At 52.0% G+C, this 112,376-nt stretch overlaps 7 protein-coding genes, 2 non-coding genes and 1 pseudogene across 17 annotated transcripts; 8 read left to right on the top strand and 2 right to left on the bottom strand.

The window, feature by feature from the left end:
• Nucleotides 1-4,694: 4,694 nt before the first annotated feature.
• PSMD2 (proteasome 26S subunit ubiquitin receptor, non-ATPase 2) lies at nucleotides 4,695-13,650 on the top strand. Its single transcript, XM_072640431.1, has 21 exons — nucleotides 4,695-4,930; nucleotides 5,828-5,884; nucleotides 6,338-6,502; nucleotides 7,478-7,599; nucleotides 7,686-7,910; nucleotides 8,003-8,161; nucleotides 8,261-8,405; nucleotides 8,542-8,602; nucleotides 8,796-8,942; nucleotides 9,033-9,139; nucleotides 9,311-9,438; nucleotides 9,525-9,612; nucleotides 10,039-10,201; nucleotides 10,314-10,415; nucleotides 10,699-10,844; nucleotides 10,941-11,024; nucleotides 11,908-12,076; nucleotides 12,203-12,297; nucleotides 12,434-12,560; nucleotides 13,065-13,183; nucleotides 13,297-13,650. Exons 1-21 carry the CDS (start codon nucleotides 4,778-4,780, stop codon nucleotides 13,477-13,479), a joined length of 2,745 nt encoding a protein of 914 aa, XP_072496532.1. The 5' UTR covers nucleotides 4,695-4,777; the 3' UTR covers nucleotides 13,480-13,650.
• Nucleotides 13,651-15,590: 1,940 nt separating this feature from the next.
• EIF4G1 (eukaryotic translation initiation factor 4 gamma 1) lies at nucleotides 15,591-35,775 on the top strand. 3 transcript variants are annotated; one of them, XM_072640426.1, is made up of 33 exons: nucleotides 15,591-15,717; nucleotides 17,340-17,397; nucleotides 17,557-17,650; nucleotides 17,915-18,001; nucleotides 19,030-19,206; nucleotides 19,355-19,454; nucleotides 20,271-20,383; nucleotides 21,132-21,224; nucleotides 21,376-21,442; nucleotides 21,574-22,446; nucleotides 22,821-22,912; nucleotides 22,998-23,184; nucleotides 23,278-23,411; nucleotides 23,517-23,687; nucleotides 23,789-23,977; nucleotides 24,103-24,300; nucleotides 24,391-24,537; nucleotides 25,267-25,503; nucleotides 25,634-25,738; nucleotides 25,848-26,007; nucleotides 26,264-26,364; nucleotides 26,522-26,624; nucleotides 26,738-26,840; nucleotides 26,935-27,167; nucleotides 27,247-27,365; nucleotides 27,460-27,632; nucleotides 27,772-27,897; nucleotides 28,008-28,089; nucleotides 34,095-34,193; nucleotides 34,329-34,463; nucleotides 34,545-34,626; nucleotides 34,707-34,847; nucleotides 35,177-35,775. In XM_072640426.1, exons 3-33 carry the CDS (start codon nucleotides 17,591-17,593, stop codon nucleotides 35,356-35,358), a joined length of 4,869 nt encoding a protein of 1,622 aa, XP_072496527.1. In that variant the 5' UTR covers nucleotides 15,591-15,717; nucleotides 17,340-17,397; nucleotides 17,557-17,590; the 3' UTR covers nucleotides 35,359-35,775. The 3 variants fall into 3 exon arrangements, with proteins under 3 accessions (XP_072496527.1, XP_072496528.1, XP_072496529.1); XM_072640427.1 differs by lacking the exon at nucleotides 17,340-17,397 and having other exon boundaries at nucleotides 15,616-15,717; XM_072640428.1 differs by lacking the exons at nucleotides 15,591-15,717; nucleotides 17,340-17,397; nucleotides 17,557-17,650; nucleotides 17,915-18,001 and adding an exon at nucleotides 18,321-18,491.
• On the top strand, nucleotides 22,644-22,720 carry LOC140530662 (small nucleolar RNA SNORD66). The gene has a single exon (XR_011976090.1). It is a non-coding gene; the product is annotated as a small nucleolar RNA SNORD66 (small nucleolar RNA).
• On the top strand, nucleotides 26,134-26,191 carry LOC140530663 (small nucleolar RNA SNORD66). The gene has a single exon (XR_011976091.1). It is a non-coding gene; the product is annotated as a small nucleolar RNA SNORD66 (small nucleolar RNA).
• Nucleotides 35,776-36,332: 557 nt separating the features above from the next.
• On the top strand, nucleotides 36,333-43,905 carry FAM131A (family with sequence similarity 131 member A). 2 transcript variants are annotated; one of them, XM_072640439.1, is made up of 6 exons: nucleotides 36,333-36,448; nucleotides 38,860-39,002; nucleotides 39,975-40,068; nucleotides 41,171-41,353; nucleotides 41,509-41,637; nucleotides 43,327-43,905. In XM_072640439.1, the coding sequence occupies exons 1-6, from the start codon at nucleotides 36,418-36,420 to the stop codon at nucleotides 43,794-43,796; spliced, it is 1,050 nt and encodes a 349-aa protein (XP_072496540.1). In that variant the 5' UTR covers nucleotides 36,333-36,417; the 3' UTR covers nucleotides 43,797-43,905. The 2 variants fall into 2 exon arrangements, with proteins under 2 accessions (XP_072496540.1, XP_072496541.1); XM_072640440.1 differs by lacking the exon at nucleotides 36,333-36,448 and adding an exon at nucleotides 38,205-38,300.
• Nucleotides 43,906-45,398: 1,493 nt separating this feature from the next.
• CLCN2 (chloride voltage-gated channel 2) lies at nucleotides 45,399-68,391 on the bottom strand. 5 transcript variants are annotated; one of them, XM_072640432.1, is made up of 24 exons: nucleotides 68,162-68,391; nucleotides 64,959-65,115; nucleotides 64,651-64,782; nucleotides 64,009-64,137; nucleotides 63,764-63,897; nucleotides 63,551-63,628; nucleotides 63,309-63,387; nucleotides 62,890-63,015; nucleotides 62,080-62,164; nucleotides 61,831-61,932; nucleotides 60,261-60,345; nucleotides 59,679-59,834; nucleotides 57,941-58,010; nucleotides 57,326-57,436; nucleotides 56,504-56,717; nucleotides 55,227-55,360; nucleotides 53,480-53,652; nucleotides 52,501-52,618; nucleotides 52,173-52,246; nucleotides 51,905-51,964; nucleotides 51,732-51,770; nucleotides 51,550-51,654; nucleotides 46,193-46,279; nucleotides 45,399-46,012 (listed from the first exon to the last, which is right to left on the bottom strand). In XM_072640432.1, exons 1-24 carry the CDS (start codon nucleotides 68,219-68,221, stop codon nucleotides 45,818-45,820), a joined length of 2,703 nt encoding a protein of 900 aa, XP_072496533.1. In that variant the 5' UTR covers nucleotides 68,222-68,391; the 3' UTR covers nucleotides 45,399-45,817. The 5 variants fall into 5 exon arrangements, with proteins under 5 accessions (XP_072496533.1, XP_072496534.1, XP_072496535.1 ...); XM_072640433.1 differs by lacking the exon at nucleotides 51,905-51,964; XM_072640434.1 differs by lacking the exon at nucleotides 64,651-64,782 and having other exon boundaries at nucleotides 68,162-68,359.
• Nucleotides 68,392-71,005: 2,614 nt separating this feature from the next.
• On the top strand, nucleotides 71,006-78,383 carry POLR2H (RNA polymerase II, I and III subunit H). The gene is made up of 5 exons (XM_072640441.1): nucleotides 71,006-72,067; nucleotides 75,372-75,455; nucleotides 77,136-77,229; nucleotides 77,538-77,621; nucleotides 77,978-78,383. The coding sequence occupies exons 1-5, from the start codon at nucleotides 71,995-71,997 to the stop codon at nucleotides 78,093-78,095; spliced, it is 453 nt and encodes a 150-aa protein (XP_072496542.1). The 5' UTR covers nucleotides 71,006-71,994; the 3' UTR covers nucleotides 78,096-78,383.
• A 3,015-nt stretch (nucleotides 78,384-81,398) lies between these two features.
• Nucleotides 81,399-87,251, bottom strand: THPO (thrombopoietin). 2 transcript variants are annotated; one of them, XM_072640438.1, is made up of 6 exons: nucleotides 86,375-87,251; nucleotides 84,981-85,139; nucleotides 84,429-84,559; nucleotides 84,214-84,300; nucleotides 82,535-82,702; nucleotides 81,399-82,373 (listed from the first exon to the last, which is right to left on the bottom strand). In XM_072640438.1, the coding sequence occupies exons 2-6, from the start codon at nucleotides 84,991-84,993 to the stop codon at nucleotides 81,663-81,665; spliced, it is 1,110 nt and encodes a 369-aa protein (XP_072496539.1). In that variant the 5' UTR covers nucleotides 84,994-85,139; nucleotides 86,375-87,251; the 3' UTR covers nucleotides 81,399-81,662. The 2 variants fall into 2 exon arrangements, with proteins under 2 accessions (XP_072496539.1, XP_072496538.1); XM_072640437.1 differs by lacking the exon at nucleotides 86,375-87,251 and having other exon boundaries at nucleotides 84,981-85,245.
• Nucleotides 87,252-89,160: 1,909 nt separating this feature from the next.
• On the top strand, nucleotides 89,161-101,910 carry CHRD (chordin). The gene is made up of 23 exons (XM_072640429.1): nucleotides 89,161-89,595; nucleotides 89,817-89,920; nucleotides 90,349-90,478; nucleotides 90,770-90,898; nucleotides 91,124-91,223; nucleotides 91,416-91,503; nucleotides 91,929-92,070; nucleotides 92,581-92,721; nucleotides 92,906-92,988; nucleotides 93,071-93,218; nucleotides 93,506-93,612; nucleotides 93,768-93,887; nucleotides 94,513-94,669; nucleotides 94,851-95,071; nucleotides 95,613-95,726; nucleotides 95,812-96,141; nucleotides 96,258-96,351; nucleotides 96,467-96,523; nucleotides 99,909-100,012; nucleotides 100,573-100,675; nucleotides 100,831-100,985; nucleotides 101,166-101,262; nucleotides 101,395-101,910. The coding sequence occupies exons 1-23, from the start codon at nucleotides 89,280-89,282 to the stop codon at nucleotides 101,445-101,447; spliced, it is 3,093 nt and encodes a 1,030-aa protein (XP_072496530.1). The 5' UTR covers nucleotides 89,161-89,279; the 3' UTR covers nucleotides 101,448-101,910.
• A 5,703-nt stretch (nucleotides 101,911-107,613) lies between these two features.
• LOC140523481 (transmembrane epididymal protein 1A-like) lies at nucleotides 107,614-108,791 on the top strand (annotated as a pseudogene).
• Nucleotides 108,792-112,376: the final 3,585 nt, after the last annotated feature.

Below are 112,376 nucleotides of genomic sequence, written 5' to 3'. Positions count from 1 at the left end.
CCAATAATCTTGCCTCACATTTCACTGAAAAAATGGAGGTCATCCCAAGAGAGTTCCTTCTTTTCCCCTCTGTCTTATCTCATGTTCCCTCAGGTGCCTTCGGCCTCCATTTCTTCCTTTGGCCCTGTCTCACACATAGAGAGGGTCCTTTCCTCTCCAAGAAAAGCTCTCTCCCTACACAAGTGAGTTCATTTCATTCTTTCTTTCCCAGCAGATCCCCACTCTCTCCTTACCTTCAGTATCTCCCTGTCTACTTCCCTACTGTCTACAAACACACTCCCACCTTCTCCCTCCTTCCAAAGTCCGACCTTGATGTATTTCTCCTTGGGCTACTGTCCCACATATCTCTTCTCTTTTGTGACCAAAGTCCTTGAGAAGGCCATCTATGATAGGTGCCCTCCCCTCATTCCCTTCTGACCTTAACTGAAACTGGCCTTTCAAAGTTATAAGTGGTCTCTTAACTGCTAAATCCAATGACCTTTTCTCAATCCTCTTCCTTCTTGACCTCTCAGCAGTCTTTGATACTGTTGATCAACCTCTTCTCTATGATAATCCCTTTTTCTAGGTCTTCAGGACATCAATCTCTCAATTTCTCCTACTCCCACTCTGACCGTTCCTCCTCAGTCACTTTTGCTAAATCTTCATCCAGGCCTGATAATCTTGGGTGTTGTGTAGAACTCTGCCTTGGGTCCTTTTCTTATCTAGTTCTATACCATTTCACTTAGTGATCTCCTCAGCCTGTGGATCATCTCTATGCAAATCCAGCCCTAACATCTATCCTGCATCTCTGGCTGCCTGTTAAACATTTCAAGCAATGGATGTCTTGTAGATGTTTCAGATTCAGCATGTCCAATACTCAACTCATCCTCCCACCCACCCCTAAAACCTTCCCCTCTCCCAAACCTTCTGATTACTCTTGAGGTTCTCCTGCTCCAACTAGTTATCACTCACCCTCCCAGCTGTGAGTCCCAACCTAGGGGTCCTTGAACTCCTCACTTTCTATCGCTCCCCCTTTTCCAATCTGTCACCAAGTCCTCTTGGTTTTATCCCTTCTCTCCTCTGATCCTGTCATCATCCTGGGGCAAGCCCTTATCACTTCACATGAGGACTATTGAAATAATTGCCTGCCTCAGGTCTCTCCTTGCTCCTGTCCACCTTCCACTCAGTGGTCAGTGATCTTTCTTAAATTCAGGTCTATGTCACCACCCTGCCTCCCTCCATAAACTACAATGGCTCCCCATCACCTGCCAGCTCAAACATAACATCTCAGCACTCAAGCCCTACATAATCCGGCCCCTTCCTACTTTTCCAGGCTTCTTACATCTTTCTTTCTCTCCCCCAGTACTCTGCTATCCATTACACTGGTCTTCTCCTTGCTGTTCCCCACACAAGACACTCTGCCTCTTGACTCCTGACATTTTCACCACATGCCTGGAATTCTCTCACTCCTCCTCTCCACCTCCTTCTTTCTTCAAGTCCCATCTAAAATCCCAACTTCTACAAGAAGCCCTTCTTTAACACCCTCCCCCAATGCTATTGATTAACCCCAATTTATCCTCCCTATCACTTGGTTACATATAGTTGTTCTTATGTTGTCTTACTTTATTAGACTGAACTCTTTGAGATCAAGGACTATCTTTGGCCTTTCTCTGTATTTCCAGTGCTTAGCATAGTGCCTCTCATACAGCAGGTGATTAATAAATATTTACTGACTGACCAATAGTCTAGCTCCTACATCTGGGCCTTTGCCTGGGCTGTCCTCTCTGCCTGGAATGCCCTCCCTCTTCACCTCCACTTCTTGGGATGGATGCCCTCCATTTGTGAAAGTTCTGCAACTCAAATGATATCTCCTATGGGAGGTCTTTCCTTCTCTTCCCAGTTACTTGGGACTCTCCTACTCCTGCCATTACCTTACATTGATTTATCTGTGTAAAGGTTCTAAATACCAGTAAGTTGTTGAAGGAAAGAAGGGTTCTGTTTTCCTCTGTGATCCATGGGTCAGTGGTAGGGGTGGAGATCTAGAAAAGGGTCTCTGGCTTTGACTTCATTCAGAGCCCAGATTTGTCCTGGGACTAGTCTGATGGCTGGGAAGGATCTCAGGCTTTTCTCTGCCTTTCTGTTTCCCCACACTGAAGGACTAGAAAAAAAATCTCTTAGACTGATCATATCTAGGGACTTCTCTAAAAGGGATTAATAGTGTGCTTTTTTGAAAAGGCATTTAATGAATAAAGTAGATATCAGGTTTGGAACAGTTATTTATTTTCTCTCCCACAAAAGAAATAGGTAAAATTCTGAAGACCACCAAGTTCCCCCTCATACACCTGTTTGCTTTTCATATTTATATTAACATTAACATACGTATTAATATTTAGTACATAAAACACTAACCCATCACAGCTCTGATATAGTATCCCCAGAAGCTCTTGGCCTGGTAGCATCTGAAAATATGGCTCTAACAGATGTCAATGAAATGAACAGAACAGGGAGCAATAACTTACATAACATGTAGGAAACCAGCCTGATTTCCTGACCCTGATCAATATGTCCTTTTCTTTTTTCTCTATATACCAGATCTTTTGAACCTGCGGTCCACGGACCTCCAAAGGAACCTGAACAAGAAAAAAAAGATCTTTGCTTTCACTAATTTCTCATTGCATGCCCTTCCATTGTTTAAAAACATTATTCTTCAAAGGGGTCCACAGGCTTCAGTAGCCTGCTCAATGGGTCCATGAACCACTCTTCAAAGCTTAAGAACCCCTGCCGCTGCTCCCTCCCTTTGTGATCTCATTAGCTCCCATGGGTTCAATGATCACCTCTTCCACATTTATGTATGTAGCCCTAACCTCTTTTCAGGATCTCGCCTACATCATCATTACTGCCTATTAGAAATGTTGAATAGGACTGCCATAGGCATTTCAAATACATTCCCTTTCTCCCACTCCCATCCCCACCACACCTCTCTTCTGAACTTTCACATGGTGATCCAGTGGACCCCTACCAGACTGGGCCAGGGTCCCATGGTCATAACCACCATGATAACCTCAGCTCCTCACTCTTACTCTTATCATGTATCCAGTCAGGTGCCAGTCTTCATTTGATCTTCACATCAGGTCTCTTCTAGGTACCTTTCTCTCCTCGAACACTATAGCTCAGGCTGTCCTTGCCTCTCTCTTGGACTGCTGTGACTGCTTCTGAGTTGGTTTCCAATTCAAGCCTCTCCTGCTTCATCAAATGAACAGGTAAGGCACTTGGCCCAGTGCTTGGCATGCAGCAGCCACTGCATAAGTGTTCAGTACCTTCCCTTCCCCTTGCCCCCTTCATACAGCCACCACAGTGCTTTTCCTCAAGCACCAGGCTCATTACATCCCCCTCTTACCCAATAAACTTGATTGACTTCTATTGCTTTTAGATTTACTAGGTCAAGCTTCTCACAACTTGACCTATTTTTTTTTCTTTCCAGACTTCCCACATCTTACCTCCTTCCATGAGCTCTATAGTTCAGTCCCATTGACTTACTCAATGTTCTTTACATCTTCCCATCTCCCATCTCCATGACTTTTCCACTGGCTGTCCCAGATGCCTGGACTTCTCTCTTTCCTCCTCTCTGCCTCTCAGAATCACTGGTTTCCTTCAAGTCACAACCGAAATTCCACTTTCTGCAGACTTTTGCTCTCTCTCCTCAGATTCTAGTGCCCACTCCCTCACCCCCCACCTAAGGTTAACATACCCATACATGAATATGTTGTCTTTCTCACTAGAATGTAAATTTCTTTGGGAGATGAATGTTCAATGAAAAGGGGACATAAGACATGCTTCATAAATCCTCACTGATTGGCTGATTAAATGATTCTGAATAAAATACCGTAAGACTTGCTTAGGCTGAAAATGTTCCCAGGTCCCAAGTAAAAACTCATTGTTCAACATTTGATAATACTGAAATTCCAAGTCAAATGATTCAGTTCGTTCAGCTGAATTGAAGAATAATTGCCTACATTTATATGATTTGCAAACCACTTCACAGATATCATCTCACTGGATCCTTTGGCTACACTGAGTCAACAGTTTCTAGAAGGACTCTTTCTCCTATTTTAGAGATGAGGCAATTGAGGTTCAGAGTGCAAGTGACTGGCCCAGCCCAGAATCACACAGGTAGGATGCCACAGGTAGAATAAGGAACCCAGGGCTTCCAGATGAAAAGTCCAGCCCAGCTGCCTCTTCAGCTAAATACATCATATGTAGAAGGTTCGGTGCTAGGTGCTAGATACTAGATACTAGAGAGAACATCTCCATGCCTAGCAATAAAAGCTGGAATTTATTAAGCACCTACTCCATGCCTGCACAGTGCTGTCTAAATGCTAGGGATTATTCACCTGTCTTTCAGATTCACTTTTCTACCCGTTCCTGTCGCATTCTCTCTGTAGAATGGAAGTTCCCTCCGTTAAATTTTTTAGTATTTCCCATGTTAGCCACCTAACAACTGCTGATTTTATGAATGAATGAATGAATGAATGAATGAATGAATGAATGAACGTCTTCCAAGCCGGTCCAAACATATTTCGCAAGCGCAGCGAGGTGACTAGGGCAAGAATTCCAGACTACCCATTCGTAATGCGACTCGTGGTCCTAGCGTGGTCGACGCGCTGCCTTGTGGGACTTGTAGTCCGAGTGTGCGTGCCGTGCGGCGTGCGTGCCTTGCGTGCGTGCTGACGAGCGCGTGAGTGCGCGCGCATGCGCGATCGGCGGGGGGGGGGGCGGCCGGAGCTGAGCGGAGCGCGCCATGGAGCCGGGCGGCCGCAACAAGGGAGTGTTGCCGCCGCCGCCGCCGCCGCCTCAGTCGCAGCCCCCTCCGGGCGGCGCCGGAACCGCGGATGACAAGGCCGGCGGCAAGGAGCGTCGGGAGCTCAGCGACAAGGAGAAGGAGCAGGAGCTGGTGAGCGGTGGACTGGGCTTCGGGCCGGGCCTCGGGCTGAGTCATGGCAGGCGCCGGGGCAGGCCTCGGGCCCGGCGGGCACCCAACGGCCTTCCAGGCCCCGCGGCCCGGCCCAGCTGCCTCTCCGCGGATCCCGCAGCCCAGCTGGCTCTCCCATTCCCAGCCTCCGCGCCTTTGCCCCGCAGTGCCCGCCCCGGCCCCCGGGGAAGAGCACCGTGTTTTGGGGCCTGTTTGCCCTGGAGGGGGGCCTCGAGGGGCTCCTTCCTCCGTTTACAGAGGAGGAAACTGAGGCCTAGAGGAAATCGGTTCCCTAGGGAGTCAGTGTCAGAAGCAGGACTGGAACCCAGGGCCTTTGTTGTGTCTCCCAGGAAAGGGTGCAGGGGAAAGGCTCCCGACCCGGGGTCTGAGTCCCCGGATCCTTCCTCTGCTGGTCACTCCTCAGGTCGTTGACGAGGCCGGGGCTGCGCAGCCCCTGTGAGATCGCTGCTAGCGTTGTCCCCACTTTACAGTTGAAGAAACTGAGGCAGGCTTGGGCAGGACCCCAGTCACTCAGCTGGTCATTGTTGGAGTTGGGATTGAGCTCAGGTCTTCCTGATTCCAGGTCCCGGGCACACTCTCCTCCCCTTTTTCTCCCTTCCCCCCCCCAAACCTTTCACTTTCTCTTGCTCCCTTCCTCTGTCTCTTTCTCCTCCCCCCAAACTTTTTCTCTTCCATCCCTCCCTCTGTCTCTCCCCCTTTCCCCCCTCAGTGATTGGAGTGGTAAGATGCTGGTATGGGGGGGGGGGGTCCCCTGCACACCCATTTGCAAGTGCTGATGCCTCACTCCTGGGGACAAAGGGCTTGAGAGAAGAAAGGCTGAGGGACTGGACTTGGCTGACCCCATGTCTCTCACTGCAGTCTGAGGAAGATAAACAGCTTCAGGATGAACTGGAGATGCTGGTGGAGCGACTTGGGGTGAGTCAGGAGCCCCATCCCATCCCTCCCTGCCTTTGCCTTGGGTGCCTGCTGGAGCTCTTTGCCTTTTATTGTTTGGGTCTCCCTTGATGACTTGGTTGCTTTGCCTGTGGGAAAAAAATCTCTACACACGTGAGCTGTAACTAAAAAAAGCCCATATTTTTTCTGGGTTTTCTTCAAATTTTCTGTCTATAAATTTTAGCCTGTTTTTGTGGCTGTGATTTTTCTTAATGTATTTGTAGTTGCTCTATGTGGCATGACTACCATCTTTGCTTTGTCACATATACATATTTTCATATATTTGGTATTCAATATGTCACTTTTGGTTTCTCCTGAGGAGAGGTGTGACTACATGAAAGTCTCTTTATCCTAAGCTTTCCTGTTAAATCTTAGAGGAAGCATAGCTCCCTTTCACCTGAAACTTTCCTTGCATATCTTTTCCCTCACAACAAGGAGAAGGACACATCCCTCTACAGACCAGCCCTGGAGGAATTGCGGCGGCAGATACGTTCTTCAACAACCTCCATGACTTCGGTGCCAAAGCCTCTTAAATTTCTGCGCCCACACTATGGCAAGCTGAAGGAGATCTATGAGAACATGAAGCCTGGGGAGAATAAGGTGAGATCCCCTGCCCAGGGGATTGGCAGGGAGGGCACCTAGTCATCGTGATGCCATGTGAAGGCTCACAAAGTGATTTGAGTACCATCATGTGGTGCAGTCAGTACCATTGTGCAAGCAACCACATTTTGTAGATGGGCAGAACTGAGTCTTACCCTTATGTGTCCTCCGTGTGCTTGGAGTAGCAAGTAAATGTCAGGACTTGGTCTTGATTTTGATTTTCAGTGTTTAGAGCTGGTGATAGGACATGGCCGTGGATGAGGCCACGTGGATCCAGACTCTGGGCCAATGTGGCAGTGCCCACAGAAGGCATTAGTCTCTTATTGTAGTTGTCAACAGCTTATTAACATTAAAAATAATTTTTATTACAAACTCAATCTTGTTATGTAATGATCAGAAAAAATAAGGAATGAAATAGTAAGTTCTCAGGTCTGTCCATGTAAAACTGGTGTTCTTGCTCTGTTTATGTCCTTGGCCACCTTGGACAGTATCTGGAGAAGCCAGGGGACAGATAGGTCCTTTTCAGAATCACATTTTTAAACAACTGAAGAAAATGCTGAATTTCCTTTAGAAGTTAGTGAAAATAAAAATGGTTCACAGATGCCCTGAAACCTTTCCCCCTTGAGTTGAGGGGGATCTTAGGTTAAGGACCCCATATCTAAAAGGAGGATCATATAAACACAGACCTGTATGACCGTGGCATTTGTTCCACATTCCCCTCTGGCTTCTGTCTGCTTACTTTCCATTTTGCTATTTTTACCCAATTCAGAGTTGGGATCTCTACTCTGAGTCTGTGTTGACATCACCTAAGTATTTACTTGTTTGGGTACCATGCCTGTAACTCGATGTGCCACCAGGCGGCGCTACTGCCTGGCATGGCATCACCATCTGCTCTATCCCCCAAACCTCTTGTGCTGACCTTGTTTCTGGGTCACCCTGCCTTCCCCTGCTCAGCACGGCTTGGTCTTTTTGCAGCGTTTTGCAGCTGACATTATCTCTGTCCTGGCCATGACCATGAGTGGTGAGCGTGAATGTCTAAAGTACCGACTAGTGGGTTCTCAGGAGGAGCTGGCCTCTTGGGGCCATGAATATGTTCGGTAAGAGCAAGTCTGGGGTTGGTGAGAGCTATAGGGAGTCTGAGGGAAGGCCTGGCCTCTCCCACTAACTCCCGGGCCTCCTCCAGACATCTGGCTGGCGAAGTGGCCAAGGAGTGGCAGGAGCTGGATGAAGCTGAGAAGTCTCAGCGGGAGCCCCTGCTCACCCTGGTGAAGGAAATTGTCCCTTACAACATGGCACACAACGCAGAGCATGAGGCGTGTGACCTGCTCATGGAAATCGAGCAGATGGACATGCTGGAGAAGGACATCGACGATAATGCCTACTCCAAAGTCTGTCTCTACCTCACCAGGTAAGTGACAGGAAGGGCCATGAGAGGGGGAGTGGGGCACCCCAACCAGGAACTCTGGGCTGAAGGAGATCTACAGGCTTTCTCTTTTCCAGCTGTGTGAGTTATGTGCCAGAGCCAGAGAACTCGGCCCTGCTACGCTGTGCCCTGGGGGTCTTCCGAAAGTTCAGCCGCTTCCCCGAGGCCCTGCGCCTTGCCCTGATGCTCAATGACATGGAATTGGTGGAAGACATCTTCACCTCCTGCAAGGATGTGTATGTAACTGGGGGCGACCAAGAATGGGGATGAGGGTGGAAGGTCCAAGGACCGTTCTTGGGAAATGGGTAAACTATGGCGACTTTCTCCCCCCCTAGGGTGGTTCAGAAGCAGATGGCCTTCATGCTGGGCCGACATGGGGTTTTCCTGGAACTGAGTGAAGACGTTGAAGAGTATGAGGATCTGACCGAGATCATGTCCAATGTACAGCTCAATAGCAACTTCTTGGCCTTGGCTAGGGAGGTGAGGCCCCTGCTCGTCCTCTGGGTGGGGACTGGCTGGTTATTTTGGCGCCAGTTACCCTTTGGGGGAATCTAAAGGGAAGCTATCCTTGTTTGGGATGTGATTTTATCTTAATTCTGCAATGTTTGCCTTCTAGCTTGACATCATGGAGCCCAAGGTGCCTGATGACATTTATAAAACCCATCTTGAAAACAACAGTGAGTAGCCATAGCAGTATTTGGGGGCATTGAATCACTGTGTCCACAGAGGTGATTTTAGAAGAGACCCTCTTAGTTACAGAACCACCACCACCACCATCATCCTCACAGTTATGTAGCGGAGAGCACAGACGGGCTCAGACAAAGGCCCGGCAGCTAGAGTCAGTCCTCATTTCTCCCTTCTCTGGTGCAGGGTTTGGGGGCAGTGGCTCCCAAGTGGACTCAGCTCGCATGAACCTGGCGGCCTCCTTTGTGAATGGCTTTGTCAATGCAGCCTTTGGCCAGGATAAACTGCTCACCGATGATGGTAACAAGTGGCTGTACAAGAACAAGGACCATGGTATGATCGCACCCTGCCCTGCCATCTCTTCATTGCTTCAGGTTCTTTGACACTGGTCCAGTGTGGGATGACACTTTGTTCCTGCCATAGGAATGTTGAGTGCAGCTGCCTCCCTGGGAATGATCCTTCTTTGGGATGTGGATGGGGGCCTCACCCAGATTGATAAATACCTCTACTCCTCTGAGGACTACATCAAGGTGAGAGGTTGCTTCCCCTTTTCTGCTCACTGATGAGGCCTGCATAGCTTGACACAGTCTATGAACTGTTACACCCCCCCACCCCATCTGAATTTGGTGGGGATCATGTTTTTTCCTTAAAAGTAGTTGGGAATGACAGGCCAGAGAGTGGAGTCTGGGTTTTCTTCACAGTCAGGAGCACTTCTTGCCTGTGGCATTGTGAACTCAGGAGTCCGAAATGAGTGTGACCCAGCCTTAGCCCTGCTCTCAGACTACGTCCTACATAACAGCAATACAATGCGGCTTGGTGCCATCTTTGGGTAAGCTCCTTGGCACCTGCTCACTATCCCTCTGGCTCCTCTTTCTGCCCAATCCTCGGCTCACGCGCTTTTTCTGGCTTTCTTAGACTTGGCCTGGCCTATGCTGGCTCAAATCGTGAGGATGTCCTAACCCTGCTGTTGCCGGTGATGGGAGATTCCAAGTCCAGTATGGAGGTTTGTCTAGAGGGTTGCTCCCTTGGGGAGTAGGCTTTGAGCCCTGGGACTCTCCCTGGGAATGGTGGTGGGGCAGGGATGTGGGGACAAAATACAGGCAAATAGCCATTGGTACAAAGCCCATTTAGCTCCCAGGCCTTGTTCAGGTCTGCATGGTCCTAGTGTCTCGCCCTTGGATCAGTTGTGACAGGCCTACAGCCTCTGTTTCTTGGAAGACTTCACAATTCATCCTGGATACTGAGGCTCCAGGAGGAGAAGGAAACTGCCTTTTTGGCTGCTGCATAAAGGTTGGAAGCTGCCTGCTTTAGACAGGAAGGACTTCCACCAAGGTGGAAGGAAGAAATCAGGCTCCTTGAGTCAGATCACCCAATAGTGAGGGAGGATTTTATTGGGAAGCCTTCCCTGAGCATCCCTCTTCTGTGCCAGGTGGCAGGTGTTACAGCTCTGGCCTGTGGCATGATTGCTGTGGGTTCCTGCAATGGAGATGTTACATCCACCATCCTGCAGACCATCATGGAAAAGTCCGAGACTGAACTCAAGGATACTTATGCCCGTTGGCTTCCCCTTGGACTGGGTCTCAACCACCTTGGTGAGCTGGGCTGCCCAGTGGTTTGCCTAGCAGTCCTGAGGGCCACGTGGAAGGGGTGGAGGCTGAGGTGACCGGGCAGGCTAGGAGTCCTGAGCCCCTCTGTTTCTCTCAGGTAAGGGTGAGGCCATTGAAGCCATCCTGGCAGCTCTGGAGGTTGTGTCTGAACCATTTCGAAGTTTTGCCAACACCTTGGTGGATGTGTGTGCTTATGCAGGTCAGTGTTAGCTGGGCCTGGGCTCAGTGGCTTCTCAGGAAGTGGAGTGGGTTTTCTTTGAGACTCCTTCCTTTCTCACAATCTCTTCCATAGAGGCCTCTCTCTATGGTAGAGGGGAGGGGGCTCAGTACTTGGAGTCAGAGACACACAAGCTGTGAGCCTGGCAAATCACTCAGCCTGTAAAATGAGGCTGGTGGGAGAATCCTATGAGCTTCACAACCTTAAAGCCTGCTGGGACCATGTCTCCCTCTGTCTTTGTCACTTTTTTCTCCTCCATCCCCAGGCTCGGGGAACGTGCTGAAAGTCCAGCAGCTGCTTCACATCTGCAGTGAGCACTTTGACTCCAAGGACAAGGAGGAGGACAAGGACAAGAAAGAGAAGAAGGACAAAGACAAGAAGGAGGCCCCTGCGGACATGGGGGCGCACCAGGTGGTGCCTGCGGAGGATTGGGGCGAGGGGGCACTGGGTTCTGGGGGCCTCTCGGGGCTCCATGGCTTACCTGCTGTGCCTTCCTCTCTCCGGCAGGGAGTGGCTGTGTTGGGCATCGCCCTCATCGCCATGGGGGAGGAGATTGGGGCTGAGATGGCGCTCCGGACCTTTGGTCACTTGGTGAGTTGAGGGGCCAGGAGAAGCCCTCTGGCACTCATGTAGACCAGCACTTTGAGACCCAATGGCGCAATGACCAAAAATTAATTCAAAATCAAAGGCCTAATGAATCCCCAGGTGTTTCTGGCTGCCCTTGTCCATGTTGCATCGTCTCAGTCTCACTGAGGCCTTCATTGTGAACGCAAGTGTGTACACTCTGCCCTGTGCGCGCCCTTGGGCCACACAGCAATGGTGAAAAGGGATGGGAACTGGGAAAAGCCTAAGGAGCCTGGATCAGACCCGTGCTTTTAGATTTATAACAAAATCTTGTTAGTTTAGTGAGGTGCAAATACCTATTCACGTGCACATTCTGGAACAGAGCGAAAGGCTATAGCGAAGCCCCAGACCTCTTTGGTTGGCTTGGGGATCGGAGCCCACAGGGTTGTTTCCCAGTGCAGACTGCCTTGTTCCTCATTTCCCCTTGACCTCTTCCTCTCCCAGTTGCTTTTCAGGTTTTGCTCTTATTTACATACTGTGCTCAGCAGGGCTTTTGTCAAGGGTTTGGGTTTGCAGGGGCTCTCAGATCCTCTTTAAATTATTTGTCTCTTCCCCCTTTTCCTTGAGTTCTTCATCTCACTCACATCCATTCCATTCATGTATCACAGTCTATCAGTCATTGCAGTTCCCTTATTTTACAGAAGATGGAACTTACTGTCTTGGGTGAATGATTACCCCCCAGGCTCAGAGACAAGAAATGGCAAAGCCAGGGCTCAAGCCCCTCTCTTCTGACTTTACCCTGTTGGCCCCCAGGGGCCCTCACACATTTGGATCAGAGCCTGTGGGTGCTGGGATGGGAGCTCTCTCTTCGAGCTCCCTCTGACTTTTTTTTATATCCTCTACCATACAGCTTAGGTATGGGGAGCCCACGCTGCGCCGGGCAGTACCTCTGGCATTGGCCTTGATCTCAGTCTCCAACCCAAGGCTCAACATCTTGGACACCTTAAGCAAATTCTCCCATGATGCTGACCCGGAGGTATCCTATAACTCCATATTTGCCATGGGCATGGTGGGCAGTGGTGAGTATCAGCAGAGAAAGGCAGGTATTGGGCACAAGGGGGCATCTGGGCCAGGTTTGGGGAATGACTAACTCTGTGTAGCATCCCTGCCCCCAGGAGTCCCTCTCTGCTGCTTCATCTTCTCAGGTACCAACAATGCTCGTCTGGCTGCCATGCTGCGCCAGCTAGCCCAGTACCATGCCAAGGACCCAAACAACCTCTTCATGGTCCGCTTGGCCCAGGTGAGGGGGGTGCTCTTCTCTAAGAGACCTGGAGGTGTGGGGGCAGGGTGGGTTGTATACATGTTGGGCCTAGACCATCAGGCTTTCTGGCTGGCTGGTCTTGCTGGAGTCCTGACCCTCCCTGTATCCTAAACAGGGCTTGACACATTTGGGGAAGGGCACCCTCACTCTCTGCCCCTACCACAGTGATCGGCAGCTTATGAGTCAGGTTGCTGTGGCTGGGCTGCTCACCGTGCTCGTCTCCTTCCTCGATGTCCGCAACAGTGAGTGCCCCTTGGAAAAGTCCTAGAAGGGCTGACTCAGCGTCAGGGCAACTCTCCCAAGATGTTAGGGCTCCTTTGGAGATACCTGGATGTTCAGGTTCTGACCATTGGGTGGGTCTTGGGGCGTAGCTGTGCTTTTCTTGGGCTACTCTTGTACTGTTTTATGCCCAGGCCTGACTCCCTTTAGCTGGGCTACAGTGGGACTGGCTGGCTTCTGGGGTGAGGGACTGGCCATTAATTCCATTGTATTTGGTGTTTTAGGTAACTTTTCCCCACCTTTCAAGAGTCAGGCAGAGTGACCTCAGGGTTAGGGGAGCAAGCAGAGTGTGGGCAGAATGAAAGAATGACAGCCCTGGGGAGCATAAGGCAGTTTGGGGAGTGAGGAGCGTCGAGACGGAGGAGGTGGGTTGGGGAAAGCTGGGGGTGCTGAGCTAGAGCCACTGAGGCAGCTTAGGAGTGGATGGAGGAAAGCTGGTCACCTGCCCCTCTCTATTTCATTCTTAGTCATTCTGGGCAAGTCCCACTATGTGCTCTATGGGTTGGTGGCTGCCATGCAGCCCCGAATGCTGGTCACCTTTGATGAGGAGCTCCGGCCGTTGCCAGTATCTGTCCGTGTGGGCCAGGTGAGAGATCTTCAGGGGCTGGAACACGGCAGCCATTCCTCTGGACCTCTGCAGGGCAGGAGGGCTACTGGATTCACTGCTCTAAGACTCTTTCTCCATTTTTTATCCTTTAGGCAGTCGATGTGGTGGGCCAGGCTGGGAAGCCCAAGACCATCACCGGATTCCAGACACACACAACTCCAGTGTTGCTGGCTCATGGGGAACGGGCTGAGCTAGCCACTGAGGAGTTTTTGCCTGTCACTCCCATCCTGGAGGGCTTCGTAATCTTGAGGAAGAACCCCAACTATGATGTCTGAGTGGCCCTGGGGGCCCTAAATTTTAACTTGAGTCTGGGGACTAGGCAATACTCCTTATTCCAGAGGTGGCTCTCCAACAGCCCTTGGGGGGAAGCTGTTTCCCTCCTGTTTTTTTTTGTTACAGAATGAGATGACTATGTTGAATTAAAGACCCTTGTGCCCTCTGTTTCATTAATGTCTTTTTTCCTGGGGTGTGCTAGCTGGGGATGAGGGTACCTGGGCACAGGCTGGAAGGAATGTTCTGGATCACCAAGTTTTTCAACAATTGAAAGTTTATTTCTTTAGCTCATCAGTCACTAAGCATTCATTAAATTCATTACTGTGTGGCAGGCACTGGTCATACAAAGGAAAATGAAATCGTTCCTACCTACCTTCCAAAGAGCTTACTTTCGTTCGTGTGTGTGTTTTCTACAGCTTCTGTACGCAAGCTCTCAGGGGAGCAGGAAATCTATTTTCACCACTTGGGATGGAAATGGAGGCTACATCCCAGTGAGGTTCCGCCACTCAGGATGTCAATCTGTGGGTAGCTCTGTTGGAGCTGTTCTCCCTAATTGATTTGCAGTGGAATTAAAAACTAGATAACCACATTTCTTAGTGTGGTGGAGAATAAGAAAGCCCACTGGGTATTTAGGAGTTAGGCCTGTGTGTGTGCTTTCACAAGGGTATCAGCACAGATGGGCTGCGGAGACTTTCTTACTGTAATTTCACGTTTTCATAAAGCTAAGAAAAGTTTTCTGGATGCTCTTTTGCTCTTGCTCCCCGTGGTGCAAGGCAGCCTTGCCCTGTAGCAGATTAAGTGCGAGCTCAGCAAAATCAGCCAACACATGGATTTGTGCTGGACACGATAGGCTACCTCCTATATCCATGGTCCCCCACCTCCGGGCCCTTTCTGCTGACTCTGTGGTTCCCTGCTGTGTTTTTGTGTAGGTCAAGTGATGAGAACATTAAAGAGAATGAGACCGGGCCAGCAGCAAACTGGGCTTCTTGGTCCTGTCTCCATTTCTACTGGTCACTGTTGGACAGCCTAGCCTTGACTTTCCCTACAGTCCAACTCTACTGACCTCTGCCACCTCCGGGAGAGTAAGCCTCTGGGGTTGGGAATCTGAGGCAAACAGGGCGAGGTCACACAGCTAGTACCTGTCTGTCCTCCTAACGCCAGCCCACCTGGCTGCCCCTGCCCTTCCCTGACCCCTTCTCTTATGCTCCGCTATTATCTGCTCTCCTCGGACCTTAAAAGTTCCCCGCAACTTTCAATCCAAAAGACCTTCAGCAGCCTCCTACGGGCAGCTGGTGGGTACTCGTGGGAGAGGCCCAAATGGCATCACCGTGATACAGCCAAGTTCGGCGCCCCACCGAGGCCCACCAGAACCAATCGTGCGTCCCGCGTTTCCTCGGGGCTGTCTCAGTGCTAGCACGTCGTTGGGCTCGCTGTCCTTCGGAAGGAAAGGGGGTGCGGTCCCCAGGACTCACTGGGCCTCGCGCCTGTTCTTTCGTGTCACTTCCGCTGATAAAATCCCATCAGCTTTGGGTGCTTGGCCACCTGCCGGTGCCAGGGATTTTCGTGGTCAGAAGCCCATTTACCTTCTGCCACGGAGGGGACGGGACAAGGCCCGCTGGGGGGCATCACGCTGGGTGGGCACGGGCTGGGGCAGTTCCTCCAGCTCCTCCGGTCCGCGCTCAGCCCACACGTGGAGATGGGACGCGGACGCGGACACTCCATCCATGCGGCGCTCCCGGACCTCGTGACCTGGGGGCCCTGGGGGAGCCTGCGCCAACCTCCTCCGGCGGAGGGGGCACGACAGCCCGGAGTGGCTCCTGAGGGCAGGGTCTGGTCCGCGGCGGCCCCCAGGGGCTCCGAAGGCCCCCCCCGACAGAGGAATGCGGTTGAGCCAGAGTGGAACTTCTGGCCTCCCGGCGGGCTCCACGTGATCGACGAGGGCCCCCGCGGCTGGGGGCGGGGAAGACTCTGCGTAGCGGCAGCGGGGGGACGCCGGCGTGACGGCGATGACGACACACGCCGCAGGCGGGCCACCTCCCAGCCCCGGCCGGTGCCACCCAGCCCCCTGCGCCGCGGCAGTCACGTGGCAGGCCGGGCCGCGCCTGCGCCTGCGCCTGCGCCTGCGCCTCGGGGAAGAGGCGGCGGCGGAGCCGGAGCGGTGTGCGGGAGCCGGAAATGGTCGTGGACGGCGCCTGTGCGGCTGCGTGGGGCTCGGCCGCGCGGACTGAAGGAGACTGAAGGTAACGGCGCCATGTCCGGGCCCGAGCCGGGCCCCCTCCCCCCGGCATCCGCCGCCATCCGGCCCGGGGCCGCCCGCTCGGCCCCGCTGCCGCCGGGCCCAGCGCGGCCCGGCCCCGCCCCGCCGCCCGCCCTCCCTCCGGGCCGGCCGGTCCCGGCCTCGCGCTCAGCCCAACTCGGCCCGCCGCCCGCCCGGCCCCCTGCCAGCCCACGTGTGCCGGCCGCCGGCCGGGTCGAGCGCGGGGCCGGGCCGGGGGCCGGGGCCGAGCCTGCGGAGCGCGGGGTCGGGGTCGGGGCCAGGGCCGGGGCCGAGCGGGCGGCGGGGCGGGAAGTGACACGTTGTTCTCTGGCGCCGCCGCCTCGGGAGGGAGGAGCCCGGGCCGGCCCCAGGCCCAGGCCCAGGCCCAGGCCTAGGCCTTGCTCGACCCCGGCCCGGCTGGTCGACCCGCTCCCTTCTCCGCTCCCCTCCTCTGCCTCTCCCGGGTGCGGGCCCGGCCGCCCCCTCCTCCAGCCTGTGCTCGACCAGAGGAAGCCCAGCACCTACTGTGTGCGGGCCGCGCGCCCCCCCGGCAAGCGTTGCCTGTTCTGCACCTACTGTGTGCGGGCATTGGGGTCCCCCCTCCGTGTTCTTGGCTCTGTGAGATCAAGCACTGCCTGCTCAGCCTCCCTGTGTGCCAGGCACTAAGGCCCCTTCTTTCCTCTTGTTCTGTAAAGAAATCTTTGCTGTTCAGCACCTACTGCGTGCCAGGCGTTGGGCCCTAGCCTCTCTTCTTTACTCTGTAAGATCAAGCACCGCGTGCCAGGCATTTGGGGACCCTCTTCCCCTCCCTCCTGTCTGCTCTGTAAGAAGCCTTCTTATCTGTCACTGCTGTGTGCCAGGCCATGCAGCCCCATTTCTCTGCTGGCCTCTGCTCCGTAAGAGCAAGTCTTTTCCTGTTTAGCACCTACTGTGTGCCAGGCACTGGGGTCCTCCCCTGTGTTCTCTGCTATGTAAGATCAAGCACTGCTTTTTTGGTCCCTAAAGTATGCTGGGCGTTCACCCCCTCCCTTTGTAAGAGCAGGAATTTCCTATTTAGCCCCTACTGTGTGCCAGCCACTGCCACTGTGCCTGACCTCTCTCTCCTTTTCCCTATCCCCCCAGTCTCTTTGCTCTTCCCCTTTTCCTAGGACTAGTATGTCCTCAGGGCTTCTCTCAGGAACCCCAGGCAGGCCTCCTGACCTTCCCTTCAAACTCTCTCCCTCTCTTCTCCATTGTAGGAACCAGTGTCAGTTCTGGTTCTGGACCTCTTCCTGATAAACCCCCCCCCACCACCACCACCACCTCTTTTGAACTCCTGTGTCCAGGACACCCACCCACCCACTGAATTCAGACCCTCACTTTGGCCCAGCTGGGCCCCAGCTGGCTTCCCCGAGGCTTCCTCTGGCACTTTGTCCTTCACGTGCTTTCTTAGGCAAAAATCATTTATCTTCTGGTGTGTCTCTTACCATCCCCTGGAGGGGGGGGGGGGGGGGTTCCTTCCTTTTTTGTTCTTGGAGCATGGTGCCAGGGAGACCTTGAATTTCTGGTCCGGTTGGTCTTAGGCTTCTGGAGCCAGGTTGATTCCCCCTCCCCTTCTAATCCTAGGCCCCTCGGATGCCCAGAGCCTGTAGGCCACAGCGTGGATTTGTTGTTTCCCGAGGGGGTGAGTGAGGGGCAGTTGGGGCTGGGCTCAGATTCCTGTCTGTGGTCTGGAAACCTGCAAAGGTGGGAGACCCTAGCTTTAATTATTAGGGACTGAGCTTCAAGGCCTTAGATCCCCTCCCTGGTGCCTCTTTGAACACACGCCCCCCTCTCTTCACAGGTGCTGGGGGGACCCTGATGTGGCACCAAATGAAATGAACAAAGCTCCACAGCCCACAGGCCCCCCACCTGCCCCATCCCCTGGACTCCCCCAGGTAATGGGGGACTGTAGAGAAAGGCTGGGCCCAGAACTGAGCTGGGGGGGAGAACAAGTTCCAGTTGGATTCCCCAGCCCCTAGATGGGAGGCAAAGTGGGAGTCTTGGTGGGGGGGCCCATGGCCTCCTGGTTCTGGGGGAACTGAACTTGCCAGCCCCAGCTCTGTTAGCTGTCTTGTCTTGAGCCACTTTGTTCTCCCCCCAGTGGTTTCCATTCCCCCTTAGTTTCTCTTCTTGCTGAATTCTGGTCTCCCCCTCTATAGCCGGCATTTCCCCCGGGGCAGACGGCACCGGTGGTGTTTAACCCGCCACCAGCGACCCAAATGAACACGCCTTCTCAGCCCCGCCAGGTGAGGGTCTGTGGGGAGGCAGCTGGGACTTGGGGGGCTGGGGAAGGACCAGGAGAGTTGAGTGGTCAGGGCCTGGCTCCTCGCACCTGCCTCTGATCTCTTCCAATCCTTGTTCTCCTGTGTCCCCTTATTCTTTTTCAGTGCATTATTTGATAATGAGTGCCCACAGGAGACACGCCTAGGTTATGGGGGTACCCCTAACGGGGAGCCCCACAGAGCTGGGAGCAGTGCACCTGGGGTGGCCCTAATGGAGCTTACATCTTTTCTGTCTCCTCTCTTCTCCTGGTGGTCGCAGTAGCTCTGGTCATTGTCCCTTGTGGCCACTCTAGCCCATGGGGGAGAGGAGCCCCATTTTTTCTCCCCTGCTTCCTTCCTCCTAAGAAGGGATGCTTCTTTCCCTATTCTCCTCACTCCATCCCTGGCCACCTGGGGGATAATTCTCTTCTTTCCTGTCCCCATGTGCTCTCAGGGAGGATTCAGGTCTCTGCAGGTAATGCCTCTTGCCTGATCCTGGACCATAGCCTGGTCTCCCAGTCACGGGCGGGGCAGCAGGGACAGGGTCCTGGGGGATGATGGGGAGATAGCCTCCTGTCCACCCAAGATGGAGCCCTAGGGTGGCAGGGGGGCTGCTGTAGTGCATGTTGAGAGGGCTTAGCTTTACCGAGCCTCTGGTCGTGGGAAGGGAAAGAGCCCTGCATGTGAAAAGCCACCTCCCTAGTGTCTGGGGGGTGGGGCAGGGAGGCAGAGCAGTGCATGCTGGTCTATTTGTTGCCTGGAAGGGTCAGGGAAGGCAGGGCTGCTTTTGTATGAGAGGGGTCCTTTTTATGCTACCATATGGAGTGCATGGTTCTCTGGGAGTAAGAGTGTGCTGGAGAGAGCCTGGAGGTGAGGGGAAAGGCCAGATGAGCGAGTCGTTGGCCCTGGGGGCTGGTTAGTGGAGCCCACCTATCCGCAGCAGCCCATCTTGTTTTGAGATTGGAGGCCTGGCTGTAACATTGTGTGTTCCTTTTCCTTCCTCACCCTCCCAGCATTTCTATCCAAGCCGGGCTCAGCCCCCAAGTAGTGCAGCCTCCCGAGTGCAGAGTGCAGCCCCCGCCAGGCCTGGCCCAGCTGCCCACGTCTACCCTGCAGGTTCCCAAGTGATGATGATCCCCTCCCAGATCTCCTACCCAGCCTCCCAAGGCGCCTACTACATCCCTGGACAGGTGAGGCAGGGATGTCCTATGCCTGGAAGTGGGACCTGAGACACTTGGCTAATCTTGAGCTCCCCGGTTTTCTCCCTGGTCCCTCTTTTTCAGATTTCTAGGCTAAGGCCAGTTGCTCATTGCCAATTCCTCCCCCCTCCCTCCCCAGGGCCGTTCTACATATGTTGTCCCGACCCAGCAGTATCCAGTGCAACCAGGAGCCCCTGGCTTCTATCCTGGAGCAAGCCCCACTGAATTTGGGACCTACGGTAAGCAAGCAGGGGGAAAGGGGCAGGATTTGCCTGTGAGCCTCAGAGGATATTTCCTAGATTGTGAAAACAAGCTCTGGCCTCTGGTGTTGGTATCAAAGAGATATGGGATTCATAATCGGTGTTTAATGTTTAACAAATAGTGGGGGGTGGGATGGAGTAGACTTTATCCTACTGCCAAGAGATTTGGAGGATTCTCCAGGGCAAGGAGCTGCCAGCCAGTGTCCTAGGGCCTACCAGAAGTTGGGAGGTCCACGTGCAGAGGAGTTTGGGAGCTCAGGTGGTAGATGGACGGTCCTCTGTCCCTGCCAGTGTAGTGTGGCTAAGCTGCCACTTTCTGTTCTCTGTCTACAGTGTCCAAACCTCTGCCACAGAGCCTTAAAACCAGGTGAAATAGGGGGTCGTGAGAGTTAGGTGGGATCTCTCTGGTCTTCTAGCACACATCCTTATTCCCTGAGTAGGAAAAAGTAAAGGGCATCACACATAGGAGTCCTTTGTTGATATTCTTAGACTGACCTAAGGTTAGGGCCTGCATCATGGGGGTGTGTGTGGGGGGGTGCCTTCCAACGAGAGGTGTGTGTCAGGAATTCTTGTAAACGCAGCTCAGACTGGTTCCCCGGCTTCTGTAGACGCCGAGTTCCCTGGGGGTGGGGGGCGGAGCAAGGGCAGAGGCCCCAGCTCCCCTCCCCTCCCCTTGTGTGGAGAAAACTAGGTTCTAGGGGCCCAAGGGGTGCACAAGCCAGTGTCCGTACATGGTTGGGTCCTGACGTTGTTATCCTCATCCTCCCCACCCCTATCTGGCCCCCCTCTGCAAAGCTGGTGCCTACTACCCAGCCCAGGGTGTGCAGCAGTTTCCACCTGGAGTGGCCCCCGCCCCAGTCATGATGAACCAGCCACCCCAGATTGCTCCCAAAAGGGAACGGAAGACGGTGAGCCACAGCACGGAGGGAGAATTGGGGATCTGGGAAGAAAGAGGCCAGGTCAGGTGGGCGCTAGGGCCCTGTGGGTCAGAGCAGGGGGATTCTGGGAGAAGGGTTCCAGCCAGGTGGGAGGGGGCAAGGGAGAGGGGCCTTTGGATTTCGGAAGCTTGGTAATGAATGTTCAGCTTTGAGGAGGAGGAGCCTGAGGGGCATGGGGGAGACTGGAGGAGTCTGAGTTCTTGGGGGTTCAGTGTTGGGTTTTTTTTCTTGGGAATGATTTGTCCTGTGATGTGTGCCCCCACCCCCACCCCCCATGTCCTGGAAGCTCTCGCTAGCCTCCGCCTCTGCTCAGTCCTCCAGCCCTGGGCGTGGTGCCCAGAATGGGGTGCCAGGGCTGGGGAAGCCGCTGAGTCACTGTGGCTCCACCCCTTGGAGCCTGGGCCCTGCCCAGAGATCAGGCAATCCTTGGCCAGAATTGGGCTGTTTGAGGGCTGGATCTGAGTCCCCGAGGTGGGAGGAGGGAGTGTGCTATTGGCTTGGAGCATTGGGGGGGCAGTAGTGAGGGAAGGCATTGTGATGTACTGGGTACTCTGTGAGGTCGAGGGGCTCCTGGGGGCAGGGTGCTTGGATCAGCAGGGGAATTCAGGGGGGTCCTGCTATCCCCCTACCTGTTTCCTAGTGGGGGAGGGGTGGAGTGGGGGCAGGGAGGAGAAGTGGGCTCCCCCTGCTCCCCACTCAGCTTACACCCTTTTCCCAGATTCGGATCCGAGATCCCAACCAGGGAGGGAAGGATATCACAGAGGAGATCATGTCTGGGGCCCGGACCTCCTCCACCCCCACTCCTCCCCAGGTACTGAGGGGTGGCGTGACCCCACTCCCCATGGTGATGTCCTCCCAGCTCCCAGCCTGAGGGAAAAGGTTCTAACTTTTCTCCAGGGTCAGTGACCCTGTGGAGGGGGAAGGCCCTCAGGACCAGCAGGCTGACCTTTCGCTTCCCACAGACAGGAGGAGGTCTGGAGCCTCAGGCTAACGGGGAGACCCCCCAGGTTGCTGTCATCATCCGCCCAGGTAAGTGGCTTTGTCCAGCTGTGATAGGGTAGAAGGTGGTGATTTATTGTGAAGGGGAGAACAGTTTGGGAACCAGCCGCCATGGGATAGTGGGGACAGATGCGAGCAGTCATTCTCTGCTCTCTTTACAGATGACCGGCCTCAGGGAGTGACCGTTGGGGGCAGGCCAGGGGCTGCCCCAGAGCACAGCCCCTCCGAATCTCCATCGCAGCCATCTTCTCCTTCCCCGGCCCCGTCGCCACCACCTCCAGTTTTACAGCCAGGGCCTGAGCCAGGCCTCTCAGGCCTCCCCATTACCGAGGACACGATGACAACCACAGTGGTCATGCAGATGACTGTGGAGGAGCCCCCCACCACCACCCATGAAGCCCCAGAGCTGTCCTGCCCTGCCCTCGCTCTCCAGCAGCCCTGTGCCTCCCCTGGACCCTCCCCAGAGGCAGAAGTGACTAGTCCTCCACCAGTCCCCGAGCCTGCCACTGCCCAGGCTCCCAGCCTCCAACAGCCTCCGGACACCAAGCTTTCTCCTGAGCCCAACGGTGTGGCCCCCGCGGAGGAGCCCGAGGCCCAGCCAGAGGTGGGCCAGGCTGAAGCGGTTCCTGTGCCGCCACCCCCCCCAGCCTGTCCCCAGGAATTCACAGTTGAGGCCCCTACGGCCCAGCCTGAGGAGCTGCCCAACGGGGCCCCCTCTCCCCCTGCCATGGACCTGAGCCCTATTGCTGAGCCTGAGGAGCCGGCTGAGGAGGTGGTGGTGGCGGTGGCGGTGGCGGCGGCGGCAGCGGTGGTGGCGCCAGTATCAGCGCCGGCACTCCCCACCCTCCCTGCCGACCTTCCCGGGCCACCTGCTGCACCTCCTGCCCAGGAGGAAGAGCTAGAGAATGAGGAGGAGGAGGAGGACGAGGAAGGGGAGACTGAAGGGGAGAAGGGAGGAGAGGAATCGTTGCCCCCTGAGACCACCCCCACCCCAGCCCCCCTTCCCCAGAGCCTTGACGAGACAGCCACCCAAGGTGAGGGGTAGAGGGGTGGGATAGCTGGTCGCTGAAGCCCCCGGGGCTCTCCTTAGCTTGTTCTATATGGAAGGCACCCTGGGTGGTGCATCCGGGGAGGGGAGGGGGCCCCACAGATGCCCCGAGGTGAGGAAGAGGGAGAGCCTGTGGCTCAGAGGGGAGAGGTGGGCCTCGCCTAACAGGTGGGCATCTTGTTTCTTCACTGATGAGGTCCTGTTTGTGCCATTGTGTCTGGGCCACTGAAGCCTTGTGATGGAGCTGAGGATCTGAGGAGAAACTAGGACTGAGGCATTTTAACTGGCCCAGGGAGACTGGGCTGTTGATGGAGGAGGGGGGAGCATATTAAAGTATTCTGGCCTTTGGTCCCCCTTTAGTGGTGGCAATATCTGTGCCAAAGAAGAGAAGGAGAATCAAGGAACTGAACAAGAAGGAGACCGTGGGTGATCTGTTGGATGCCTTCAAGGAGGTGAGCGGTGAGGGGGCAGCCACCAGGGGGTTGATGTGGAGACAGGGTGCAGTCAGCCCTACAGTCCAGGGTCCTGTGCCCACAGGGGAATGAATGTGTGCCAGAGTCAGAAAGTCAGTCCCCTACGCGGGGTGCACCGACCCCTGAGCCTGAGGGTGACCCACGGAGCCCCAGGCCCGAGGAGGCTGATGAAACTTGGGAGGAAAAGGAAGACAAGATTGATGATGCTGAGAACATCCAGCCTGGGGACCAGAAGTACCAGTACAAGTCAGGTGAGCTTAGGGGCAGGAGCAGTGGGGTTCAGGCTGCCAGGGCAGGGGGAGACATGGGGCCGTTTAGAACTCCTTGCTCCTCTGTGTTCTCAGATCAGTGGAAGCCTTTAAATCCTGAAGAGAAGAAGCGCTATGACCGGGAGTTCCTGCTTGGATTCCAGTTTATTTTTGCCAGTATGCAAAAGCCAGAGGGCCTGCCTCACATCAGTGATGTGGTGCTGGACAAGGTGGGTGTGGCCAGGAGGGTGGGCACTGGCTAACTTGGAGGAGTTCTGCCCCAGGTGCCCAAGGGGCCCCTGTCCTGCCAGTGAAAGCTCCCTCTCTGTGCACAGGCAAACAAGACACCTCTGCGGCCACTCGACCCCACCCGGCTGACCATCATGAACTCTGGCCCTGACTTCACCCCATCTTTTGCCAACCTGGGTCGGCCCAATCTCAGCAATCGAGGCCCCCCAAGAGGGGGGCCTGGTGGGGGACCAGGCAGTGAGCTACCCCGGGGACCGGTGAGTGAGAATGCTGGTCCCACGTAGCAGTGGGTGGATTGGGGAAATCAAGGCTTCTGCCATGGTCTCGCTTGGCCTTTCTCACCTGGCTCCCCTCTTAGCCGACTGGCCTTGGCCCCCGGCGCTCCCAGCAGGGCCTTCGGAAGGAGCCGCGGAAGATCATTGCCACAGTGTTGCTCAGTGAGGATGTGAAGCTTAATAAAGCCGAGAAGGCCTGGAAGCCCAGTAGCAAGCGGGGACCTACGGAAAAGGACCGTGGAGAAGAGGATGCCGATGGCAGCAAAACCCAGGTGCCTGCAGTAGGGTTGGGGTGGGATGTAGCTGAGGGAGGGGGTACAGCCCTCCTCAGCCCTGACCTCCAGGACTTGTCTTTGTCTGGGGAGTCTCACTCTGTGCTCTGTCCCCCGCTTTGCAGGACCTATTCCGAAGGGTGCGATCCATTCTGAACAAACTGACGCCCCAGATGTTCCAGCAGCTGATGAAGCAGGTGCAGCAGCTGGCCATTGACACGGAGGAGCGCCTCAAAGGGGTCATTGACCTCATCTTTGAGAAGGCCATCTCGGAGCCCAACTTCTCGGTGGCCTATGCCAACATGTGCCGCTGCCTCATGGGGGTCAGTGCTGTTCCTTAAGGTCCCCTGCCCACCATCCTGCCCCAGGAGCCATCCTGCCCCTTCCTAACACCTCTTTCCTCTCCCCCATAGCTGAAGGTGCCCACTACTGACAAGCCCACGGTCACAGTCAATTTCCGGAAACTGCTGCTAAATAGGTGCCAGAAGGAATTTGAGAAAGACAAGGACGACGATGAAGTATTTGAGAAAAAGCAGAAGGAGATGGATGAGGCTGCAACGGTGAGGGCAGACTGGGCTCTCCTGTCTATCGCTCCTCAGGCCGGGGGGATGGGGCAAGAAGGGAAGGCACCCTGGACCCTGTCCACCAGGCCCTGTGCTTCTCCTTTGGGAGCACCCTCAGGACCACCCCTGATGCCCACCTGCTGGTAGCACAGCACTTGATTCCTCCATCCTCTTTGTTACTCCAGAGTGTTGGGTGGTTCCCATTGCCTCCCAAAGAAAGTCCAGACTTGGCTCAGCATCTGGGACTTTCCACAACTGGGCTCTGAGCTATTTTCCACCATTATCTCACATTCTTTCCCTTCATCTATTCAGGGCTTCAGCCCAAGGGTATATTTAATGTGCCCCACACACTCTGGCCTTGTTCATCACTTCATTCCCTCTGGAAGCTGTCCATTGTGCTAGGTGGTCCTTCTCTGTATTTTTCTCTCCTTTGGCTACTCATTTCACTCTTCCCTTTTAGAGAACTGGGTTTGTCTCATTGATTTGTTTATTTCAGACAGACCTGCATGACTTGGCAGTAGGTAGGGGCCCAAATTAAAATAGACTAACCTTCTTCAGCCCTCAGACAGGTTAGACTAGAGAGAGCCAGGTGATGGTTGGTTGCCACAGGTCACGTGACAGCTGCATGAAATCCTTTGGCGAGGGCCAAATGTTGTTTGAGCCTGATTTGTGGGAAGGGGTGAGGCTTTTCGTCCCCCCAGCTGACTCTACCTCTGCCCCTCCCAGGCAGAGGAACGGGGCCGCCTAAAAGAGGAGCTAGAGGAGGCGCGAGATGTGGCCCGCCGTCGCTCCCTGGGCAACATCAAGTTCATCGGGGAGCTATTTAAACTGAAGATGCTGACAGAGGCCATCATGCACGATTGTGTGGTCAAGTTATTGAAGAACCATGACGAGGAGTCCCTGGAGTGTCTCTGCCGGCTGCTCACCACCATTGGCAAAGACTTGGACTTTGAGAAGGCCAAGGTAGCGCCCCCTTCCCGGTGGATGATGGGGGTAGGGGCCAGGCCAGGGCACAGGCCATCTCCTCTGATGGTGAGGTTCCAGGGAGAGGCCCGTGCCTGCCCCCTCAGGGTTCTGCCTTCCATTCTTCTAGCCCCGCATGGATCAGTATTTCAACCAAATGGAGAAGATCATCAAGGAAAAGAAGACTTCGTCGAGAATCCGGTTTATGTTGCAAGATGTGTTAGATCTCCGAAGAGTAAGAGTTCCCCAGGCTGCACCTCTTGCCCTGTGCCCATTTCCCCTCATGACCATGTACCTGTTCTGCTCCTCCTTGCCCTGAGTTGTCCTTTGCTTCATCCTTGCAGAGCAACTGGGTGCCCCGCCGGGGAGACCAGGGCCCCAAGACCATCGACCAGATTCACAAGGAGGCTGAGATGGAGGAACATCGAGAGCATATCAAAGTCCAGCAGCTCATGGCCAAGGGCGGGGACAAGCGTCGGGGCCCTCCAGGACCTCCGCCAGGCAGTGAGTCCATGAGAGGGAGACGCCAGGCTCGTTTGGTCTGTGGGCTTGGAGGGAAGAGATGCAGAAAGGGAGCACTGTCCCTGACCCTCTGTCAGAGGGACTGCTTAGGACTGGCAGGGGAGGACTCTTCAGTGATGATCTCTGGGCCACGGAGACCCTGTGATGGAGCTGAGGTTCTGAGGAGAGTTAGGGCTGCGGGGGGTGCTCACGAACCTGGGTGGGGTCTGAGGGTGAGTGCTGATCCCCCTCTTTCTAGGCCGAGGGGGTTTGATTGTGGATGATGGCGGCTGGAATACCGTTCCTATTAGCAAAGGCAGCAGACCCATTGATACCTCCCGACTCACCAAGATCACTAAGGTAGGAAGCCAGAGAAGAAAGAGAAGGGGGAAGGGAAGCTGGTCTTTTTACCTCATGACTTTAGACCCATTTACTTGGAAATGTTTGAATGGGTCTGGGTCTCAGAACAGGGACTAGAGCACCTTGTGATTCTGTTCTCCTGTTTGGAACCTCTTAGCCTGGATCTATTGACTCCAACAACCAACTCTTTGCTCCTGGGGGCCGCCTGAGCTGGGGCAAGGGCAGCAGTGGGGGCATGGGAGCCAAACCTTCAGACTCAGGTAGGAGCAGAGGGCTGGGACAAGGGTGGGGTGGCAGCCAAGTGCCCTTAGAAATGGCGAGTCCTGGGACTAGAAAGGAGGGGCTTTGCATTTCTGGGTTCTTGTCTCCACAGCCTCTGAGACAGCTCGGCCATCAACCAGCACCTTAAACCGTTTCTCAGCCCTCCAACAGGCAGCCCCCACAGAGAGCACTGACACGCGGCGTGTGGTACAAAGGTGAGTCTTTGGATGCCACCTGGCTTGCCCTGTTCCTCCCTGGCCACAGGTGGGGCCAGGTTTTGTTCGGAGGCTCAGCTGGCTCTTCTCACAGGAGCAGTCTGAGCCGGGAACGCGGTGAGAAAGCTGGGGATCGCGGAGATCGCCTGGAGCGTAGTGAGCGGGGAGGGGAGCGTGGTGACCGCCTGGACCGAGCTCGGGCGCAGATCCCTAAGCGGAGCTTCAGCAAGGAAGTGGAGGAGCGCAGCCGTGAGCGATCTCTCCAACCAGAGGGTCTACGCAAGGCGGCCAGCCTGACCGAGGAGCGGGACCGCAGTCGGGACGCCGGTAAGGCAGGGGCCAAGAAGGGGGATGCCCAGGTCGAAGTGGGGGCTCCTCCAAACTCCCTCTTGTTCCCTCTCTGCAGTGAAACGGGAGGGAGCTGCTGCCCCCACGGCCCCCACCAAGGCCGCACTGTCTGAGGAAGAACTAGAAAAGAAGTCAAAAGCCATCATTGAGGAGTTCCTGCATCTCAATGACATGAAGGTGAGGTGTGACTGTGCAGGGGTGCCCCCAGGAGGAAGGCAGTGGCACTGCCAGGGACCCCAGGCCCAGCTGACTCCCCCTTTCCTGCCTTTAGGAAGCGGTACAGTGTGTGCAGGAACTTGCCTCTCCGTCACTGCTTTTCATTTTTGTTCGGAACGGCATTGAGTCGACCCTGGAGCGCAGCACCATTGCCCGGGAGCACATGGGCCAGTTGTTGCACGAGCTTCTCTGTGCTGGTCACCTCACTACCATCCAATATTACCAAGGGTAAGCCAGCCCTTGGGTCTTCCCTCTGCCATCTCCACATAGCCTCGGGCAAAAGAAAGGCCCTCAGAACAAGGTCTGCTGGGGGCAGGGTTGTTCCCTTGTGTGGAGCCCCTAGGGTCTTCACCTCAGGTCTTTGCAGGCTTCATGAGATTCTGGAAGTGGCTGAAGACATGGAGATCGACATCCCCCATGTGTGGCTATACTTGGCAGAACTGGTGACGCCCATCCTTCGGGAAGGTGGGGTACCCATGGGGGAGTTTTTCAGGTAATTATCTTTTGTGTTCTTCAGCTCCCCAGGGTAGTGAGCCAGACTTAGGTCTGTCTTTTGGTGAGGTGGTGAAGTGTCCCAAGGTCTGGCTTTCTCTGTCCCCACAGGGAAGTATCGAAGCCACTGAAACCCCTAGGCAAAGCTTCTCCCCTGCTGCTGGAGATCCTGGGGCTCTTGTGCAAAAGTGTGGTGAGTAGAGAGCGCTGAGGCCAGGGCCACAGACAGACCTTTGGGGCCCTGCTGGAAAGGCTTCCAGTGACAGCACTGGGGCAGGAGCTCCATGTCCAAGTGTGGGTCTCTGGCTTTGGACTAACTCCCCTCACTTCATGTGGGGGCACATTGCCATCTCTCTCCTGCCATACTCTGGAGCACACTGTAGGCCAGAAGTTGGAGAGGCTTTCAGTCCAGGAGGACAGGGGTGGTCTGATGGGCTCCTGGATCTTCCTCTTCTTACCCATCCATATTCATCCCCTCGGGCAAGGCACTTTATCTCTGGGTGTCACTGTTCCCATCTTTATAGTAAGATGAGGCATTAAGAAAGGTGCCCAAATCCATGGTCAGCACTTAGGGGCAACAGTCAGTAGGATGACTTGACAGACTCACCAGAGGGAAGACATCCTGAGAGGAGGAGGGACAGGAAGTTCTCTTGGTGGGTCTCTTCCCGGTTGACTGTTCAGTCTCCACCATCCCCCTCCCTGGAGGCATAACCCCACTTGTCCTGGGTCCTGGCCCCTAAGGGCTCAGTTATCATCTCTCTGCAGATGACTTAACCAGTCTGTAACCATCTCTGTGGCTCTTCTGAGCTCCATCTGCCTAGTGGATGCTTAAAATGGTGTGTTCTGTTGGCATTTCTGATTCAGTATGTCCAAAAACAAGAGCTCAGTACATTTCCCCCCACAGCCTCTTTTCTTTCTGAATATGCCTCTGTCTGTCAAGGACACTCCCATTTTCTGCAGCTTCAGAACCATTCTCCCTCTCTTGAGCTCACCCCGTCGCCCATCCATCCTTTAGAAAACTTGCAGTGAATTTTCCCAAATTGAGAGTCTAACTATGTCATTTCCCTACTCAGCAAACTCCAGGAACTCCCTCGGGTAAAATGGAAAGTCCCATGACTTTTTAAAGCCCTTCACAGCTTGGCCCCACCTTGGCACCTTTCTAGTCTGGCCACGTTGATCTTGGTGTTGTGCTGACACAACATTCCATCTCCTATCTCACCACATTTATAAAGACTTCAGTTCCAAATTCTATCCTTCTCTCCCTGATGTGCTAGGCATCTATTATAGATTATATATGTGCAATCGTGTAAACCATTTCCATATTAGTCATTTTGTATGCTTTAATCTGAGTTCAAACAATATCAGTTCTTTGGAGGTGAATAACATCCTTTGGGATTGTCTTAGATCCTTGTATTGCTGAGGATAGCTAAATCATTCGCAGTTGTTCATTGTACAGTATTGCTGTTACTGTGTACAACCTTCTTCTGATTTTGCTCACTTCACTTTGCATTAATTCGTGTAAGTCTTTCCAGGTTTTTCTGAAATCATCCTGCTGGTCATTTCTTACAGCACAACAATATTCTGTCATGTTCATATCCCATAACTTGTTCAGCCAATCCCCAGTTTATGGGCATCTCCTCAATATCCAATTCTTTGCTACCACAAAAAGAACATCTATAAGTATTTTTGTACTTATGGGTCCTTTTCCTTTTTCAAAGAGAGACAGCCCAAGCAGTGATATTATTGTGTGAGAGTATACACAGTTTTCAGCCCTTTGGGCATAGTTCCAAGTTATTTTCCAGAATGGTTGGATCAATTCTTAACTCCACCAGCATTAGTGTCCCAGTTTTCTCACATCTCCAACATTTATTACTTTCCTTTTTTGTCATATTAGCCTATCTCATAGGTGTGATGTGGTACCTCAGAGTTGTTTTATTTTGCATTTCTCTAATCAGTAGTGATCTAGAGCAATTTTTTTATATGACTGTAGGTAGCTTTGAGTTCTTCCTCTGAAACTGACCATTTATCAATTGGGGAATAATTTATATTCTTATAAATTTGACTCAGTTCTGTATATATTTAAGGAAAGAGGTCTTTGTGAGAGGTACTTGCTACAAAATTTTTTCCCCCCAGTTTTCTCCTTTCCTTCTAATTTTGCTTTCATTGGTTTTGTTTGTGCAAAACCTTTTTAATTTTTGGTAATCAAACTTATTTTACATTTTGTAATGCTCTATCTTTTTTTGGTCCCAAATTCTTCCCTTCTCTATAGATCTGACAGGTAAACTATTGCATTCTCCCCTAATCTGATGAAGCATTTTCTTGATTCTCCTGAAGTGGCTTTTAGAGCTGCACATCCTGAACTGTCTCATGTTTTGTCTGGATTCTCTGCTTAGCAACCTATGTCTGTGCTCTCTTCCCCAGTTGTGACTGGGGGCGTGATATCTCTAGTATTTGTTACATAGTGAGTGCTTACTACATGCTTCTTAATTGATCGGTTGAGGAGGCCATCGCAGCTGTGGGCAAAGAAAAAGAGTGATGAGTCGATGAGCTGGCTATCTGACCAGTGGGAAGCTGGGATTTGGTGGGGCTTTCAACAAGTCTGCCACCAGAAGAGTGATGGGCACTGGTAGGTAGCATATGTCCCCATGAATCTTCCCTTTGTTCCAGTAAAGCACACTCAGTCCTCTCTGTTAGCACCAGTAGCGTCCAGTGTCCTTGAGACCTGTGCACTAAGAATTTATTAAGGATGAGTTCCAGGGGTACAAAGAACATGGAAACCAGCCCCTGCCCTAAAGCATCTTATGTGCTGATGAGTCTGCTGATAACGTAAGACAGCCCTGCTGTGGGAATTTAGCAGGGACAGTGAGTGACAGTAGTAGCATGCATTTTAACCCCCTCTGAGGTTTGGGATCACTGGGAGACATCTCACAGATGAGGAAATGGGCTGAGAGAGATGGTGACTTGGCCAGGACCACATTGCTAAGTCACGTCTGAGGTAGGACCCAAGGCCAGCTCACTGTCAGCCAGCTAGCTGGTGAAGGAGATCGATGGGAGCCTGATGCCATAATGAGAGTCTGGGGACGAATACAATCCAGCTTGTTCCATACTGATGTGATGTTGGTAGCTGTGAGGGTGGATGGATTGGGGGGGGGGCGGTGCTGATAGCGGGGAGGCCAATCAGGAGACTGGTCATAGTCCAGGCAAGTGGCAAGGAGGCTGATGGCCACGTGACTGCAGAATGTGTTGGAGAGAGTCAGGATGTTGGGAGCCAAAGGCTGTGGATGGGGGTTAGGGGGTGGGCAGGCCAGAGACTCTGAGAGGGCAGTGTTAGTACTTAGGAATCAGCTTCTTCTGTGCTGTCCTCTTCCCAGCAGCATCTGGGCCCAGGCCTGTACTCTCCCTGGCTTCTGTCCGTGGTAGTCCATGACTGACTGAGAACTAGCAGCAGGAAGAGGTTCTTGTTGAACCATACACACAGGCATATATGCACACAAACATACGTGTATCCAAACACAGGCCCATGTGCAGACACAGACAGATTTCACAACTGCTCTCATGGAGCTAGCTAAAAAAGCAGCAGCCCTATGTGGTCCAGCACAGTTTCTCATATTGGCCACACCTGAAAACAGGATTGAGTGAGTAAAAGAGACCTTTGTAAGCACTTAGAGGATGTGCTTAGTGACTTACTCCTGCATTTGAAGCCCACGACACTTCTCTCATCAGGAGAGGGGGAGAGCTGTGCTCATCATCGTTCTTTTGGACACATGGTGCTGACCTGACTTCTAAAGACTACGTTTCTCTTTGTGTACATTGTTCTCCTGGCTCTGCTTACTTTGCTCTGTTCCAGTTCAATAAGGTCTTCCTACTTTCCTCCCAAACGGTCCCGTTTCCTCATTTCTTAAGGCACAGTTACATTGAAGGCCTACATTCCGTTCACAGGCCACACTTGGTTGGATCACTCCTCAGCAGGAGGACATCCCCACAGTTTCCTGTTTTGGGGCTGTCACAAAGCTCTTTGTACATCAGTATCCTTTATTCCTCTTTTGATATTTTGATGGGATAGCTGGGACATTGGGTCTGAACGTTTTAGTAACTTTGTGGGCTTGATTCCTTTTTTGGTGAGGTAGTACATTTTCTCATTTTTTTTCCTCAATTACACAAAAACATTTTTCCAGTATTTGTTTTTTAAAATGTTGGAGTTCCAAATTCCCTCCTTGAGATGAGCAGTTTGCTGTAATTTATGTGCAAGCATGTGAAACATTTCCATATTAGCCATGTTGCAAAATAGACCCCAAAACCCAAGAAAAATGAAGTGAAAACAGTATGCTTCGATCTGTATTTATACTCCATCGATTCTTTCTCTGGAGGTGGACAGCATTTTTCACCATAAGTCTTTTGGGATTGTCTTGGATCATTACATTGCTGAGAATAGCTAAGTCATTTACAGTTGAACACTGTACAGTACTGCTCTTACTGTGTACAGTATGGTTCTCATTTCATTATGCATCAGTTCACGTAAATCTTCCCATGTTTTTCTGAAACCATCCCTCCTTTCATTTTTTAGTATTCCATCATACCACAGCGTGTTTAGCCATTTCCTAATTGATGAGCATCCCTTCAATTTCTAATTCTTTGCCACCACAGAAAGGGCTGCTATAAGTATTTTTGTACAAATAGGTCCTTTTCCTTGTTGTTTGATGTCTTTGGGGTTCAGAACTAGTGGTATTGCTGGGTCAGAGGGCGTGAGGTTTAATTGCTTGCTGTTTGGGCATAGCTCTAAGTTACTTTCCAGAATGGTTGGATCAGTTCACCATTCCACCAACAGGGCATTAGTGTCCTTGTTTTCCCACATCCTTTCCAACATTTATGACTTTCCTTTTCTGCCATAGTAACCAATCTGAAAGGTGTGAGGTGTGGTACCTCAGAGTTGTTTTAATTTGTATTTCTGTAATCAGGGATTTAGAGCGTTTTTGTATGACTATATGTAGATAGCTTTGGTTATCTGAAAACTGCTTCATATCCTTTGACCATTTATCAGTTGGATAATGGACTTGTATTCTTACAAATCTGACTCAGTATTTGAGAACTGAGACCTTTATCAGAGATACTGGCTATAAAATTTTTTCTGTGGTTTTGTCCTCTCCTAATCTTCACTTCATTGGTTTTGTTTGTGCAATAACTTTAATTTCATGAGAATAATCCATTTTATATTTTGTAATACTCTTGTGTCTTATTTCGTCCTAAATTCTTCACTTTTCCATACATCTGATAGGTAACCAAATAGTGCTATGGTCCCCTACTTTGCTCATGATATCGCCCTGTATGTGTAAATCATATCCCCATTTTGACCACATATATCTGATGTGTACATACATATGGTGCAAGATGTTGCCTAGTACCTAGTTTCTACCAAATTGCTCTCCTATTTTCCCAGCAATTTTTGTACAAGAAACTTACCCTAAAAGCTGGGATCTTTGCATTAATCAAACACTAATTACCCTGGTCATTTCCTACGGTGTTGAGGGCCTAATTCCAGATTGCTTCCTAGAATGACAGTACCAGCTTCCCCAGCAGTAGAGGGCACCCCTGTTCTCATAGCTCCTCATTTTAAAAATTTCCCTCTTTTCTTGTCTTTGCCAGTCTGAATATCATAGGTGCTTTTTCACTTGCATTTGAGAAGTTATTGGTGATGTAGAGAATTATTTTTGTGTGACTGTTAATAGCTTGGATTTCTTTCTTTGAAAACATACTATTCTTGACCTTAAGGCCATTTATCATTTGGGAAAGGCCTCTGAGCCTTAGTCATTTGTTTCCATTGTGGATGAAACCTTTTATCAGAGAAATTTGTTGCAGACTTTCCTAGTTATCTATTTTCCTTCTAATTGTTTAATCCATTAGGCTCATTTCTTTAAGTTCTCATTAGGTAAAATTGTTCATTTAACTTATGTAATCTTTATGAATTCTTCTCCTAGCCACAGATCTGAAAGCTGAGTTTTTTCTCTGATTTATTATACCTTCTATTGGGTTCATGTATCTATTTGCAACTTCTCTTAGTATGTAGTGTGATGGGGTAGTCTGAAGCCAATAGCTCCCAGACTGGTCTAGTTTTTAGGGAGGGGAGGGGTTGGGCTAGTAGGCTCCCTGAGCCCTCAGGAGAGAAGCACAAGGAGTACTGAAGGGATCTTGTCCTTTTTACAGGGTCACAAAAAGGTCGGGGTGCTGTGGCGTGAGGCTGGGCTCAGTTGGAAGGAATTCCTACCTGAGGACCAGGACATCAGCACCTTTGTCAGTGAACAGGTAGGGGGCAGGACTTCCTTGGATTGCTGTCCTGTTGGTCTTGTATAAAGCTGGCTATGTCTTCACCCTTATCTTGTTTGGTTCCTGCCTGTTCCTCTTCCCCCACCAACCTAACTCTTGAACTCTTGGTCTCAGAAAGTGGAATACACACTGGGAGAGGACTCTGAGCCCCCCAGCCAGCGAGAACTGTCCCCTGAGGAGCTGAGCCAGCAGCTGAAGAAACTGCTTAAGGAGAGCACCAGCAACCAGCGAATTTATGACTGGATAGAGGTGGGAAGAGGGCTGGGGCCAGAGGGGGCAGAGCCCTGAGGCGAAGCGGGCAGCGGGTCATGGCATCCTCCTTCTCTGCAGGCCAACCTGAGCGAGCAGCAGGTGACTTCAGATACATTGGTCCGTGCACTCATGACTGCCGTCTGCTACTCAGCCATCATTTGTAAGGCTTGGGGGACTCTTGAGAGGGGAGGGGCTCAGGGCTGCAGCTGGGCCCAGCTGAGTCACTGTCTTCCTTCCCAGTCGAGATTCCCCTACGGGTGGATGTAGCCGTGCTGAAGGCCCGAGCGAAGCTTCTACAGAAATACGTGAACGATGAACAGAAGGAGCTGCAGGCGCTCTATGCTCTCCAGGCGCTTGTGGTCACTTTGGAGCAGCCAGCCAGTAAGGGGCAGGGGCTGGGCTAGGGCTGGGGTCTAGCAATGAAATCTCTGGTTTGGGACTCATTCCATGAGCATTCTCCAGCTCTGTCCCTCTCCCTCTACTCTTTCTTGTTTCAGTCCTCCTCTCTTCTTCCCTCTGTCTCCCCTTCTGTCAGCTTCCCTCCCTCCTTCCCTTCTCTCGCTGTCCTGGTCTCTTCCCCTTTCTCAGTCTCAGTCTCTAGTGAATCTCGGGTTTCCAACCTCTGTCCCTCCCTGTCTGTAAAGGGAGCATGAGTAATGATGTCTGTCCCTGCCCTCCTCAGAGGCCTTGCCTCCTTTGCCTCCCTGCAGACCTACTACGCATGTTTTTCGATGCGCTCTACGATGAAGACGTGGTCAAAGAGGAGGCCTTCTACAGCTGGGAGAGCAGCAAGGACCCCGCCGAGCAGCTGGGCAAGGGCGTGGCCCTCAAGTCTGTCACTGCCTTCTTCACGTGGCTGCGAGAGGCCGAGGACGAGTCTGACCACAACTGAGGGTGGGGGCCGGCCAGGGGCCACCCAAATGGACGCGCAGACGTACAGACTGCAGGGGGGGCTGCGGCGTTCGCCTGTAGCGCGGTGTGTGTCTGAGCTAATAAAGTGGTGGCTGACGAGGCAGGATGGCTTGGGGCTGCCTGGGCCCCGCCCCCCCCAGGACGATGCCAGGCGCCCCTCCCCCTGGGGGCATAGAGATATATTATATATAAAGTCATAAAAATTGGTGTGGGGGTGGGGTGCCACCGCCTACCCCTGGGGTCCTTTTTTTTATTTTAAGAAAATCACTTTTGGGACGGCCGTCCTCGCTGCTGGGGGCGATCCGCCCCAGCCCCCCGCACCTCCTCTGCTGCTGCCTGGGCAGGGGAAAGGGGGGGGGGCACGGTGCCTGTAATTATTAAACATGAATTCAATTAAGTTCCATGCCTCTCTGCTTTCTGCCCTGCTCTCCCTAGAGGGGGTCCTGGGCACTGCCCTCTCTGGGTGCCTTCCTGGGCAGTGGTCAGCCAAGGGGATGGAGAGCCAGTTCGGGTCTCCTGCTGTGGCCATGGGAGTGGGCCCACATGAGCCTTGCCTGATTTGATGGGTTCCTAGGTGACAAGACATGCGAGTGCCCCCTGGTTTGAGTTCCCTCCCAGTGCAGAATAGAGTGGGGAAGCCAGGAGGGGACTGAACCAACATGGTCAGGTGCCGTCTCCTGTGTGGGCTGCACAGGGATGGCCAAGCAACCCCACATCCCTCCTTGTATTCCAAGCATCTTGCGGCCGGCCACCTGCCCGCGACCTCCGTCACTGGCCAGCTTCTTGGGGGCCCCCCCTCCCCCAGCTGTGACGTCAGCCCCGCTCCGCCCTCCGGGGCCCAGTGGCGTCACGGAGCCCGCCCCCAGCATTGACGTTGCCCCCCTCTCCCTCTCGGCCGCCGGTGGACCAGCGCTGCGGCCCCTCCCTTCCCCGCCTGCTCCCCTCCCTCTTCCCTCCCTCCTTCCTTCCCTCCCTCCCGGGCCTCGGGAAGGTGATGGCCCGCGGCCCCAGCTGAGCCTCCGCGGGGCCCTCCCTGGCCATGGGCTGCATCGGCTCCTGGAGCCCCGCGGGTAAGAGGGGTGGCGGGCGGGGAGCGGGCCGTCGGCAGCGCCGCGCTGCGCGCCGAGGTCCAGCCCAGGGCGGCGCAGCGCGTCGGGATGCTGGGAAGGAGCTGGGGAGGGGGCCGGAGCCTGGCCCCCGTGGAGAGGAGGGGTTGGGGGGAGGCACGAGAGCGGCCCGGAGCTCTTACCTGCCTCTCTTCCTGGCCTGGAGGTGGGAGCACGGGACGCTGTGGCCCTAGAGCTCTGAAGGCCCACCTGGGCACTCGGCTCTTCCACCTGGGATGGTGATGGGCCGGCCTCCTGCCTACCTTGACGCGGCCCGCTCACCCCACCCAACACACATATCCCTGCATTCCATCCATCCCCTTGTGCCTTCCCACATATCCATATGGACGGCCAGCCCCTTCCTCAGAGCGTCCTTCCCCATGTTCTCCTGCCCAGTTTGCCTCTGAGCAGCCAGCCACGTCCCACCAAAAGACCTCTCGGAGTCACTGCCCCATGGAGTGTGTGGGATGGGGCTTTGACAGCTGTCTAGTACCCCACCCCCACCGCTAAGCCACACCAGAGAGTACAGAACCAGAGAGGAAGGCAGGTTCAGCTTCCCTCCCTACCCCATCCCTTATACCCTAAGAGCAAGTGTGGGTCCCACTGCATTCTAGGGCCAGAGTTGCATGCTGGGACCTGTAGTACATTTTAGGTCTGTTAACCTATTTGGTGTCAGTGGGCTCCCTCTGAGAGAGCTCAAGGTAGGCATGGACTCCTGGGCCTTGTGTGTCCCTGGGCCTCATGGTACTTACAACTAGGCTGGTTCCTGGGGTTGGTGGCACTGAGTCTTGGGGAACACATCATAACAGAGTAGGGAGCTATGAATTTCTGGTCCAGATCTGTCAACAGCTGGGGATTGTTAAGTTCCTCCCCTCTCTGGGCCTCAGTTTCCTCACTTGCAAAAGTGATGGGTTTGGATTGGATAGTCTCTTCCATCTCTGACATCCCATTCTAATCCATGGGCTCTCTTCCTGCTGTTAAGGACTCAAAGTTCTGGTGGGCCCTGGCTCGCACATCCTTTGCCATTCACACAGGGGGGCTCCAGCATGGAAGGATGGAAGCTGGAGTCTCTTGAGTTAGGTGGTCTCTATTTAACTGGAGAGACACAAGTTCCCTGAGGACACAGACTGTCTTACCTCCTTTTATACCCTGGCATGTTAGCAGAGTCCTAGCACATAGTAGGCGCTGACTAAATGCTTAGGCCAGACTGTTGCCTGACCTTGGAGTGCTCTAGTCCATTGACCCTGCTGAGGTGGCCCCCATGTTTTTGGACACGGCTGAGAGCCCAGGGAGCCATCCCTCCATCACACCCATGGGCAAACCCCACTCAGAGTCAGATGAGAGAGTTTGGCCAGCCCTAGGGTCACCCTAGTGAGCCTGGATGAGGTGAAGTGACAAGTAGAGTAGGGGATAGTAACTTTGTATCTTCCTTCTGGTTGTTAGCGTTTCTGGGGACCGCCAGCCGGCTGAGGTTTGGGGACAGAGACCACTGCTCCGGCTAAAGGTCAGTCCTGATCTGCCCTGCCTGTTGGCGCTGTCCACCCCCTGAGCCCCTAGCTCCCCCAGCCCCAGAGAGCTCAGTCTTTTGCCTCCTGCCTCCCTGCAGAAGGACCAGAGTCCTCCTCTTTGTATGAATCAGAGTGGGAATTCTGAGTGGGGAGGAAATTGGTCCAGATCCAGAGCCCAAACAGGAAGAGAGCTAGGAAGCAAGTCCCGAAATCTGGGCTCTGGGCTCGCTGAAACAACATGGCTGGAATATCGGTGTGGGGACCGAGTGTTTCTGCAGCAGTGCTCGGGAAGAGAAGGAGGAGGCATGGTGGGCTTCTCGGAAGGGAATGGGCAAACCCAAGACCACAGAACTGGGGATGTGAGCCGGGCATTACATAGGATAGGCTTGGCTGTCAGGAACCGACTGAAGATGGGGAGGGGGGGAGGAAGAAGCCGTGGGAAGCCAGGCATAAAGAACCCAGAAAGGAGCCAGCAGTGGCAGTGTGCTCAGTGAGGTCTAGAGGCAGGCAGGCAGGAGGTACCTGGATGTTTGGGGGCTTTTTTTCTGGGACAGGTGAGCAGACAAGTTGAAAGAGGGATGGATTTGGGAGTCAGAAGGTTTTGCTTCAGTGGGGGTAGAGGGAGTGATGGTGATGTGAGATGTTCCACCGGGGAGAGGAAGCCAAAGGGAGGCTGGAAAAAGGATCTTTTAGTGCTCAGGAGATGTCCACAGGGGCCTCTTTTGGGACAAGAGGAGACAAGGTCTATTGGCTGTCTTCCCAAAGGTGAGGTGGAAAGATTGATATGGAGGCATTTAGGAAAGCTGGAAAAGAAGACCAGGAGGAGAGAACTGTCCTGGCTGATCAGCCCTTATCCCCTCTCCATAGTGGCTGCTGACCCCAAGTGGGGTGTGGAGTGGATAGAGCTGCCAAGAGTCCTAGGGCTGCCCTCTCGTCGACCAGCAAGGACCCTGCTTGGGTGGAGCCGACCTTCCTACCCGCCATCTGTGGACAGCCAGGACTCATCCGAGGTGCCATGTTCCTTCTGTTTAGGGGTGTGGGGGGATAGGAGCTGAAATTGGGGGTAGAGGAACCATTTCTTCCTGGTGAGTAAGGGTCCTGTCCCTATAAATCCAAACCTCCTGCTTTCTTTTCCTTTCCTTCCTCCCCTCTTCCCCCTCCCAATCTTTAATTCTTCCCCTCCCCACAAATACAGGGGTACCTTTCTTGGCAAATGTCTTATCCCAGACCCCACGCCCCCGCTCCTGGCATGCCAGCCCCACCAGGGCTGACGTCAGTGCATCCCTGATGGTATCCGGGGAGACTGTTCCATGGTGATCTGTTGCCATGGAGATGTACACCTTGTCTCAGGCAGGCGGCAACTTGGAGCCCTGGGAGGGAACATGAATGGGGTTAGTGGCAGGCCTAGAGGACCGGAAGGATCAGATAATTCCTTCTGCTCTCTCTGCCCACCCTACTTCCCCCCAAGGCTTTCCACTGGGCCTTAGGGCTCTGGGTCTCCATGGAGGCCACTGGTGCTGTACAGGTGCTGAACCATGTCAGGGGCCAACTAGTCTGGGGAGGGAGCAAGGCACAAAGAGCCTAGGAGGGGCTGGGGGTGGGGTGCCCCCAGTGTGAAGCGGATGGTTGGCTGGGTGTGAGAACTCTGGGACATTACCTGTTGAACTCTGCTTCTGCCCTGTTCCCTCTGAGGGGATGTACCTAGAACTCTTGGCAAACCTTCCTAAGCTATAAAAATGTACATCATTATTGTTGTTTCTCAGAGAAGCCCTTGTCTCCCACCATCACCCATCCTTCTTATTCTGCCAATGACCAATGCCTTGCAGAACCAGTCATAGTTGGGCCAAGCCTCAATTTCAGTCTTGGTCCTTTGATTCTTCCCAGAAATCATGGGAAGGTGGGTGCTGCCAGGAGGTGCCCTGGGGCAGCTAGGGGAGGGGGAACAAGCTGACCCTTCAATGTGCTGGCTCCCCCCACCTCAGGTGAATGTTGAAGACACTGTCGAAATGCTTCCCAAGTCCCGGAGAGCACTCACCATTCAAGAGATTGCCGCATTGGCCCGCTCTTCCCTGCACGGTATGGTCCCTTCCTCATCACCTACCTCCACCCTTCATTCCAGCTCACATAGAGCTCAGAGGCAACATCATGGGGCATCAGAGCTGGAAAGGGCCCAGAGGCTGTGTAGGCCAAGAATACCCACCCCCCCACATTGATCCTAGAATCTCAGAGCTAGAAGGCAACCCAGAAGGTATTTATTCAAGCCTGTGCCTCATCAAGAACCTGCTCTCCAAGGTACCCTCCAAGTGGTCCTAGTGACTCCAGAGTGGCTATGCCCACACCCTGTTGTGTGTCCTGCTGTCTTTCCCCCATGGAGGGCAGCTCTGACTCCCGAGCTTTGGGACCATTCTCAGCCTCGGTCATTCCTCCTATGCTCTAGGGTCAGGGTTGTGGGTGCTGCCCATCACAATGCTGTTTCAAGGAGCATGCTTCATACATGGTGAAATGCCGCAGAGATCCCTCCTTTCACTGTTTTTTTTTCCCAAATGCTTCTGAGACCTCCCTTCCTCCCCTTTTTTGGATGAAGCAGAGGCTTCTCCATGTAAACAGGCAGACATATGTGCGTGGATGTGCGCACACCCACAGCCTCATGGTGCATTGGGAAAAATGCTGGATTTGGAGTCAGGGGACCTGGGTTGGATTCTCAGCTCTTCTGTTTCCTCCACATGTGACCTTGAACAAGTTACTGAATGATACAGGGTTGTATATCAGGGGCTGGAAGACACCTAAGAGGGCATGTAATCCAACCTCTTCATTTTACAAAGGAAGAAACTGAGGCCCATGGAGGTGAGGGGACTTGGCCAAGGTCATGTGTATAATAAACCTGAGAGGTGGGATTGGAACTCAGGTCTGTTTCATTGTGCCATGCTGCCTATACTATCACCCTTTTATTTCTCTGCTTTAGTTTCCCCATCTGTAAGAGGAAGGGGTCTCTAGCTGTAAGTCTATGATGCTCTGACCTCTCTGAGCCTCAGTTTCCCTATTTGTAAGACAAGGGGGTCAGACTTGTTGACATCTAATGTCCTTCCCAGCTCCAGTAACAATCCTGTGTTGGACGAATGCCTCAGAGTGTTTTCCTGGCATGCTCCCCTCATCCAGGTTCCCTCTCCTCATCCCTTAGGAATTTCCCAGGTGGTGAAGGACCACGTGACCAAGCCTACCGCCATGGCTCAGGGCCGAGTTGCCCACCTCATTGAATGGAAGGGTTGGAGCAAGCCTAGAGACTCACCTTCTGCCCTGGAATCTGCCTTCTCCTCCTACTCAGACCTCAGTGAAGGGGAGCAGGAAGCTCGGTTTGCTGCCGGTGAGTCTGGGCAGGGAGGGAGCGTGGCCTGGGTGAGGGTGGGGTGTGGCCTGCCCCTTCCTCTTCGACCCTCCCTCACCCTTCCAGCCCCCTCTGCTCAGTTTGATATTCTGATGACTCATAGCATGGTGCTTCTCCCCCTCCCCTGACCTCAGGGGTGGCAGAACAGTTCGCGATTGCTGAAGCCAAGCTTCGAGCGTGGTCCTCCATGGATGGGGAGGACTCCACAGATGAATCGTATGATGAGGATTTTGTTGCAGGAGCTGACAGCCCTCAGTCTACAGGTAGGCAAAAAATAATAATTCTCCCTTCCTCTGGGAATTGCCTTTGGAGTCAGAAGTCCTCCTTTACTGCCTGTATGACCTTCCTGGGCCTCAGTTTACCCAGTTTTAAAATGAAGGCATTAGACCAGATGACCTCTGTGGTGCCTTTCAGCTCTAGAAGTCATTTCCTGAATCACTTATAGCTTCTCCAGGCCTCAGTTTCCCTCTCTGTAAACCGAGGGGATTGGACTAGCTGGCCTCTGAGGTCCCTCTGATCTTTGCTCCCATCACTTCACTGGGGAGCTAAAATCAGCTGGCATTTCATCCTTCTGCTCTTGGGCTGCTGTTCTGTGTGATGGAGGGCTGCACTCTGAGGGAGGACTCTGTCAGTCCCTGAAAGGATCATGGGATTCCATTAAGGGAACTTGTGTGGGGGCGGAGGGGAATTAGAAAAGAAGCAGGTTTAGTTTGAATGTCTAGAAAACCTCTCAGAGAATTAGAACTGGGGTCCCAATTCTTTGTCACTGGAGGTGAAGTGGTGAAGCCAGTTGGAGGGCCTCCTTCTGGGGAGGAGATTCCCTCCATGGCCACAGGTTGGACTGAGCTGGGGGGGGGGGGGGGGCGGTACTTTCCACCTTGAGCGCTCAGATTCTGTGCAGTGAGAATCAGACATTAAAGGCATTGTGAAGGGACAGAGCCTACCTCAGAGGCAGGAAGACCCAAGTTCAAGTCCTTCCTCTGACACTCAGCTGTGTGTTCCTAGGCAAGCTGCTGAACCCCATAGTGCCTCAGTCAGTTCTCTGACACTAGAAATTGTAGGGCAGCAGCTGATTTGACTGGGCATTTTCCCAACTAGGTCCAAACCCCTCCCTCCCACCCAAATGGAGCTGAGAGGGTTGGGCTTTCTTCCCTCCAGGAAGCAAATCACTGCATTTCCCATGCCTCAGTTTCCTCATCTGTAAAATGAGGAGGTTGGATTTAATGGCCTCTACTGCCCATTCCAGCTCCAAGTCTGACTCTAAATGATCTTGCCAGGTTCCCCCAAAGCCCAGAAATTTCTCTGACTGTTCCCTTCACTCAGAGGCCTCTCTTCCCTCTGTGAAGGGTCTGGCTACATTCCTCCCCTCCCCTCCCTTCCCCTGGCCTCTAGGGCAGGCTGCCTGCCAGGTGACTCCAGCTGAAAACTGGGATATGCAGCTCAGGGTTGAGTTGGGGGTGGAGGGGGCCCAAGAAAACAGGAAGAGAGCCCCACTGAGCTTGGCCGCCGAAGCTCCTCAGCCTGCATTCCTTCCCCTTGCCAGTCTCAGCTTGCAGGCAGCCAGGCCTTGTCAAGGTGGGCCCCAGTTCAGCTGGGGCCGGAGACCATGTACCCCTGGATCTGTTTGGAGGCTTTGCTGCCCTTTGCTCCTTCACTCACCCACCCCCTGGTCGCCCCTCCTATAGAAGGGACCCATATGGGGGGTTAGCAAAGCCCTGGAGAGAGGTGGGGCAGAGTGGTATCCAGCGACCTGGAGTGGGGCGTCGCTGTGTCCTGGGGGAGTGGGGGTGAAATAGCAATGTCCTGGAGTGGGGGCCAGAGCAGCATCCTGGAGCAGGCTGTGTCCTGGAGCGTCCCTCCCTTCGGTTTCGTTGTCACCTTTGCCTTCTGCCACCTGGAGCCCTGGAGCCAGCCCGTGGCAGGGCTGACTTCCTTCTCCTCCTGTCCCGCAGATGTAGCTGGGCAGCTGGGGCCACATCTCCAGGACCTCCTCAGCGGGCGCCGCTATTCACGACCCTTGCGTCAAGGTTCCTGCGATCCAGAGAGCGATTCGTCGCAGACAGCGTCTCCAGAGACGCTGTGCTCCAGCCTCTGCAGCCTGGAGGACGGGCTGCTGGGCTCCCCGGCCCGCCTGGCCACCAAGTTGCTAACTGAAGAGCTCCTCCTCTCCAAACTGCCCCCGAGCAGGGAAAGTGCCTTCCAGAGCCTGGGCCCCCTGGAGCGCCGGGACTCGCTCTATTCTGTGTCCTACACGGAGTCCTGCCTGTCCCCAGCGGAGGATGAGCCCATAGCCTGCAAGGACTGCCAGCCACTGTGCCCCCCACCCGGGGGCAATTGGGAGTTGCGGCGGAAAGTGTCTGACGTGGCCTCCTCGGGGGTGGTGTCCCTGGAGGAGAACGAGGCCGAGCCTGAGGAGCAGTGAACGCCGTGGGGCTGATGGCATGCTTGCCTTGGCCTTGGCCTTGGCTGGGGGGCAGGGCCCTCCATGCCCTGGCCCAGCTCGGGCCCACCTACAGTGGGGGAGGCATGAGGCTTCCGGGGGGAGCCCCCGCGCCCACGTGGCTCCCGGGGGGCTCCCGCTCCTCCATTGTGTGTTGCATGAAAGTGTCTGGAGAGGAGGCGCGCGGGGCCAGGGACGCATGCTCTGCCCCAACTCCTGGGGTTTGCCGGGGTCTGCCCGGGACCCCCGAGGCATTGCTCCAGCTGTGGCCCACAGTAATGTCCATGTTCTTAAACAAGACGAAACAACAAGTTGTTACACATACCTCCTCTTCACCTGCACCCTTCCCCCGAGAGCGGTGACCCCCCCAAGGGGGGTGCTTCTCGCCACTGGGACTATTCTGTAGGAGAAAGAGAAGGCTCTCTTCTCTCTACTCTCCTTCCCCATGCCCCATTCTCCTCTTTATCACCTGTCACTCCCGCCCCACTCCAAATGCTGTGCTTGAGTGAGTGATCCCTGCCTTCCCCCCACAGCTGGGCTGGCTCCCTCCTTCCCTCCTGGCCTCTGGCAGCTGGAGGGCCCCCAGCCCAGCTGGGTCCGTGTTGTGCCATGCTCTGTCTGTGCTTGGAGGCTGTGCTTCTCATCTTTGCTAAATCTTTCCCCCAAAGAAATGGGGTTTCTGGTCTATTCTTTCAAGTCTTGGTCCTACGTTGGAGGGGAGGCATGGGAGCTACAGAAAACAAGCCACCGGTTTTTCTTACCAGCTCTCATCTCCTTTCCTCCTTTCAGTCAGAGAGACAGCATGGTACCCAGGGAAGCATCCCGAATCTGGCTTTGATGCTTACTTCCTGTATTGACCCTGGCCAAGTCATTTCACCTCTGGGCCTCAGTTTCCTCCCATGTAAAATGAAAGGGTTAGACTAGATGGATTTTCTGGATCCTCCCAGTTCTAAATCTGGATTTCATAATTTCTTTTCCGCCTGTATTTCCTTTTCTTTGACTCTGCCCCCTCCCTGCACTACCTTCCCTCCCTCCATCCAGGTTCATGCTCTTGTTAGACCTGGCTCACGTTCTCCTTCCCTCGTTCTTCTCATTTTCTCTTTCCCCTGTATTGGGTGCACCCTGGGGATGGGGACTGGGGGAGCAGATGCCTTGTACCTCCTCTCCCCCCTCCCTGCCATCTTCCATCATTGAGCAGTTCCAGCATATGGAACTGGGGGAAAGGTGTGTGTGGTATGTACAAGACAAAATCCTGGGCCAGGAAACTTCATCGAGGGTCTGAGGAGGTTGGAAGGAGTGAAATCATGCCTCCAAGGGCTACAGCTCGGTTACAAGTGGCTGAAAGCTCAGCCACTTGGGAGGGTGTCTCTTTGGGGAAGGGTGATCATCTTTCAGAGGTACCAAGAAAGGTGGACCTGAGCTTGAGCCCCCAGATGGAGCCTGTGGCTGGGCCAGGGCATCACTGGTAGGTGTCTGAGGACAGATCCCTGAGGAAATCTATGTGAGATGTTGGCAGACCAGGCCCGGGAGGCAAGGCACTGAGAGTGTGGCCAGGGTAAGGACATGGGGACAGACATTCCAGGCTTGAGTGGCTCATTAGGGGTTTATTTTGTTCTATTTAAGACTCTGTTTTATTAAATTAATATAAAAATCTTTGTAAATCTCTATGTACATCTGGTCCCTGGAGATTCCAGGGCGTCCCCCATTCCAGTCCCGTTCTACAGGAGAGGAGCAGCAGCTGGGCAGCCCTGGTCCCTCCTTTGCCCTGGAAAGTCCAGAAGCTGCCCTCTCACAACCCAGGTCCCAGTGGGAGATACCCTGAGTGCAGCTGGCAGCTCCAGGTTGGAGGAGAGGGGCAGGCACCCAGCTGGGAGATCTCTGGGGCTGGTGCCTCCTGGGTCCCACAGTTCTCCTAGAAGAGATTCTGGTTCCAGACCTCAGGAACAAGAGTAGGCCCTCTGGGCAGACTGGTGCCCGAGGCAATGCCAATGTCCCCACCAAGCTCACTGACACTTGTCATCGCTGTCTGAGGGGCTGCCTTCATGGGGTGGGTTATGGCGGGGGCGCCGGCCCCATAGAGAGTGCACTTCCGTGGTTTCCGTGTCGCTGCTGCTGGTTGCACTGTCTCGGAAGCTGGCCAGTGGAGGCCTCACTTTCACTCCTTGGGCTGTGACAGATCCCTCGATGGCTTTCCGAAGCTAGAAAGGGTTCAGAGGGCTGGTGTGGGAGGGGAAGAGGGGGAGCAGCTACTGCCTCTCAATGCCCTCCCCTTGATGCTTCATCAGGTGAGACTGTCTGGGTGCCAGGGGGGTTTTGGGGGGTGGTAAGAGGAACAGGAAAGCAGCTTTTGGCCTCCCTCTAGAAAGGCTGCCCCTTACCTCCTTAAGCGTGACAATGCCAACGAGCCTGCCGATGCTGGTAACGTAAGCATGATCCACTCCCAGCAGTGAGAAGATGGTGTGAGTCTACAGGGGGTGAACAGGAGAATCAGCCTTGTTAGGGAAATGACCCAAAGGTTCTGCCAAGGGAGCCACCCAGAGTGTAAGAAGGCCCACGGTGCTGGGGGAAGGACTTAGTTGTCCATCCTGGCTTCACAGAGCACCCCAGCTCCCCCAGTTTCCCTATCTGGAAGATCTTTATGGAGAGGTCAGAGCCAGGGCATAAACCTGGAGGAGGAAGGACTCTGGGCCACAGCCTCTCAGACTCTTAGTAAAACCAATTCCACTGTGCTATAGTCAGAAAATGCATCCTTCTGTCTAGCTTTTGTCTCACATGCTACCATTTAGCGTTGTTTCCATTGCTTTCCTCAGCAAGCTCTCTTCATTATGAAATTTTCTTCATTGGTGTAACCTATAGCCATATTTTCTTGTTCTTTAGCCTTTTTTCCCCCTCATGACTCCTTTCTCATCATTCATTCACTCATTCATTCAATAAGCATTTTATTGAACTCTTAACAATCTACCAGGCCCTGGGGAGGAGGGGGGCAGCAGAGATATCTCATTCATTGCTCTTGGTTCTGCACTCTGTTGCCAAGCAGAAGAAAGATAACCTTTTTTCCCCTACAGGACAGTTCTTCAAACACTTGGTATCTCTTAATCTTTCTTTGTGCTAAATAAACATTGCCATTTCCTTCAGCTGATCCATCTATAGCTTGAACTTGGGACTTCTTAATATTATGTTTGCTCCTCTGGATACCCTCTAAGAGATGCTCTTTAGGATGCCAGTGGTGCCCTGAACCAAACACAACAGTCCAAACAGTGTTTGACTAGGGAAGAGGATTGGTGTTCATATCCTCTCCCTAGTTCTTGACACTACATATCTCTTAATGTTGTCTGAGATTGTATTAGACTTTTTCTCCTGAGCCTCCATATCATATTGTTGATGTGTATTGATTGAACATGGTTTGCTAAAACCCAGAGATCATTTTTTTTTTACCCCAGAGCTTTCCATGCTATCGTCATGCCTCTCACATCTTTTATTTGTGAAGTGGGTTTTTTCCCCCAACAAGACTTTTCACTTAAACATATTCAATTTCAAGTTAACAAAGTGGACCTGGAATTCTATCCTGACAAGATCTTTTCTGGATCCTGACACAGTTGCCCAACATGATAACATCTTTTCTAGCTTTGGGCCATCTACAAATTTGATCAGCATGATTTCAATGTTTTTATCCAAGACGCTGAGCAAACTTAAGTGACAAAGGGCCAAAGCACAGATGTCTGGGACACCCCCCTAGTGCTTTCTTCCAAAGTGACAGAGAGTCATTAATAACTCCCTTTGGCTCTGGTTACTCAATGAGTTCTGAGTCTGCCTAATTGTACTATCAGCTCACTTGTACCTTTTCATCTTTTCCTCAAGAATTAGCATAAGATACTTTGCCAAATACTCTGCTATAAATTGGAAAAACTTTATTTGCAGCATATCTCTGGTCTACCAATCTAATAACCTTGTCAGAAAAGGAAATGAGTTCATTCTTGATCATGACTCAATCTTAATGAAGCCAGGTTGACTTTGCAATCACTGCTTCCTTTTCTAGACCATCCTTTTAATATTACATACAAGATTTTGTTCTTCTAGGAATCAAGTCAAACTTAGGGGCTGGTAGTGTACAGATCCTTTTCTCTTCCCTTTTTCAAAAATTCATCTTGAGTCAGAAAACATGGGTTTAAGCCCCCTCTCTGCTGCTAACCTCCTAGCTAAGTGACTTCAGGAAAGTCGCTTAGGCCCTTTGAGCCTCATTTTCCCCATCTATTCAATGTTGAAAATAGTACCCACACTGCCTGTTTCATTAGATTGTGGTGAGAAAAGCATTTTGTAAACCTCAAAGCACCCTAGTAATCTGAGCTGTTGGCATCACCAATGCTGCCCTGAGCTTATGGTCCACTACAACCTGCAGATCGTTTTTCATCTTTCTTGGGCCTCAGCAGTCATCACTATCTTTGATTTATATTTGTTTCTCTTCGCACAATATCCTGGAAAGAAGACTGGACCGAGAGTGGGGAATCCTGGTTCTGCCACTTATTAGCAGAGTTAGCCAAGTCTCTTTTATCTTCCTGGGAATCAGTTCCCTCAATTATAAAACAAAGGGGTTGGACTACTCTAGAGTACCCTCCAGCTCCAACCTTCTAACACTTCCTTTATTTTTCAGCTAGAAATGATCTTGTTCCCCTGAAACTTCTCCCTGCAGTTTACCTGGGCCTCCTCTGCCCCTTTGCAGATTAACCTTCGTCCTGTATTATCCTGTCTAGTGTCACTTCTGTATCCTAATTTCCCCCATAGTGCCCTGCAGGCAGACAATTAAGAAATGTTTCTTGAATTAAATGGAAATGGAGGTTAATTTGGAAGGCATTTCCCTGCTTCTGGCAGCTACTAGACTTCCTGGGCTTGGGAACAGTTTGTAGACATTGGAGGTGGCCATGATACCAGGCTCCCAAAAGCACCGTGGGACAGGAGGCAGAAAATAGGGGCTCTGGTTCTGACTTTGGCACTGATAAGGAATAATCAACATTTATTAAATGCCTGCTGAGTGCGAGGCAGTGTGCTAACCACCAATAGTAATATGAAGGACTGATATCTAAGGCTTGAAAGTTTGCACATGTCCCTGGAAGAGGTAGCATAGGAGAACCTGGGTTTAAATTCTGCTTCTGCTGAGAATTCCCTGGGTGACCTTGGGCATGTCATTTAACTAGTCTGAAAACAATGGCACTGGATTAGATGGCCTTGGAGGCCCTTTCTGCCTATGGATCTATGATCTCTTGAGGCTTTGCCTCTTATCCTCTCTGAGTCTCAGTTTCCTCTTGCGTAAAGTGAACAGAGTGCACTAGGTGACCTCTGGGGTGGATTCTGCCTTAGAATTATGATGCTAAGTCACTTCACACATCCTGTCTCAGCATCAGTTTTCTCATCTCTAAAATGGGGATAATAATACCAACCTCCCAGGGATATCGTGAGGATCAAGTGAGATAATATTTGTAAAGGGCTTAGCATGGGTGCCTGGCACACAGTAGGCATTTAATAAATGCTTGTTTCCTTCCTTTACCTTTCTGGTCCTTGAATTCCTCATCTACAAATTGAGAACGTTTGGCTAGATGTCCTCTAAGGTCCCTTCCAGCTCTGGACTCATGACCCCATGAACCTAAAACTTTCCCATGTGGTAGCTACTATGGGTATTATCATCCCCCATTTTACAGAGAGAAAAACTGAGACTCAGAGAGGAAAAGTGATTTGACACTGATAGTAAATGTCCTTGGCAGGATTTGAAACTGGCTGTCTCTTGACTCCAAGTCTAGCACTCTGTCCAGGATGACATGTGGCCTCCCTTTTGCAGGTTTCCATTCTGGCCAATAAAATAGCATTGATAAGGCTACCCCTAAAAGTTTTTCGAGGCATTGTGGTACAGAGGAAATAGTATTGGCTCTGGATCTGGGCTCAGATCCTGACATTATTTGAGTGATCTTGGATGAGTCACTTAACTTTCTTGGGGCTGCCTCAATTTACTCCCCTGTAAAATGAAACAGTTGGACTATATTGCTTGTGAGGTTGCTCCACATGTAGAATCCTACAGAGTGAGGCTGGTGATGAAGGTGAAGGAGCTTGGCCCCCAGAAGTCCCTATCTCGCCCTTCTCTGAGGCTTCCTATGCTTGTCTCCTTCCTCTCTGCCTTCACCCTGCTAAAGCCTTTCCCCAGATGTTTGTGGATGTCATGTTCATCCCCTCCACCCACGGTGGGGGCAGCCTGTGGCAAGGCAGAGACTCTGAGCACAGTGACCAAAGAACTGGCCCCAAGCCGGCTCCAACCTCCACTTGCTAGGGGACTTTGAGCAAGACACATTCCAGGCTGAGCCATGATTTTCTCACCTGTAAAACAGGGATGATGATAATAATTACATGGCCTGTCTCCTAGGGGCAGGGTGAAGATTTTGTTGCTGAGTCGGTTCAGTCACGTATGACTGCCCTCATTTGGGGTTTTCTTGGCAGAGATACTGGAGTGGTTTGCCCTTTCCTTCTCCAGCTTATTTGACAGATAAGGAAACTGAGGCAAACAGGGTGAAGTGTCTTGCCCAGGGTCACACAGCTTGTATTTGAGACTAGATTTGAACTCAGGTCTTCCTGACTCCAGGCTGAGGCCCCATCTAGCTGCCCATGAAGAGCATTTTCTGTAAACTAAAAGGTGGTCCCAGAAATGTGGTTGGTGACTGTAACTCTTTCCTTGCTGCCTGGGCTAGCAGACCGTTAGTGGGGTTGAAGCTTGTCCCAGAGTGTTCCAATGCCCCTTCTCATAAGACTGTCTGTTTTCTGATTTAGTATCCATGGGCTCAGAGACTGAACCCGGGAAGAAGTCTTAGGTCTTATCCAAACTGCCCATTTTGAGGCTGGAGAGAGGACTTCATTTGTCTGTGTTCACCCAGTAACTAGTGATGGTGGGATTCAAACAGAGGACCTCCGCCTGCCCCACTCCATTCTTTTCTGGCTCTTGCTTCTTCCTGGGTTTATGGGCCCCAAGGAGTCTGCCTAGTAATTGATGGCGCTTTCTTGGTTGCCTTAGTCCTTTCTGTCAAGACTGAATGTAGCTGGCACCGGGGCCAGTCCCCTTGGCAGCAACTTCCAGCTCTCCTCCTCCTCCTTTAGTTTGTGCCCCTTCAGCCCCCACATGTTGCCAGTGGCATGTCCTTGTGGACCCTGCTTGATGCCTGGCTTCTCCCCCAGGACTGTGCTGGAGTAGGGGGCACCCTTGGACCACATGCTCAGCCTCTCTGCAGCCCCCAGGCCCTCTCCTTTTCTAACTTTTCTGGGTGGTCCCCCATGCCCTCAGCCCAGGACCCCCCTTCCCCGGGGCTATTCAGTGCTGTCCATTCTCCTAGACTTCCTCTCCCTGTGCTTGGGGCAGCCTCCTGGTTTTCTGGCAGCATTTCCTCTCCCTCCCTCCCTCCCTCCTGCCTCTGACTCCGGACCTAAGTTCCTGGCCTTCCCCTAGCGACTTTCCCTGGTTTTGTGGTTACCTCAGTGCCAGGCCCTGTGGCTTAACGCATTCGGCACACAAGCCTAGTTCAGGAGGGTCTCCCCCACCCCTGGACAGCCTGCAGTGCCTCTTCCAACTCTAAGCCTCGATGGGGCCATACAATAGGAGACAAAGCTCTGGAGTTGGGGTCAAGGACCTGGGTTCCGATCCTGACCTTGGACAAATCAGCGCTCCTGCTCTCTAAGAGGGTGGAGCTCCTTTCCAGCGTGAGCCTACCTTGTGCAAAGACGTCCTCTCTACCAGCTGGAAAGGGGCGGGGTCGATCTTGCAGTCACTAAAATTCACAGGCTCGTCCAGCTGTTGCTCCTCCCACTCCAGAATCTGGGGGAAGGGGAGAGCGAGAGGTGAGGGGGCCTAGCCTGCTTTTCAGCCAATGCCGCCCATGGGAAGGACCTCACCTCTGCAGCTGTCATCTCTACGTCCAGGTCGGAGTCACTCTGGAAGAGGAGAAAAGATGGGGGGTGATTGGCAGCTGTGCGGGGAAGGAAAGGCAATCCTAGCTGCAGATCCTGCCCTCCCCGAGCCAGGGCCCTGGGTTTGGGGTGGGGGAGAGGAGGAGGCAGGCACTTACCGCCACCGAGATGCGGACCCTCTTCAGTTTGCGTTTTTCGTATGCTTCCGACTTTTCCAACTTGGTTAGAGCCAAACCAGAGAGAAGAGTGTTATGGGATGGGGGGAGGAGAGGGGAACGCTGAGCCCTGGCAGCAGGGGTGGGGAGCAGAGCTCAGGGAAGGAAGCACAGAGGTTAGCCAGAGATGGAAGGGCTGGGAGGGGAGGCCAGGCCACACCAAGCTGGGCAGGAACACCAGGCAGAAGCGGCGGGCAGGGGTCTGGGGTACCTCCGAGCTGCCCTCTGCTGGGGGGCTGGCGCAGAAGAGGCTCCTGAGGGCGATGCCAGCTGACTCATGGACCCCTGTAGGTCAAACATGCTCCAGTGAATCAGTGAGTGGTGGGGCTTGGGGGGTACTGAAGGCAGCTGTACTCCCCAGGACCAGCCTTCCCCTCTTACAGGGTCTCCTTCTCCTCTAGGAACTTGCGACCAGCTCAGTGGGGCCACCAGTACGCAGGACTGCCCAGAATTTGGACGAAAGCCACTGCAAAGGTGCTTTTGGTGTCAGAGGATGGGGTTTGATGCTGGTGGGGGAGGGCGGGGGGGCCAAGACTCACCTGAAGGGCTCTCCACTCCAGGGCTGGAGGCATTGCTGGGTCCTCTTTTGAGGGCAGGCTTCAGGGGCTTTCGTGGCTGCCCCCGGGGAGGAGGGAGACCAGATTCCTCTGAGCTCACCTACAGAGGATCAGAAAAGTCTAGACCTAGGGCAGGAAGGGATGGCAGAGGCCATCGAACCCAACCCCCATATTTTACAGATGGGGAAACTGAGGTTCAGATATGCTAATTGATATAGGAGCAAAGAGCTGGAAAGGACGCCAGAGGCCATCAAACTCAACCCCTACATTTTACAAATAAAGGACATCTCTAAATTGGAAGGGTCCTTCCTCTGAGGCTACCTAGTCCATTCTGGCCCTGGTCACGCAACTTATCTGCCTCCAGTGACACAGGACTTTCTATCAAGGCAGCCCTTTCCTTTCCATTTTGGGATAGTTCTCTTTATAGGGTCATTTACAAATCTGGAACTGGAAGACCTCAGAAGCCATCTTATCCCACGCTCTCAATTTAGAGTTGACCTGAGGCTGTTTTTTTGTTGTTCAGTCGATTTTTTGTGACCCCACTTGGGGTTTTCTTGACATTTCCTTCTCCAGCTCATTTTACAGATGAGGAAACTGAGGCAAACTGTGTTGAGTGACTTGCCCAGGGTCACTCAGCTAGTAAGTGTCTGAGGCCAGATGTAAACTCAGGAAGATGAGCCTTCTTGATTCTAAGGCCAGCACTCCATCCATTTTGCTACCTACCTGTCCCCAAGTAAGACTTAGTGAGGTTCTAAGTGTCTTGCCCCAAGTGGAAATGATAAAGGTAGGAATCAGGCCCCTGAACCCGTAATTCATCCTCTTCTCACTGTATTGTCCAATCTTCATGTCTACAACTTCCACCTCCTGGTCTCCCTCCTTACCCCCATGTCACTCGGTCTAAGTGTTCCATCAAGAAGCTGCAGGCATCTGCCTTTGGCCCTCCCTGCTGGGCCCCATTTACCTGAAAGCGGACACCTGTCTCTGCAGTGTGTGAGTCCTCCTGTTCTGGAGGTGTAGAGACCTGGGCAGCTCTCTGGTCTCTCTGGTACTGCCTGCGCCGAGCAGGACTGAGCTGGGCACTGAGGAGTGTCACCACTTGGGAGCGCTCCATGGAGCCCAACAGGATCATGGACTCTGGGAAGAGGAGAGTCTGTGAGAATGGCAGGGCCTCACCCAACAAGAAAGGGACTGGGAGCTGATGTCAACATCCAATAGCTTATGTCCCTTACAGGTCATTTCTTCTAACTCCTACAACATACAGGATAAGAACGGGGGCACCCAGGGGGTAAATGTTAGCCCAAGAGGATAGATCATAGCTAGAAGGGGGCTTAGAGGTCATCTCATTTAACCCTCTCATTTTATAGAAGAGGAAACTGAGGCACACAGAAGCTCTGAAGTGGTCTAGAGGGACCCCCAGAGGCCACTTAATCCAACCCCTTGATTGTAAAATGGAAGAAACTTGGGCCCAAGGAGAAGGTGATATAGGTGTCACTTGGCAAACCAGCATTCAAGCTGAAGGCAGACAGGTTATGACTTGGCCAAGGTTACAGAATCCAAACCCCCTAACTGGATCCAGCACAAGGAACATTAGAAGTTTACATGGCTCTCCGGAGGCTAGCCCAAACCAGATCAAAATAAAACTGGGAGATAGGTAACAAAATAAATGAAAATATAATCCCATAGATAACATGAATTTTTGGTTTTGTGGACAGGCAGGAATCTGTTTCTGTTTGAGCTACTGACTTGGCCCACCAAGCTAAGCTTTTTGGCGTCATGGACCCCGTGGGCAGGCAGACTGCTCAAGTCTATCAACCCTTTCTCAAAATGGTGCTTTTAAATGCTTAAAATAAAATCCACAGGATTAAAAAGGAAACCAGGCATGTTGAAATACAATTGTCAAGATACTTAAAAAAACCCAAACAAACCTAAATTCAAGTTTGTGGACCCCAGGGCAAGAGCTCCTGACTTAGCCTAATAGAGCCTCATTTTTTATAGATTAGGACACTGAGACCTAAAGCTATGATATGACTTGGAAATGCTGAGATTTGAGCCTGGGTCGTTTGACTCCCAATTCTGTGCTCTTTTCATAATAGCCTATGAAACCAACTGGGCTCATGGTAGAGACTGAAATGTGTGCTCACTATAACTGGAGGCAGGAGGGGAGTCATTGTAATTTTATACTTGCTTTATCCCCACCAGCAGATCATGTCTCAAAGGTGGGGCCCTCTGAAAACAGGGTAGTGATTGGGCCAAGGTCTCATAGGTATCAAGTGGCAGAATTAGGATTTGAACTTGGGTTGCTTAGACCTGGGGGAAGCCTTAGAGACCCAACATGAGGTGCAGAGAAATGGAGTGACTTGCCCCAGATTATGCAGCTACTAAGTGTCAGGGGAAGGATTCTAAGCCAAGTTTTCCTGATCTTCATAGCCCTTCAGTCTATGATACCACTGTCTCCTAAGAGAAGACCACATGGGTTAGAGGTAGGATTGAACCCAATCCTCTGATTTAATATTTAGGACTCTAATTGGTGGCCTGTCGTGGCCAGTGAAATAACACAACTAAAAATGCAGTGAGCTATACACAATGCTCTAGAAGTACCTAGTGTCCTTTATTTTTCTTCTTATCTACCATGACCAGGGCCATCTTGCTCCAACTGGGACTCCTGCCCTTGGACCAACCCCAGGTGCCCCACCCAGTCTTCTTTGTACCTGTGGACTCCACGAGCGCTAGGGTCCGGCCCTTGGTACGGTGTAATGCTGTCCGAAGGTCCCGGAAGGTGCTGCTCAGGGCGATGTGGGGTACATCCCGCACCATGATGTCCTCTACTCGCACCCGGTACTGCCTGGAAGACAAAGGGGACTGAGGAAGAGGCACAGGCAGGGAAGCCACAAGACTGCTCCATGCCATGTGGAGTGGGGATCACAGCTCTATAGCTGGAGGTGGGAGAGAGGACACCTTGCAGATGATTCTTCCACCATCACCCCATTTCACAGATGAGGAAACTGAGGCCCAGGGAGGAGAAGAGGCTTATCCAAGGTCATAGAGGTAGAGGTGGGATTGGAACCCTGGGTCTCTCACTCCTGAGCTGGGGTTCCTTTCAGAGCATGCTCCCTCAACAAGGTCAATGCAGGCATTAGGAACCTGCAGGAAACACCTGGGATCTCAATAGCCTGGGGTAGGCTTTGCCTAGGAAAATGTAAGTTCTGTGAGGATAAGCACAGTCGGGTTTGTCTTTGCCTCTCCAGAGTCTAGAACATTGCTTGGGCCATGGTTCACCACACTGGTGATTTCCTGGGTGAGGGGAACTCCCATCGAGGGAGTTTTACCCAAGGGAGCTCAGAGAGCTGAAGTCCAAGGTTCACAGCTCCAGAGCTGGAGGGGACCTCTGCATCTTACAGAAAAGGAAACTGAAGCCCAGGGATGTGCCCAAGGTCACACAGCCAATTCGGGTGAAAGCTGGAGTTTTCATGATGATTCACTATGCCACATTGTTTTGTATTATTGGTGGTAAATGCTTGTTGAACTGGGTTGAGTGGGGTCACCCAGTCTCACAAACATAGCTAATAGAAAGTATCTAAATCGTTTGGGAGTGACAAGAGCCCAGAGATGCAAAGAGGGTTTGCTGGGAGATCAGCAGGCTCCCTGAGGTCCTCTGAGAGCCAGTGCCATTTGGAGAATGATCCCTGGAGTTAGGAGCTCATTTTCCAGCCTGGATCTCATAGGACAGGCCTGGGGCCTCAGTGGCCCTGGGGCAGGACACAAGAACAGACTTGTTCATGAGGCAGGTTCAAAGTCATCAAGAGGTAGGAGGGTGGGAAAGCAGTCACTGGGATTGACCTCCAGGATTATGGGGTCTGAAACCAGAGGTGGACACTGAGATATTGAGATCAGACCGTGTGCGCTCCACCTTCCCCATCCCCATCCCCATCATCTCCCGGCCCCTTTATCAGCCCACTCCCATCCCACCCAACGCCCTGCTCCATACTGGTGCCGGCCCCAGCCCAGCTCAGGCAGATAGGGCAGTTTCTTGATGCGGATGATGCTGTCGTAGAGGGAGGGCTGCAGGCTCTGGGCTACGGCGTTGGCCAGGATCACAGCAATCATAACAGGCAGGATGTGTGCAATCTGGCCCGTCAATTCAAACACAATCACTGCTGTGGAGACTGTGTGGGTCACTGCCCCTGACAATGCTGCTGCACCTGGGGAAGAGCACCTGCGTTTCTCTGGGCAGAGCCCTGTGTTGTCAGATTCCCACCCCAACACCCAAGAGGCAGATATCCTGGGGATGGGCAGCAGAAGTGACCACTGCAGAATGTGACCTTTCACAATACAAAGGAAGGTCCTTGAAGACAAGAATTCCTTCCTTCCTCTCTTTCTTCCTTCCTTCCTTCTTTCCTTCCTTCCTTCCTTCCTTCCTTCCTTCCTTCCTTCCTTCCTTCCTTCCTTCCTTCCTTCCTTCCTTCCTTCCTTCCTTCCTCCCTCCTTCCCTCCCTCTTTCCTTCCTTCCTTCTCCCTCCCTCCCTCCCTCCCTTCCTTCCTCTTTGTACCTACAATGTCTCTCACAGTGTAGATGCTCAATAAAGACTTGTTGATTAAAAGTATAAAAACTGAGTCCTCTAGATGAAAGAGGGCCTGGCACATTTGGGGCATTCCCATTCAACCCCAGGCATCTGGAGAGGCCTTTTTCTGCCAACAGGTGGCAGCAGAGGCCAAGAACCCTGTGGCTACTGTGGGGTTGGTTGGGGTGGGAATTTCCCCAGGAGAGAAGCATTCCCAAGGAGCTTGCATTCTGGTGGCTGGCTCTCACCGACCACAGCGTAGCCCCCGGGCACTATTCGATAGGTGCTGCTGTCGGTGTGAATCCCATCAGGGAACCAAGCGGCCATGCTTTCCCCAACCAGGCGCCCAAATGCTGCCCCTGGAAGAGAGGATTTAGCACAAAACTTCAGGGATGGGAAATGGGAAAAGAGAAGGTGACCCCTAAGGTAGCCCTGTGACAATCCTGCCCAGAGCCCAGTCAACCCTCAGCTCATGGCACCAGCTCTTAGGACTTCATGGCCACAGGGCTGAGAGCTGAAAAGGACCAGCCCATCTTCTTACAGAAGAAAAAGCTAAGGCACAAAGAGGGATCACTGTTGGAAAGACCCCCAGAGGTCATCTAGTCCCACCCCTACATTTTACAGAGGAGGAATCAGGGGCCCAGAGAGAGAAAGTCACACCAGGAGTAAGTGACAAAGTCAGATATGGAATCGAATCTTCTTTTTCCAAAGCTGACCCTCCTGTCCTGCATCACAGTTGCCCCTCTCCAACAAGGAAGGAGACAGAGCAGACAGCCTGAAAGGAAGACCTAGGCTGAGGAAGAGGAACCCTAGGAGGGTGAGCTGAGGGGCTGGAGGGATCAGCAGCGGCTGATGGCACTCACCAATCACAAAGACGGGCATGAAGGCTCCACAGGGCACAGGGATGGTGGTAGCCAGAGCTGACATCCAGAACTGCAGAGGAGGAGGACAAGGGGGCATTCCTGTGTCACCTCCCCCGTCTGAGGTCTCTAACAAGCGCCACCCAGCTTGTCCCCGTCTTCAGTGTCTCCTGACTCTGAATGACTTCATCACCACCATCATCATCCTCGCTAACCCTTACATAATGCTTTAAGATTTACAAAGTGCTTTATTTATGTTAAACTCGTTTGGTCCTCACAACAGCCCTAGAAGTGATATTATTATCTCATCTCCATATTACAGATGAAGAAACTGATGAACAGAGAAATTAAGTGACTGGCCCAGGGTCACACAGTTGTTAAATGTCTAGGGCAGAATTTGAACTCCTGACTCTAAGTTCTTTGCCTTATCAGCTGCACTGCCTAGGGTACTCCTATTCATGCCAGGATCAAACATAAAGTTCTCTAGTTTGCATTTAAAGTCCTTGTCCAACTTCCTACCTTTCTTGGTTAGCTGCTCCTAGCCCATCCATGACATGTCATTCCCCATCTCCAAGCCTTTGCCCTGGCTGTCCCCTATGCCTGGAATGCTCCTTCCCCACTTCTGTGGCGACCACTTTTTTCTGTTTTCCTCGATGCTAGCATGTCTTCTTTCAGAATGTTGTCCATTTACTCTGTATATATCTTGATTATAGCTAGCATTGACTTGATAAGGTTTGCCAAGGAAACATTTTGTGTGCATGATTTGTGGAGTTGCCCCCTCTATTAAGACATAAGCTTCTTGGGGTGCAGGTTGGTGTTTTGGCCTTCTTTGTACCCCCAGCACTTTGTACAGTGTCTGGCACAGAGCAGACCCTTAGTAAATGCTGGCTGGCTGTGTCACCTCCTAGGTGCCCTGGTACTGGCAGGTGGGTGGGAGCAGAAAGCAGCCTTTGCCCTAGGCGGTCACCTGGGCAGACACCTGCCGGCTGGGTGACCTTGAGCAGATCAATGAACCTTTCTCAGTCTCAGTTTCATAGTCTTAGTGCCAACATCATAGGGTGCATTGAGAAACAAATGAGAGAACATGTGAAATGCTTTTTAACCTTTAAAGTGATAGATAGATGTTAGCTTCTTATTATTGTTTTTAACTATTCCTGTCAAGAGGAGTTTCCTTAGCTCACTGCAGTGCCTAAGTCAGAGGCTTAGTTTTACCCATGTTCTGTCTTGCTACCCCAAAAGGGCTGGGGGAGTCAGGGAGAAGGAAGGTCTAGAGTTCAGGGGTCTAGATTGTGGCTAGCTCCCATTTCTGGAATATTGCAAGGCAGACAAAACTTTCCCCTCATGATCGACTCTTGGTGAATGGGGTACGAGGGGAATCCTCATTGGACACATGAAAAAACTGAGGTTTGGGTGGTTACATGACTTGCCCAACATCCCAGAATCTCAGTGACTTTAGCTTCCTTCTAATCCAAATCACTGGGATAGGTAACAGTAATACTCCCTGAGCCAGAGTCCTCACTTCAGGGGTCCTCCACACTATACTTAAAGACCACCACTCTGGGGAGAGATGTGACTGTCTCAGGTTCCCTTGGTTCGGGAATTTGTCTCTGTAACTTCTATCCCTGGCTCCCGGTTCTGCTTTCTGAAGTCAAGCACCAAAGTCCCAAGAACTGAGAGTCAAGATTCAGGGAGCTTGCTACCCACTTAGCCACACTGTCCCAGGAGGGGAAAGGCCTCACACCTTCATGAGGATGAAGATGACAAGGGTGAGGAAGACGTTGGCACGTGGAGGGCTCCAGGCCTGGGAAGTGCTGGGCATCTCCAGGTCCTCTGTGATACCCTGGCGTACCCAGGTCCGGTTGTCGAACAGAGTGACCAGAGTCTCCTTCTGGGAGAGCTGAGGGTGGAGAGGGTTATTTGGGCTGGAGACACAAGCAGAGAGGAGGCCCCAGGGCCCAAGGGATACTGGAGGAAGACAGAGCTGAGTCTGGTAGGACTTTCTGGAGCCTCTCAAAAGAGGGGGTGGACACGGTTTGGGTGTCCCAGGAGGGCTGAATTTCTATTTTATCATGAGGTGGGAACAGAAGTGGGAGACTCTGGGTGTGGCACTTCGGGTTACCCTGTTACACTGTACGCTGTGACCTGTGGTTGATGTGCAGGTTTGATTATTTGCACCACTTTTTTCTTCTCTTTTTCCCTTGTTACATGGGATGGTTCCTTGGGGGGGGGGGGGGGGGGGGGGAGGGTGATGCTAGAAAATGAAGGGAATGTGAAAATAAAGGGATCAAGACAGAACAGGGCAGGCCAGAGACTGAAAAGTTACCTGTCCAGCCATGAACTGGCCAAAGCCGGGTGGGAAGGTCAGGGTGGAGATGAGCAGGGTCACTAGGGCTGGGAAAAGCAAGCGTCTAAAGACAAGAGAAGTCAAGGCTGGGGGGATGGGAAGGCCAGGCTATCTTGCATGCTGAAGCTGCTTTGGGCCGCTGATAGGAGAGACCCTGAGACAGCAACCAGCCAGTCGAGACACCGAAGGATTCTAGATTCGGAGCTGGGAGAGCCCACTGAAGGCATTTTATAGATGAGTAACCCAAGGTCCAGGGAGGCCATGGGCTGCTAGAGTCAAGGCTGAGATGGACCTTAGAGGCTACCTATCCTGAACATCTCATTTTATAGAGGGGATAACTGGGCCCAGATCAGGGAGCCACAGGAGGTGGCAGAGCTTGGCCTTTCTGTGCCTGGTTTTAAGGAATGTATACAGCCCTTCCCCCAACCCTCTGGACTGACAGCCTGGGCCTCCTCCCACACCTTCCTGAAGGGCCCATTGTGGGAGACCGCTGACAAGGAGGTACTCCCATCTCTTTGTCATTCTTAGTGGAAGGTCAGGACCAGAGGGAAACTGTGCTTGTTTATTCAGATGCTATGCGCCATTGAGGGCTGCCCTCCCCACCTCCCAGCGCAGCCTGGTGCCTGCCTAGGATGCTCAGGGAAGCCATTTCTCTGGCCATTGTCCCCGCCTCTCTCCTCTGTCCTCTCCCCCTCCTCTTCAGTCCCCACCCCCAGAGCCAGAGCTAGAAGGGGCCCAAAAGCTCATTGGATCATCAGTATTAGGATCTGGGAGGTATCCTAGAGGCCAGCTGAACTTCTGCCTCTTGGAGTCTTAGGATAATGGCAGGATGGTCATGAGCCGCAAAGAAAAGTGTATGCAAAGCACTTCAACAGTCTTAAAGTTGAGGTTAGAATCGACTCTTCCTCTGCCGTCTGACAGAGGAAAACAAGGCCCAGCAGAGAAAAGGAACTTGCTCAGGGTTCCCCAGGTAGATGGTAAAACTGGGATTTGAACCCAGGACCCTTCGACATCACCAACCTCACCATCCCCATCACCTTGCAGGGTGAAGAGACTGGGGGCTAGAGAGGTTGGATGATGAGGATCTGGGGGCCAGGCTGCTTCCCTTCACCCCTTATGTAATCGGGGCTCTCTTAGCTATGGCCTGGCCTCTGCCTTCCTGCTGCTTCCTTTGGCCCCTGGAGGAGAGGGGATTGGTGTGACACAATGGAAAGAATCAGAGGATCCCAGTGTTCACATCCCCATATTTGATATTCCCTCTGGGACCTTAGGCAAATCATTTCACTGCCCTGGGCCCCAGTTTCCTCATCTGCAAAATCAGAGGATTGGAGTTTGCTTCTAGCCCTAGTTCTAGGAGTCTATGGTCTTTCATTGCCCAGGTTCTCAGTTTCCCCATCTGCAAAATGAGGACTAGCTGGCCTCTGGGGTTCTGTTTAGCTCTGGCTCTCTGATCCTCCTCTCTCTGCCTTGCTGGTCCTAGCCACACCTCTCAGCCCCACAACTCCAACCCCAGCCCAACCTCTGCAAGGTGGGGCTGGATGCTACTTACTTCTTCATGAGGAAGCGGTTGATGGTTTTTTGCTTCCGCATCACCTGGACTATCTTGCGGTTCAGGTAGACAAACAAGGCCCCCCCAAAGCCACTTGCAATTCTAGGAGTAGAGGAGGCATGAGTGTAAGGCAGAGGAAGGACCGTCTTCCAGGCCTTGGGCTGCCCAGGCTCCCTATCATCCACCACCTTTCTCCTCATCTACCTGCACCTTCACCCCAGCCCTTCTCACCAAATCTTTGGGTCTCACCCAATAACAGCAAAGGCTGGGAGCTCCTGTAGGTCAAAAGGGAAGTCAAGGCGGAATCGAGTTTTGAAGAGGGCAGTGATGGTCTCTGGGAGAAGGAGAGAAAGCAGAGCAAGACAATCTTGGTCTGAAAGGCTCCTGCCAACTGCTTCCTCTGAACTCCCCTCATTCAATTCACAGGAACCTAGAGATCCAGTGTCATCTGGCACAGTCTCCTCATTCTACAAAGGAGGAAACTGAGGCCCAGAAAGTCAGGGTCACTCACAATCAATCACAAAGGTAGTAAGTATCAAAAGAAAGATTTGAACATCCCCATTTCTAGTTCCACCGGCCCTCTTTTTCCTGTGCCAGGATAAGGCAATTCAGTTAAACTCAGTCAGCATTGGTGGAGCACCTACTATGTGCCAAGCATTTTTCTGGGTGATATGAATACAAAGATTGAAACTAAATAGTCTCTGCCTTCAAGGATCTTCCATTAGATACAAGATAGAGAGAGAGACCAGGTGGCGAGGTGCTTTTCTTGGATTCCAGAAGACCTGAGTCTGAATCCTGCTTCAAACACTTACTATCTGTGAAACTCTGGGCAAGTCACTTAAACTCTCTCAGACTCAGTTTTCTCATCTATAAAATGGGAAAACTAATAATAGTGTGTCCCTCCTGGGGTTGTTATGAAGATCAAATGAGATATTTGTAAAGCTCTTTGCAAAGCTGAATGCTAGCTATTATCACTAAGCAAATCCCAAGTGGATATGATGGAGTCACCCTATTTCTCAGCTCCGATACCTCTGGTCTCCTAACTCATCCCTCACCCACCTTCATCCCTATTCCAGACCGCCAGAACGCGGAAGATGAATGCACTGAAAGTGGCAGCAAAGAAGCCCCTCCAATAGTTCCGGACAGCAAAGAAGGTGGAGGTGACTTCAATACTGAACAGGACTCCTGAAGGAAGGAAGAGAAGGGATGGGCTTGAGGTGACTCCATACCTGGAACGGACCTTCCAGGCCATTAGCCTTTATAGAGGAGTGGTTAATTGATTTGTCTGGAGGCACAAAGCCAGTAAATGTTTGGGGCAGGATTTGAACCTGGGCCTTCCTAACTGCCAAGTCAAGTCTTCTATGTATGGCACACGAATCTCAGGGTTGTCAGGGCAAGGGAGCAGGCAGGCAGGAGGGGTGAACAAGGACAGTTCCATGCCCCAGAGGAGATGGGGTCCCAGATCTGAGGGCTCCTACCTCCTATGGGAGCAGCAAAACAGCAGCCAACACCCACAGCACAGGCTGCTGCCAGCATCTCTGTGTTCCGAGACTCATTCTGAGGGGACCAAGGAAGATGGCATATGGCAACTGGATGAGAGTGAGAACCTCCAACTGCCTGATCCCTGGCCATCTCTTCATTCCCTCCTGGTCTTCCTAAGATACCTTCTTCCCTGGCCAGGGGTGTCCAATGCCCTCCCTGACCCCAGCATTGCCTTTACCTCATAGATGCCCCCAAAGAGTGAGAGGAACTTGCTGAGGAGTGCTGCACACATGCTGGCAATGTGCACAAATGGGCCCTGGGGAGAGAGGGGCATGAGTACGAATCATGATGGCCTGGCCAAGAAGACTGGGCTCCTCTCCAGCTACTCCTTGTGGCCAGTGCTCTTCCTCCCAGATCCCCCTCCACTGCCGTATGTCCATTGTGAGGTCACCTCCTTGCCAAGGGGCATCCCGCTTCCCAAGGCACAAGTCAGTCCGATGACCTTGGCCACAAAGGTCTTGAGCGTGAGATATTCCTTCAGTACGACACCCCGCAGAATTGTCTTCATCTCTGGGATCCCAGAGCCTGGGGGAGGAAAAGGAGTCAGCCAGGATCTGGATATGAAGGAATTCTGCATCCCCCCCACCCATGGCTCCCATAGCTCCCTTTTCCCACCCCCTTTTCTCTTTACCCTACCAACAGCTTGAGGGGCCAGGATCTGGGTAAATCCAGCTGAGAAGGTAATGAGAACCACAGGGTAGGTGACCCAGGCCAGATACTGCAGCAGGAGGCTGGTGTTCAAGCCTCGGGACATCCACTGCTGGGCTGTAAGGACACCAGATGCTGACTCCCAGCTAGTGGCCTCCCTCCCTTCCTGCCTCCCCCCACGCACCCTTGACTCTCAGCTTGTATCAGGGATACAAGGATATGACCAAGTCTTTCTGGGAGATGGCAGGCAGAAGTGAGGGAGTGTGAGAGGTAGTGAGACTGGGAGGAATGTGGCCTTCTGAGGGTCATTAGTGGTGACAGTGGCCTCTGGAGGTGGGGGGATGCTGTGCAGCAGAATGGCAGTAGCTGAAGCAGTCAGCATGGTTTGAAAAGGAACAGGTATTTGGGTAGTCTAGGGACTTGGCATCTGTTAGGCATCTGTTAGGAAGCCATGACCGAAGTTGGGGAGGTCAGTGAGTGGTGGTGGTGGAGTGTTGAGTCGGGGAGAGATAGCAGGACAGTTGCTCAGGGGACCCTGGGCAGGGCAGGCCATAGCACATCACTCTGCCCCCCCCTCCATGGTGTGTTGTTGATCCAAGGGGGGTGTTTAGGAATCGCCCACCCCCTCACCCTGCAGACAGGCAGCGATAGCGTAGTCCATGGCCCAGCTGACCAGCGCCATGAGCAGCCCCAACAACACCAGGAAGATCCAGTCTTCACCAACCCTTGAGATCAGGAACTTATGACAGCGGACAGAGCAGACTAGGGCAAGGAAGGGAGGGGGAGGGGAGTGGTGCGAGACCCAAAGCAACCTTCTTCCCCTCCCACCCCTCACTCCCAGCAAGAGACTCTGAATGCCTCAGGCTCTCTCTGGACAACAGCCCCACTCCTCCTCCTTCCACCCTGATCCCCCACTGTCCCCTTGTCCCTGGGCTCACTGCGGCATCGGGCACAGCGGCTCTGTCCATATTCCAGGAGCTCTGGGGGTGCTCGGGGAGAGGGAGGCCCTTTCCAGTGCTCAGCACCCCCCAGTCGGATCCGGGAAGCCTCCTCTTTGGCAAAGCTGCTGAGGTCCTGGGTGTATCGGCCATACATCTGGGTGGGGGGGAAGAGGGGCATCAGGCAGGGTGGAGGGAGAACAAGAACCCAAGGAGAGCCCTGCACATTATCTCCAGCCTTCACCCTCCTCCTCCACCCAGGGCATTTCCAGTGAAGCAGGGCTAGAGACAACAATAGAGAGACATTACAGTCTGTGGGGGCTGCTGGGGCACCAGTGAGAGGACAAGCCACGGTGCGTGGGCACATCTCCAGTGGGGACAACCTTCTTGTGCCTTTGTCCTATGATTGAGGGTCATGGATAAGGAACATAGCTCTTGGACAACTGGACAACTTGAGGTAGAAAGTCAGGAAGTAGGAGGAGAGAAGGTCAGGGAGCCCTGGTGCCCTGGGGCACTGGATGGGGGAGGCTGAAGAACTGAAGGCCAGACCCGCCCAGGGCTCTGTGGCTTAGAGAAAGGGGATACCGCAATCCCTATCACGATGTTTTCTCTGGGCCTCCCAGGCCTGGGACTGCCTCAGCTGCCTTCCTAATCCTCTTTCTGTGCACCCCCCCTCCAGTCTTCTCACCCTTCCCCAATCCTGCCAGCTTAGCCAGAAGCAGGGAGCCAGAGACATACTCCCTAAACTCATAGGGAAGGAGGATACTCTAGTTTGGTCCCTCCAACCCTACTCTGGGGTCCTATATGGGTAACTTGACGGTGATGGGAAACCTTTTCATGGAGGTGATGGGGGAGGAGCTGACTTGAGGGACTAAGGTTCTGGGTTTAGATGATGGTGAGATGGGGGGTGGGGTGGAGAATGGGGAAAAAAATCACTGAGCTATTGGTTTAGACCAGCCAAGCTGAGTGTGTGTGTGGGGTGGGGGGAGTGGGTAGGAGGGGGGGAGAGAGTAAATTCCGGCCACCACCCGCAGAGCTACATGACACAAAGGGCTCCTGTTGGGACTGGAAAGCTGGGGGAGGCAAGTGGAGAGAGGAGTGAGACAGAGAGAGAGGGAAGGGAGAGAAGGGGATGAAGAGGGAAGAAAAGAGAAGGGAGAAAGAGGGGGAAGGGAAAGAGAGGATAGAGGGTGGAAGTAAAGAGAAAAGGAAGAGAGGGAGGAAGGGGAGAGAATAGGGAGGGAGGGAGGGAAAGGGAGGAGAGAGGGGAAAGGGAAAGAGAAGGGAAAAAGCCAGAAGGAGAATGAGAGGAGAGGGAGGAAGATGAGAAGGAAGAAAAGGGAGAGGAAAATGAAAGAGAATTAAAGGAAGACAAAGGCTGAAAAGGAGAAGAAAAAAAGAAAAAGGAACAGAGAGGGAGGAGAGAGGAAGGGAAAGAAAAGAGAAAGTGAAGAGAGGAAAGAGTGTTAAAGAGAGGTGAGAGGGAGGAAGGGAAAAAGAAGTGAGAAAAGGAGAGAGAAGGGAATGAGAAGATAGAAAGAGGAAGGGAAAGGGAGAAGGCAGGAGAAGAGAGAAAATAAATAAAAGAGAGGAGAGATGAGATGAAAGGAAGAGAAATAGATGGGGAGAATAAGGGAAAGAGAAAAGAGAGAAAGGAAAAAGAAAGGAGAATAGGAGGTAAAAGAGAAGACAGAGGAAGGGAAAGGGAAGGAGAAAAGGAGAATGAAAAAAAGAAAGGCTAGACAGGTGAAGGGAAATCAAAAGGGAGAAGGAAAGGGGAAGGAGAAAGGAGAAAGGAAGGAAGAATGGAAGACAAAGGGGAAGGAAATAAAATAAAAAATGTTAAGGGGGAGAAAGTATAGAAGAGGGAGAGGGAAAAAAGAGAAAAGGAAAGACTTGTCGCCGTAAAGAAAAGGCAAATGGAACCAGAAGACAGAATAAGCGTCACGTAGCAAAAGATGGAAAAGGTGAGAGAAGAAGGCTTCAGGACTGAAGGCTGATCTGTACAAAGAGATGGGGAAAGGGGTCGGGGGAGACAGACAGGCCCCTTCAGATAGGAGCCTCTCAGTGCTGACAGCGCAGGGATCTTTTCCCCCTGAGAGATCGTCCCATGTGCACGTTGGGTTTTTCCAGCGAAAAGTACCTGACGTCTCCCCCAGCCCCAGCACATCTCTGGTCTCTCCCCCTTTTTCTCATCTTCATCTAGTCTCACTCCCTTCACCTTCCCTTTGTTCCTCTTCCTCAGCTGTTCCTGTTCCTGAGCTCCCTCCCACCCATTAGCCTGCTGACCAGCCCCTCCCTCATTTACTGTCTCTAGACAAACTATCCTCTGGCAGTCTCTGATCTCAGTGCTGGTCCATGCTGCCTGGAGTTCTTCCACTCACTCCTCTGCTTTTCCCCGTGGCTGAGGTTCCATCCCAGCTGCTGGATTCTAACCTGGGGAGAACCCCCTTACCCTGGCTGCCCTCCCCGTGGGTGCTGGCAAGAGATAAATGGAAGCTGGAATGCCAAAGTATAGTGGAGATCAGCCCAGTGAGTCATCCCAGCTCAGAGCCCCAGTCATCAGGCCCCCTAATGGGGTCAGAGGACACAAGGTCCAGGACTGGAGCTGGGCCTGCATTCCACCCTACCACCCAGGGTCTGGCTTCAGGCTGAACTGGACCATCCCAAACTAGAAGAGATGCCCCACCACCCCCAACTCTGTCTGAGCCCAACTCTGGGCTGATCAAGAGTTCAACAAGAATGGGGAAAGTGGCCAGTGGAGGTACTAGATGGAGCCGGAGAGAAAGGAGCAACAGAGAAGAGGAAGGTCAAGGAACTTGGCGGTGGGTGGTGCTAGGGCTCTGCTCTGTGCCCAGGGGAGAGGTAGAAGGGGTAAGGGAAAGGGTGGGGACAATCTTGCTGACCTGGAGTCTTTGTCTAGTACTCCTAGCTCCTCCATTCACATCTTAACCTCTTCTGACAATTCAGTTATTCATCCCATACCTGCCTCAGTTTCCCCACATAGGTAGATCTCTCATTCCTGCTCCTTTGTATGTGTGTGTGTGTGGGGGGGGCGGTGAGGGGGACAGGGGAAAGAGGCATATACGGTAATCACTAAGGCCCGGCCAGAACCGCCCCCCCGCCCGCCCCCTACCCCAAGCTGCAGCCCCAGCGGCGGGTGGAGAGAGATCCAGGACTGGCTACGAGGGGTCTCCACTCACCAAGGTCTGCTCATACTGGAGAGCCCGGGGCTCCATCCCTTCCTCTGCGGCCGCCGCCATCTCCTCCACGTAGGACAGCCTGGCCTGGGGCTCCAACTCCAGACAGCTCAGGCTCAGTGGTCCAAGCCTGGGTTCTCCTCCCTCCCGGCACTACTGCCTACTCAGCTCGAGCCCTGTCCCCGCAGGCTCCCGAGTGCCGCCCGAGCCCGGTGTGGTCTCCCCCACTTCCCTCCCGTCTCCTCCCCTCCCGGGCGGGCCAGGGGCGGTTCCCGAGGAGCTGAGCTGGGCTGGGCAGTGCTGCTCCTCCCGGAGGGGGCGGCTCAGGCCGCGGGAGGGACTGCGCCCCCCACCCCCCGCCCCAGGCTCTTCTGGGGGGTCCCGCAGGGTTGGGGGAGCGCCCCACAATCTGAGATCTCTCCCTGGGACAGCTCCCCCTCAGCTCTCTTGGCCCTTCCCACTTGGGAGCTAATCCCTCCCCTCCAAGGCCTTGCCGAGCTCTGCTGTCCCGCCCCCAGACTGGAAGAACCGACGCAGGGGACGTGGGTTTCCGTCCAGCTTTGTGTGACCTTGGAAAAGTTACCAAACCTCAGTTTCCAGAGCTCTAAAATGAAAGCGTTGTACGGAGGACGTCTAAGATCCTCCCAACTCTAAGATCTATGACCCTGTGATTTTGAGATAACCGTTAGAGCGAAATCGGTGATCCTGGGAGAGGGATACCAGCCCAAGCCAACGGGTCACCGGCCAATGTGGCGGAGCCATAGAGTGCTAGCTACATCAGGGAGCGAGAATTGTATTTGGGTCTTTGACGGGGCAACAAGCTTTGAATTGTGTCACCTGGTCTCCCACCAAGGTTGGGCTCTCTTCTTTCCTTATTCGTTTTGTCTTCCCTCACAGTCTATTCCAGCCTCATCACTCCAGAACTAGGGACTTAGGGGAAAGTTCTTGAAGTTTCATTTAGGGACAATCAGGATTTCTGGTGAGGGCACTGAGGAGGGAATCTGAAGTAGGGACAGAAGGAGCTAGCGGCTCCTCCTGGATCCTAGATCCTAGAATCCTAGTTGGAAACACCAGTCCACCCCAGCTCATTTTGCAGGTTGGTGACTTGTCTTTTCAAACTTAGGTCTTCTGACTCTAACTCCAGTCATCTTGCCCCAGCATCATTCTGTAGGTAGAAACTGAAGGGATGAGGGTGTAATCAATCAGTTAACCAACAATGATTAAACATTTACCACATGCTAGTGAGAGTCCCTGCCCTTAAGGAGAGTCTAAGAGGTCAGGGTCATTTTAGGGCTACAATAACTGAGAAACACTCTCTAGATGTCAACTTTTTTTCCAAGCCCGAAGCTCCTCTCTTTTTAATCCAAGATCCCTTTGTTCATTCATGTTCTCTTTACCTCTTACCTGGAGTGTACTGGCCTTCCTGCCTCTAGTCTCTCCTCTTTTCTATCCATTCTTTATGGGGTCCCAAATCAGACCTGCACAGACTTGAATATGATTCTCCTATTCTAGAACTTTTAAGTGGATCCCTTGGCTAGGAATTTCAAATTTCTCAGCTTAGGATTTAAGGTTTTCCCCAATCTGCTTCTTTTGATCTACCTTTCCAAGTTTATTTCACATTACTCTACCTTTCCTTTGTGTTCCTGGCACAAAGGGAGTGATTGATAAGGGCTTTTAAAAAATTTATTCATTTATTCAACCAAGTTAGATTATTAGTTCCCTGAAATTAATATCCCTGCCTCAGTGCAGTGACCAAGGGAGCAGCCCTGCCTGGAATTTACTCCCTCCTTCTATCTGTTCCTTAGACTCCTTCTGTTCCCTCAAGGCTTAGCCCAGGTGCCACCTCTGTCGGTCTTCCTTAAACTCTCCAGGCAAAAGTATTAGCTCCATCCAGAAAATATCCTAGAGTACTCTGGAGTCTCTCCTTTGCTTTGATGTATTTTATTGGGCATTTTGCATCTCTTTGTAGGATCCAAGTACCTGAAGGTAAGGGACTATTTCATTTTTGTCTGTTATGTCTAAATATTCCTGTAATTTTTGTATGTATGGACCACTTAACAAGAATTTGTTGAATTGATTTCTCAATGGGAGAAGGCTTGATCAGCTAGAGGTAAGAAGAAAAAAACTGAGTGATTTGGAGGAGGGCATCTTCCTGGAACCAGAATGAGAATGGACTCATCCTTGGAAGTGACATGGATAGCAAGGATATTAGGAACTGAATTCCTTGGGGGTGGTGGTGGTGGTGGTGGTGGTAGTGGCATGGTTCCCTTTTCTCTTTATGTCTGTGTGCCTCTCTTGGGTGCTGTATCTGGTGAGAGCTGGGCCTGGCTATGACTGGCCAGGTTGTAATGATGGGGATGGGGAAGACTAGGGAAGAAGATGGGGAAGATAGAAAAAGGAGAGAACCTAGGAGGGAGTTGTAGAGGCCACTCCCCTGAGACTGGCCCTAACTAGGCAGGGGTGTGGGGGGGCAGAGATCGCCTTTTCCTGGCAGGGCCCCAGGCCCGAAACCTGAGGAGCTGCTGACGTGCTAGCCCAGTAGGGAAAGAATGGAAGTGGCAGCGAGTTCCAGAGCATGGGAGTCAATGCGGGTGGGGGAGGAGGCTGCTAGGACAGGTGAGGGGGCAGGAGCAGGCAGTGGGGAGAGGGATTGTCAGCCAAGGGAAGAGTGCCCAGGGATGGAGCGGGGGTGGAGTGGGGTGGGCAAGTGCCAGGTGTGTGCAGCACCAGAGACAGGTAGCGTGGGCAGTGCCAGAAATAGACTGTGCCGGGCTGACAGTGCCAGGGTGGGCTGCTCCGGGGAAAGGGGCAGGGCTACCACCCGATGATCTCACTGCAGATCCCCAGGAGGGCGGGGCCACGCCCCAGGACCTCGGCTGCGGTCGCCCGGGGGAGGTAGTCACCTCGAGGACCGGCCGTGCTCACCTCCCCCGGCCCCGACCGAGGAGGAGGAGGAGGAGGAGAAGAAGGAGCGGGGCGAGGTCCGCACCAGCCCCCAGGCCCGGCCCTAGTCGGGGACCGAAGCCCGGGGGCGACCTGTGGACAGGCGGGGCTGGCACTGGACTCTGAGCCGCCCGATCAAGGTCGCGGCCAGGGGTGGAGCTGAGATGGGAGGCGGGGCCTTGGGCGGGACGACGGGTTATTCTGCGCTCTTATAGGTCCGAACGAATTCGGGGCGGAGCCAGACCCAGAGGGCGGGAGAGGAGGCAGGAAGAGCTCTCTTTCGGCATCTTCATAAGGCCTGCACGAGCTTGGGGGGAGGGGCAGGGTCTAGGAGGCGGGGAAACCGGCCCAGCGTCCTTATAGGCCTTAGAGGGCTTGGGGGGCGGTACTGTGGGCAGGACCCGCGTCCGTCCTTTGCTCTCTGGGACCTGGAGGGGCGTTACCGGGGTCGAGGGGCGGGGACAGCTCTATCCTCCACCCGCCGCCGTCCAGGTTTTCAAGGTCTCCGGCTCGGGGACACACAGCTAGATTCATGGCCTGTACTAGGGACTGTGTGGGGAGGCGGGATGCGGAGAGGAAGCTCGAGCAATTGTCAGGACGTGGGGGGCAGGGGCGGAGTCAGTGCCCGGAGAGCCAGGCGCTGAGCCGGGTCCCACCCCCTTGGCCAAGTGCGCATTCTCCGAACGGCGTCGCGACAAGGCCAGCGGCCCGAGGCGAGAGGGGGTGGAACGGGAAACGGTGAAGAGGAGGAGCGGAAGCGGAACTGCGTGTAGACGCCCGCCCCTAGCTCGCGTGCCGCGTTTCTGCGCACGCGCGGTCCCTGATCTTGCGCGGCTCTCGCGCCGGCCTCGAGCTTGCGGTGCTTTGGCCCCCGTCGCTTCCCGCGGCCAGCCATGGCCGGCATCCTGTTCGAGGACATTTTCGATGTGAAGGACATCGACCCCGAGGGCAAGAAGTTTGACCGAGGTGAGGCTCCCCCCGGGGAGGCCCCGCCCCCAGCCGTGCGTCACTGAAGAGGCCCCTTCCCCACATTTCTCTTCAGCCTGAGGAGACTCCCTCCTCCCCGACCAACAGGAGACCCCGCCCCCCGACTCCTCCTTGAACCCTCTCGCCCCTCCCCTGAAGAGACCGGACTCTTCCCCATCTTCCGTTTCCGGGGAGTATCCGAGCAGCTACTTGGGCGCTTACCGTGTGCCGGCTCTGTGCCCCGCGATCTAATGCCGGGCGGGCTCCCGACGGGGACGGGCCAGCCGAGGGAGGGCTCGGGGAGGGGCCTGGGAGCGGAGTCGGCTTCGGGGGCCCCTGAAGTGGGGGGGAGGGGTGACGTGGTCGGACTTGCTTTAGGGAAATTAGTCTGGGGACTGAATGGAGGATGAGCGGGAGTGGGGAGGGACTGGGGCAGGATGACCCCCCCCCCCCAGAGTCCAGGTACAAGGGGATGGGGACACATTGGAGACCTGCTGAAAAGACCAACCGGGCAGGATCCATGAGGATGGGGGAGACGTGGGCATAGCCGGTAGGGAGAGATTGAAGAGGGCTGAAAAAGTGAGGGTGGCAAGGGGGCGGTTAGGATGGAATGGGGTCTCTTGCCACTTCTGTGAACTGGGTGAAGGAGAAGAGAGAGGGAAAAAGATCTGAATGATGAGACAGGGGGAAGAGGGATCTCTCTGAATGAGTGTAAAAGGATTGCTTTGCTGCAGTGAGGGCCCAGATGAGTTATGTAACATGTTTGTACTGGATCCAGTTATTTTGGTTTTGTGGTTTTTCTCCAGCTTTATTCAGCATCACATGAGCAGGAGTGCAGGCAGCCAGTGGTGACAGCAGATCAAAGCTGGGGCTTTTCAGGGCAAGATTGGAGACAGGACAAGGGGGCAAGGGAAGGGGGAGAGGGGACAGCAGAGAGGTGAACTGGTTCAGTGAGGTGAAGATGGGGAACAGAGGAGAATGTAGTCATTGCAAGGCCCAGGAGAGAACTGGGGGGTGTGGGATTGGAACAGGAGTAGAGGAATATTGATGTATGCACATGTGATGGTGGGGAGATCATCTTAGGGAAGGTCATCTTAGTGAAATCAAGAGGGGGAGAAAGTACCCATAGTGTGGCAGAGAGGGGAAAGGGCTGTGAGGTCAAAGAACAGGCAATTGAATCTTCCTGTCATTCTGGGGAAGGAAGACTTGGGAAAGGGGAAGGAGTAGAATCACTCAGTCATCAAGCACTAATTAACATTTTGATGTTCCAAGGACTGTGCTAAGTGCAGGATGTATGGAGAAAAAGGGAAACTGGTCACTGTCTGCTAGGAGCTTACATTTAATGGAGACAACATGTACCTAAATAGGCTCATGTGTACCAGACAGGCACTGTGGGGATGCCCTCCAGGACTCTGTCCCAGTTCCTTTTCTCTTTTTTCTTTATGCCTTCTCATGTGTTTCTTTATGCCTTCTCAACATAAGACTGTGTTGTCTTATTGTCCCTGCACAGATGACTCCTGGAGATGTACTGGTCCAGGACCAGTATACTGGTCCTATATACTGGACCTGGATCTAATCCTGGTCTTTCTCCTGATTTCGCATCCTGCATCCTACCAACTGCCTGTTGGATGTTTTGAACTGGCTATATCTAGGCATCTCTGACTTTAATGTGTCCAAAACAACTCACTGTCTTTCCACTCAAAGCTGCCCTTCTTCTGGACTTCCCTGTTGCATCACCTACGTTCACAATCTCGTCATCATTCTCAGTCCTCATACATTCTCACTGTCCCCACAGACTGGGACAGTTTCCAAATCTTGTTTCTTTTTCTACAACATCTTTTGGCTGAATCTCTCAGTCAGTCAGGAAACACGTAATAAAAACCAAACTCCTGGGATACAAAAGGAGACTAAAGCCACTCTTCCCTTTGCTCACACAGTCAGTACCCAAGTTTAGGCCCTCATCACCAACAGCCTGCTAACAAGTCTCCTTGCATTGGTTTCTCCTCTAACGTCTGTCCTCAGTGATTTTCCTAAAACAGCCTGAGCAGATCTTTGCACTCATTATATGAACCTTGTTTAGCATTTAAAGCTCCTTGTAGCCTGGCCACTCCCTATTCTTCTTAACCTTCACTCAGCCATGCTAACCTACCTGTCCCTGACACACCATCCTCTATCTCCCTGTCATTCTTGAAATGCTTTCCCTCCTGCTTCCAAGAACTCATGACTTCCTTCAAGATTCAACTTGAGTGTTTCAGGAGCTGTGCAGAAGGCTTTCTGGGTCCTCTCAGCTGCCAGGGCCTTCTCTGAGGATGGATCGCTTAAGGGAAGACTGGGTTATCTTAGGTAGCCCATGTATTTATCATGTGTCTGTTCCTCTTTGTTTCTTTGTCATCTTCTCTGGTAGAGTGTCCGTTCCCTGAGGGTTGTTACTGGTTTTGCTTTTTCTTTGTATCCTCAGCACCTAGCACAGGATGTCTCACATTCATTTAATAAATGTTTGTTGGTGGATTGTTTCACCCTCCCAGAAGAGACTTTCCTTCCAGAGGAGACCTCTCTACATTCTCATCCTCTCCCACCTACATGTGCTGAGATGTTTCACTTTCTTCCCCATTGACCTAGGGCATCTTCTGCTTCCCTTCTCTCCCTCAGAGGTTCCCCCCTCCATAATACATCTATGCTCAGTATTAATTGACCCTCATTCTTACTGCTTTTTCAAAGGCATTTTCCTCCCACTGAGATCACCATCCCCCTTTCCACCAAATGCAGAGACATTTCTTCCCCTACCTCCTACATAGCCTCTCAAGACAAAACATACACACACACACACACACACACACACACACACACACGATCTTCCTTTGATATCTTACACTGCTCCCCCCAACTCATAAGATGCTCTCTTCCTTTATCCCTAATCCCTATACACACATCTCTTCTTGTTAGAACTACTTCCACACTATCCACATCCATCCATTTGCCATTTCTGGGGAAGATGCCCTCTGCCCCCCAGCATCAGCGTGCACTACCGTGTCTGGGGATCCTGTTCTGCTCCTGTCAGATACTCTAGAAGGATGCTTCCCTATTGGCCATTTCACAGCAGCAGCAGGAATCCTTTGATTTAGCCTGCTCATTTAACATATATGGAAACAGTCCAAGTTTTCTGGGGGAGAGGACATGATTGTCCCTAACTCACAGTGAATCAGTGGTAGACGGTGAATCAGAAACCAGAGGTTTGGTCGTCCTTTGTTATCTCCCCTTGCTTTCACAAGCATCTCTCCTATAATCATTTCTGTCTTGTCCTTAGTGTCCCGCTTGCACTGTGAGAGTGAGTCCTTCAAGATGGACCTCATCTTAGATGTTAACATCCAGATCTATCCTGTGGACTTGGGTAAGTGTTTGATGGAGGACACAACCAGACAGTCTGCTGGTCTTTCTGGTGTTGTTGGGGACTGTTGCGGATTGAAAATGGTTCGGGTTCTATACACAGACACCATCAACAAAAACAAGCATTGCAGAACAAAATCAGAAGGAAAAGATTGTACTGGAAGCTATAAACATTATTATTACAACTGAAAAATAACAAAAATGCCCCCTTTGCTTGTGTCATCCCTTGAGTCCCTTTTGGATTTCATGTAGTTCTCAAAAGAAACACATGGTGAGTAATCACCTGAAACTTGCTTGGCCTCTCTAAGCTGAGAAGCACAGGAGCCCAGAGGTGCTACCTTACACACATGAAATGGGCATAGGAGGTTAAAAAGGACACCTCTTGTTGGAGGGCCTGTGGCCAAGGAGGCACGCTGTCACACTGATGAGAGAATAGTGCATTGGCAGAATTCTTTGGAGAGCAGGACAGCCTAGTCCAGGAGCCACAGAATTGTTTGTGTTTGGTGATTGGTTTGTGCAAGGACTGGGCTGCTGAAAGAAGACGTGTAGCACTTACGCATCTACAGTGGCAGAATTGGCAAGAGACCACATAGTCAGCAGTTGAGGGATGGCTAAACCATGGGTGGTGAATGAACATGAGATTCTTGTGCCATCAAAAATGACAGGTAGGAAGCATGCAGAGAAATATATGGAGACCTAGGAAGTGATATGATAATAATTCAGCTAAGATTTAAGTTCCTGCTCTATTCAAGGCTTTGGGTCAGGTAGTGAGGGCTACAGAGGTAATAAGGTATAGTTCCTGCCCTCCAAGTGCTTGCCTTCTGCTGAGGAGGAGAGAAGGATAAGGATGAAGTAGTGATAGATACATATAATACCAAGAACAAAATGCTGAAGGCAAAGGACGGATCCAGATAAAAAGTACTCTAGGAGCATTTCACCAACAAGAGAGGGCATCAGGGACCATTTTATGGAGGTGGCAGTGGTGACAGCCTTAGAGTGGAACCTTGAAGTAAGAAAAAATCTGAAAGACCATGATGAGGAAGAAGAGGAGGCAGAGTCCTGTACTCCAGGACTAAGGGAATGTTTAGGATGGGTCATGGAACATAGTCTGGTGTGACAGGAACATGATGGATTGTGGGAGTGGAAGGGGGAAAGGGAGGATAATGTGAAATGAGGCTTCCAGAAGGGAGGCTGATGCCAAATGATGGCAGGCCTTGAATCCCAGGCTAAAGAATTGGTATTTTTTCCTGTAGGGTGCTTAAGCTTCTTGATGTTTCCTTTGCTGTCTGGAAAAACCTTTGTATCCCTTCTCAGAATCATATTTTTAAATGGATAAAATAAAAAGGAAAGCAATAATATTGAAAGAGCTTTGTGTGTCTATGTATATGTGTGTGTGTGTGTATATGCGTATACGCGTGTATATCTGTCTATAAAACTAGCCCATGTTAAGAAATCATGCTATAGGCCCTAGCGAGTTACTGCAGGTGTTTGAGCAGGGCTGTAGAAGCCATGGGTTGGAGAAGAGAAAGGCTAGAAGCAGCAGGACCACCATCCATAATGGCATGAGCTAGACTGGAGGCTTCAGGGTAAAGCCAGTTTGCAGCGAACTGAGTGAAGAAAGACCAGTGAGAATGACAAAATGTACACTCTGACTCTTCACAAAATCTCTTGTTGATTTTTTCAGGTGACAAGTTCCGATTGGTGATAGCTAGCACCTTGTATGAAGATGGGACCCTGGACGATGGGGAGTATAATCCCACAGATGACCGGCCATCCAGGTGAGGGATCAGGAAAGAGAAGGTACCCTGCCAGGGTTTTTTAACTTTAATCTGATTTGAAGTGACTTCCTTGATGATATTCTCTAAGGACAATAGGTACTAGCTTTGGACACCTGGTGCTTAGAAGGGCCTGAGGCACCAGAAGGAGATCATACCTCCTTTGTCTGCTACATGTAGGAGCTCAGTCTATAAGTATTTATGGGGTTTCTCCTCTGCCCAGCTCTGGTGGCTTCTGCCATTTCCTGCACCTGGGGATATTTGCAGGTGGGAGAGAGGGACCCAAGAAGTGTATGCCTTTTACTCCCCAGGGCTGACCAGTTTGAGTATGTGATGTATGGGAAGGTATATAGAATCGAGGGGGACGAGACCTCCACAGAAGCAGCTACTCGTCTGTAAGTACTTTCATTCATGTAAGAGACTAACTGTTCTATTTCCTGGAGAAGAGACAGGCTGCCAGACCTTGTGCTTGGGCCACAGACATGACTGTCAGATGGGATGGGGGTAAAAGTGGGCTCATAGTACCTTCTGGGGCTCTATTTACCTCATGGACCAGAGGGTGGATGTGACATTTTTGGTGACCTCTAGAGCCTATGCTTAGAACCTGTCCTCTTCTCGGGGAGGTCAAGGGGCTTCCTCCTAGCCTCCTTGGCTGCCATATGCTTTGGTTTCCTGTTCCTGGCTCAAGCTTCCAAGAACGTAGAGTTGCTTTGAAGGCCGGGCTGACTTGAGTGCCATCCTCTTGCTTTAGCTCTGCCTATGTGTCTTATGGGGGGCTGCTCATGAGACTCCAGGGAGATGCCAACAACTTGCACGGCTTTGAAGTGGACTCTCGCGTTTACCTCCTGATGAAGAAGCTGGCTTTCTGAGCTGCCCAGAGCCTTTGCCATCCTCCCCTTTCCTGTTTTGTGGGACCTGGTCTGGGCATTGCTGCCCCCTGAGAGCTGCTCCAGCGTGAGGAGTGCTGGCTGTGGAAGGGCCACTCCAGAGAACTGGAGGAATCCATTCTTCACCTGATGGACTTGGGATCCCCTTCAGTTGGTCTGAACTAAGTGGGAAACTGGCTGTTGGTCCCTGCTTGGGACCTCATCGGATGAGCTCAGGTTGAGCTTTCAGATACTTTGTTTGATGACTCAATTAAACTGTGCTTTTTTGTATCTGTCTCTCTTCTTGTTCTACTGTCCACCTGGAAATTGTCTTTTCAGGTTCTTCTGAAGTTTTTTATGCATCTGAACTAAGGCTGGGCGGTGGTGTGTCTGGCCAGGCCTTACTCGACACTCAGGGCTGACTCCTTGGGGTCACCCTCAGCTAGTTGGCCTCGGTATTTATCCCGTGCTGCTGTGCTCATGGCCTCTGGAGTTACCTCTGAGGATAGTACAGGGCATATGGGTGAGGGGATCTATGGAATCTTTCCAGCACTTGCTTCCCAGGTCTAGGCAGTCTGTTCAATTCTTGCAGAAGAGTCATCTGCATAGCCTGGAGAGATTTGAGTGTGTGTATGCGCATGTGTATGAGATCATGAGTGGAGGCTTTCAGATATGGTTGTGTCTAGGGACAGTGGGAATGTGGGGGAGGATTTAGTGGTTGGGAATGCAGATGTGGGAGGAAGTCTCCATTTCTAGGGTCTGAAGGAGGGAGGGACTGAGGAGGGAAAGTAACTGTCAGTGACATTTGCCACCCAGTGATAACTGAACAAGGAGAGGGAGCTGCTGTGAGCACCATCAGGGGACCAGCAACACCACTGAGGCTCATCTTGGTCCCGTTGCTCCAGAACATTGTGTCCTTCTAACTTTCATGACTTAGCGTGTGCTGGGAGAACTTTGGGAAATGGCTGCGGGCTAGGTGAGGCCTGAAGTTGCCTGAGAATCCTGGTTTTCTTTCTGAATGAAGCAAGCTCAGGAGCCTGCAGGTCTCCTGAGGAATTCTGGGCAGCCCCAGAGGGCATATCCAGGAGCTGACCTTTTGAAGCTGTTTGACCCCAGGAGTTGGCTTCCCTCCGATACTGCCTGGGGTGTTTCCTTCCCTGTCATTTTCAGGTCTGTGAAGAAGGTGTTAAGAATGGGATTTAGGGAAATAGGCTGAAAGTGAATGAGCCCTGCCGGAAGAAAGGGAAGAGATTTCTGTTGGTTTCTCACTGTGGGGGGGATGAAAGGGGAAGGGAGGGTGGTAGGGAATGGGGATGAATGTCTGGAAATCTCAGCAGCTTTCTGAAGCCTTAAATGTGAGAAGAATGGGAGTGGATTCAGTCTGGATGGAGGGAGAAGAATTCCGTGTTCTCCAGAAATGTAGAGGACTAGAAGGTCAGATTGCCTCTGCAGGCAGTTGGGACAGTCCGCGTGAATGAACTGTTGAATGTCTTGACAGCGAAACTGGGCCTGGCATGTCAGAGGGAAGAAAGGCGCTCCTTTTCGGCTCTTTGGCTTGGCAGGGGTCCAGAAGTCAGCTGGGTTTGGGGACTGGGGTAGTCTGGACTAGAAAGGTCTTTTTCTTTACATAAGTGAAGGGGCTGTTGGTCCTGAGCTATGTCGGTCAACCTTGGGTCTCCACTCGAAGCTTTCTGGAGTTTATGTTCATCACCCTGAACCGTGTGGTACTTGGGCTCTGTTTGTATCTGGGTGTTGACTCATTTCTAGTCTATTATTGCTTTTCATCCGGTTTCCACTGAAGTAAATTGCAGGAACTTTCTTACTCTTTCCTCCCTCACTTGAGCAGGCTAACTTTTCTGTGCATGCAGAAAACTCACTTCTTTGGAATCAGGCCTGTGTGACCAACCTCATTGACACCATGGTACCAACCTTGGTGGCTTCATGGATTCTGCCCCTCCCTGATTGTCAGGATTTTTCTGGGAAGGTAGAGGTGGCAGCTCTGAGACAGTCTCATAATAGGCTTCATTTTTCACTCACTAAGTGTGATTTTCCTTGACCTGAAACTCTTTGTGGGGTGGAATGTTTTCCGCATCCTCATTTAGTTGAGCCATGCGGGGCCCACTAGGCATTAAGGCATTTGTGATAGCACCGTGACTGCCATCCTGAATGCCTGGCATTTGTGCCCTTTGGCCCTTACCTGCCCCGACAGAAAGGGACTCTGGAGGTTACACGTTGTCCTTGCAGATAAGGCCTCAGTCTGGGTAGAGCACCAAGGCACCCGCCTCTCCCCCCCCACCCCGCCCCCAGCTTTGGAGACTCAGTTTGCCTTCTCTTGGGGAAGATGAGAGCCGCATTCCAGAGAGATTCCATTGGAAAGCTTCTGGGGCCCTTGGCCTTGGGGATCTCCCTGTTTTACCCTGGGACCTTGCCTCATTGCTTCCTGGACAAGCCCTCACTGGAAAAGAATGCATAATAGACAGTAGAGAACCCTGGACTAGAGTTGGAAAACCTGTGACCTTGGGGGTGAGGGGGACAGGTGTTGCTCTCTGGGTCTTAGTCTGTTCATCTTTAAAATAAATTGCTCTAAATCGATTAGGTCCCTTGCAGTTCTGATAGCCTGTTACCCTGTGATTCGTTATCTGATGCTCAGCAGAGTTTTACATTAAGCCCACAGAGCTCCTCTTTAGTCACTTAGGGCTTCTGGGAAATAGGGCATAGACTCTACCTCCCACTGTGGTGTGCTCCAGAGTGGTGGGCAGGGCAGCTTCCTGCACTTCTCCCCGCCTCCACGGGAGGGAAGTAGGAGCTTGGACCTGGTGAAATTTCCCCTCCAAGGCTGGCTGTTTGCTCAGCTGTGCTAGCCAGATCTTGGCTTCCCTGGGGCTGTCTCTAAACCTTAGCTGAGGTGTGAGGTTCCCCTGGGCTTCCTGTCAGCTTTCAGGGAGCCCACTGCTCCCTACTATAAGGACAGCGCACTGTGCACTGCTTGACTTCGGCCCTCACTTTTCCTTGTTTTTTCAGGCGTGTGTGTGTGTGTGTGTGTGTGTGTAGCATACATTTCAGAAGCCTGCCATAGTGAGGGATACTACTCATAGTCTGTCCTGAGAGAATAGTCTCCCTGGCAGAAGGCAGTGGAGGCTAGAAGGCTGGTGTCCAGATTTCAGCTTGGAGCAAAGGCTCCTGCCTTTTGCATTTCCCGGTGAGCTGCTGGCAAAGGCAGCCTTTACATGATGGTTATGGGTGAAGCGGAGGGGACCAGGAAAGGGGGCCAGGTGTGGAGAGATGAACCAAAGGTTCCAGGAGAACCAGCTTTTCTGACAAATATTATTTATCTGCTTAAAAAAATATTTTCTGAAATTGTACAGTGAAAAATGTTCCCTTTCCATCCATGTGGCATGAGAAGGCTTCCAGGAGGGATCATGGAGAGGCCTCCCAGCCCTGGCTCCCTTCCCTTGGGCTCCTGAGAGTTCAGTGGGCGTGGGCTGTGGAGCTTAGACCCCAACACTGGAGCAGGCCAGGGCTGAGGCTGTCCTGGTCAGCTCCCAGGAGGACCTTTTCAGACTGTGGGACTTAGGTAGGGGATGAAGTGGCCATGCCCTGAGTGTCCTGCATGTCCTTAGTCTTATCCTGGGAGTGATAAGGCTGAAGGCAGCAGATTGTAGAAGAAACTGAGTTACCTGGGCCTGTGGCTGAGGGGGGAGTAGAAGGGATGTGAGGCCTGGGGGGAGAGGTCAGGAGGGTGGTTGAGGGAGAGGAGAGCACATGGTGTCCAATAGGAGGAACGCTTGGAGGAGTAATCAGTCCAGATGAGGGAGTGGGGGATTGGAGGGTTACATCTAGAGTTCCAGGGGGCTTGTTTGAGCTTTCCAGAGTATTGACTGAGGGTACAGGAGAGATACCATGGCTTCTGTTTGAGGGTCCAAGAGTCATGTTCAAGTATACAGGGGCTTTGTTCAGGGGGCTTGCTGTGTGGTTCAGCAATCCAGGAATTCTGCTCAGGGGTCTGAAGGCCCTCGTGGGAGCTTCTGTGTCTTTGGCTGAGCTCCCAGGGCCCCCTTCCAGTGATGCAGGGGTCTTGTCTTTGAGCCCAGAGGTTGTCCTGATGACAGGGACAGAGCCGCTGCCTGTAGCTGCTGTGGCAGTCTGATCTTCCTGCCTGGCACAGAGGATGGGTCTCAGTGCATGCAGCAGGAAACGCACCTTTCCTCTGAGAAGCTGCTGAAAGCTCAGGAAGATGGCCGTGGGCTCCCTGTGAACTGCAGTCTGGCCCTTTGGGAGAGACTGGGGGCAGAGGAGGGGCCCAAGGCCAGAGATCATGTCTCTGGCAAGGGCAGGGGGTTAGGAAGAACAGCATGGCCCACCCAACACCTGTCTCCCACTACTGGATGGTCCAGTTGGTCCAGGGAAGAGCATTCCCATGGATGCCTTGATCTAGGCCTTACCGTGGTTCCCAGGAGGCCTTGCAGAGCTCCGAGGAGGATGCGTGCCTGGGCTGAGAGCTGCCCTAGCAGGGAGGAGAGGCAGCTGGGGCTCAGCTGTCTGCGGGCCGCAATCACACCTTCCAGCAATAAGGTCACAGCTCCAAGGACCTCCTGCCCCTTGGTCTGCTCCTGGGTAAGAAAGGTGGGGCAGGAAGATCATGTTGAAGTGGGCAGGATACTTTTAGGATAAAGGTCACATAATCTCCCGTCTGTGGTGTTTCCTGACCATTGAGGCTGCTCATCTATTCTTGGACAGCTCCCGTCCCAGCTTACCCTCCAGAATAGTCCAAGATCTCCTTTGACAGCCCCTATAATAGCCGAGGCTTGCTCCAGCCCAGAATGGTTGGTCTTCCCAGATGGTCTGTATCTGACTGTGGTACCCCCAACTGTGCACAGTCTGACCAGGGCAGGGGACTTTGTGTATCTCTTCCCTCCATCATGACATTGGTGGGATGAAATCTCTGGCAGGTCCCACCAGATGCAAAGTAGACTAAGCACAGGCTTCAGAGTTAGAACTTCTGGGTTCGGATCCCACCCTAGTTTCTTACCACATGTGTGACCACAGACAAATCATCTTACCTTCTGGATCTGTTTTCGCATGTGTAAAATGAGGAGACTGGCCTGGTTGGGAAGGTCTGGGAGGCCCTTCTGGCTCTCCATCTGTGATCCTCTCTAACCAGCCCAGATGAACTGACAGAGGCTCCTAACTAGAAAACTGGTGGCCAAACGAGGCAGTTTGGAGCCCCTCCCTTTATAAAAGTATTTCCTAAGACATGGAGGGAGGACCCACACCAGTCAGTCAGTCAGTCAGTCAGCAAGCACTTCTTAAGTGTATCTCTGGGCCAGGCACTTCACCCAGTGCTAGGAATATAAGAAAGAACAAACACTTATTTCTACCTTCAAGGTGCTTATAATGGGGAAAGATAAGTAGCAGCCACATCCCATTAATGGCTCCTAGAAAGCTTGTAGTCACACACAGTCTTTTCAATGAGAACTTTTCCAAAATCAGCAGCAGAAATTCCAAATTAAGAACAGGAGGGGTGTTGTGGGCAGGGCTTGGGTACAGTACCAGTATGACACTGTGCTAGTTTACTCAATCCTTAACCTAAATTGGGGACTCAATTGCCCGTGTTTTAAATCGCTCCGAGTAAGATGGGGCTTTAGGGGTCCCCTTCACCTCCTCAGAGGAGGTGTGAGGCTTCCCAGACTTCATTAACTTTCTGGGAAGCCTCCTGCGCTTTATCAGCAGTTTCCTTTCCCATTTTGTAGGCTGATCCAGGTTCTGAGGGATCTGTGACTGGATGTTTCAGCTGTTCAGGAAATGGGAAGCTAGCTGAGATGAGCCCAGAATGTAGGCTCTCGACTGTGTCATCCTTCAGGGATGGATGGCCCTGTCATCTTGTATACTTTTTTTATTTTATTAATAACTCGGATGAAGCTGGATGATTTTCCAATTTGTGAATGACCCAGAGTTGGAAGGGATTCCCAATACCATAGATGCCAGACTTCCAAATTCAGACTTATCCTAGTAGGCTGTCACAATGGACCAAGATCGACAATGAGACAGGGACAAAGGTGAAAGGCTCATGGCTACAGGGTTTGGGGAAGTGAGCCCAAGGACCTTAGGGGTGGTCTCTCACCGTCTTTACCCTCCATTCCCGAAGGCTGAAGTCCACGGTGGGCAGCAGGACAGGTATGGGCAGAGGATTGAGGTCCGAGCAGTGACTCTGTGAATCAGGAGTGTGGGTGTTGAGTCAGGGCTGTCCGAGGTGGCGGGCCTCAGAGGAGGTAGGGCACACAGGTCCATGTGGGGGAGTAGGGATGGTGTCAGGGGAGGGTCACCCTGGAGTCTTACCAGTCTGCTATGTAAGGCAGCAGAGTCTCGGAGCAGCTTGTTGAAGAGTCTGGGGTCACAGACTGGAGCAGGGCTGGTCAGGGTGAGGGTTAATCTTGACATGAGGAGGAACATGGTCACAACAAGCAGCTCTGGCATGAGGAGGAGAGTCAGAGGAGATTAGTTGGAATGAACACAGATGGAGCTGCCAGCATGAGGAGGGTGGAAGGGATTTGAAACCGCAGAACCCGTGTTCAAATCCTTACCCTGCCACTCATTCACTATATGATGCTGGGCAAGTTGTTCCCCCCGTAAACCTCAGTTTCCTCGTCTGTAAAACGAAGATGACAATATTCTGTATACTCCCTATATTGAAAGGCAAGTGCCTTGTAAATTTTGGCGCTATAAAAATAGGAGCTATTATTAGTCTGGAGATGGTCCAGAAATTCCTGTTCTAAATGCAGGCCCGCCGTCCAAAGAAGCTCCAAACCCTAATTCCCAGGAGGATTTAGAGACTGCAGATGCCTTGAAGTGTCATCCCTTCCCCCCCTCCCCCCATGGTGGTCCACTCACCAGTCAGCTCCATGCTGTGCAGGCGGGCTGCTGGGGAGGCTCCCTGTGTGGGGCCTTCTCCCCTGGGCTCTGCCTGAGGCCATGGAGGCGGCTGGGTGTAGTGGGCTGCTGTCACCTGGGGGAGATGGACTGGGGTCTGGCTTCCTGACCAGCTCCGAGCTGTGGGGGCAACAGAATCGGTCATTGGGTCAGGCCTTGGGGTTATTTCGTGTGGTATATCTCAGGGAGTTTTCCTCCTACTTTGGCTGGAGGTGAGGATGGGTTTGGGGATGGGGATGGGGGTGGGGTAAGGGTGGGTGAAAGAGGCAGGCTCTACCCAGAGGAGAACAGCTGCTGGCTTCGCCTCCAGCAATGCTCAGCCCCAGAGCGCTGGCTTTAGTTGGAGGGTGGGGGTGGTGTGAATGAACCGGGATCCAGGGTTCCAATGGGGGGGCATCAGAGGGGGCACCTGGTAGTTACTGAGCCCTGGAGGCCGGAGAGCACCAGAAAGTTATGGGGAGATTAGAGAGGGCTGCCAACTGAATTAATTTTCTTCCTTTCTGTATATTCACTTAGAGCCGCTTGGATCTTTTTCTTTTCTCCTCACTTGTCTCTTGCGATCTGTGGTTCCTAAGCAGGCCAGCCTGGACCTTAGAGTTGGGCAGGCTGGAGATCTTGCCGTGGCCCTGAGGCTCTGGGCTTCTTGACTTCCAGGATTTAGGTTCCCAAAGGGTAGGATCATGTCCCCCTTCTGGGGCTAATTGTGGCCCAGACACTTCCAAGCCTGTTCCTTCCTCCCTGCCCCCAGCAGGCCCCTTTCCATACCCTCACAGGACCCCCCACATGGCTTCCTCTTTTCACAAGTTGTGCAAAGAGGTCTGCACCTGATTCAATATTGGGATTTCCTGTAAGTCTGTCAACAGGACTGGACCCTCCCCCCTTTTACCTTCAACTCCCCTGCCTTGTCTTTCTCCCCCCAGATCCCCAGGCCCTGAAATCATTCTTAGATTGGATGGAGGCAGGTCAGGAAAGTGATGGGGAGATTCACATTCATCCTGAGAAACCCCTGCCCTCCAGCGATAGGGTTCTAGGCTGGTTAGCCTCATCATCTTTCATTCCTCTTCTTTCTTACCTCTGTAGGGCTATACCCCTTCATAGCTCCCTATGATGAACTGCCTTAGGAACAAGGCCTCCTACTCTCCTACTCTCCCCCGCACCCCACCCCCTACTCCAGCTCTGACTCCAGCCTGCTCCTCCCATTCTGGGAAGAGACTCCAGGCTTCCTGACAAAGGTCAGTGGCTGGAGGATCCAGTGTAGCTGCCCTTCCCCCAGCTGGGAGCCTAGTGTCTCCTCCCTGCCCCTCCAACTCCCAGCTACAAGCACCACCTCCCCCAGCCCCCATGCCCACACTCACCAGGTGGAGAAGAGCCCGAGGGTCCAGGTGCTTTGAAGATGGCACAGCAGGGCGCCCAGGGTTCTGGGGCCCAGCCCTTCCAAAGCAGTAGGGTCAATTGCCTGTCCTGGTCACTCCTGCCCAATCAGAGCAAGGAGCCACCCAAGCACTGCCTGGGGCCCCCGGATGTGACGCCCTCCTCTTCCCGCCCACTCTGGACCCATAGCCCCTAGGCTGCACCTTGGTCCACTCTCCCAGAGTAGCCCCTCCACCAACTCACAGACTGGAGAGAGCATTCTGTTCAGTTGAATTTGGGGGCTCCTCTCCAGGAAATGGCCTAGGAAGGGAATGGGGACGGGTGGAACCCAAGACTTCTCCTGGGATGGTTCTGACAAGAAGATCCCCCCCTGCCCCTCCCCCCCATGGGGACTGAGCTTGAGATCTCACTGATAGAGGTGAACTCCTTATGCCTGTTCAGGTCAACACCTTTTCTGCTGGGAATTCCTAGAGAACACTCAGAAATTCAGCCATAGTTAGCAAGGGGCAGAGGCGAGACCTGAACCCAGATCTTTCTGCATCTGAGGCCAAGTCTCTATCTACTAAGCTGTGCTGCATCTCAAAAAACACTATGGGCTTGTCTTGGTTTGGGAAATTCCATGTTTCTCTCCCTCTCTCCTGTCTCTCTTTTTCTCTTTCTCCTCTCTTTCTTTTTTCTTTTCTGTTTGTCTGTCTGTCTCTCTTCTCTGTCCCTCTCCTCTCTCTTCCCTTTCTTTTTTTCTCTGTTGTCTCTATCTCTCTCCTCACTGTCTCTGTCTGTCTCTCTTCTAACTCACCTCATGCTATCTCTTCCCCATGAATGACCTTTGTTAATGACATCCTTTGATGGGATACCTTGTTCCCTGATACTCTTTCTGTACTGGCTTCCCAGAACTCCTCCACTATTCCTCATTTCTCTCTCTTTTTTTACACTCTCCACCAATTGGAGGTTCATTGTATTAGAAAATGATCCTGTTAGGAGACCACGCTGAGGCAAAGCAGTGCAGATGTGTTTGGGGCACAGTGGGTTAGGAGGGAAAAGGTACGTACCCTTCCATGTGTTGATTGCTTTGGGCAGCTGACATTCCCTTCTTTTTGTCCCTCCTGTCTCCTCTCTGTTCCCTTCTTCCTCATCTCTTGCTGAATCTACTTCCTCCTGCTCCACACACCTTCCCCTCTGAGATAACTGGCATCATTCTGTTTGTGTCCAGGGTGTAAAGAACTTTCAGGTTGTCTCACCATTAGAATGGGGGCTCATTTAGGGGAGGGGTAGTGTTTGCTTCCCTTTGCTCATCTCAGATGCTCAGCATAGTGTCTGACCTAAAGACCTTGCTGATGTGACAGAGGAAGTAACTAGGTCTGGGTGTATGTAGGCTGGGAAAGACTGCTGGTGAAGCTCCTCTGTTAGAGAACAACTCTAAAAAATCCCATGAGCTCTGAGCTCCAGAGAGTTGGTTGTTAAATTTTCAGTGTGAGCATTTACATCTCAGAAATAGTCTAGTAGTACAAATGGGGTCTTGATGGATTATTTTGTTGATTATCTAGATTTAAGAAAGTGATGGATAACATGTTACTTATGCAGATGTTACTTATGCAAACTTTAAAGGTGTTGTAGTTCTATTGTGGAGAGCTGGTTGTTAAACATTTACCAACACAACCACTGCTCCTTTTCAGTTTCTGGTTCATGATTTCCCCTTGGCCTCTTCCTCCTTCCCTCAGCTCCTCTCTCCAGTTAATGTTGTCTCTTCAGAAACAAGGCCTAAACCCTGGAATTTTCCAGTCTAGCCGGACAAGATGTCTTTTCAGATTAGGAAGGGAGGGGTGACTGTGAGCTGAGGTAGTGGGGTGTGTGTGTGTGTGTGTGTGTGTGTGTGTGTGTGTGTGTGTGTGTGTGTGTGTGCAGGTGGTGAGCAGGGAGGCAGACAGGGTTAGAAAGTCAATATGGGAGGTTCTGATCGAGACCAAGACAGTCCAAGTTGCTGGGAGCACGGGAGGGGGAGAGTGTGCTATACTTGGCCTTCGGCTGAGATGGTCTCTTAAGAGATTCTGAACCGCAGAGGGGCAAGCAGCCTAGATTGCTGGTAGGGGACCGGCCATCCTGGGAAAAGTCGCCAGTGCTCCCCACAGTTTGGGGAGCAGAAAGTATCCAGAGAACCGGCTGAATCAAGGGCAAGACAGATGGATCCGGGTGTGGCGTGTCTGTAGCGGGAGCAGAGCTGGGAAGGAGCAGGAGTAGAATGGGGGAGGGTAGCTGTTGTAATTGGACTGAAATCTCCAGGCAACAGACAGGTGTTGGGGGGGTCTTCCCTTCGTTTCCTCCCAAGGCTGTCCCTGAGCGCCTGGCCCCAAACTGTACTTCTCCAGGGAGAACCCCACTTGAGCCGGCAGCTCCAGTGCTCTCCCCGGGATGTCTGAGCTACAGAAGGCCCTCTCATTTGTATCCCCTCAAAGGGGTGCCCCCGGCACCTAGCTAATGGTCAGCGCGTCTCTGGCTTCACCCGCCTCCCCCCAGGTGGCGTCCCCTGGAGGAGGGGGGGGCTATGGGGGGCTCCCGCCCCGCCCCCTTGTAGGGACATTCCCTCCCCTGGCCCCCCTCCAGCCCCTCCCTCCCGCTCTGCCCCTCCCCTCCCCCAGCTCTAGCGGGCCGCGTCTGCAGGGCCGGACCCCCCGGGCTGGGCTCAGCCCGGCCCCTCGCAGTGTCGCCGCTGCCGCCGCCGCCGCCCCGTTTGCTGACGAGGAGGCCCCCGGCCGGGGCCCTGGGCGCCCGGCATAAAACGGGCCCGGGCCGGGGTTGGGGCCGGAGCCGCCGTCCCCGGGCAGCAGAGCCGCCTGGAGCCCGCGTCTAGGCACCGTCTGCCCGCCCTGTCCCGCCCGGCCGGCTGCCGCTGTAATGCCTGGCCAGCATCGCAATCCCCGGCTCAACTCGGCCCAGCCCCGTCCCCGGCCCGGCCTCGGAGAGTCCCCGGCCGGCCGGCCCTCTCGACCTCCTCGCCTCGCGTCGTCCGCCCCACCCGGCCCGGCCCAGCCCGGGGGCTGCCTGCCCTCGCCGCCCCGCGTCATGCGGAGCCTCCCGGGTCCGCCGGCTCAGTTTCTGCTTTTCGGGCTCCTGGTGCTGGGGTCCCGGGCAGCCCGCGGCTCCGGCCCCGAGCTCCCCCAGCTGCCCATACGGCCCGAAAAGGAGCCGCTGCCCGCCCGGGGTTCGGCAGGTAGGTGACCACGGGTGGCGCAGGTGCCCGATGCTGCTGCGGGCACGGAACTGGGGTGGGGGGGCAAGTCTGGCACGAGGCGAGGCGAATCGAGGCGAGGAGAGCGGGAGCTTGGAGGGGTGAGAGGGCGTCAGCTGGCCGGCCCAGGGGAGGGAATAGCTTCGAGGCAGGAGAGAGATGGGCAGGTAGATAGCGATGCCAACTGAGTGCCCGTCTTGCAGGCTGTTCCTTCGGGGGAAAGCTCTATGCCCTGGAGGAGACGTGGCACCCGGACTTAGGGGAGCCCTTTGGGGTGATGCGCTGCGTGCTGTGCGCCTGCGAGCTGGTGAGTGGTGCCTGGGGCATGATGGACCCCCACTGCTGGACAAGTGTCTGGGAAGCCCGGGTTTGGGTATCATGATTTGGAGCATCTCGGACTGCCGGGAGCCGAGATGAGGCTGTGGTGATGGAGTGGGATGGGGGACACATTTTGTGGACTACCTCGGCGGGTATGTGGGGATCGCGGGAGAGGACGGCCGCCTACGTTCCTTCCCTTCCACCCCCATCTTAGGGCACTAGGGTCTTCGGCTGGTCTCTGCTGAACCTCCTTAATTCTCTACCGCCCTGTCTGTTCTCCCTCCTCCCTGTCCCGGATGCTCGAAGGAAGGCCGGCCCCATCTCGCCCCCAATGTCCCAGGCGGACTCTCTAGCCTTTGGACTGCCCCGCACCCTGGTCCTGACCGCTTTCCCTTCCTGTCTCCACTTTGACCGCAGCCCTCTTGGGGTCGCCGGGGTAGGGGTCCAGGACGGGTGAGCTGCAAGAACATCAAACCCGAGTGTCCGGTGCCGAACTGCGGACAGCCGCGCCAGCTGCCGGGTCACTGCTGTCAGACTTGCCCCCCTGGTAAGGCCCGCCCCCAAGGCCCAGGCTCCACCCCCCATCCCCCCAGTGCCCAGACTGGCTGATCCTTGTTTCATCCCCTCTCCCCTTCTGCTCACTGGCTTTATGGTGGAACCTAGGAGACGGAGTTCTTCCTGCACTCCACCTATACCCCTGTTGAGGTGGCAGTCCTTGGGAGGTTGGGGGAAGAGGTGGTCCCAGGGGACCCTCCCCCTTCTGCCCCTCTCCGCTGTTCGTGCCTGGGCTACAGCTTTTTTCATCCTTTCTCTTCGATTCTTCTCTGCTACTGACCAGAACGGACCTCTCCTGAAAAGCAGCCCTCCGCTTCGGCCTTTGAGTACCCTCGGGACCCGGAGCATCGCAGCTACAGCAACCGCGGGGACCCTGGAACTGAAAAGAGGGCCCGAGAGGATGGTCATACGGGTACGGGAGGGGTAGGGGCAAGGGGAAGGGCACACGGGACTGGCACGATCAGGGGCGTTTGGCGGGAAGATGTGTGCGGGCAGGGGCACAGGGGCGGAAGGGGTGCGGAAATGGATGGCTGTTGGCAGGCCCACGGAAGGCGCTCAGGGTTCAAGGGGGCTCAGCGTTGAGGGCCTGGAGAAGCGAGGTTCCTGAGTAGGGCTCAGGGCTCCTCTCTTCCTGCAGACTTTGTGGCGCTGCTGACTGGTAGAGGGTCGCAGGCAGTAGCCAGAACCCGGGTGCTGCTGCTGCGGTCCACCCTGCGTTTCTCCGTCTCCTACCGAGGGTGAGCTGAGAGGGAACAGGGTTCAGTGAAGCTAGGGTACTAGATTGTCCTGGTGTGGTGATGCCCAAGTGGAAGGCAGCTCGGTTCCGGGAGCCAAACGGGAGCCCAGGGAAAGGGCAAGGGAGAATTGACAAAGGGGCAAGGTCCGTGTCGTGGTCCCCGCCTCTCTACCCCTGTCCTTCCACTCTGTAGGCTGGACCGTGTCACCAGAGTTCGATTCACAGACCCAAGTGGCAGCATCCTGTTCGAGCACCCTGCTCCCCAAGCCCAGGATGGTTTGGTGAGACCTTTCCCCAGACCTGGACGCTATCCTGTCCCTCCCCCATCTGCTGCTCCCTGGGTCAGGCTGCAGGACTGGAGAGAGCGTGGGATTGGTTTGATTGGTGCCAAGAGGACCTCGTCCATTTGCTTATCAAGTCAGAGGATCATAGATTTAAAGCTGGAAGAACTAGACTGCTTAGTCCAATCCTCGATTTTCCCAGTTTAGGAAGTGGAGGGTCAGAGGAGGAAATGACACAGGTAGTAAGCAGGGACTGAGCTCTCATTCAGGTTTATTAGTCAAAATTCAGGGCTCTTTCCTAGAAGTCCTCTTGGGGGATTATGGTGATCTTCTTGTGCCTGGGCCCCACCTAAGCCTGCTTGTTTTTGGTGCTATTCATATCTCTCTCTGTCTTGGTGCCCGTCTCTCCGTCTGTCTTACTACAGGTGTGTGGGATGTGGCGGGCAGTACCCCGGCTCTCTCTTCGGCTTCTTCGGGCTGAGCAGCTGCACGTGGTGCTGGTCACACCCACTCAGCCCTCGGGTGAAGTCAGGGGGCCTCTGATCCGACACCGGGCATTGGCTGCAGGTGAGGACTTTTGGCGGGGAGGGGAGAACCTGGGAGACCTTGAACCTTGGCTTCATGACCCCCACTAATGATTCCTGTTACTTTCCTGACCAAAATACCCCTCTCTGGGCACCTTGCTCCTCTATGTGTTATTTTCCTCTAAAAGAATGTAAGATTCTTGAGGGAGGGGCCATTTTACTTTTTGTATCCTTATTGTGCAGTGTCTGGCCCACAATAAATGCTTTATTTGTCTATCCATCCATCTACAACATCCACCCACCCATCCACCCATCCACCCACCCATCCACCCATCCACCCACCCACCCACCTACCCACCTACCCACCCATCCACCCATCCACCCACCCACCCATCCATCCACCCATCCACCCATCCATCCATCCATCCATCCATGCAAAGGGAAGCCCTCGTCTCAGTAGAGGGGGGGATTTTTTTGCCCCCCCCTCCCCTTTTGAGTCAGTGCCGGAGAGGGGAGGCCTGCTTTGAAATTCCTCTCCTCCCCATGTACCCAGAGACCTTTAGTGCCATCCTGACCTTAGAGGGCCCACCACAAGCCAACACTGGGGGGATCGCCCTGCTCACCCTAAGTGACACAGAGGACTCCCTACACTTCCTGCTGCTTTCCCAAGGGCTGCTGGACTCTAAAAATGGTGGTGAGTGAGAAGCAGGGCAAGGCATTGGTACATCCTCATCAGGGTTTGAGGAAGACACTCCCTGCAGGAAGCCTCGCATCTTCCTTCCAGGGAGCCAGGAGGCAGGTGGTTGGGGGCATGGGTATCTAGACCCTGGCTAAGGGGCCATGTAGAGAGCAGACATCCTCTATCCATGTTTGGGCAGGATCTTTCCACACTCCCCTTCGGCTGCAGATTCAACACCAGGACCAGCTCCTCCGAGAGCTCCAGGCTAACGTCTCTGCCCAGGTAAGTGCCATGCCTGTCCTCCCAGCCCTCTCCCTCTGGCCCTGGCCCTGCCCTTCCATGCTCTTCCTTATTCTGTCTCTAGGAGCCTGGCTTTGCGGAGGTATTGCCTGACCTTACAGCTCAGGAGATGCAGTGGTTGGCTCTGGGAGAGCTTCAGATATCCCTGGAGAGGAAGGAGGGCCCTGGGCCCCGGATCAGTGGGCATATCACTGCCAGGCAGAGCTGTGACAGTGAGTGGCTGCCCTGGGGCCACCATCCACAGCTGGAGGGGCAATGACCCTGGGAGAGGGAGTGCTAGCAGGCTTTAAGACCAATAAGAAGATGACGAGGGTGGAAGGGTCCATTCTAGGCCTGAGTGGGAAGGCAAGTTAGCATCTTTCTGAGTCTTCAAGCCTGGGTTGAAGTTATAGGCCAAACCACTAGGGCTCATTCTTCAGAGATGTGGTCACAGTTATGAACTGAATCCTTTCTGTCCCATTTGTGGCTCCTCTTCATCTTTATTTGTTTTTTTTCAAAGCCCTGCAAAGTGTCCTGTGTGGTGCAGATGCCTTGGTGCCAGTGGAGACTGGTGCAGCAGGCTCAGCCAGTCTCAGGCTTCTAGGAAATGGCTCTCTGCTCTATCAGGTTAGGGGCTGCCAGGCAGGAGTGGGGGGACAGCTGGCTAAAATGAAGACTGGGCATTTGAGGGTCTGGGCTGGGTGGGTTTCATGTTCTGACTGGCGGTCTGAGACTTCAGGTCCCTGACCCTCTCCCTTCTGCATCTTGGTCCTGGTCCCCAGGTGCAGGTAGTTGGCACAGCCAGTGAGGTCACAACTGTGACTCTGGAGACCAAACCTCGGAGGAGAAACCAGCGCAGTGTCCTGTGCCAAATGACGAGGGGCCAACAAGAAGGGCACATGGTGAGAGGATCCTGGGGAAGGAGGGCAGAGCTGGGATTTGAGTTCAGAGGAGCCCTCCCCTGGGCTGGGGAGGCTGAGTGCAGGCTTCATTTTTTTTTTTTTTAACATTTTTGTTTTTTAGCAAGGCAATCAGGGCTAAGTGTCTTGCCCAGAGTTGCACAGCTAGGAAAAGTCAAGTATCTGAGGCTGAATTTGAATTCAGGTCCTCCAGGCTCTCAGGCTGATATTCTATCCACCACACCACCTAGCTGCCCCTGAGGGCTTCATTTTAAAAAAATGAATTTTTATTGATATCTTTTGCTTTTCCATCACCTACATCTCCCAATATATTCTTCCCCCTTCCCTTCCTAGAGAACCATCCTTTGTAATAAAGGATAAAAAAGAGAAAAAAAGGAAAAAAAGGTGATCAAAACTAACCAACTCTGAAAAAGTCTGGTGTTCTACACAGTGTTACATTCACACCCAGAATCCCCTACCTCTGTGTAGAAGTTCAGGGGTGTGCATGCATGCATGCATGCATGTGTGTGTGTGTGCGTGTGTGCTAAAGGCTTCCTCTTTAGCTCTGCTGACCCGCTGTTCTCCATCCTACCCCATGGGCTCCACCTCCCCTGTCTGCCTTTGCCAGGTTGTGGGCATGTGTCCAGGTCTGGGTGCCCGGGGAGTCCACATGCTGCTACAGAATGAGCTGTTTCTGAATGTGGGCACCAAGGACTTCCCTGAGGGAGAGCTACGTGGCCATGTTGCCACTGTGCCCTATAGTGGGTACACTGCCCGTCAGGACGGTGAGTACCCCACTGCTTTTCCTCAGCCCTGGAACCTTGTGGTCAGGAGGATGAAGCGGCTGACTTTCAAGGCATGTGGGTGGGCACCATGGGGCTGAATGTCCCTGGAGGGCCAGGCTGAGGTTGGTGTTCTGGGTTGTGGAAACTGCTCTCCTTACCTTGTACCCCCCTCCCTGTCTAGTGCTTCCTGTGCCCTTGGCAGGAGCTCTGGCCCTTCCCCCCATTCGAAGCCAGGCTGCAGGGCATGCCTGGCTCTTCCTGGATGGGCACTGCCACCTGCATTATGAGGTCCTGCTGGCTGGGCTCAGTGGTTCTGAGCAGGGCACTGTCACCATCCACCTCATTGGCCCCCCTGGCCTCCCAGGGCCCCAACGCCTGCTCAAGGGATTCTATGGTCCTGAGGTGAGTGAACTTATTAAGATTAATGGAAAGCATTATGTGGGCAAATAAGGGAGGTCCATGGCTCACCAGGGAGTGAGGAATATGGATTTCATTCATTCTACCCTAGCTGGGCCCCTGCTGGGGTGGCCCAGGTGCAATGGAAGGAGCCCTGAATTTGTACTTGGAGGTCCTGGCTTTGAGTCTTGCTTATCGACCTTGTGATCTCATGACCTTGGCCAAGTCCTTCCTCTCAGCTCTTGTTTCCTCCTCTGTGACACCAGAGGACTGGAGTAGAAAACCTGCCATTCATTGACAGGGTTGGGAGGAGACAGGCCTTACAGGTAAAGGTTCAATTCTGTGTGGTACTGAGAACACTGGACTTGGAGTCAGAGGACCTGGGTTCAAGTTCTGACTTCACTTACCATGTGTGTAACCTTGAGCAAGTCACTTTCTTTGTACCTCAGTTTCCTTATATGTAAAATTAAAGGATTGGACTTGATGGTGTTTGAGGTCCCTTGCAGCTCGGAATCAAGTCTTTGATTCTATGTTCCTGTGTCTATAGGCCCAGGGGATTGTCAAGGATCTGGAGTCTGAGTTACTGCACCACCTTTCCCAAGGCATGGCCTTCCTGTTAGTCAGCACCAAGAGCAGTCCCCGTGGAGAACTTCGGGGACAGGTGGGCTTTGTGGCAGCCCAGGAAGAGGGTAGTGGGAGGGAGGGAGACCTCTGGATCTATCCACTGGTGATTCCTATTCACCCAGGTGCACATCCCCAACCAGTGTGAGGTGAGCAGCCTGCGGCTGGCGGCACCCCTGCCTGAAAGGATAGCCCCTGATCTGACAGTGGCTGCAGCACCCATGAGATTCCTAAACCATGAAACAGTGGATGTAGCAGCGTCTGTGATGCCTGTGTCTGTGGGCCCGGTGGAGGCCCAGCCTATGCTGGAACCCTCTGTGTCAGCAATCTCGAAAACGGGTGGGGGTAGCCACCTCCGTGATCCCAACACTTGTTTCTTTGAGGGGCAGCAGCGTCCCCATGGAGCCCGCTGGGCTCCCAACTATGACCCTGTCTGTTCTCTCTGCACCTGTCAGGTAAGGCTGCTGGGGAGGAGGAGATTGGGAAGGAGGTGACTGGGGTGAGGTTAAGGAGGGATTGGAGATTAGGGAGTCTAGTGGGTTCACTTCCCCTTTGCCATCTCTCCTGACAGAGACGAACAGTGATCTGTGACCCTGTGGTGTGTCCACCCCTGAGCTGCTCTCACCCTATGCAGGCTCCAGACCAATGCTGCCCCGTTTGTCCTAGTAACCAAACAGGGATGAGGGGATGTGGAGGAACAGGAAGGGGGAAGGGGGAAGAGGGAAGTTTGGAGGACAGGAGGAAATTGAGCCTCTCTTTCCTACTTCTTTGACTTTGCAGAAAAATTGGACATTGGAGACAGGCAAGGGCTGGATCGGAGTCGGGACCCGGGAGAAGGTGATGGAGGAACGGGAGTGGGGGGAAGCTGCTGGTGGCTCTAGGAGATGGGAGGGGAGGGAAACAGAAGGGTATGAGAGCAGTGGGCATGCAAACTGGTCATTAAGGAAACCAATTTCATTGGGGGAAGATCAAATCCACCTTCTCGAGTTCTCTTGAATCTGCCACCCTCCTTCTGCCCCAGACCCCAGCCCACCCCCTCCTGCAAGCTCTCATCATCTCCTGCCTGAACTGTGGGTAACAGGCTTCTAACTGGTCACCTTCAACTTACTTCAATTAAAGCAACATTTAGTAAGCACCTACTATGTGCAAGCCTCCAGCATTGTACATAGAAAAACATAACAGCTTCCACTCTACCAGGGAAGTAGAGACAGAGATGGATAAGTCCATCCAAAGTTGTCCTGAAGTAATGCAAAGGATGTTATTACTTTTAAATTAAACCTTGATTTCTTCTATTTTTATAGAATTAAAATTACCCCATGCATACATGGTACCTCCCAGAGAGCCTTTCCTTAAGACAAAGAGTAAAAAAGAGAAGAAAAAACCAACACAGTTTAGCAAACCTAACCAATACAATGGAAACACCTGATATCATCTGACACTGGAGGAAGCTGGGTGGTGCAGTGGATAGAGCTCGGGGCCTGGAGGCAGGAAGATATGAGTTCAAATCCAGTCTCAGACACTAGCTGCCTGACCCTGCACAGGTCACTTAACCTCTGCCTGTCTCAGTTTCCTCAACTGTAAAATGGGGATAATAGCAGCACGCCCTTTCAGAGTTTTTGTGAGGATCAATGGTGATAATAATTGTAAAGTGGTTGGCACATAATTAGTGAGAGCCAACATTATGATGATGATGCTGACCTGCAGTCTTGTTCACCCACATTTTCCCACCTTAGCAAAGAAGCAGAAGGAGGTGCCTTCTCGTGGTTCTTCTCTGGAAACCAGTTTGTGATTATAATTTTACCACATTGGGTTTCAATTATTTCATTGTTGTTCTCTCTATTTACATTGTGGTCTTCACTGTCTATGTTGTTTTCCTGGTTCTGTTGACTTCACTCTGTTTCATTGTCCAGAAATCTTCCTAGGTTTCTCTGTTGTCATTTTCTTCCTTACTTCCTCATTTCTTACAGCACAATATTATTCCATTCTGTTTATGCACCACATTTTGCTTAGTCATTCTCCAATGCATGCGTATCTACTGAGAGAGAGAAAGAGAGGGAGAGGGAGAGGGAGAGGGAGAAGGAGAGAGAGAGAGAGAAGAGAGAGAGAGAGAGAGAGAGAGAGAGAGAGAGAGAGAGAGAGAGAGAGAGAGAGAGGAGAGAGAGAGACAGAGACAGAGACAGAGACAGAGACAGAGAGACAGACAGATAGACAGACAGACAGACAGAGACAGACAGAGACAGACAGAGACAGAGAGATGGAGAAAGACAGAGAGACAGAGAGAACAAAGATAGACAAGAGACAGATAGACAAAGAGACACAGACATAGACACAGACACAGACAGAGATAGAGACAGACAGAACCAGAGCCAGAGTGAGCCAGAGAGAGCCCTAACAGCTGGAGGGATGAAGAAAGGTCTAATGAAGGAGGGAGCATAAGAGCTGTACTTTAAAAGAATTGAGAGAGGAAGTCAGAAGTGAGGATAAAATGCATTCCAAGTATGAAATCCCACGTGGACAAAAGCCTGGATGGAAACAGCAATGGAATGTCACATATGAGGAATGGCTAGCATACTGGTGTGCCTAGAACAGAGAATATATGAAGGGGAATAGTAGGAAATAAGGTTAGATGGAAGTCATCTAGTGGAGTCCTATAAATGCCAGGCTAAAGATTCTGTATCTTATCCTAGAGACAACAGGGATTCTCTTTAAATTTTTAAGTAGGGAAGTGGCTTAATCGGAGACATGTTTTGGGAATACAATTTGCTAGTTCTATGGAAGATGGAAAGGGGAGAGATTGGGAAGGAGAGAGAACAGTTAGTTCAGGAAAGAAGTGGTTGTGTTAGTGGAGAGAATGAGTGTGAGCGATGAAGTTAGAATGGGCAAGACTTGGCAACTGACTGAATAAGGGTATTAAGAGAGAGGGAAGACAAGGATGATTTCATGCATTCAGATTTGGACCACTGGAAGGATGGAGGTGCCCTCCACAGACATCAGTCCTTGGAAGAGGAAAAGGTTTTGGAGTGAAAATAATGAGTCCTACATTGGCTGTATTGGGTTTGAGATGCCTGGGAGAGGACATCAGTTTCCCCATCTGTAAATGGAGAAGGCTAGACTAGATGGTCTCTGAGATCCCTTTCATCTTGAGGGCTGATCTTTCTCTACTCTGTCCCCTAGTGGATGCCCAAATCACCTTCTTAAGGCACACATCTGATCACATCACAAGCCTTTCCTGGCTTCTTACTGTCTCACAGGAAAATCTAACCTCTGTGTTTAAGGTCTCCTGTTGTGTGGCTCCATGTTCTTTCCCTTTCCACATTACGTTCCAGTCAAACTCTGCTGTTTTCCAGTCTTTCTTCTCATGCTGCCCATCTTGCCTCTGGGCTTTTACTTGGTGAAGTCCTTTCTAATCTCCCTCAGCTGAAAGCAGCCTCTCTGCTTTCGCCTATTTCTTTCTATAGCCCTCCCTTCTGTACTCACTTCCTTCTACCTTGTCATATTTATTTCTGACCCCACTTTCCCCACTGAAGACTATAAGCTCATTGATCTCATTGAGCTTATAGTTTTCCTCTTTGTATTCAATGAATCAATGGTACAATGAGGATCTATGAAGCTCCTGTTTGTGCTTGAAGCTGGGGAAAGAACTGCTGAGGAAGAAACAACGTTCTCAAGGAGCTTATTCCCAGCACCTTGGACAGTGCCTGGGTGCTTAGTAGGTGCTTACTAGATGTTTCTAGAATTTAAATTTGACTGGTCTCCAGGATCAAAGATGAAATGCTTTGTTTGGCATTTGGTGTCCTTCATCTCCCAACCTTTCTCTTCTTTTTACACTTTATTTGACAATCCAGTAAGAAGGGCCTTCTTGCTGTTCCTAGTACATGGCACTCCATCTCCTGAACATCCCCATGTCACCATCTTGGCCTCTGGGCTTCAATGAAGACAGCTCTGATTCTACCTTCTATAGAAGACCTCTCTTGGGGGAGGCCAAGAGAGGGCTAGTGCCTTCCCTCTGAGATCTCCTCTCATTTGTATTGTATGTACATAGTTACTTACCTGTTGTCCTCATGAGAATGTCAGTTCCTTGCCTTTCTTTGTATCCCCTGGTCTTAGCACAATTCTCGGCACATAGTAGGTGTTTAGCAAATCCTCGTTGACTGACTGACTTTGGTCTCCCCCTGAGAAGAGCTTTTCTGATCTTGACTTCAACCTTATTTTTTCTCCACAGGCTGCTACTTTGATGGTGACCGGAGCTGGCGTGCTGCTGGGACCCGTTGGCATCCTGTGGTGCCCCCCTTTGGTCTCATCAAGTGTGCTGTGTGTACCTGCAAGGTAGGGTCATGCTCCCAAACTGGTCTCTAAACAGATGATCTCTGGGTCTCCCCTCCCTCGAGGGCCTTGGCATGAGTCGGTAGTGGGCCTTGGCTGCCAGAAAAACTGATTTGATCTTGGGCTGCATCAAGAGAGGGCTGGCCTCCAAGAACAAGGGGTGACAGTTCTGCCGGGCTCTGCTCTGCTCTGACCACATCTGGACTATTGTGTTCAGTTCTGGGTGGAACAATTTCAGGGCATTGACAAGCTGGAGTGTTGAGAGAAGGGCAGCCAGTGTGGCAAAGGGAGTGAATCAGTGTCATCTGAAAATTGGTGGAAGGAGCAGAGGCCATTAGACTGGAGGAGAGAGAGCAGGGACTCAGGTGGGAGGTGGGAGGGCAGGGATGGATTCTTTGTTTTGTATCCCTGACATCCACTGCCATTCTTGAAACATGGTAGGTGCTTAGTAAGTGTTTGTTGATTTGTATTAAGATGAAGTATTTGGGTCAGATGGGGCAAGTGGGCTAATCTGCCCCTTTCATCCCTCTTTGTCTGGTCCAACCCTGCTGATTCCCCTATAGGGAGCAACAGGGGAGGTGCACTGTGAGAAGGTGCAGTGTCCCCGACTGACCTGTGCCCAGCCTATCCGTGCCAACCCCACTGACTGCTGCAAACAGTGCCCAGGTGAGTCAGTCAGGGCCAAATTCCTGGAAGGGGAGCTTTCTGTCCCAAGGCATATCTGACACTGGGCCTCGAGCTCTTTGGCTGGGAGGGGAAGGGGATACTCCCTTACCTCTGAACCCTCCTCTTTCTTTGACTCCCTTCCTTCCTCTGTGTAGCGGGGTCTGGATCTAGGACCTGGCTGGGGGACCCCATGCAGGCAGATGGGCCAAGAGGCTGCCGCTTTGGGGGTCAGTGGTTCCCTGAGAGTCAGCGGTGGCACCCGTCAGTGCCCCCCTTTGGAGAGATGACCTGCATTACATGCAGGTGTGGGGTGAGTTATACATATAGGTATGGGGGGGTTATAGTGGGAGGGACACAGGAGGGAGGGCCTAGTGGGCAGGAAAGGTATGGGATACATGGAAGGACACAGAGGGATTAGGAGAGAAAGGAGGGGCCCAGGTGTGTGGGAGGCATGGGTGTCCACAGGGTGATCCGTCTGTCCTGCCCCTAGGCTGGGGTGCCTCACTGTGAGAGGGATGACTGCCCCCCTGCCTTGGCTTGTGGCTCTGGGAAGGAAAATCGCTGCTGTTCGCACTGCTCGTCACGAGGTAAGTGTAAAATCTATGGAGGGGACTTGTAGGGATTCAGGCTGAGTGGGGATCCAGGGACTTGGGAGAGGAAGAGAAGTGTTGGGAACAGGAAACAGAGGGGCCCACCATCTCTCAATGTGTGTCCTGCAGCCTCTGAGACCAGGATGGAGCCAGAGCTGGAAAAAGAAGCTGGGGACTTGTAGGCAACTGACTGAACAAGGCGTGTACAAGAAGGCCCATGGGGTGAGAGGAGTGAGCAGCCAGGCTGAGAAAGAGGTGGATGGGGTATACCCTTTCATCTACGGGAAAATCAATGGCAGCAGGGGCCTGGTCTCTGCCACCCCCAGTCCCACCTCTATTTGGGATTTGTTTCCCAAGCTGGAGCCAGTATCAGGCCCCGACACTGCATTGCCTGCTCTGCCTCTTCTCTACCCCTCCCTTCCAATTGCCTACCAGACCCCTTGCCCTGGCCTTTTGGCCCCTTTTCCCTCTCTTCTCCCTAGCCCCCTGTATATAGTGCCACTGGCTTTTTGGGATTTTTAATTTATCCTCACTCAGCACAAAGGCTCCTTTTCTCCCTCCCCCAACCTCACTGTCCTTGCCCTGAGCTGAGCAGAGTCATTACTGGAAATATGTATATTTATTAAAAAGTCTTTTTTCAGTTCATGAGTCTGACATTTTCTTTTCGTTGAGGAGGAAGGGAGAACTGTGGGATGGGAGCTCTGGGCTGTAGGTCACTTGTGGTGGGGATGAGGTCCCTGACTTGTTGGGGGCTGGTGGTTTTTCCTGCTTTCTGTCTTCAGAGATGGGAAGCCTGAAGAGGGAGGAGGCATGGTTTAGGGAGTAACTGTGGCTGGTGTGGACTGGGGGTCTGTGGTTGGAGGGGTGCAGAGGGAAAACAAGGAGCAGACTGACAGGCAGGCACCTGTCTCCCATCTCCTCCGTCACTGGGTCTGTGCCCCTGGGGCCTGGGCTAGGGCTGTGGCTGGAACCACAGCCTACCCTGAGCTCTCTGCCTCTCTCCTGGCAGCTGGGGCAGTGATGGAAGGCTTGGAGCATGCTGGGCGGGCCCCATGAGTAACAGCTTGGCAAAAAGCCTGGCTAACCTGCTGGCTCTGCCAACACACACACAGGCAGGCAGCGAGGACTTCTCACTCAGAGCTGCCCTGCTATAAAACAGGAGCACACAAGCCTCGTGAGCTACAGCTTTCCAAAAGGCTGGACTGATGAAGCTGTCCGACCTTCTCTCTTTCCTGGAAGCCAGCCTTGTTCTGGTCAGGGAGGGTAAGCTTGGGCCTAGAATCTACTATGGCTCAGCCTGGGTCCTCAAGGAATCTTGGGCCAGTCACATGTACACAAGTGATGCTTAACTTCAATCCAATTCACTACGTATTTATTAAGCACCTACTGTGTGCCAGACACTCTGCTAGGTGCAGGAGATGATACAATTAATAAAAAAAGACCAGTCTCTGCTCTGAAGGAACTTATAATAGAAAGGAGACAACATCCAAAGAGAGGTTTGAAAGCTGAGCCCTGGACCACTGCCCCTAGTCCTAGGACATGAATAACTAGAAACACGGTGAGCCGCCATGTTTCAGCAGAGCCGACAGGCCAGGGGCCTGCTTCCGGCAGCTTAGCTATAAGGGTAATGCTGACCTGAAGCAGGCTCAGACTTCTGTAGGGACAGGAGGAGAGCTGTGCAAGGGCTCATTTACACCGGGGGCAGCCACATGCACAGTGGACAGTGAAAGAACCCAGGCTAGCCCTTGTCTTTTTTTTTTAGCTTAAAATTATTTTTACTGACCACTTTTTCATATCATCTTCCTTTCCCAATATGTTACCATTTCTTGTTCTGTCATTTCAATCATGACCTCATTTGGGGTTTTCTTGGCAGAGATACTGGAGGAGTTTGCCATTTCCTTCTCCAGTTCATTTTACAGATGAGGTAACTGAGGCAAACAGGGTGAAAGGACTTGCTCAGGGTCGCAGAGCTAGTAAGCATCTGAGGTTGGATTTAAACTCAGGACTTCCTGACTTCAGGTCTAGTGCTCTGTTCACTGTACTACCTAGCATAGCAGCCTCTTTCCCAACCTATTCCTAACTTTTCATTTTCTTCCCACGTCCCTTTTCTGTTCCCCTGTATTAACTAGTACAATAATATGAAAACATTCTGTCTCAGCCTTCCACATGAAGTATCAATCTTTCTGGTACTTTAGGGCAAGATCTCAATGAGTACTGTACTAACGCTCGTGTTTCAATATGAAATATTGAATATTTCAATTATGAGATAATATGAAAATAATTATTAAGAAGAGACTTGGATATCCTGAGAAGACTGAATGGTGGGACTATGTTTCAAGAACTGAGGAGAATTCAGAAGCAGAAAGGATAGTTAAAGATGAACTGACTGATCTTTCTCAAAACAAATACATCATAAGTCTTGGTTTTGTTGCTGGTTATACTGTTAAATAACAGTATAGTATAGCCAGTAACTTTGAAGTCTGTGTAAGCCTAAAAAATTAGGGAGTTTAGTATGTAGAGAAAATGAGCAAGACAGTGAAACAAGATAGGGAGATCATATATTTCAACCTGAAAGTGCCCTTAGAGGTGTTCAAATCTCTCATTTTACAGATGAGTAAACAGAGGTTCAGAGAAGTTAAATGATTTAGGGGAAAAGAAGTTTCTTTAGTTTATCAAATACATAATATGTAACAGTTTAGGAAACTGTAAAAAATTGTACTTAATAAATTGTGTTGGGGTCTCAGAGCTAACTAATTAGTGAGAGGTGTCATTTTTAGTAATTAACGTGAAAATATTTCATATCACCCTGATTACCTTAGAAACTGGGATGAGAATAAATAAGGAAAGTGTACCAGTAGCATGTAAAGAGAAAGGCGATTGTCCCACCTCAGCTGTACGTGCAGGTTGACCCTAAAACCTGGTAGAAATATACTTGATTTTTATCCTTTGTCTTTCTATGATAATTAAGTTATCATAGTTAAGCACTACATATAGTCAGACTGTGCTTGTGTGGTCTACTCTATTACACCATGTTCAGTGTGCCTAGGGGACGGAATGGCAACTGAAATGTGGCAGGGTTATGGCCGATCACCTACAAAGCCACACTCAGGACTTAGACAAATTCAATCATTAAACCCAGAAATAAAGTAAAGCAAACAATTGGAGGGATATTGGCTATTTTTTGTTGGACTATGCAATAGAATGATGATACTGCCCAAATAAATGTACAGATTTAATGTCTGTATTATACTACCATACTCTATATTCCAGATGCCAGATACAGGGTGGTCCTCTCACAAATGGGTGTCCATTATGTGGGTGCCAGATGTCAGGAAGAACAAAAGGAGAAGGTAGTCAGACTATCAATGGACAAAGAATGAAACACCCGAAGCAGGATAAAACAAAGATAATGTAGTTCAGTTAAGATTTTTGCCTTACCATGTAGAACAGCAGTACTAATGATGACATCCCCTTGGAAGGTCTGTCTCATCAGAAAATGAATCTCCCCGGTAATGGGGATTCTCAGACAAACTAAGAGATACAATCTCTCTTGATTTGGTTGATAAAAGGATATTCTTTCTTGACTTAAATCAACAATATACTCTCTCGACTGATTTAGTTACCAGGAATTAAGATCTCTCCTTTAATTGACTGAATCTTATATTCAGGGAAATGGAGGCAAAGGATACCAGAGCAAGGATATTGTAATACAGTTCATTCTTTGTTTTTATAACTGCTGAAGCCTTAATGCTGTTGACTTCTGTAATGAATGGGATGGTCTTTCTGGGAGGCTGCCATATTTCAATTGGCCACCAGAGGGCACTTAACTTACAAGTGCCAAGGCTGCTTTCCCTACCCATGACTTCACTGAATAGGAGTTTTACAGCTCTGCAGCTCGACAGGTTCATCTAGTTCAACCCCATTATTTTACAGATAAGGAAACAGAAGCCTGGGGGTTAAATGACTTGCCCCAAATTACCAAGGTAGTAAATAACAGAAATGGAATTTGAAATCAGTCTTCAGACCCCACTGGTGATCTTTCCACAGTACAGCAGCTGAGATGAGCAGTTTGGAAAATTTCTCAAGAGTTGGGTCCAAAATCAATCTAGGGGACGAAAAGAAATGACACTCAGAATATGACTATACGATGGCTAAGTTCACTAGTAACTCTCTCAGAAGCCCTAATCCCGGCTGGGTTCCCTTCTCTCCGTTCTCAGTCTGATGCCATCACATTACACAGAGGCTTTCCATGTTGTGATCATTTGGGTCATTGTACATAGAGCAAAGTCAAAGAGAAATAGACCGTGTGCCTTCATGGAGCCATCAGCTACCAGTCTTCTCTAAAACCCTCTTCCCCAATTGCACCAAATGTTCAAATAGACTATTTTGTGTCTGCCCTATGGTAGAGCCTTTTGATCTTATACAGGACTGATCATCAGCCACAGTGGGACACTGGATATGTCTGGGGGAATGCCACCAACAGGCTGGTAGTTTACATCAAAGAGATGAGAGAAGGGCTAGGCACAGGTCATCTCAGGACATAGTGACACAGACAGAGACAGGACCATGTACAAGGGAAAGTGGGCAAGACAATGAAGGAAATCATTCTGCCTTCCAACTTAGCAGCTCAAAGCTATTTAAAAGACAGCTGGTCTGGGCAGCTATGGTCTTGTTACCCTGTGGCTCCCAGTCCATCTCCACTTCTTCCCTTTGTGATGGCCTCCTGATGTTCTCAGGATTCTGTGGGTGGAGAGCTATCTATGGCCCTTTTTTATTTTCCATGTGGTTCTGGTCATATCCTACCTGAGTGTGTCACACTAGCAGCAGGAGTCATGTCACAGTCATGCCCCAGGAACTTTGCCTCTGTCTGTCTCTGTCTCTGTGTCTCTTTCTGTCTGTCTCTCTCTCTCTGTCTCTGTCTCTCTTTCATGGAAACAGTGCATGGCAGGCAGAGTAAGTAGAGGAGAAAGAGGAAGGGTGCCAACATGGACATCACAAAGTACATAACACATTCCCCAGTCTCCTTATGTAGGACTTCTGCTCAGTTGCAAGTGATGAGGGGAGAAGGACCATCCCGCAGGGAGAGCCCAAGGGCCACCTTGTACTAAGATCATGAGATACTTTTCTGCCATGCTGCCATTAGCTAGGGAATAGCAACTAGGTAATAGAGCACCAGGCTGCATGTAGTCAGGAAGACCTGAGTTCAAATCCAGTTTCAGATACTTACAAGCCATGTGACTCAGGATAAGTCACTTAACCTATAACTTGCCCTAAAATCTGTAAGCATTAGATAGAGGAATCAAGCCCTAGGTTTTCCTGACCCCAACTCTGATACTCTATCTACCATACTATATATTCCAGATGCCAGATAGAGGGCATCTCTCACAAATGGATGTCCATTCTGTGGGTGCCAGATGTCAGGAAGAACAAAGGAAAACGGTAATAAGGAAAAGGAGAAAAGGAAGGGAAAGGAAGTGGTGATGGGAGAATGGGGAAAAAAGAATGTTGTTACTTGAGAGAGGATGGAAATAAAAATAGGAAAAGATGACAAATAGGAAGGAGGCAGGTGCCAAGGACTTGAAGGCCATGCAGCCTATGACCCTGAAACTAAATATGCCGGGTGATGAAGGCCTAGGGAGGAAGAATCTTTGTGTGTTGATGGATGTCACTTAATGGCAGGGATGGAATTAGTCTCCTAGCAGTTTAGGTGTTGTTTGTCTTCTGTATCTGAAGAGGGTCAAAGTGACCTCACTATGTCAGGGTCAAAGTACAGTGTGTCCCACTGTGGCTGATGATCAGTCCTATATAAGCTCAAAAGGCTCTACTATAAGGCAGACACAAAATAGCCTGTTTGAACATTTGGGATGGAGATGTCCCCAGATGTGTGCTTCTCATGTTTCTTTTGAGCTACAGTGATTCTGCTTTGCTCGTGGAGCACAGTGCCTTCTTTGAGGTGGGTATGCCATGCTGGGCTGTCCTGTGCCAGTGTCTCCTGAATCCCAAATCAATTCCAAAGCTCTTCAGAGACTTTGAAAGTATCCTCATACCACTTCTGACCTCCATGTAAGTACTTGCCTTGTATGGGTTCTCTGTAAAATAATCTTTTAGGGAAACATATGTTTGGCATTTGGACAAGGTGGTCAACCCATTGGAGTTGTGCCCTCTGCAATAGAGTCTGAATGCTTGGCAGTTCAGCTTGAGAAAGGACCTCAATGCTTGGTACCTTTTCCTGCCAAGTGGTCTTCAGAACCTTCCTAAGACAATTCAAATGGAAACGATTCAGTTATGGAATCTGTAATGGGCAGCAGTTTAGTAATAACTTATTCCTCTTAGTCTCTCCAGGGCTAGAGTGTCAGGAGGAGGTGGGCTAGAGCAGGCAGGAGCTGGGAAGTGGCAAAAGAGTGAGGGAAACTGGCTAAACTGAGGGGAGAGCTCATGTTAATGCCCTGATGAGAGAGAATGGCTCAGATGATGGAGTCCTTCCTTAAACTGTAACAATCCAGCCCTTGGGAGCAGATAAGCCAGCTCATCCTGTGATAGGATCAGCCAGAGGTCCTGCAAATCCTCTGAGTGGGCAGCATGGGAGAGGCCCAAGTGGTGACTGATATCTGGAGCTCAGAGGCTCCGTCTCCTTGGGAGTGGTTCCACTCAGAGTTGGTGCTCCTCACTCTGCTCTTGGCACTGACTTCATATGACCATATTCATGGGACCTCTGGTCTCTGGTTCTGTTTTCTTTCTTGTTTGAACTCTACTATGAGATGCTGGCATGGCTGGCAATGGTTCTCAGTTGTCCTGGGACAAGAGACCATGGAGCTAGTTGCATCAGATTTCCAGTGAAGGTCGCTACTTGCACAGTTGCCATCATAAATGAGCTCTACCATCCACCATCATTAAACAGATTAGCAGTCATGGGCTGGAAATATCTTAGGCGATAGTTCTTGTATCACAACTTCTGGAAATATGTGACCATGTATACCTTATCATCAGTGGTCTGGTAGACATAGTGAGTCAGAGATGACTGGTCAGGCAGCTGGTGAAGCTGGAGCAGGCTGCCTTGGCCTTCCTGCTCTTCATTTCCCACATTCAAGGAAAAGATGCCCGGGGAGTATGTTCCCACCTCTTGCTGGTGTTACCCATTATGCTGATTGCTCTGGTGTTGATGATTGAACTTTGGTTCGCTGACTGGCTGGAGATGTCATGTTCCTCATTATCTTCTTCTGCTGGCATTTGATCCTGGATACTTTGTTGATAGCAGGCATCAATGACTCTGTAGCCTCTGGATACATTGGTACTCACCTCAGCAGGTGGCAAAGAGTGCTAGGTACCAGCTGTGCCCCACAGATCCCATGACTGAGGAGCTAAAGAAGCTGATGAAGGATGGTACCATCTAGGGTGTGAGACAGTTGCATGTTGTACCTTTTCTCCACCATGGAATGAGTATTCCCAGAACGTTTCCTTGGTATGGAGCAAGGCAGAGAACCTTTTTCCAGCCAGGAAGGATGGTTTTTTTCAATAAAAAGGACAACCCTGATCCCAACTTCTTGTTTTGTCTGACTTTGTGTGCGTGCAGTTTCTTGACTCTCTCATGGGGATTTCTGAAAACAAGGTGACCAAGGAGGAGGGATTAGGACTCTGACAGCTTGAGCTGTTTGGCCAGAGGGAGTCATAGTATGGTTGAGAAGATGGCAGGAATGGCTTCCCCTGAGGCATAGGAGAACAGGCTCCAAATCCCACCTCTCATACTTTACTGCCTGTGTGACCTTGGGTAAGTCACTTAGCTTCTCTAAGACCTAGTTTCTTCAGCTTAAAAATAAAGCTAATCCTCATGAAACCTACTGTGCAGGGTGGTTGAGAGATCCAAATGAGGGGACTGGCTCAGAGGGTTTTGTAGATGTGAAAGACCCATGGAAGGATTTGCTATAGTTACTGTGGATTGATGGGCACAAGTTGGGGTTAGTACTCTGGGGGCCCTTGCTTAGCTATTTCCACCAGAGGGAAAGGGGAATGCAGTCTTCGGTGGGTTGGGCACCAGGGAGGTAAGAAACCTTTCCCCTAGGCAGCCTTAGCACAATGAACAATTGTCTACCTTTATATTCAGGGCAACTAGGTGATGCAGTGGATAGAGCATCAGTGAAGGAGTTAGGAGGACCTGAGTTCAAATCTCACCTCAGACACTTGACACTCACTAGTTGTGTGACCTTGGGCAAGTCACATAACCTCAATTGCCTCATCCTGAGTTATCTCCAGTCAGGTCACTGGATTCAGATGGCTCTGGAGGAGAAGTGAGGCTGGTGACCTGCACAGCCCTCCCTCACTCAAAACAAAGTCAAGTGCAAGTCAAGTCATTATTTCTCTGATGGCATGGTCTTCTTTGGCAACAAAGGATGATCACACACACTTTTATAGTCAGAATGTGAAAAAGGATCCACCTCTCTGTCTGATGAATGACATCCCCTTAACCAGACTCGCCCAATACCGGTCCCTTCCCCTGGGAGCTCTGCCTTGTCTTCTGGCCTCCACAACCCAAACATTCTCTGGGTTTCTCATGTTCTACCCACAGTCTGTGCCTTTTTCTCAGGGGGATAAGTGTTTGCCAGGGGAGAGTCAAAATGGAGGGAGGAGGAAGAGAACCAAGGGAAGCAGGAAATGAAGAAGATGGGAGGGAAAAAGAGGATGGGCAAAGAGACAAAGAAGACAGGAAAAGAGAAAGCAGAAGAGCGGTCATGAAGGAAGAGCTGGGGAAGAAGAGGACTGGGAAATAAAGACCCTGAAAGTCCAGACATAGAAGCGTGGAGTCAAGTCTAGAGTGGGGGCAGGAGGCTGCCAGGTAGGTGCTCTGGGGAGAGGTCTTTACTGTATTTTAGGGAGCCTATAGCAACGTATTTGGAATCAGATGGATTGAGTTTTAATTGCAGTTGGGCAAATAATTTCCTTTCTCTGAGTGAAGAAGCATCTGGCTACGTTTCAGGAACTGTGCCAGGTGCTAGGTGGACTCCACTATAGTTTATTGATGTCATGGCAGCAGCCATCCATTTCCTTAGTAGCCTATTGGATATCTTCCGAATTGAGGTGTTCCTCTTCCAGTGTCCTCTCTTTGATCATTTTAGGATTGTCCATGGGATTTTCTTGGCAAAGATACTGGAGGGGTTTCCATTTCCTTCTCCAGTGGATCAGCTGTTATCAGAACTCTCCACTATGACCTGCCTCTCTTGGATAACCCTGCATGGTCAGGCTCCAAGTTTCACTGAGCTACACCAAACCATTTGCCACAATAAGACAGTGATCCAGAAGGGAATTTTCACCTGGAACCACCAGAAGCAGTTTTGCTGTACAAGAACCAAAGTTCCTTTGCTCCTAAAGAAGACAGAGGTTTGGTGACCATTTGTTGGGTTACAGGGAGGATTCTCTTGGAGTATGGGTAGGTCCCAATGGCTACTGAGCCCTCAGCTCTCAGATTCCACTTTTCCTCTTTGTAACTTTCTCTCATTGCACTTAGTTCTGCCCCCTGAGGCCCAGTAGAATCAAGTGAATCCTGTTGCCAGGACTTTACCTGTCAAAATACTTGAATGAAAGTCAAAGTCAAAATGAATGAATGAAAATATGAAAAAGTCTTTTTAAAGTCGTTCTTATGTTCCAGAAATGATGCTAAAGTGCTGGGGATACTGCCAGAAATAAGCAAGGTAGTCTTTGCCCTCAGGGAGCTTATATTCTAATAAGGAAAGATGAAACACATCAGGAAGGGGTGTTTCAGATAGACAAATGATTGTTTTGTCCTGATGAAGAATGGCAGCACTGATCAGAGTTCTGTTCTCTGAGCCAGAGTTGGAAAGTGAACTAGAGAGTGGTTGTTCCACTCCATGGTATAGCAAAGTGAAGGCTGGGAAATGGTGGGGAGGGCTTGAGACTCCTTGATGTGATAAGGTGAAATGATCACTTAGGAGATCCCAGGACTATGGGCTGGGCCCTTCAGTTCTGGATGGAAGTGGAGGCTGGAGGGAGGCCACGTGGCATAAAGAAGACTGGGAAGTGGCATGGAAGTTTTGAGACTCAATAAGAAAAGATGAAATGCTCACCTATCAGAGAGCAGGGCTACAAGGGAAGTTCCAGAAGGATGTGGAATGACCACATTATGTCGTTAAAGTGCCCTGGACCCTATTACCAGTTATCCAATGGATTTCTTATGATTATATAATGGGGGATTGACCAATAAGAGCCCAGTCTGGGGAGTATGGGTAGGTTTGGTGAGACCGTTTGTTGAAACACTCAGCAGAAGACCTTGCTCTCTACTTTGGAGCATGTGCAGGTGGGTTTTCTACAACTGTTTCTGGTCTTCCTTTTTAATTGGCTGCTGATTTAGAAATGAGTACACATACAAAAGATTCCCATGGGGGCAATTCCACCTTTATTCTATCTGATCGCATTCGAGTGAGAAGGCCATATGTGAGATTTTTAAAAATGATTATTGAAAAGTCAAATGCTTTCAGTCTGAGTCAGTCTCCTCAGGGACCAAGGAAGTCTGGGGTAGAGTGTGCTCCTGGTTCAGGGGATTGTGTTTGTACTTCAGCTCTTTGCCAATATCCTTTTAGTGGAACCTAGCTGATGTTAATCTGTCCAATGATATGGGAGTGCCAATCAATGGTATTGGTGATATTGAGGAGACATTGACTGGGTGATTGGCATTATGGAACCTGCTGGAATGGGACTTTGATCTGATAGCGATAGAAAGTCATTCTAACTCCTCAGGTGTACCCCTAGAGCCAAAAGAGACAGATGGAACCAACAGCCCTCTGGGACCCAATTTATCAGTGTGAATATAAGTTGGGATAAGGCTCTCCCAAGTCCAACAGGCTACAATTGTAATAACACCTGGAATGTTTATAGGGCTTGAAAGCTGAGCCTTCCAATGACAAGGTAGGAGGTAAGGCACTATTATCTTCATTTCAGAGATGAAGAAAGAGGATTAGAAATGCCATGTGCTTGAGGTCAAGACCTTTTCCAAGATCACCCAGTTAGCAGTTAGTCCAGGATGAAGTTAAATTGCTGATTCTTGCCCCCAATCGCAGCTCCATTCCCTTTGCCACAGTCCCTTGTGCTGTGAGGACTGCGTGCTG

This window comes from Notamacropus eugenii, chromosome 2, assembly GCF_028372415.1.
Source record: "Notamacropus eugenii isolate mMacEug1 chromosome 2, mMacEug1.pri_v2, whole genome shotgun sequence".
NCBI lineage: Eukaryota > Metazoa > Chordata > Mammalia > Diprotodontia > Macropodidae > Notamacropus > Notamacropus eugenii.
The sequence above is the reverse complement of the archived record's forward strand: the minus strand, read 5'-3'. Positions and strand labels throughout refer to the sequence as shown.

Coding starts and splice junctions, on each gene's coding strand:
- FAM131A (XM_072640440.1), top strand. CDS start 38,231: ATGGCTGGAATATCGGTGTGGGGACCGAGTGTTTCTGCAGCAGTGCTC. Junction 38,301..38,859: donor GAAGAGAAGGAGGAGGCATG/GTGGGCTTCTCG, acceptor CCCTCTCCATAG/TGGCTGCTGACCCCAAGTGG. Junction 41,638..43,326: donor TGACAGCCCTCAGTCTACAG/GTAGGCAAAAAA, acceptor CCTGTCCCGCAG/ATGTAGCTGGGCAGCTGGGG.
- EIF4G1 (XM_072640426.1), top strand. CDS start 17,591: ATGAACAAAGCTCCACAGCCCACAGGCCCCCCACCTGCCCCATCCCCT. Junction 27,168..27,246: donor GGACCGCAGTCGGGACGCCG/GTAAGGCAGGGG, acceptor CCCTCTCTGCAG/TGAAACGGGAGGGAGCTGCT. Junction 27,633..27,771: donor ACCATCCAATATTACCAAGG/GTAAGCCAGCCC, acceptor AGGTCTTTGCAG/GCTTCATGAGATTCTGGAAG.
- CLCN2 (XM_072640432.1), bottom strand. CDS start 68,221: ATGGCGGCGGCCGCAGAGGAAGGGATGGAGCCCCGGGCTCTCCAGTAT. Junction 58,011..59,678: donor TCATCTTCATCCTCATGAAG/GTGTGAGGCCTT, acceptor CCTCCTCTGCAG/TTCTGGATGTCAGCTCTGGC. Junction 55,361..56,503: donor CTGGGCTGGGGCCGGCACCA/GTATGGAGCAGG, acceptor TTTGTCTTCCAG/GCAGTACCGGGTGCGAGTAG.
- CHRD (XM_072640429.1), top strand. CDS start 89,280: ATGCCTGGCCAGCATCGCAATCCCCGGCTCAACTCGGCCCAGCCCCGT. Junction 92,722..92,905: donor GCTGGACTCTAAAAATGGTG/GTGAGTGAGAAG, acceptor ATGTTTGGGCAG/GATCTTTCCACACTCCCCTT. Junction 93,219..93,505: donor TGCCAGGCAGAGCTGTGACA/GTGAGTGGCTGC, acceptor TTTTTTTCAAAG/CCCTGCAAAGTGTCCTGTGT.
- THPO (XM_072640437.1), bottom strand. CDS start 85,164: ATGACCGATTCTGTTGCCCCCACAGCTCGGAGCTGGTCAGGAAGCCAG. Junction 84,301..84,428: donor CTGCCTTACATAGCAGACTG/GTAAGACTCCAG, acceptor CCTGATTCACAG/AGTCACTGCTCGGACCTCAA. Junction 82,374..82,534: donor AAGGCCTCCTGGGAACCACG/GTAAGGCCTAGA, acceptor CTCTGCCCCCAG/TCTCTCCCAAAGGGCCAGAC.
- PSMD2 (XM_072640431.1), top strand. CDS start 4,778: ATGGAGCCGGGCGGCCGCAACAAGGGAGTGTTGCCGCCGCCGCCGCCG. Junction 6,503..7,477: donor TGAAGCCTGGGGAGAATAAG/GTGAGATCCCCT, acceptor GTCTTTTTGCAG/CGTTTTGCAGCTGACATTAT. Junction 10,416..10,698: donor GGATGTGTGTGCTTATGCAG/GTCAGTGTTAGC, acceptor CTCCATCCCCAG/GCTCGGGGAACGTGCTGAAA.
- POLR2H (XM_072640441.1), top strand. CDS start 71,995: ATGGCCGGCATCCTGTTCGAGGACATTTTCGATGTGAAGGACATCGAC. Junction 75,456..77,135: donor GATCTATCCTGTGGACTTGG/GTAAGTGTTTGA, acceptor TGATTTTTTCAG/GTGACAAGTTCCGATTGGTG. Junction 77,230..77,537: donor ACAGATGACCGGCCATCCAG/GTGAGGGATCAG, acceptor TTTACTCCCCAG/GGCTGACCAGTTTGAGTATG.